Here is a 144,179-nt window from a genome sequence, read left to right as displayed (position 1 = left end):
GCCGGCAGCTGGCGTGCTGACTATTGCTAGTTTTTCCTCCGTTGTGTTTTGTCTTGTTGTTGAGTTCAAATATCAACCATATCGAACCATCCGGAATCCGAACGCTGCGGTAGCGATGTTGGACGAGGCCGGCAACTGGCAATGTACATGCATGAGTTTAAGGGGTGGAGCTTCTGAAGGAGCGCTGAAGAGAGGAGTGTTTTGGTTTGGCTGTTGAGTTTAAATATCCACCGGCGATCTTCAAAAACATTATGATGTTTAGCAGATTGTAACGACTGGAAGTATGGTGTTAGGTGGGTGCTCTCGTGGAGAGGTGAATACTCAGCTCCATTAAGAGACACGCAGGGAACACGTCATGCAGGGGTTTCAGAGGCGGTTTTAATGAGCAATGAGAGCACCTCCACTTCGCTCGTCACAACTTCCCAGACAACACCAGCTGGAGAACCCAGGCTACAACCCAGCACAGTTCACCATACGCACACACTCTCCCGCGCTTTCCTCCAAACTCTCCATGCACATGCGCACTGTACCCCACCTTAAAGTGACCGTTACAAGATGTACGTCTTGACCATACCTCATCACCAATGATATGACCGTGATATTCTATATCAGCACGATGTTGGCTTGTGATGTTTGAATGACTCGGTTCGGTTACTTAATATCACAACTGACAGAATCTCAGTACTCTAAAAAGGTAAAAGTGCACGTATTTGTCACTGTCCAGTGTGGACTGTACAGCGAAATGTGTCCTCCGCATTTAACCCATCTGGTAGTGAACACACACTCACACACACACACACACATGTCTTAGGGGCAGTGAGTACACACACACACCCAGAGCGGTGGGCAGCCAACTCCAGCGCCCGGGGAGCAGAGAGGGTAAAGGGCCTTGCTCAAGGGCCCAACAGTGGCAGCTTGCCGAGCCCGGGAATCAAACCCACAACCCTATTATCGATATCTCGGCGCTCTAACCGCTGAGCCACCACTGCCCCCCTATGTCAGATTGACGTAGGCATTAGACATTGTCCTGACATTGAAGAGGACAGTTTTGCCCATTGGGACTCCAGAACATCAGGCATTGAACTGAAACCTGGTGATCACACCACGTGGCAGGGACACTACTACAGTTTAGTGTTTATTGATTATAACTATAACACTGTGTAATCCTAAACCTGGGCTACATATTTCAACCCAGCTCAGGTGTAGAGGCTGCAGAGTGAGCCTAGGCCGTCAGCCTGCCTATCAATGAGCACAGTCACGCTTTGCCTGAATGGATGGCAAACGCATTGTAAACGGCCTAGCAGCGGAGTTACCTCTTCACCAGTAGGTGGACAGGACTGTGAGCGACTGAGAGGAGGAGGCTGAGAGGATGAGAGCGGGGGAGGGAGGAGGGGGTGGTTGTAAAACAGCATCGTCATGCAACATTCATTCACTAAGAACACAATATGAAAAATTCAGCATTTCCCACAGCGCACGTGTGCACAGTGCAGTGCACGTATAGACAGGGCACGTGCAGCACAGCTATAGAAAACACACAGCTTTAAAATATATGTATAGCGATATCTTCTAGAGTCTTCTCTAAGGTCCTTTTCTTATTTCCAGTTATACGAATAAGCTGGTCATCATTATATTTAGTCTTGTCTCCTGCTCGTAAACGGAGGGTCGTTATTCGCTGCTCCGTCCTTCAGATTCAGGCGTGTTGTGCTTTTTTTTTTTTTGCTCTCCACCCGTTTTCCGACAAGTCCCGCCCTCCTTGCGCTGGGATTGGCTGGTGATCTACCCTCACAAACAGCCCGTCGATTGGATGGCTGAGAATTTGTTCGCGTCACCATAGCAACCGAGGAACACGCTAAAAAACAACAACAAATAAACAATAATAAATATTATTTTCAACCTAAATACGTGTTAAATATACTTAAAAGCCTGGGAAGTGCACCTGTTGTTTATTAGTGCTAATTTCCTCAAACAATAAAACTAATATTTAAAAACCATTCGCGTAAATACACAATTTATTACAGCTAGATTAATAAGTAATATAACAAACAAATGGTTGTAAATGGTTTTCACAGTAAAATATATATAACAATATATAACAGGATAAAAGCTAAGGCCTAGTTTTAGGTATAGTGCACAATTAACTGTTGAGCTTACAATGAAACATAATAATATATTATATCATAATGTCGGATTATATTATAAATCATAATATTTTTTTTTATTTTATATCCATCTGTGTATCTTTCTAGCACTACCTATCTATCTATCTATCTAACTAACTATCTAGATTTTTCAATAATTAAGACTAAATTGACCGATTTAAAGAAATGAATCAAAGTACATACACGGCTTTTTAACAAATAAACATGTTATTTTTGTCTGTTTGCAGAATAATTGTCATTTTTCTTCCTTTGTCTTTTTAATCGATATTGGTCTTAAGCTGCAATCTCTAGCCAATCAGATCGCAAGGAGGCGCGGTTTGCCGGAATATGGGTGTGGATTAAAAAAAAGGGAAAAGCCTAAATCCCCACCGCGGTTCGGGCGGCCGCAGCGCTGCGTGCTGATGAAGGTCCCGCCCGAACTCCGGAGCATTTGACCGGACCCACGTCGTCGCTATACGGATCCGGAGCGTCTGAGGAAACGGCAGCGAGCGGGAATGAGCGAGCTGAGGCGCTGGCGGAGAGGCGCGAGGAGCCGCGCAGGGGTGTGAAGGTGAGGGCTGGGTGACTCGGCGCTGCCGCAGTAAATCTGCTGAGCTCAGAGAGAAGCAGGAGCAGGACAGAGTTTACAGGGAGGACTCGTAACTGCACACATTTGCTCCGTTTCCTTACTGTATCCGTCACCCGGTGCCAGTTTTATAACAGAGGGAGATTATTAATACTCAATATTTCAACTGGAAACACTGAAACACAGCAGCCTGTCATTTAGGGAGCTGCTGTTAGTTTAATATTCATATTTAATACTGAAATAGAGCAGCAACTATATCAGCAATCATTTCTATATCACCCAGTCATTTTATTTCATTAGGGTTATTTTAGTCATTTTATTAGTATATAGGAAACATTGATATTGGTAAGCCAATAATATTAATAATTGCCAGATATTGAGGTACAGTAATGGCTATAATAATAAAACAAATACAGTGTTTCAGCCAGTGACTGTAAATTCAGTTTATAAACCCTGCTGTTTATTGAATATACTGTAATATTGTTTGTGCATGTCATATTGAAAAATTCATGTGTGTTATAATAATAACATAATAATATATCAATCTTAATTTGAGTGTATGTGTGTTTGTAAGATGCAGGACTGCTACAGCAGGTGCACGTGTCCCTGCGCCCGGCCTGCGCGAGACCTGAATGTGACCCATGGATTGAAAGCCATACGCCTGTGAAGGAAACAGAAAAAAAAACAACAACAACCCAGAGTCCCGTCCCATGGCGTCCGGCCACGCGGAGTCGGTGCGGCGCAGGTTCATCCGCACGAGCCTGTGGTTCTCCGAGTCTGAGGATCAGGGACCTGAGAGCCCAGAGGCCACTCCTTTGAGCGATAAACCGCACTCAACCGGGAGGTGCGACGTTCTTGGAGATGAGGAACCAGAACAGCAGCAACAGCAGGAGCAGAAGGAGCAGCAGGAGCAGCAGGAGCAGCAGAAGCAGGAGAGGAAGGATGAGGATGATGATGAAGATGCCCGTGGAAAAGCCTCCAGTGCCGGCGGAAAGGCCGGAAGCGAGGAGGAGGCGGAAGCAGAGGTGAAGGCGGTGTGCACATCCCCTGGAGGACGCTTCCTAAAGTTTGATATCGAGCTCGGCAGGGGTTCCTTCAAGAGCGTCTACAAGGGACTGGACACAGACACGTGGGTGGAGGTGGCTTGGTGCGAGTTACAGGTAAGGACTCACCTCGGGGGACACAAACAGAGAAACAGAAGGTGGTGGCTAGGTGTAGTAAGTCAGGGCAACTGGACTGGTGGTGAAATCGTAATAGTTATAGTAGGTCAGTAGATGCTTAACCACTCCTCTGAGGAGCTTCTTGGTATAATGACATATTCCAAGAGTATACAGCAACTTTAGTGGTCTAACTAGTGGCGAAGCCTATCAGTCCTATCCTATCAGTGATCCAGTGTTGAAGTCCAATGATATAGCAGTGAGGACGGTCAGGTAATTGGTGCAGTGTTTTTAAGACGATACCTTACATCCAGTGATACAGCCAGTGATACAGTGACCATGACTGTCTGATGAGTGGTGCAACACCTTCACAACTGTGATGCAAGTCCAGTGGTACAGCCAGACTAACCAGTGATGCTCCTTAGATAGGTGGTGCAGCATCTTCAAGATTGTACAGCAAGTCCAGTGGTATGTGAAGTGATTTTCTCAGATAATTGGTGCGGTGTCCTCAGGTCCAGTGGTGCAACCAGTGCCACAGTGTTGAAGCTCTGCAAATAAGTGCTGCAAAATTGTACTGCAGGTCCAGTAGTATATCTGGTAATATAGCAATGAAGCCTCTCAGGTATTTGGTGCAATGTCTTTGAGATTACAACTTAAGTCCAGTGGTGTAAGCTGTGATATAGTGTTGAAGCTTTGTAGATAGATTGGTGCAGTGTCCTCAGGTCCAGTGGTGCAACCAGTGCCACAGGGTTGAAGCTCTGCAAATAAGTGTTGTAATGTCCAGTAGTACATCCGGTCATGTAGCAATAAAGCCCCTCAGGTAATTGGTGCAGTGTTTTCAAGATTGCACCTTGTCCAGCGGTCTAACCAGTCATACAGTGTTGGGGTACATTATATATATACAGTATACATTAAATAAAGTAGTATTGCTAGTGATACGGTGTTGAAGCCCCTTAAATGAGTGGTGAAGCATCTTCAAGATTAGGCCTATTCCACAAAACTAGCAGAACTGTATGATCAGTAACACACTGGTGAAGTCTCTCGAGTGCCTGGCATGGTGTCTGGCATATTGTACAGCAAGTCCAGTGGTATAATCAATGACACATAGACTAAGCTCCTTGGGGGAACTGGCGGACCGTCTTCAAAAGCACAGGTTACTGTGAGTCCAGTAGTATAATCAGTGATACAGTGGTGAACTTTCAGCTGAGTGACTAAACAAGAAGTATGAATTATCACAGGTCCAAGTTCCTTGGATAAATAGCCACATCACACGGGTCTTGTGACCTTTTCAGTAATACAGCAATGGCGATCTAAGACAAGTGGTCCCAGTCTGCCCTTTGAGAGCTTCAGTGCAGCGCACTTTGATGATATACCTGATTGACAAACCTGATTCAACTCAGTAGGTAGTTACCAGGGTTAGTAGGTGTGTTTCGAGGTGGGGAATCACCAAACAGTGGTGGACGGGGCTGGACTGACTGACCCTCCAGGAGAAGAGACAACTCCTTGGAGAAACATCTTCAAGATTATACACTATATGTCCAGATGTTTGTGAACACTTCTAATGAATGACCTCAGCTACTTTAAGTTGCGCCAATTGCTGACTCAGACACTTGACTCAGCTTGTCTAGGAGCACATGAGCATGAACCTATTGGCACCATGCAAAATGCCAGGTGTGGGCTAGAGGGGTGTAAAGCCCCCCAGCATTGAGCTCTGAAGCAGTGGAGCTGTGTTCTCTGGAATGATGGTTGGTGCCCCATTCAATCCCTTTGGAATGAGTTGGAGAGTTGAGGATGAGGTGGGGTGCTGATCATCCAACATCCTGACCTCACTAATGTTCTTGTCGCTGAATGCAATCAGATCCTCACAGAAATGCTCCAGAAACCTAGTAGAAAGCCTTCTACCCTGGGCAGTAGAGACAGTTACTCCAGGAAAAGCAGGATAAGCTCTGGTAATAACCTTGTTTTTGTTAATCTGCTCCCCCTGAATCAACAAACCCTCAGAAGGCCTGGATCGGCTGGATGAGATGTGTTAGATATAGTGTGGAACTTCTCAGACAAAACATTAATTTGTCATGTTCACTGAAACTCTCCAACGCTCAATCAGAGTATGATGGATCTGAATTACATTGGGGAATAAGGGTGGCTTTGACAAACAAAGGAAGGTTATGAGAGCACAGTTTAAACAGCACAGCCACCTTGAATATTGATTTTCTAAGAATAATTCCCGTAAACGTCTCTCAGCCCTCAAAGTTGTGAGGATGTGGGATATTTATTCAGTTTAACAGTCCTACTTCTACAGTTCCCCTGCAGTGCAAATTAGCGCCTCCCTGCTCTAATAGACCCGTTTTAAACCTCATGAAGGACTTTGTAATGAGCTGATGAGTTGAGTCAGATGTGTTGGGCTGCCAGCACTGTGATTGAGAAGCACTGCTAATCTTTGCAGAGCAGATTTTGGGCTCTGGCTGCGGGTCAAGCCCTCTGTGAGTGATTCATTCAGAATTTAGAACAGCGGTTACTAGCTCTCTTTACTGTAGATCTGCCTCCCTACACAGGGCACTTCAAGCCATAATCTGCTCCCCCTGAATCAACAACCCCTTAGAAGGCCTGGATCGGCTGGATGAGGTGTGTTAGTGAACTGTGCAGGTAGGTGGGTTGGTGACCCCTGATTTAGAGGCTGGATTTACATCTTACTGAGTGAACCAAGGCCTGATAATCACCAGGTACAAGTCAACACTTATAACCTCTGTATAAGAAGGACAGGCTATAGATAAAGGTGAACCTTAGCCATTTAAATGCGTCATTATTGTTGGCCAGAAGATGCTATAGCTATCAGTGCTGTTTAACTGTTACAAATGGCTAGTGTTAGTTTGACCCTGCCTTGTGTAGTCTAGGCTTACCCATAATTGACATTTACCCTTTAGACATGCTTAAAGAACCTTTTATCTTCTCTGTTAGAAGTTCTTTATTAATGGCTCTCTGTTAAGGAGCACTAACTCTTTAAACCTTAAAGGCCTGTATGTGGGTCCATACATCAGTTTCTCACCATCAAACAACGTATGCTACATATTAGTTTTATAGCAGTTACTGAATCATTAACAGTAGACACTGAATCATTTAAAGCAGTTACTAAATCATTTATAGTAGATACTGAATCATTTATAGCAGTTACTAAATCATTTATAGTAGATACTGAATCATTCGTAGCAGTTCCTGAATCATTTATAGTACATAGTAGGTGCATAGTCATTTGTAATGGATACATAATCATAATGATACTGAATAATTTATAGCAGTTATCAAATCCTTTATAGTATGTGCTGAATAATTTATAAAAAAGATACACAATCATTTATAGAAAACACTGAGTTACTTATAGTACATACAGAATCATTTGTAGTAGTTAGTGAATCATTTATAGTAAATATTGAATCATTTACAGTAGAAACAGAATCATTACTGCTGCAAATAATATAAAATGAGTATAAATGATTAAATGTGTATTGTAAATGATTCTGTATCTGCTATAAATGATTCAGTATACACTATAAATAACTTGGTAACTGCTAAAATTTATTTAGCATCTACAATAAATGATGTAGTAACAGCTATGAATGATTCTGTACCCACTATAAATGATTCAGTGTCTATTACAAATGATTCAGATTCTACTATAAATGATTCAGTAAGTGGATCGTTTATAGCAGTTACTAAATAATTTATGGTAGCTAGTGAATCATTTGTAGTAGAAACGTAGACATGGAATATTTTTTAGTAGACAAAGAATATTTTATAATATACACTGAATTATTTATGGTAGTTACTAAAACCATTTATAATAGAAACAGAATCTTTAAAAATAGACACCTAGGCCTGAGGTTCAGTGTGTTTGTCAGTGTGTCAGTTTGATGTCAGAGTGAACAGAAAAAGCATTTTTGACATGACCTGTTAAACTCAGCCTTTATGGATTGTAGTTTATGTAGGTTTGTGCGTTTAACTGCTTTTTATTGGGTTTATGCAGGTTTCATGTAGGCGTATGAATTTATGGACTGATTGTTGAGGATCAAAACTATTGGTCTGTCTCTGAGTATAAATATACAGGCATGTTTTTTTAAACGCTGAAAGGAAAAACCTTCGTTGGTCAGCGTCTCTAGGAGAGGTCATCTCAGTTCTGTGTCATCTATTATTGATGCACCTCTTCGGTTCTTAAAGCCTGATTGATTGACTTTACTGACTCTTTAAGATTTCTCCTTTTGGGAAAAAGTTCCTGAGGGAACGCTGGGTTTTTTTCTGTGAGTGTGACTCTGGTGTAAGCGGATCAGGTTTCTGGGCTTGTAAAGGCGTCTGATTGTCTTTGTGTTGTTTGAATTTGGACTCTGTGATCAGACCCTGGCACATCTCCCCCACCCCCGTACGGTTCTATTCAGCAGGATGTGAAAGATGTGTGTAATTTTAGAGCGAGAGTGAGCACCCGCTGCTCGATTTGACATAAAGCTGATGGAAGCGGTTGAAGGGTGACGCTGCCACCCTCACATTTATAGTAATTAGCAGTAATTGATGTGACTGAATATTAGAATTGTTTATTTGCAACGGATTTGCAAACGCTCATTCATACTGCAGTTAGAAAGCTTCCCCTTCTTATTATGTCCTCTGATGGCTTTTAAAGAGAATTCTATGGAACAAATATACCTACCATAAATTAGCCTATTGTGTGATTATGTTTTGATATTAAATAACATGTAATTAATTCTTTATGTCGTAAGTGTTGACCAGGAAAGCGTATCAGTTTTCTGTGTATTAGTGCCATGTGATCATGTCTTGCGTAGTCTAGACCTATAAATTAGTCTGTATTAAAATGTTTCGGATTTATAAAGCAGAATGAAACTTTTAGCTCTTCTGTAATAATTTATTCAGTAATTCTTTCTTAATGCTCTCTAATATTTCAGGCTAATAGCCAGTTGTGACTCAACCTTACGTAAGCAAAAATAACATTGACATAAGTAATGTTAAAATATAAAAAACATAAAAAATATGTCCATTTGGAGTATTTTTAATGGTCATTCATCCAGAAATAATGGTGATATTTTTCATTGAACAGAAGCAATATATATATATATATATATATATATATATATATATATATATATATATATATATATATATATATATACATTCTAGAATAAATGTTACAATATATAACTTTAATTTATATTTACATGAATGCATGGTTTTGTATTACAATACCATGCTTTAACACACATATTATTGTATATTTTACAATATATATTATTATATTATATATCCATTTCTATTCTTTTTTTTTATTGTCAAGATTGTACACATAATTCTGTCGTCTCCCGAACCATTTCAATGGAATTTTATTGAATAAAGGTATAGGCCACAACACTAATGCAAACTAATTAGCCTTAAAATCAGATTCTTGCATTATGCGTCAGAACTATAGCTATTAGAAGTCTGTTAAATATAATTGTGGCTCAGGACCCCCATGCTTGAGAGATGTTCCCTGGCCAGTAGGACTCTGCCCTGATGGCAATTTATATGAGAGTGGAGTTCACCCAGAGGAAAGCACTTATTATCGGGCCGACACTGCCGGCTATTTTTACCCTGAGGATGCTGAGGAGCGTGTGTATCACCTTACTGAACCCGTGAAAGACTACACTTCCCAGCAGACTGTGCAGCAGCTGTTCGCATCGTTTCCCATAAGACCCTAATCTCCTATCAGTCTGAGAGCAGGTACTGTGGAAATGGAGGAAGAGGGATTGAGTTTGTTAATGGTGTCACCAGAGAATAGATCTGCTCACATTGATCTGCTGGACTTTTGATGGGCTTTCATCTGACACATCTGCATTACACATTTGGATTAACCCATTAACCCTTTGAACCCTGGGCTTTTTTGTAAATGTATTTTTTTTATTGTAACTATTATAAATGATTTATATAGCTGCAATAAAGTATTCATTTACTGTTATGAATCATGTTTCTTATGTCATTTCAGGATAAGGAATTTAGGTGTTGGGCCTTTAGGGTTTAACCCCTTAAGCAGCCTATGGCCCGCTGCCAGGCCAAAAGTGTTATTACAAACTTCTACTATCACAGAACAGCCCCACCAGTTTTGTATAGAAGTCTCTGTAGTTACTAAGTAATACAGCTTAGTGTGCAATAAGCCTTGGTGTGTTAGGAGGTTAAATGTTAATGTCCATATATTTTTGACAAAATATTTTTTGTTGTCAGATTTTCTTTATTACAGCGACGCTAACATATAAAAAGACTGTTAAAAAGACTGACTTAAAAATGTTAAAAACAAAGATGCTAACAATGCTTAGTCATTAGTATTTTTGGGGCTTTGAGGAATGGCTTCCATTAGGAGACACAAGGAGTACAATCTGTGTTTTACAGAATCCTTTACAGACTCCATTCCTTTCCTTTTTTATGTTTTCATGTCCAAACAAACAGGAAACGCTAGTTTAAGATGGCTATAGTGAGGGCCCGAGTGGTCCAGCGGTATAAAGCACTGTCACTATGGCTGGTAATGGTAATGGCAATAGCCGTCGGCAGCCAAGGCCCCAAGAGAGCACAATTGGCCCTGCTCTCTCCAGGGTGGGTAGATGGCGCTCTCTCTCCACTGCACTCCAGTGCGGTGCTGGCCGATGCATCAGAGCCGGGTATGCGGTGCTTTCCTCCAGGCTTGTTGGTTGCCCGGTTCAAAAAAGAGGCGTTGGCCGGCTGCACACGTGTGTTGGTCTTCATCCTCACTAGTGTCGGGAGCATTGCATGTGATAGGGGGAGAATACATACAGGCTGGGTAATTGAGGATCCAAATTGGGGAGAAAATGTATAAAAAGATTTATATATATATATATATATATATATATATATATATATATATATATATATATATTCACTATAACATTCTCAGTTATAGTGGCTGTAGTGGCTGTACCTTAAGTAATAGTGCTCAATGTTTCCATTTTACTGTAGCACACTCTTTAAAACACCAGCCACAAGCTAACATGCTAGCATGAGAGCCATGAGAGTCATCACTAGCATTTGTACAAGCAAAGTAACAATCGTAACTATGCAAATGTGTGTGTGTGTGTGTGTGTGTGTAAGCCGCTGTAGGTGTAAGGGTGTGGATCTGCACATTAGTCTCCTGAGGAAGAACACTGTGTCTCCACAGATACAGAGGGGGGTTGGGGGTGTATGGAGGGATGAGCTGGTGAAAGATGGCGCAGTGAAAGAGGGCAGGGCTCAGTGTGTGTGTGTGTGTGTGTGTGTGTGTGTGTGTGTGTGTGAGTCTCTGAGGCAGACTTTAAGCCCCTCTCACATGCTGCCAATAATCCATAACACTGCTTCTTAGCACTGAGCTTCAGAAGGACAGGCCCGTCGCGGTGCTGCTGTGCTGTAGTATTGTGGCGGTCTTAGCACTGAGGTATTCCTTCATCCCTGTGTAATGTATAACACTGTCCTGCAGGGCTGCACTGTATACCCTGTGTTAATCGCTGGCCTTTGTGGTGCTCATATTGCAGAAGGTCCCAGCGTACAAGTGAGCTCTCTAACCAATCACAGCGTGGTTTACTGTGTGCTGAGTTCACATTTGCCTTTGGGCAGAACACTGCAGGTTGGGGATGTCCCGGAGGCCGATCCAGGCATTTTTTAAACAGATGGATTGGGCTGTTTTAACCCTTTACAGTCAAGAGTTTTGAGACATCTGCAACATAGATAATATCTAAATAATATCTACAACAGTAACAACAATATTATACATTATTTTCATTATACATTATGATTAATTGCATGACAATAAAAATAAAATAAGATATTTGTTTTTTTGCTCCCTGGTGGACGATCCAAGAAAAACACAAAGAAATCCTGAAGTATCAAAATATGATGCAAAATAAAAATCATATCTGAAATGTTTTTTAAATTTCTTTTTTGTAATAAATGGTCAGACGGTCAAATTAATGCTCACCTTTTAAATAATTTGAATTTGGCCGTGATTTAATCTGAGTAAACACAAATGTTAATAAACAAGGTCTTTATTTCATTGATGTATTTATTTATAGTTTTTTACATTGGCATGGAAATAGCAAAAAAAAACAAAGGTGGTAAAACTAAAACTGCATTTTAGTTTTTTTAAAAGACTTTTTTTATTTTAAGATACAAGTTAAACAGATATGATTTGGCAATATAGGCTATTAAGGCTATTTATTTATTTAGTTTTATAGTTTTGATCAAAGAAATCTACCCTCACACACACACTGCCATGGCCCTTATTAGGCCTACTTGAAGCCCACCAGCCACAACATCCTAACCCAACCACAACACCCTGCCTTAAAACCAGAATATGATTGAACAGCATGTAAGCATTAGTGTTAGCTTCCTCCTCTCGGTTCTGAAATCGCTGTTCAGTGCTGTTTTAGAACCTAAGAAAGATGTGTGGTACTCCCACCAGTAGAACACAGCATTCCCATGATGATTTCATTGCTTCGAGGCTGATGTAGCTATCAATCAATAAAAGTCCATACCCCACAAATTAGCATAGTGCTAACTGCAGGCCTAAATCAACACACACTCAGCATGCACTCTCCACAAACCGTGTGGAAGTGTTCAGTAATCACTAATAGACTTGCTTATTTCTGACACTGTGTGACTCACTGTTATCTACCACTATCCTGTGTGGACTGGTGGGCTATATGTCCAAATGTTTGTGGACACACCTTCTAATGAATACATTTAGGTCCCTGTGGAGAAGTGCTGCCAATAGAATAGGACTTTCTGGAGCAGATAAACATGAACCTGTTGGCACCGTGCCTAATGCTAGGCATGGGATAGAGGGGTATAAAGCCCCCCAGTGATGGGTACTCTGTGGTGCTCCAGCCAGTATTTTGGGATGAGATTGGAGAGAAGATGGGGTGGTAATCCACATCCAACATCCTGCTTTTACTAATGCTCTTGTTGCTTTTTTAATTTTCTAGATTTCGGAAGAAACAATGAATGAGCAGGCGTCCCAATACTTTTGTCCATGTAGTGTATTTCTGATTGCTCTGCTGCTGTAGAGGCTGACTGAATCTGGGTAACGTTATGTTGATGTTTTTGTTGAGGCCTCTTTTGTCTGAATATGGGGTGAAGCTTTCATTGCAGTGAAATCTGCAGTATAGGCAGAATGACTTGGCAAGTTAATGTCTCCAGAGCAGGGGCCTAGGCCTGTCTCAGGGGAGATAATGTTATACCCAGTGCAGTGTGTGTGTGTGTGTGTGTGTGAGAGAGAGAGAGAGAGAGAGAGAGAGAGAGAGAGAGAGAGAAATTTTCTATATAAATGCATATATATCTGAGGCAGTATACGTGTGTGTGTGTGTGTAAACATATACTGTATGGAACGCCAAGTACTCTTAAAGTGACAGTACCCAATTAGTATTCTCCCAGCTTTGAACCCACACATCAAAATACACATATATATATATGCAAAAATCCACAATTTATTTTCAAACTTGTCCCGAATACACAACTCTGCACCCAGGGCTGATTCTGGGCTTGTTTAGGGTAGGGGCTCATTATCCCTTGTGGATTATCACCGCAGATTGATTGCACCAATTTGAACGTCACTTTTCTGTGCATACTGTGCAGAATGGTTGGACCTACATTCATCCATTCATGGTTTTTCCTTATTTTCTTCTGAGTGGATAGCTTATACACATGCAGTGCAGACCGCACCAGAGTCTGCTTGAAGCCTAACCCCAGACCACTTTTTTTCAGGAGGTTCTTGACCAAATGTGCTGAGCTTTCAGAGCAAGTGAAAGCTGCCAGGTCTGGATAAAACGCCAACGCCATTAGAGTGAAAACACCCCCAGACATTTTTTATAATATCGTATAAACATGATATGGTTTTTTATTTAGTTTTTAATGTTAGAAATGTTGTTTTTTGGTCAATCATCATTTTAAGTTGAAAAGTTTTAACTTGGTTTGAAAAATAACAGGGCCAACTTTGTTGAACCATGGCTCAAACGGAACTGTTGCACAAAAAAGAAAGTGACGAACTGAACTGTGCACACTGTTATTGTATTTTATATATGTAGATGTGTATATTATCACTATCAAGCATTATTATGCATTATTATCTAAATATTTGCAGTTTTTATATGAATAATAAGAATCTAGTTCTTTATATTGTATCAATATTACCTGGTGAATGGACCAGTAGAAATGATTCTATTAATAAAAATGTTATTATATATTTTTTATTTATATTTTTATATTGATTTCCACTGACATTTAAGAAGGTTAAGAAGGTTTTTTTAATCAACAGTGATCACACATAACTGCATATATATATATATATATATATATATATATATACAATTAACAGTGATCACACATAACTGCATATATATATATATATATATATATATATATATATATATATATATATATATATGTACAATCAACAGTGATCACACATAACTGCATATATATATATATATATATATATATATAGATATATACATTTCACGTATTAGTAAGTAATGTCCTGCTCTGAGGCTTAATGCTTGCAGACATTATTATGCAACCTTACACTCTAGTCTTTAATGCAGCGGATCACTCAGTTTCAGGGGAGAGAAATAAATTACGCAGGGATTAACTGCTATTGTGCATTAGTTGCCTGGCCATAGTGTGTGTGTATATATGTGTATATATGTGTGTGTGATGTATTAAGTACAGTCGCACAGTTAACAGCTGTAGATAACAGATATGTAGCTCTTTGGCGCTTAGCAGAAATATATAGCTTTTCCTGTGTGTATGTGTGTGTGTGTGTGTGTGTGTGTGTGTATCTGTGTGAAACAGCAGATAATTCTTATCGAAGATATGCAGCGTCTTGACGATCCAGCACACAGACAGAACCATCTGCTGGTCATCACGAGCCAATGGTTTCTGAGAATGTGTTACATAATGTTGTCTAAAAAAAGAGGAGGAAAATATGTTGTGTTTAGTTTATGCTAATAGAAAACAGTGTGTCGTGTGTACACATAAGCAAGCGTATTTAAATTAAGTTGTTTATTATATTCTATGAGATGTTAGAATAATTTACAGTATGGTGATGATATGAGTGTATTATAGTGGAAACATTTTGGGGTAAACTAAAGTGTGTGAAACAATAATCAAAAATTTTTTATAATCATTATACTCATCATTTCTGAATGTATTTTTGACTGTGGGCACTTCTGGGCTTTTTAAGCAATTCCAACTTCAGAAAAACCTGCAAAATATTAGAGATGGACCGATTCGTGTTTTTGGGGTCGATACCAATCGCTGATCATCTTTCAGTACAATCAGTTGATTGTCGATACCGATCACAAGCTCGATGCCATATTAACCTGTCCAGGCAAACGTGGCAATGCATCATCATGCATTCAGGGCTTCAGTGATGTTCCTGCACTGTCTCTTAAGATGAAATGTGCTTTTGCTTTTTGGAATCAACCACACTTAAAACACTGTTCAACTCCAAGCACCAGCTGAGAGACCAGCTGAGAGAGTCTGTGAATTGCCGTACAGAGCTGCACTGTGGAGCCCAGAGTTTGGGGTCTACACTGTTTGCTGTAAGCAGTGTTTGCTAGATCTGCTGTGTCTGATTAAAAGTCTTTGCTCTGCTTCCTCCATAAGACACTTTAGTTTTATACATTCTACAAATATGTGAGTTTAACTTCTGGATCTGGTAAAAAACAAAAAACCAACAAGCCAACAGACGCCATGCTGAACTTTACGAAAATGCCCATTTGTAATGCAACCAGTGGCCGGTCTCCTGATTTATAATGAGGAGTGAGTACGACACTGGTTTGAGGAGTCTGCAGCTGTGCTCGAGCTCCATAGTTCCAGCTAGCAGTTGAATAAGGAATTGTAGTGTCTTGTGACTGAGGAGCCTCAGGCAGATAGGATCATTAGTGAGGCCAGGATGTTGGTTGATCACCACTTCACCTCATCCCCAACTCCCCAATCTCATTTCAAAAATATTGGATGGAGTACAGACCATCATTCCAGAGAACCCAGCTTTTTCAGCTCCAGCAGGGTTTAAATGAGGCCGCTCTGTTGGTCCGTTTTTGTTTTTTGCTGGCGACTGCTGGTCTTGTAGCCCACAAAGCTAGACGACAAGCCAGACACACCTGTGCTGTGTGAAAGCCGAGCCTTAGAGTGTCTCTCAGGGACTGCAGCACCTTGGAGAGGGAAAAAGAGAGACAGAGAGAGAGAGAGAGAGATAAAGGAAGAGACACAGCTGAACTGAAAGAGCTGCAAGGAAACGTCTGCTGTTTGTCAGCTCTGCCCTCAGGTGTGTGATACAAAAGGATGAGCATCATCAGTAGAGGCTGTTACAGATGAAGTTCTGCGTTGTATTTTATTATACACTCCAGAGCCTGAAGATGATGAGGGTTTTTACATTTTCATCATTTTGACATAATATGCATCCAGCAGTTGTTCTTTGCATTGGGTTACAATGTTCTGATGAATGGATCAGTAGAAATGCTCCCAAATTACTTGGAATGAAATCTTTTTCCATTGACTTCCATTGAAAAAAGGTTTTTGTTCTGTAAAGTTGCTGTTTTGGAGATTACTGGGACACCTGCTCATTCATAGTTTCTTCCAAAATCTGCTTTTGTTGGAGGATCTGTCTCTACTAGATTTAGGAGCATTGCTGTGAGGAAGAGCGTTAGTGAGGTCAGGATGTTGGATGATCACCACCCCATCTCATCCACAGACTACAGGATGGAGCACCAACCATCACTCCAGAGAACACAGTTCCACTGCTCCACAGCTCAATACTTCACTATGCTTCAGAGAGGGCTTCACACCCTTCTAACCCTTATATATCTTTATCTGCTTCCAGCGGACCACATATACACACACACTTAAACTCCACACATGTTCAGGAAATATAGGTCACTCAATGTCACAATACAATGTGCAATATTTTTCCATTTTTCCCACCCCTCCCACACACACACACACACACACACGTCCAGTTAAGAGTCAATCAGCAGTTATTTGTAAATAATCTAAATAAATAATATAGTTTTTGACTTATATTATTTATATTGTGTATATAATGGTAATTTATCTACGTTTTGCATCTGAATGTCTGTCTATCCCTATATCTTATCTTATCTGATCTGCTCTAGAGAATCCTATTCTGTTGGCAGTTCTTCTCTACTGGGCTAGACAAGCTGTGTGTTCATTTACACCTCTGTGTCAGCAATGGGTGCAACTTAAAGTAGCATGCATTCACTAGAATGGGTGTCCACAAACATTTGGACATGTAGTGTATATACACATATGCTCTGGAGCAGCAGTCAGCACATGATTCTAAGGTTAGAGGGGTATAACGCTCTCTGGAGTGATGGAGCTCTTTCCAGTACCTTTGGGTTTCATAGTTCTATTGATTATCAGCACAGTTCTGCAGAGTGTCTACATTAACATGAAGAAATGCCCTTATGAAGGTCACAGTTTATTATTGCAGTGCACCCATGTGTGTGTGTGTGTGTGCGAATGCAGTAATGTATAATTCATATGGAATTTCACTACTTGAATATCAGTGGTTTTGCGAGACTGCAAGTCTCAGAAATTATTAGAAAACTGGGTGTGGTGTGTGTGTGTGTGTGTGTGATGAGCTGCAGTTGAATAAAGCCCACCCACAGTAAAGCTACTGTATTGATAACAAAAACCACATACACACACACACAAACACACATACCCTGGTCTGAGACCAGGAAGGAGGGGAGGAATGGGAATGAGAGAGAGAGGGGGTAGTGAATGTTCAAGAAATAAATGAAGAGAGGACGAGAGAGATTGCGGGAGAGACAAAGACAGAGAGAGAGTGAGAGAGAGAGAGAGAGAGCACAGTGTGTGTGTCTTTATTAGAGGGAAAACAGTGTGTTTGAAGAAGCTGTGTGTGTATGCAGGTCAGATGAGGATAGAAGTGTGTGCTGCTGTGTACAGTATCATAAGCAGCAGCACACACCTTAATCCCGGCTTTGGGATCACTGGAGTCACACACAAGCACACACACACACACACACACACACACACAGACACACTTCACTGTGTTCCCGATGTGTTTCCGTGGGCAGCACATGATTGCATCAGCCAGTGGGCCGCAGTGCTCAGCGTCCTCCAAACGTCTCCGCTTACCATCCCATAGCTCCAGTGGGGAAACAGCCTCCACCCGTCCCGGAACAGACAGACCCATCAGGAGGAGCCACCACTGCCATTTAGTCCTCAGCAGTTTAGTGTTTCAACCCAGACCACTATTATAAATGAGGCACAATGCAAGGCAGCCAATCAGAACAGAGCTCATTTACATATTTCACATATGTCTTAAAGGTGCAGTCTGTTAAGTGCTGGAGGATAAATTGAGGTTGGACAGAGAACTGGGTGTGTATGGGTGTGTTTTAGAGTGGCAGTATAATTATGCAGGAAGATGTGGGAGGGGTTATTTAAATATTACATTTTCTTGAATAAATTATCTTTGATATTGTATGTAAGCATATTATTCACGCCCCAAGTCCGTATGCAGTCTACAGCAGTTAGGTTAGCAGGTTAGCTACGTCCACTCATGTACTCATCTCAAATGTAAAATAATCTCACAGCACCTACACACTGTTCGAGTACTATTACCAGTACTGTATTTAAGTGCCAGTATCAGCACCGACACAACACTATTCATAATCACTTGTGTTAAAAACAACTGGGTAGCAGTTTTACTTTAACAGCAGTTGAGAGTCATGTTGATGGTTCCCTGACTGTAACAGGGAGAATGACGTCTCTCTTTTTGCTACTCCAGGCTGGAATGCTGCTAAAGCACTATGGAACATTAGTGGAGCTGCACAAGATCTCTCTCCAAAACTGCGTAACAGTGTCATATTTGTGTAACATCCTGTAAAATTACTCTACTGCCTCAGTCCACATACCTTTTTACCATTTAGATGCTGCTTTGGGATCTCTTAGCTTGTCCAGAAATGCACGTGTACAGCTCACCATGAGTAGGCCTTCACATCACTGTGATTAGTATTTACTGCAGTGGAGTAAAAGTGAAGTACACTTTGCAACTATAGGGGAGCCCAGGAGCAAGATGACCGTTAAACCTTTAGAAATGACCATAACTGTATCACCAGAATCTGCACGTCTGGTATTTTCCTTTGATGGAGAAAGAACCCATATCTCACCCACTGTTCCTCCCCTGAGTTTGCTGTCCAGTGTAATTACAGTGGGTTGCAGTGTGTGTGGCTGCAAAACACAATTTAATTGTAATTGTGTTCCTGATCTTATCTGTTCTCTGTAATGCTGTGGTTTCACACAGCTGTCTACTGAATTAGCTTGTTTGTTTTGCCTGCAGTATGTATTAAATCCTATACTTCTCTCTCTTTTGATCTCAGGATCGTAAGCTGTCCAAAGCAGAGCGTCAGAGATTTAAAGAGGAGGCCGAGATGCTGAAAGGCCTCCAGCATCCCAACATTGTCCGCTTCTACGACTTCTGGGAGTCTCCTGTCAAAGGAAAGAAGTGCATCGTCTTGGTGACCGAACTCATGACATCAGGCACACTGAAAACGTGAGTAATATGAGAGGTGAACAGTCGCATTTTTAATGGTACAGTAGGGCTGGGCGATATGGTAAAAATATGATATCACAATATTGAAAGACGTTTTCATGATAAACAACATTTATTCAAAATTGGCTGAACTGCTGTCACCATGATCAGAGGATCGCTGGTTCGAATCCCGGTCATGCTGCTAGCCATCGACAGCCGAGGCCCTGAGAGAGCACAATTGACCTTGCTCTATCCAGGGTGGGTAGATGGCGCTCTCTCCCCAAATCGCTTCGCTGCGGTGCTGGCCACCACTGCCGTCTGCAGGCTGATGCATCAAAGTCGGGTATGTGGTGCTTCCCTCCAGGTGCGTTGGTTTGCGGCAGTTCGAAAAATGAGAGGCATGACTGCACACGTGATGGAGGGTCCACGATAAGCTGAGAAATGCAGATCCTGTGTATCACTATCACTGCAGGGCCAAATAGTTACTAAGGCCATGCTGTATCGTGCCGGTATGGACCCATTAGACCATTAGACATAGGATACTGACAAAAGGTGTTTCCTGGTTCCAAATGGTTGCTAAAGCCTGGGCTGGGACGGACCCGTTAGATCGGTTATGGTTTCTTTTTCAATTTGCTGTGTTGCTAAATCAGGATCAGGAAGTACATGGCATCTTGTAATAATCATACGGTGGTTTCACTCTTTAATCTTGCACTACAACTTCTAAACAAATGTAGCTAGCTAACGCTAATCTGCCTGGATAAATCACTCTAGTCTCAAACCACACCAAGGAGGCCATTATATAGATTATATAGATCCACCTAAACAAGTCTGTTTGAAATTAACTCAGTGGTGTTTGGCGTGAGAGTGTGACGAGCACTATGCTAATGAGCCCACTGGATAAGTCTATCAGCCATTGCTAACATGGAACAACTATTCTTGTTCTTATCAGATGCAGTCTACTCCATTTTCTGTACAGGAAATATTAAGAGATAATCAGAGGATCTCCACGCTATTAAGCCCTCACACTGAGCGGTTCTGAAAAAAGTTTTAAAAAGTTTATCACGATATGATAAAATAGTCATATTCCCCACCTCAATGTTAAACGGTAATATTCAGAACTCTCTTCCTGTCCTGCTCTCAAACTGCTGAATGATTCATTGGTTCTTTGCTGGGTCATGTTTTCATTGCTCTGCTGTCAGGTAAGAGGACTGTGAGGTGGTGTACTGTGTTTTGGAAGGGCTTTGAAATGTTAATAAGGTAATTAGGTTGGGAGAAGAGTTCTGATATTGTTAACTGACTGTAGGTGGTGCTCTAGCTCTGTAGTATCCCTTGCTGTCTTTCCAAAGTTGGACGTCCTGGCCTGGTAGCTGAGGCTGCTGCAGTTATTTTCATTTATTTTGTATTGGCAACTCCTGGATGACTCACTAAAAATTTTGATTTGGCCAAGCATTCGTCAGACACTCCAAATATGGGCAAAAATAGTTCTATAGAAAAGAGGTTCTTTGACTCATAACACATATGTTGTTATTAGGAACCATAGAAAGAGGTGTTTCTTGTATTTGAAGAGCCACTTTACCAGGCAAACAACCATTAAAGCATCCAAATGGTTTTGTGAGTGGTCATGGTTCTAGACAGAAGCATTGCTATTATTAAAGAACCCTTGAGAAACCATTTCTTCAGTGTATTCCCTTAACCCCTTAACAATTCGACAAACTGGTGGGGATATTCTCTGGTAGTAGAAGTTTGTAATAACACTTTCAGCCCATTGGTGGGCCATAAGCTTTTTAAGGGGTTAGAAAAATCATGGTTGTTGATGGTAATGTCAGCTCAGGAGTGGTTCACCAAAACGAAATAGGTTTATTAAAAAAATTCCTTTGACAAAACACATTTTTATATTTAATAACATAAAATTATATTCTTTTCTTATCTAGAAACACTTTCATACACATACTCCTCATAACATTTAGTTAAATCAAGTGTTTTGTCGAACAAAAAACATTTCTATGTCAATGAACTACACTTAAGCTGTTGACACAAACCTGACTAGTGTGCCCCCTCGAGGCTGAAAATTAAGTTTGTCTATAACTCCACCCTTTTCCATTAAAAATCTTCCAAATGTTTAGGCTGCTATTCGTAGCTGTTCTACCTTGCCGCTTTACCCCGCTAACTCCTCACTTAGCAGCACGTTTATTATCAACGCCCTAATGTGCATTTTCCAAATCTGCTGAGAGTTCGTAAGACCTGCAATACTGGCAAACAAGGAAAACTAAAATGACTAGTACTCCAGCAGACGGATTAGGAGCCACAGGTCTATACCCTGAGAACATCCTTCTACCCGTCTAATCTCACATTTCTACAGTGTTGTAGATTCCAAGAAGAAAGATTACATTACATTAAGCCTACATCTGGATGATTCTCCAAGGCATAGCATGTCCATTAATCACAACTTCAACTCAGCAGATCCAAAACCAAGGCCTTTAGAGGTTGAGTGAGGTGTGCCCTCTTCTATTAATGTGAGCTAATGTGAGCTCTCTCTCTAATGCAGGTACTTGAAACGTTTCAAGGTGATGAAGCCGAAGGTTCTGCGCAGCTGGTGCCGGCAGATCCTCAAGGGTCTTCACTTCCTGCACACGCGTACCCCTCCCATCATCCATCGGGACTTAAAGTGTGACAACATCTTCATCACAGGCCCCACAGGCTCAGTCAAGATCGGGGACCTCGGTCTGGCTACGCTGAAGAGGGCCTCCTTCGCTAAAAGCGTCATCGGTAATGATCGGGTCGTTCTACTGGGCTTCTTCTGATGAAGACCAATTTCACGCTTCTGCTGCTGACTGTAGCACACTGAGTCAGGGGCGACTACACCTGGTTTAGGAAGGCTTCAGGACGGCAGTTTAATGTTTCCATGCTCTGTCACACCTGATTCGACTTATTAAATGCAGAGTCATTTTTCACATGTAGCAGGTTATTATTGGTGGGTTTGTTTATCATTCAAAAGTTACATGCATTTATTGGGTAAAAGTTTTTGATTGATGTATAAATGATAAGTGTGTGAGTGCAAAAAGATTAGATGTGCTAGCATAGTTTTAACCCTGTAACAAAATTATTATTATTATTTCTAAGTCGTAATGGATAGTGCTACTCTTGTTGTATACTCTCAGCATAATGTGTTGTTATCAAGCTGAAGAGATTGTAGCAGGTTAGCTTTTAGCCTTGTCCTGACTCGCTTCCCTGGGTTTAGCTTTCTCGAGTCTTACCGGTAAAAAATGAGCCAGTGCTCATTTAGCTCAGCTCAGCTCAGAGAGAGAACAGATGGTAAATACTAGCGACAGCTAGTGTTAGGTTTTAGCCTAGTGCAGATCCTTGTTTGCTTCCCCATCTTTCGTTTCATCGCATGCCGAGTTTGAGCATCTTTGTATGAACACTGACACACGGAAAGCTCCGGTCACAAGGCCTGGTTCCCGTAGCAACTTGTATTCCCATAACTAGCATAACTAACCAGAGGTGATGAGCCGCTCTCCAGTGACAGCACCACCATAATTCCCCCAAAGCCCCTTTTAGATGCAGTTGCAATATGGTTACATTTAGGGATGTCATGTTATTCTGAGTTCTAGCTGTGTTTCTACTGTGTGTCAGGCACTCCTGAGTTCATGGCCCCAGAGATGTACGAAGAGCACTACGACGAGGCTGTGGATGTCTACGCCTTTGGAATGTGCATGCTGGAGATGGCTACGTCTGAGTATCCGTATTCAGAGTGTCAGAATGCCGCTCAGATCTACCGCAAAGTCACCAGCGTAAGTTGTAGATGTACTACAGCTAGATTTGCAATTTACACAAAATATTGCCTTCATAAATTAATTTAGATTAAAAAAGAAAAAAATCTAATAAGGAATCTTAAAAATGATCTTAAGAAATTCTTAACTATTTAATATTTTCTGAAAAACAATCTTCTTATGTAGCCATTTGTAATGTAGCTTTTTATGTTGGTCCAACTTATCATGAACGATGTGAGACATTTTTACTTTTTCATTATTCAGGTCATTTTCTGCAAAAAGGGAGGAAAAACAGAACCAGACTCAGAATTCAAAAATAACAACACAAAAAAAACTCTAATCCAAAACTAAATCTATACAGCTCTGAAAAGAGGTTCTTTGACTCATAACACGTATGTTCTTATTAAGAACCATAGAAAGAGGTGTTTCTTGTATTTGAAGAACCACATCAGGCAAACAAGGCAGAAGAATCACTGCTATAGAGCTCAAAAAGCTAAATCTGTAACTGTGAGCCTGAATGCTGGGTTTCTTCTAGCGTCTGCTGAGTAAGAGGTTTTAAAGCTTTGCTCTGTTTATAGATCTGAAGCAGAAATTGATTGACGATGTCAATATCATCAATCACATTTTAGTTGGAACCACCCTGCTCTCCACATTTGTCGCAGTGTGTGTGTGAGCTAAAGGAGCATTACTGGTTTGTTAAATGTGTCCGTGAACACCCTTTTATCTGCCGCCTTGTCATTTTGTGTGAATGCTGGTGAGGTGCTGTATCAGTGTCCGTCCATTTGCAGGTAAGCGCATGACGCTGCAGAAAAGAAATCTTTAAACAGAAAAGCAACACAAAGCATGATGATCAGATACTTAAAGTTGCACCCATTGCTGATACAGATGTGCAAATGCACACACACAGCTGGTCTAGTTCCTGTAGAGAAGTACTGCCAATAGAATAGATAGAATTCCCTGCAACAGATAAGCATGAACGTATAGGCACCATTCCTAAAGCCAGGTGGGGGCTAGAGGGGTATAAAGCCCCCCAGCATTAAGCTGTGGCGCTGTGGAAAAACTGACTGAATGCAATCAAAATCTCACAGCAATTTCTCCTAAATCTAGTAGCCTTCTTCTTTGGACAGTAAGGAGAGTTACTCTAACAAAAGCTGGGTGAACAATGAATGAGCAGGTGTCCCAATACTTTTGTCCATGTAGGGTATGTGCTACTGGGGTGTGATCACTTTACTTGATGCAGTAATCTTATATCTAGCACTTTTAGAATTGTATGTCAAGTGCTAGATAAGGATATTTTGTTAACATTATTTAATTTAAAAAACATGAAGTTGTTCTGATTATTATATTATAATATTTTATGATTTGATCCAAAACCACACATATTTACACTTCCTGTTTGCTTCTTGTGCAGGGTGTGAAGCCAGCCAGTTACAGTAAGGTTGCCGTTCCTGAGATAAAGGAGATCATAGGGGAGTGTATTCGACATCGCTGGGAGGAGAGGTGAGAGCACCTGAACAAATACCGGATGAGCTTCGACTTACTGACTTGTGGTTTGGTCTGGTTTGAAAAACCATAAAAAATATATCCACAGACTTTTTTTGACACGTTAAAGCACTTATCACTAGTTTCACTAGTTTTCCACACGGTACAAAAACCAACAGACATGCTAATCAGGTCAAAGCTGGTGCTGGAGGTTTTACAGTTCTTCCTTGGTAAAATGCGGTCAGTCATACACCAAAGCTAAGGGTGTAATGGTAAATGTATTAGTACTGAACCATCAGGGTGCGGGAGCCACAGTTTAGTACACACAATCTCACAGAGAAGACATGGTATGCGCTGTTATGGTAAATATGGTACACGATTTGCATGCGGATCAGGTAGCCAGTAGCAATCTGTGCTGCTGATCACAAAATGTTAGCTTTTAAAGGTGACAGCCATGTCCTGTTAACTAGGAGGATGGTTTAGAGTAGATCAGCTTACGTTAGCTAGTCTGACAGACACCTGCTCCACTAATATATTATTATGTTATATTAGATATTTATGTGACACATTAAACCAAAAGATGTTTTAACATTGGTTGATGCCACTGTCTCTCATTTTGAGGTAGATTAAAAGGCTGGCTACCCAAGGTAACACACATGCTGCCATATCTATGCTGGCTAAAAACATGCTAACTCAGCACTAGCATTAGCCTGCTAGCCAATGAGGAGTAGGGAGGTCAAGTTAGCTTTCAAGGGCAGCAACACCACTACCGTGGATTTGGCACTGTTGCTACCCGATCCGCGTCCCATGTGCACCATGCTAAGCACAAATCAGGCCCCTGATGGTATTGTGGGAACTGTAGTCTTGTTTGCCCCCCCAGGGTGAGCTACACGGCACTAGATGGAACAAACTACTCGCATCCAACTCGTATTTCACATACAACTTCGCACCTTCATCTCCCTCTCGTCCCATCGCTCACCTAAGCTACGGGGGGCCGGGCTTCACAGATCCTCCTCAAGCTGCCCTGAACTCCTTCTCAAAGACCTCTAAGATCACCCCCTTGTACATCCTCTTCAGGCCGGGTCCATACTAGCAAGAGAAAGACATCTAACCAGATCTTATCAGTTCAGATGGACTGAATTAACTAATTCAGTTAATTTAAGTAAACAAACACCTGCCTGTGGTGTGTTAAATCCTGCCAATCTGATTAGATTAGGTGAAATCTGATTTGAGCATGTATGTAAACATGGCCTACGGCTGTATTCAGATGGGAGGCTGTGTGGGTGTGTGTACATCAGAATCTGCACATAGAAATTAGGTGACAGTGCTCACATTGGATTTTCTCCTTTTTTATTCCTAATTAAACTAAGCCTCAGTAATTGACATCTCATCAAAGTATAATGCTACATCGTTCCTGTTCAGTGAAGACTTCAGTTTTAATGGATGCAGAATGAAGTATGTGAAAGATCCTGTAGTCCACTGCCTTACCTCATGATCCTCTCTTCCCAGATACTCCATAAAGGAGCTTCTGAATCATGCGTTCTTCGCAGAGGACACTGGCGTCAGGGTAGAACTCGCTGAGGAAGACGATGGTAAAAAGATAACGATCGCCCTCAGGCTGTGGGTGGAGGACCAGAAGAAGCTGAAAGGGAAGTACAAGGACAGCGGGGCCATCGAGTTCACGTTTGACCTCGAGAGAGAGGTCCCAGACGCAGTCGCACAAGAAATGGTAAAGAGAAGAGACTACTGTCTCATGTTTCAGATAGGAAATAAATCAGGAAGGTTCACTGGTTTGATCTCCTGGACTGGCAGGAAAGAAAGTGGGGGGAGGGGCAGTGACAGAACAGCGCTTTCCCCTCTCTCAACATTCATGGCTCTTGAGTAAGGCATCTAAGGCAGGTGGACTGCTCCGGGTGTGCTTTTTCCCTGCCCTATTCGCTAGCGTGAGTGTGTTCACTGCCATGAATTTGTTAAAAATTAAATTCTGTTGTACAATGGCTGAAATGGTTGTGTGGTTTTAAGTCTAAAATACCTGCATTTATTTTAACCAATCTGTGGCAATGAACACACAAACACACACCCAAACACACAGGTTTTAAGTAGGACTTGCAGAACACACACCCAGAGCTAGACGTGAATGTTGAGGAAGGTGAAAACCTTCCTTCCTGACAGTCAGCGGGGTCAGACCAACAACCTTCTGGTAGGTAGGTAGGTAAATAAGTAGGTAGATATATAGACAAACAGATAGATAGAAAGATAGATAAATAGATAGACAGACAGACAGACATATTGATAGATAGACTGACAGGCAGATAGATGGATGGATGGATGGATGGATGGACGGATGGGTTATGCTGATGTGGGTTTAGTCCCAATTCCTGCATTTTAGAAAGGGTGCAAAACCCCATCTACATATATGCCCAATATTGTATATCATTATGTAGTCATTATGACAGCCAGTGACTAAAGTGAAATGATTTTAGATTTGATCATTTCCTCTTTTACACTCTTGTTTGCCCAACTCTAAACACAGAGGGGCTCGCACCACACACACTCACTGCTAAAATGCTTTTGGAGAGAAGAGGGTTCATTAATTAATCATTTTGCAAATGCAGCACAGTCACTGATCTCCCTGTTAGAAGGTGATGCAGAGGGAGTTGATCTGAACCAGAGCAGACATTTTATCCCAAACCCTGCTGGGCCTAAGTGGAGTTTTAATACCTTCAGTGAACCAGAACCTGAGTCTGTGAATTTGGGCTGAAGTCTAATATGGCTGCAGGCAAAACTGTCTAGAAGCACAAACTAAGCACAGAGCTATAAATATAGTGATATTAAAGGGCTGGAATATTACATAAGTGTGTTCTGTGTTTTTTATTCACATTTATATCAGAATCTGTGATTTTAAGAAGGTTATACAATTTGTTATATATCATCACTCTCCATTTGTGCCGTTTTTACTTTTTGACATAATGTGAATCAGGCAGTCTTCCTTTATATTGTGTCAAATAAAATGACTTGGAATCAGACCTTTTAGAATGTTTTGGCCTTTTCCTGTAAAGTCTCAGTTTTGGAGATACAACCCAGCTAACATGTGGGGCCTGTATGGGTCCTCTAAATTCCAGGTGGCCTCACATATGGGTGCCTACCAGAGTCAGTAATGGGACCAGGAGGGGTTAAACATGGGCCTTATCTGGGTTGTGCACTGCACATAGGGGCTAGAGGGGACCCATGTAAGATTAAGGTGGACTGTAACAGTGGATGAGACCATTTCTACCTGGAACCCACTTTGCCCATGTTCCACGCATGTGAGCCTCACAATGAGCATGTTGGCTTATTTATAATTCCAGTTTGTATTTTACATAGTTTTAAAAACTGGTTAACACTGGTTTTCTCTGCAGGTTGACCTCTTGTTACAAACTGTAGTTTCATAAGAAATGACTTTGCATTTTCCGAACAAAAAGCAGACTCCTCCTCAAGTGACCACACTATCAGCATAAAAAATAAAATGCTCTATTTTTCTGTAGGTTGAATCAGGCCTCTTCCTAGAGTGTGACGTGAAGCTGGTGAGCAAGTCGATCCGAGACCGGGTGGCTCTGATTAAGTGGCGTAGGGAACGGATTGTCACTGGTGGCGAGGGCGAGTCTGCAAGGAAGGCTACCAAGAGCTCAAAGCAGAATCTGCTCCAGGTTCCCTCAGCTGGATTACCACAAGGTGGCGCCCCCATCCCTCACACTGAGCCAGAGGACCTTGAAGGCGAGCAGGTCACCCTGCTCTGTAGTGTCCCCACCATGACTACCAGTACTGCTGCTACATGTAAGCACCTGCTGTTCCTGCATGCCTGAGAAACTGGACAGTACAGGGCTGATGCAGTGTATTAATGATGTTATGAGTACAGCATATGGTGATGTCAAGTAGTTGTACCTATTACCCAACACCAACCCAACATTATCATATTAGGTCTCATAACACACAGTTGGCCATTAGTGTGGTATTTTAACCCAACATTAGGAATTTACAGGAAGATACAGTTTGTTGCTTCTAGTGTTATATAGCCCCCCACCTCTAGCCCTTCCCTTCACTGATACATCATCACCATCTATTGGTGTACAAATGCCAGGTTCACAACAAGTCTGTTTGCCCTCAAAGCCATATTTTCTCACAAAAACATGCAAGAACTGATGTGATGCCATTCGTGAGTCACAAATGAATGTTGAAAAGAGAGTTGGTGTGGTGCAACAGATAGCACTGCTACCACACCATGTGGGAGACTGGGGTTCGATTCCCAGTCTGGGTGACTATGCTGCGCTACACCAATAAGAGTCTTTGGGCAAGACTCCTAACACTAGGTTGGCTCACCTCTGTAAAATGATTAACCTTGTAAGTTGCTCTGGAAAAGAGCGTCAGTTGAATGCCATAAATGTGAATGTAGAAGAAGTTGTCTGGGCGCTGATTTGCACCCAAAAAACACACATAAAAAACAAAGAATATGGATGAGAAAATGGATAAAGACATGCGTGTAAAACTCCACCCTGTGTTTTGCACTGTCATTAGCTGTAGCTAGTAGCGGCACATTTTTTACACTACCAGATTTAGCGTCGCCGACAGGTCCAGATATTAAACCGGCTAGATATTTGTTGAGGGCTTGTGAGGCATCCGTGATCACTTAACGGGCTCTCTTTCACATCTTTCAGCAGTTCACACATAGCGACCAAGCCAAAGCCAATCAAACACCGATTTGCATCTGAACTGCGACTTAAAAAAACAGGGCTAAAATCGTGTAGTGTGAACCTGACTTAAAGTTTTTCTGGTGGAACTTGCGCTTGTGAAGTTAGATTCTGCATTATGTTCATCAATCTTCATCCACGAGGTGGACACTTCGTCTATAGCTCACCATGTGTGTGTGTCACTTCGTCTGTGAATTGATACAGACAATTGAATTCAGGCCAGGGCAGAGTTAACCAGACTCTTAACCTGACTCCACAGTCCGTACAGTCAAATGTGTCGGTAGAATAAAGGTAGACTAAAGCCATCAGCTGTTTATACAAATTCAGACTTATTCAGGGCTGTGAATTTTCTGCTGGCTGTAGAGTTTCACATCACCACTGAGTCAGCAGAATGAGTCCAGTGAACCTTCAAATGACTATGAAACAGTGGCTTACCCACAGCTGTTTCTTCCACAGTTACGATGTCTGCCTCCACCTTAACAGTTTGAATTACTGCCCTGATAGAAAAATACTCAGTCCTGTGTGGAGCAGTGCTATAAAGATTTAATAGCTTTATTAAGAATGGCATGCCTTCAGACAGCAAGGAACATGGTAGCCAGCGATAGTCATTATTGGTTTTTTAATGGGCACTGTGTAAATGCTACTTCTTTGCATTTTGTCATACCTTCTCCTCCCTGTTGCAGCAGATGGCACAGTTTCAGACGCTCTGGGCAACCAGCACAACATTCCCTACCAGATCCTGCCAGATCCAATTTCCACTTCCCAGAGAGTCCTTAGTCCTCCAGCACCGCTTCTGGCTCATCTTGCAGCTCCACTTCACCAGGAGGCCCAAATACAGCTTACTGCTCAAGTGCACCCAGGACCCCAACAGCAAGAGACCTTACAGACAGCTACAACTCATCTTGGAGCTCCACAACCACCCACTTCCCAGCTTCAGCAGACAAGTGCCCTGCTGCATCAAGAGACCCAGCAACAGCCTATTATTCACCTGCACCATGGAGCCCAGCATCAACCTGCTGCCCAGTTACTGCTGGGGATCCAACCACAGCCTGGGGTCCAGCCGCAACCAAGCGCCCAGCTGCACCAACAACCTGCAGCACAACTCCACCAGGGGGTCCAGCAACAACCTGCAGCACAGGTCCACCAGGGGGCCCAACCACAGCCTGTAGCCCAGCTGCATCCAGGGGCTTATCAGCAAACCACTACACAGATACAACAAGGAGCATTTCTGCAGTCTTCTGTGCCGCTGCACCAGAGCCTTTACCAGCAGTCCCCAACAGTAAGTCTACAGTCAGATTCCTTTATTGCCTTTAACAGATAAACAAGCATCCCTCCCACTGCACCCAGTCATCCCCTGTTACTTAGTCCTGACAATTATTTCGAGCATTTCTGTTGTTTTTTGTATTCTAAACATGTTCCCATTTTTTTGACCATGACTACTCAGCGGCATGGCAGTGTTCCATGTGAGTCCCAGGATTCTCTCTTGTCCTATGAGAGCTTGATTGGTACAAGACGTGGCAGTACCTCATTTCTCGATGTGTTGCAGAGGAGATCCCAGTTGTACGCTCATGCAAACCCACTGACACACTTGCCCTGTAGCTGTCCAAAACAGGAACATTGTCACAGGGACACAGTAAGAGAGCGTCTTTCCCCAAGTGCCTTGTCTGTGTCTTCATTCCTCAAGGATACCGTAACCGGGAATGCTTCTTCCACGGAAGCGGAATTGTCTCCTCGAGGATACCCTGATTCCTGTACTGACTCAGATCCTAAGCCCCAGGCACAAGCCATGCCCCCAACCCTTAGAAACTGTCTTGGCCCATCGTGCCGTCCACATTTCTGCCAGGCTTGCGTTGCCCTGTTGTTGACAGCAAGGACAGGTAGCAGAGGATCACTTAATCACTCTAACTCCTCTCACTCACCAGTCCATGCTTTGGGTTGTCCGCTCCACTCAGTCCACGGCATCAGCACCTCCCCAGTCCATAGGACCCCAACCTCCCCGAATCATGTGCCAGCACCTTCCCCTAGAAATTCCCCTCCCTCTTCATTTGACATTTACGCACCCTTCCTAAAACCCTCAAAGAGGTTGTCTCCCATCCACCAGGCCGTACCATCTTCAGTGCATATCACACCCCCATCTCCTGAGCGTGTACATTATTCCTGTTCTGATAGGTCTCCAACATCTTCTCCTTCCCTGAAGCGCAAGACAGCAACATCTCCCGTTCACATATTAATCCCCTCACCAGTCATGTCTCCAGATTCCCGTAAACACGTGTTCTCTTCTTCTTCAGCTGGTCCGTGTTCCCCTGTTAGCCCATCCTCCTCAGGGGTACCCCTCAGTGCCTCCCGCACTTTTGGGGGCAGTGTAGATCTATCTCTTCTCAATCGCTGTTTACATCACATCACCAGTCGCCGCACCAGCTCCCCTGTACTACTGGACAGAACCGTATGGCAGCCAGGTAGTAGCCATGGTCATGCCAGAGCGTACAGCTTCTCTGTTTCTCAAGACAATATCCAAAGCTTGGCAATGTCACCTACTCCGCCACACAAGACATCTGCCACGGCAGTGTCTGTACTGGGCAGCCAAGTTGGACAAGGTCTCATGGTATGTCAGATAATTGAGGCACGTTTCTGCAGTAGAAGATTGAAAGCTCTAGTTCCTCCCCATTTGTTGCTTTGCTGCTTAGTCACACCCCCTACACCTCCTTAGAAATGCTTAAAGAATAGTATGGGGTGTCCTACAATTCCTCACACTCCAGTGTACCTTTTTGGTCAAGTTAGTTTAGTCTGTGAATTGAACAGAGCAGATTAACCTGATTCTTAGATTCCTACACTATATGTCCAAATGTTTGTGGACACACCTTTTGATGAATGCATTCAGATTCTTTAAGTTGCACCCATTGCTGACACAGATGTGCATATGCACACACACACAGCTTATCTTAGTTCTGTAGATAAGTACTTCCAATAGAGCAGGGCTCATTGGAACTGATAAACATGAGCCTTTTTGCAGGCATTGGCTAGAGGGGTAAAAAGCCCCCCAGGATTAAGATGTGGAGCAGTGGAACTGAGTTCTCTGGAATGATGGTTGGTGCTTGAGCCAATACGCTTGGGATGAGTGGGGGGGTTGGGGATGAGGTGGTGGCATCCAACATCCCAATCTCATTAACACTGTTGTCATAGAATGCAATCAAATCCTCACAGCAGTGCTCCAAAATCTAGTAGAAAGCCCTGGACAGTAGAGACAGATCCAACAAATGCATCATAATACATAAGTGATTTCGGAAGAAACAATGAATGAGCAGGCGTCCCAATACTTTTGTCCATATAGTGTACTGTAAACTGCTGCAATGCAGAAAATGACTGTTGTCACCAAACTGTTCTCTCCAGAAGCTTCCCCCAAAACCTCTCAATTCAGAGCTCTCTGTAGCTTAGCCCTTTTGTCTTTCTGCTGTCTCCCCTTCAGCTGCAGCTAATAATTCCCCTTCTCACATTACAACAAACATTGCCATAGGTGCAAACAAATGCTAGTACAACCCAAATGCCATGATTGTATTTGCATAATGCAAACTGGCTTCTGTTAGCTTTCAGTTGTTGCTAATTGTGAGTAACGCATTCCTTTAAAGGTGCCATAGAAAGCATGTAGTGAGTATATACATTATTGTGTGATGTAGAGATAGTAAGTGTGTGACTTGGTTAGTTGGCGTGTCTTTTTACAAGCCTGTTTACCACCCTGTTAAACATGCAAGTTTTCCTTTACAGGAGGCCTCATGAAAAAAGTGTGCTCTGCTTTTATTGGGTGGTTCATATCACCGAGATATAGCCTAGCCTATCCTAGCCTAACATAGGTTAGAACTGTACCAAGAACAAATGCAAACAAATATATGGTAACTTTTCCTTTCCTTGTCCTTTTAACAGTTTACATAGAGATGCTGTACTCAGGGTACTCAAGGTGTTCAGTTTGTGTGATTAGTGTGTGGAAGCTAGCTGAAGAGATTGTATCTGGTCAGCTGGGTTAGCCTTTAGTCTTTTCAGCTGCTCCAGAGGCTTTCATGCTTTGTGGATAACTGCAGCGGTGCTGCCTCTGGTGGGCCATTCTCACTTTTCCGGTCAATCATTTCAGCCTTACTTCCATATTCTCCCAAGAAAGGATTTCTCTAGAGGGCAAGGTTTATGTAAATTTTGTGTGAGGTGTACACTTCCATAGACTCTTTTTATTCAACTATCCATTCTAGGGCACCTTTAAGGTGAGTTCAGGGTTTACAGGGGTTTCCTATTTCTAACCGAGTTTCTTTAAAAGTTTATTTTTCATGTTTTTCAGCCCACCGCTACATTGGCTCAGACCATGTCTGCTCCAGCTACACCAGCTCCAACACATCCACTAGCCCAGGAGGTAAGGTCTTTGCAGGTCCCATTTAACTTAACAAGCAACATCCGCTTCTGCTTTGAGAAATAACAACATAGGCTCACATCGAGTGTGTCTGTGTGTGTGTGTATGTGTAGTGTTTGTGTGTGCTGGTATCCATGTCGAGTAACTTTGTTCTCATGGTGTAGTGGCTTAGTGTTTTAATTTAGCTTGTTTTTCTTTCTTGTGTTTTTATTTCTCTCAGTTTCACCTCTATCTCCATCCTGCAGCTTTCCTGTCCCAGGTAGATCCACCGTCTCAGATCTGTAGAAACACCCTCATCCTCCTGTCGCTAAGCTATCAGTCATTGGTCTTTGGATCTCCATCTTGAATGGGAATTACTGCGCTATGATTTCAGTACCAAACATATCTACAGTTATCTAAATGGAGCTTTGCCGTTGACTATGATATGTTCTTGGACATATGATGAAGTTGTTGGAGATAGATAAAAGGAAAGTTTCATCCAGAAATGCTAGCTTTGCTAACAAGTAACAAAATTACCGGTAAACCAAGTAACGAAAAGCCCAGTTCTGGAGCATTTCTGGAGGAAAGTTCCTTTAGACAGATTGCCTTTGGTGTTGCCTCTCCTCATGAAATCACGCGCCAGTCTAAACAGCATGTCCGTGATGGCAGCTTCATGTAACCCATCTCTGTTCTTTTCCCTTGAAGACTTTATCAACTTTGCAGCCAGTCGTAGAGTCATCTTCTGAAGGACAGCCCCATCCTCAGCATCTGCTCCAGTCAGCACCTTCAATGCTCAGCAATGTTCCACCTCCTCAACCCCAGCAGGCTGTTCATTCTGGCACGCCCCTTCTGCAGCCTCTTCAGATTTCCACACAGGTGTGCAAATGAGACCGCATGTGTTTAAGTTATAAATCTGTGGTCTAGCTCTTGAATAAAGGGTAAAGCTGTTTATTATGGTATTAGTTTATTCCCTGTTTGTGTGACATGACTACACAACGACTTTCACACTGCATGACTTGCCGCAATGTGGAAGAATGGTGTTTTTGTACAGTGTAGTGCTTTTGAATTTTTCGAAACTCCTTAGGAACATCCTTAAACAGTTAGGATCCATTGTGGCAAGAAACCAGTGTGAAAGAGCCTTTTCCAAGTAACTCCTAACTCAGTGAAGGATCCAATGGCATGCCTATTTTTCTGTTTATTTTTTTTTCTTTGTTTTATGTTTTCTTCTTCAGTTCCCTTCGTCATACCCTGTTCTGCCAACAGGAGGCACTCCTGCTGGAAATGAGGCAATGCCCTTTTCCCCTGTCCCATACTCCTCCCCCTACCCCAGTAGTGGTCCTTCTGTACCTTCACCTTACTACTCACCCGGTCCAATCCATGCCCCATTATCTCTCGCCTCCATGCAAACCATGCCCTCCATACCTGGTGCAGGTACACCCCAAACCCCTGTCTCCGCTCCCGTGGGCTTACCGGCCCCGATCCCTCTCCTGGGCATGGCCCTTCCTCCGTCCCTCATTCCTCCACAACAGCAGCAGGTGTACTCTCCTGCTCCTCCGCCAGATGGCGCTCTCCTTCAGCCCCAACCCTCCCAGTTGACTTCTCCCTTCCCTCATATAGCTCCACAGCCGCCGTCCTCCCTTCCACAGCAGGAACTCTGTATCTCCACACCGTCTGCACAGGTACATGCTGTTCTAGTCCAGTTCTTCTGCATGAGGTGTTGAAGGTGTGTCAGGACAGCTTCAACTTTAGGGCCTTCACAGTTCTTCAGTTATTGGGACTAGTTTTATGGACAGTCAAGGGGAAAATTGCTAGGATCAACCTAGGCCTGTTAGGGCTTTGGCTTCATATTCCAGTAAAGGTGCTGTGTCACAGTGGTCCAGATTCCTAAAACACACCACCGGTAAACAAGGACTTCTGGCAGATTTATCCATGTTGCCATCTAATCTCTGGCAACACCACTCTTTTCCCTTATTTAGCATTGCGTAGCGATACACAGAACACCACCCTGCAAAAATATCACTCGAAGTAAAGAAAGGATTCAATTAAATATATTTAATTCATACGTTTTCTACATTAAATGTGTTTCTACATTAAACAGGTTTGTTCAGTAGGGGTGCAATGACTAATCGGCTTAGTCAACTAAAATCGACAGCCAAAAGAGTTGATGGTTGGTGTGGTGCAACAGATAACACCACTACCGGCCAGTGAGATGTGGGAGACTGAGATTCGACTATGCTGCGCTGTACCTAGACTCCTAACATTACGTTGGCCCACCTCTGTAATACAAGTAACCCTGTAAGTCGCTCTGGAAAAGAGTGGCAGCTAAATTCATTCAGTAAATGTAGTTGCCAAAATAATAGTAGTCAGTTAGTTGGTAACAGCAACACGCAAGTTTCTTCTAATCAACGGTTCTGTACATACGGCAGTCGTGGATTAATTTCCAAAGTTTCACCATAACAGAGTGGAGTATAGTTTTACTGCCACTGTCACTTTTTACAGTAATAATTCCCTCAATCTGGAAGCTGCAGTGAAAACATACAGAATGAGCAGCTGTCACGTGAACGGAGCATGTGTTGATAAAACCGTTAGGAAGCCATAAGGCAGTGCAGTCACACATCTGCAGTGACAGCACTCGGGTGTGTGAGTGGAGAGTAGAGTAGAGAGGCGTGGGAGGCACATATGGACACGGGAGATCAGTCAGTGGTTAAAATTTGATTGGGAGTTCTCATAACGCTCAACATGGTGTTATTATGGCGGGTTTATGCATAAGGCCTTCAAGAAAAACAGCAAACCAGCTTGCTGGTTATGCTTTGAACGGAGGAGGGTCGACAATATTGAGGCTTTGGCATGTCAAAATAAAAGTCATGGATACAAAAGAAGCAGGAACACGAAATATGTTCAGACTGAAAGCTAAAATAACTGTCTCCCTTTTTTCTTTTTTGATGAAAAATGAGGGAAAATTTGTTTAAGGGAAAACTAGTTTAGTATTTCTAATATATTATGGCAGCTACTTTGCACATGCTTGGTTTACAATTTTGGCAGGAAAAAGATATTGGAGTTTTATTTATCTCTTATATTAGCTAGTAATTTAATTAAAACAGCACATTTCTGGATGTTATTTTTATTTATCTTTATTGTCTTCGTTGTTAGTTTATGAAAATGCATATTGCAAAAAATGCAAAAGCTGATAGCTACATAAAGGGTTATTTGGTAATTGAGCGATTCATAATCCAAATAATTGATTATTTATTTCAGATATTGATATTTGATGATTTTATTGTGACAATTAAAATAGTCGTTTGTTGCAGCCCTATTGGTCACACATGCAGTTTGCCAGCAAATTCTGCATGTTCACCCACTCAGATGATTAACAGTGTTTTAAGGAATTTTCTATTGATCAGTTTCTATTGAGCATGTTTGTCATGGCAAACATCTCAACAGCAGTTGAGAAGAACGTGATGTTCTTGAGAAGGTGCACATTTATTCAGAATTCAGTTTTCTCATTAACATGTGAATTACGATGGTCTCTTGTATTGAGGATACATGTAAAAACACTTCAGCGGTATAGAGTGGAATTGTGTGATGGGGCTCCATTACTTCTGAGTTTAAAAAATCTGGCCCAGTGTGTCCTAAAAAAAGAAAAAAGTCTTTTAATACAGTTGATTGAATTTAAGCACACTCCATAATGCTGTACTTGAAGACTGCTGGGAGTGGCCACCCTTCCCAGGAGTTTACTAGAGAGCTTTATCAGGAACCACAGCTTCATGTCCACCTCTGGTTGTAGAACCTCATTATTTCTGATGGCTAGTTTTAGCTGAGGTAGCACCAATTCAGGCCAAAGAGTTGTGCACAGTGATTGTTTTCCAGTGTAAATTATGTAGCTCAGAGCAGAGCTGATTGTCAGAAAGTGCAGATAAAGCAGCATTCACAGTAAACCACAATGCGACATCCTCCCATCCCTCCCCCCCCAGGACGACACTCTGGCACATGTCCATGCAGACCTGACTTGCATTCAGTCTGCTCCACAAAGAGAGGAATCTGAGCGAGAATTCACTACAGCCAGTTGTGGTGAGTCCTCAAGTCTCAAAATTGTATTATACTGTTGTTGATGACTTCACTTATCAGCCAAAACATTAAAACCACCCCCAGATGAAGTGAAAACCATTAATGATCTGGTTCCAGTGGTATCTGTCAATCAGTGGCTATATTAGACAGCAAGTGAACAGTCAGTTGTTGAACTTACCTACCTAATGTGCGCCAAGGAAGGACAACCGGGGAACCGGCGACAGGGTCACGGGCGCCCGAGACTCAAGACTAATACTCATGGAGGTCCCATCTCACAACTTACAGGACTTGAAGGATCTGCGGCTAATGTTAGTAATGATGCCAGATACCACAGGGCACCTTCAGAGGTCTTGTGGAGTCCATGTTTCTATGAGTCAGAGCTGTTTTGGCAGCACAAGAGGGAGGGCCTACTCAGTATTGAGCATGTTATGGCTGATCAGTGTTTTCCACAAACCGATAAATAAAAAGATTCAGTGTGTTAATACCAGAAGTACAATTCTGTATAATGTAACCCAATGATATTCCCTCAATCTCTTGTCCAGCCCTTGTCGACAGAGCTCAGCAGATTGTCCCTGAGAACGCTGCACTGCCTCTGCAGCCTGTTGGAACGCAGACAACAGCTGCTGCAGCTGAAAGTGGCACCGTACCCAGCAACACTCAGCAGATCCTGGACACGGCTTCTGTGTACCTTCCTCCTGCACCTGACCACAGCCAGGAGGTACATCATTACAGCAGAGTACCACACTGAGTGTGTGATGGGTCAGCATGGCAGTAAATTTGTACCACACTAATATCATCACTTTTTCAACATCAAGTCGTCTGTACACTGCAACAACAGTTTCTTATGCTTGTTCTAAAGTATTTTATGTACTAAAAGTGTCTTACAAATAAGTTTGCTTGGTATTTCTTGGCAAAATGAAAAAAAGTAATTTCAGTTGATACAATCACTTTAAACTAATAACAGTATAAATGAGTTATAAATGAGTTAATTAATCTTATAAAATTGCTTTAATAATCTCAAAATGATCTTACCAGATAAGCTGTGCTGCAATCACCTTTAATTAGTTCAGCAAACCTTAAATGCTGTGAACTTCAAAGTTGTCACTCAAATCGCTGTGTTTATGCTCTAGGAGCCCATGCCCATGCCACTTCCCAGCTACACATGTGACAGGTAGGTTGAATCTCTAAACCCACTGTTGTATGAATATGAAAATAATCTATATTCTTTTCAATTTTAGCATTTTGTACCACATCACAAGTCTTGAATGCCATGCCTGATTATATACAAAAATAGTGCAAAATAGTAAGATAAAATATACAAAACATTAATAAATAATTTGATTTGTGCAATCAGATGTTAGAGCCAGAACTATCAGCTTTTATAGATTTAGAGATTTAATTCTAAGATTATTTATTTTATTTATAGAGGATTTATTATGTATTTAGTTAATTGTAATCAATTAATCTCATATTGTCTGACAAATCAAGAAGCTTGAAACTAGCCAAATTTTTATTTTTTGGATTATTTACATTGGTCCATCTAGGAAGCTAAGGAATTGTAAAGCAGTATAATTGCAGCTGTTTATAATGTAGAAAATAAATATGCCTATATCTTTCTTGAGTGCGCTGTTCAAACCTCTCCTAATGTTTTTTTTCACTGGTGTTCAGTTTAAATTCAGATGTAGCCTCAGGCAAAGAAATGAGCGATAGCTATGATGGAACCACCAGCGGAGGGAAAGGTGATGGGAAGCCCAGGAAACACCACCGCAAATCCGCCCGCACTCGTTCACGACAGGAGAAAACCAACAAACCCAAACTCAGCATGCTCAACGTGAGAGCTGCAGTCTCGTCATCCAGTTGTTTAGGGTTTACTGGGTTTTGTTGCTCCCCAATAAACTGCTTTCCTTCTCCCCTGTGTGTTTGTCCCTTTGTATCTTCTCTCCTCTGTTGTCAGGTTTCGGATACAGGTGACAAAATGGTGGAATGCCAGCTGGAAACCCATAACCACAAGATGGTGACCTTCAAGTTTGATCTGGATGGCGATGCCCCTGAGGAAATAGCCACATACATGGTGAGGAGAGCTTCAGAGTCTAGCTTTGGTTCTGATTTTGGTACCACAGACAATATAGCACTGTACTGTTAGACACTGAGTGTCTACCTGTAAAACTCTATATAACTTTTGAATATACCCAAATAATCATAAAGTCAGTGGTTAAAACATGGTGTTGGATAGAATAACACAGGTTCGGGTGCTGAGCTCCAGATACTGTGTGGGTTGTTCAGTTCCACCAGCAGCTCACCAGTGGATTGTTTATTTGTATTTATTCATGTTTATGGCCCAGATAAATCCTCGTTGCATTCTGCAGGTGGAGAACGGCTTCATTCTGCCCATAGAGAAGGAGATCTTCATCGATCAACTGAAGGACATTGTGGACAAAGCTGAGGACATGCTGAATGAGGAGGTAGAGGGGGAGAGACCTTCTGCCCCAAGAGAGACTCCACTACAGGGCCACTCTCCTAGTGGGATGGGGGATGAGGTGAGGGAAATTAAATTTGATAAATAATCTAAGTTATACTTAGAATACTGCCAAGTTAGACATAAAGATCAGGGGTTCTATAATGATTGTACCAAGATATTAGCAGCAGCAAACAACAGTGTCCTTCCATGTTTGTCTGGTGTGTTCTAGGGGGTGAGAGGACAGAGAGATGGAGCTCCTCAGCCGGTGTATCAGCAGAACGGTAAAACCTCATACCTCTCACTGAAGTCTATACAGTTTTCATATTTCCCCCCTTAATCTTGAATACACTTAAAGCATCCAGTGAAGTGACACTCACAGGGCTATTTTTTAGTTCTGACTGTTTACTGGTCAGTGTGGTGTGTGGTTTTACAGAATCCTGTCTGTACAGAATAAACTCTGGTTATTTTTTTCCCTACAGTGCTTCATACTGGCAAGAGGTGGTTCATTATCTGCCCTGTGGATGAGCCTCCTGTAGCCATTCAGCAAGTGTCCTCAGAGGGAGCTACAGCTACACATATGCCCCCTACTAGCGTACTGACTGATGGCACTGCTCCTGGACAGCCTGCTGAAAGTGCTTCAGCACAACCACTAGAAGGCAGCACTGCATCTGCTTCTGTTTCCATAGGTAGATCAGTAGCTCCTCATGTGTGCAAAAGAACTTGAAGTGCACCATAAGTCACAATTATCAGTTTATTTGACTTACAATACCACTATTAATAACCATAAGTATTATCTAATGGTGTCCCGTGAATGAATTGTATTATTTTAGTAATTTACTATGTATATTCTCCTTATTATCATTCAGATTCAGAAGGCTATGCCACAGCACCCCCCTCTGGCGACAGTGATGCTCATGGATTTTGCAGTCCGCTGTCTCTCACCACCACAGACCCTTTATCCCTGGCTCCACTCTCTCCAGTGCCCCCTGTTCCCCTCGCCGCCGCTCTATCAGCGCAGCCAGCCTCCCACATGGAGGATGCCCCTAGCTTATCTGCAGCCCAGCTCCGAGCACAGCCCATCATGGCTCAGCGCAGCTCTCTGACCGTGGACGAGCCTCCGAGTGCAAAACTCGGGTCACTCTCACCGATCCACGCCGCTCAGCAGGTGGCAGAGATCGCCTGTGCCGCATCGGTAGCAGAAAGTGTGCCCTGCTGCCCCCTCGTCATGCCGCTAGCACTGGACGTTAGCGCGGGCATTCAGCAGGCCTCTCCGCTGACCCCTCCTCTACCGCAGGACGTTCCATCAGCCCGGGAGCAACTCCAGTCCATTTCTGAGCGTGGCCAGCACCCTGTCGTGCTGCAGCAGCCTTTCTCTGCTGTGGGGGGAGCCAAAGCACCCTCACTGCCCCAGAGCCCTGCCCCTGCACAGCAGCCTCTTGGCCCCAGTGAATCCGATGGCGAAGGCCGTGGGCGGGTGGGATTTGTGGACAGCACCATAAAGACGCTGGACGAGAAGCTGAGGAACCTGCTGTATCAGGAGTACGCGCCCATGTACCCATCAGGGAGTGCGGCCGAGACTCCAGGCTCCGGGACAGAGTATATCCAGTCACCACCCGGGCCGGAGAGCGCCACAGGGGGGTCGGGGACCAGCACCCCGAGCCTTATTGGAGAGGGGCTGGTCAGAGCAGGGGAACAGCTGGTAAGGTTGCTAAGTGATTCAGGGTTTCTGCGGATCATCATTTGAGTTGGGTTGGGCTGCAGCTCATAATCATATTTGTGACCTATGGTATTTTTATAATCTGTTAAAATATGTGATCATGTCTGACATGTTTAGACATCAGTAAGCTGCTGTTAAATGTGCATACTCTACATTTTAGCACATCCAACATAAACATCAGTAACAGAATTCTGCTCTCTGTGAGGTTTTCTTCATTGGTATTGTTCCTTTGTCACAGCCACAGATTCCAGAGAGAGTGGACAGTCTGAGTGCCCTCAGTGACTCCGCTGTTGCTGGTATGACACTTCAGTTTTTGCTCATCCTGGTCTACCTTGCAGTCACTGCAAACACTTAAGAGGAGCATAAAGTTCTGAATAACTGGACATGCACTCTATATAGACTATATACGTTACGCTGGTTATGGATAATAATTAGAAATGATTCTCTCTGCAGTCACGGTGTCAAAGAAACATGCGATGCCCCATTCTACCTCCTGCTCTGGCTCCAGAAGTCGCTTCAAGGTACCCCTGATGCCTACACTCCTACAAGCTCAAAGCTCAAAAGTCTAGTTATCTGATATACCCGAACAGTAACTGCTAAGTATGTGGTCTGCCTTTAACTGTACTCTGAGCGTGTGCACATCTGAGTAAGTACAGTAGTTGTAGCCTGAAAAACGCTCACTCTGCTGCTTTCCCATTCAGATGATTCCCGGACCTCCTGACATTCTGTGCGGACAGCAGAGGAAGCAGCGGAGCTTGAGCAGCACAGCCTCTCCAGCACACCCTGGTGGCTGCTTTGTGGAACGCAATCTTTACACAGAGCCCAGCTTTCCTGTCAGCACCATCGGACGTTTCTCAGTGGTCAGCACAGAGGACGAGGTCACACGTAGGAAATACAGCAGCAGATATTCTGCGCCGCCAGATTTCTATCTGGATGCTCCACCCTCCATGACCAAGCGGGGCTCCCTCCCGCGAGCGCACACCTCCGTCCCAGTTGACGTCCACGCGGCCCGCTTTATGTCCTCCGACTCTGGGGCGGAGAGCAGCCCGGCCAAAATGCCTCCCCCCACCCCCTCTCGGCTGGGCCGCTCCGAGAGGAGAGGAAGTGACTTCATGAAGAGGGCGGTGGCCTTTCTGAGGCGCTCAGGCCGCAGCAGCAGTGTGCAGAGCTCGGACTCTCCCAGCAGGCAGGGTGGTGTGTACGGCTCGTACGTCAGCAGTGACAACGACTCTGAGATGGAGGACTCAGACATAAAGAAAGAGCTGCAGAGACTGAGGGAGAAGTGAGTATATAGGGGAATGACACTCACTGTCAGTTGAAATACTTTAAGCTGGACCCCAAAATGTATGCTGAGAAGGTAGAGAGTGCACTGAAAAAGGTGATGGGGATGGATGGAAATGGATGGGTCTGGGCATTGATGAGTATGGGTATAGATGGGTATGGGTTTGGGTATAGATAGTTATAGGTATGGATGGGTCTGGGCATTGATGAGTATGGGTATAGATGGGTATGGATTTGGGTATAGATAGTTATAGGTATGGATGGGTATGGGCATTGATAAGTATGGGTATAGATGGGTATGGGTTTGGCTATAGATAGTTATAGGTATGGATGGGTATGGGCATTGATAAGTATGGGTATAGATGGGTATGGATTTGGGTATAGAAAGTTATAGGTATGGATAGATATGGGTAGAGCTGGAAAATATATCAGTTCAGCAGCACCATCATCATCGCAGTGTGCACATGCACAATATTCACTACAAGATGTGCAATGTCACATGAGTATGGCTGGATTTGGTTGTGAATGGGGATGGGTATAGATGGGTATAGGAATGAATGGATAGGTATGGATGGGTATGGATAAGAATAAGTATGATATAAATGGGTTTGGATGAGTACGGGTGAGGATGGGTATAGGTATGAATGGGTTTGGATGGGTAAGGGTGGGCATGGTTGAGAATACATATGATATAAATGGGTTTGGATGAGTACGGGTGAGGATGGGTATAGGTATGAATGGGTTTGGATGGGTAAGGGTGGGCATGGTTGAGAATACATATGATATAAATGGGTTTGGATGGGTATGAATGGGTATGTTTGAGGATGGATATAGGTAAGGAAGGATGGGTTTCAGAAAAGGATGTGTATGAGTGGGTATGGATAAGAATATGTATAATATGAATGAGAATGTAGTTAGGATAGGTATGGTATGAATGTATTTGGATGGGTGTGGGTATAAATGAGTATGAGTGAGGATGGGTGTAGTTATGAATGGATAGGTATGAGTATAGGATGGGTATGAGTGGGTATGGATGAGGATATGTTTGATATGAATGGGTTTGGATGGGTATGGGTATAAATGGGTATAGATGAGGATAGGTATAGGCATGGATGGATGGGTATGGATGAGGATAGGTATGGTATGAAAGGGTTTGAATGGGTATGGGTGAAGATAGGTATAGTATGAAAGGGTTTGAATGGGTATGGGTGAGGATAGGTATGGTATGATCGTCGTATGATGATGAGTATGGTCGAACAGACAGCCATGGAGCTGTCTCCATGGGGCTGGGTACTATGGGAGACTGTGCACTTTGTTTATATAATGTCTTCAAATCCCACTATAATATCTTCACTGTTCCTCTTGTAGACATATGAAGGAAATTTCAGAGCTGCAGGCTCACCAGCGTGGAGAGATCGAGCTGCTCTATCTGCGGCTTGGTAAAGCACCCCCTACTGGATTTGGCCTCACCTCCACAGTGCCCCCAGCTGGACGCAGGCGCAGGGCCAGCAAGCACAAGCTCAGGGCTGGCAAACTGCTCAGCCCTCTGGTCCAGCAGCTTAGAAGCGTCAAGAAAACAAGCGAAAGCAGCAAATCCAGTGATGCTGCCAAATACAGTGAGTCACTTCCTTTTGAAAGCTGGAAAATATGTTAAACAAAACCATGTCAATATCGCCCTTCACTAAATTGCACAATCTTCTCCACTCACTGAACTGCTTTCAAACCACTCTGGGAAGTGCACACAGCTTTGGTTTTGAGATGAGTAGGTCAAGACAGTGTAAAATAGAGCTGCAAACTTCTCCAAGAACATGGCAAGTTATTTGATACAGCGACAATAAGGACAGGCTGAACATGCTCTAGCTATTCTTGTGGTTGAACAGTTCCTTTATTTTGTTGGTGTAATTGATGTTTTTGTAACCAAGTGTAGCTCAGGTAGCTTCATTGGCTCTAGCTGCTTTGCTTGAACCTTTAGACAGACTACAGTTTGGTTTACTTTCACTGTTCTTACTAAAACCAGACCTCATGATCGAGGACGCCCTGGCTATACTTCACGGACACCTGGAAGGGTCCCTGGACCCCACTTTGACAACCATGATACCATTGTAGAACATTTACCAAGTGCAATATCTGAAACTAAAGCTGTGTTTCATAGTGTCCTTGTTTAGCGTTCCAGACACAAGCTAATACATACTATATGGACAAAAGTATTGGGACACCTGCTCATGTATTGTTTCTTCAGAAATCAAGGCTTTTAAAAACACATTTATCCTGCTTTTGTTGGCATTTGCAGCATTGCTGTGAGGGTTTGATTCAGCGACAAGAGCATTAATAAGGTTTAGGATGTTGGATGACTCAGCAAGCCACCTCATCCCCAACTCTCCAACTCATTCCAGAGAACACAGTTCCACTGCTCCACAGCTTATTTGAGGGAGCTCTATGCCCCTCTAGCCCAGCCTTGCATCAGTCATGGTGCCAACAGGTTCATGTTAATCTGCTTCAGAGAGTCCTATTCTATTGGCAGAGTTCAGAGAGACAAGCTGTGTATGTGTGTGTTCACTTTTACAAGAAAAGAAGCTGAACATACTTTATTCCATTCTGTATTCTGGAGCATTATTGGTATCACTGGTATCTGCTGGACTGAATTTTAATGGTGAGGGACCTCTTTTCCTCCATCAGGTGAGCCTGCTCTGAGTTTGAACGGTTCTCCAGCACGAGCGTCTGTGGTGTCAGACAGCCGCTCTCGCTCAGGGACCGGCCCTCTGCCCAGCTCCATGTCCGAACCGGTCCAGACCCAGCAGCCCTGCTCCCTCAAGGGCTCGCTGTCTTCCGATAACATTTACGCTGGACTGCAAGGAGAGGGACCTGGAGCTTACAGCCGGCCAGGACAGGGTGAGTTTACAGCACAGAGATCACCATGAAAGCATGAAGGGCAGGATCAGATTATGTACTGTCAGGAAATTTGATCATTATTAATTTTCTGCTGTACCTGTTAGTATAATTAACTCACAAACATTGAATCAAGTTCAGCTCATAGAAAAATATGTCCTCTTCTACTTACAAACATTAGCATGTGGATTAAAAGTTTACAGTCTGCACATTCCACAAGATTTCTCCACTCGGACAGCTCTCCACTTTAGAACGTCAAGCTAAAAAAAAATTCTGGAGAAAAAATATATTTATATATACATATATATATATATATATACAGATATATTTAGGATCTGTATGAACTTTTATTATTATAAACCTAATCTATTGATTATTATTTGGTTCTTTGATTGTAATTAGTGAACGCTATTGACTGTTATTCAGTTCTTTAATACTGATCAGTATATTTTACAGTTTTTACGAATGTGCCGTCAATCAATGACTCTGGGAGGAGCCATAAAAGGAAGAGGTAGATATGAATGTGCCTTGCTATAACTATAAAAATATTTTCAGCAAGAAGCTGACTTTAGCCTTGCATGCTAACTTGACAATGCTAATGGGCTAACATTGGGTTGGCTGCAGCTAACACCAACTGATCGTTCTGGCTAACAGGTTAAATTTAGGCTAGCACATGCTAACTTTAGATAAAACAGTTTCATTCAGATTAATGCAGGTTAACTATAGCTGAGAGGTTACATGCAGGCCAACAAAAGATAACTCTAGTTAAAAGGTTTATTTCAGGCTAAGACAGGCTAGCTAACAGATTTAATTCAGGCTTACTTTGGCTAATAGTGTAATAATAAAACTATATGCAGTAACTGCTCGGGGGTCCTTCAGGAGTTCAATCAGTATGAGATGCAAGATTGGGCTTCACAACCATTATCATTTAAAGGGAACATTACAGAGCACTCTATAGCGTCTACTACTCTTCCTGTAGTGTATTACAGTCTGTCAGAATGAGTGTGTGGATTATATGAGCATTATAGAGCACCCCCTACTCTTCCTGTAGTGTATTACAGTCTGTCAGAATGAGTGTGTGGATTATATGAGCATTATAGAGCACCCCCCTACTCTTCCTGTAGTGTGTTACAGTCTGTCAGAATGAGTGTGTGGATTATATGAGCATTATAGAGCACCCCCTACTCTTCCTGTAGTGTATTACAGTCTGTCAGAATGAGCATGTAGATCATATTAACATTATAGAGCATCCCCTACTCTTCCTGTAGTGTATTACAGTCTGTCAGAATGAGTGTGTGGATCATATGAGCATTATAGAGCGCCCCCTACTCTTCCTGTAGTGTATTACAGTCTGTCAGAATGAGCGTGTAGATCATTTGAGCATTATAGAGCACCCCCTACTCTTCCTGTAGTGTATTACAGTCTGTCTGAATGAGTGTATGGATCATATGAGCATTATAGAGCACCCCCTACTCTTCCTGTAGTGTATTACAGTCTGTCTGAATGAGTGTGTGGATCATATGAGCATTATAGAGCGCCCCCTACTCTTCCTGTAGTGTATTACAGTCTGTCAGAATGAGTGTGTGAATCATATGAGCATTATAGAGCACCCCCTACTCTTCCTGTAGTGTATTACAGTCTGTCAGAATGAGTGTGTGAATCATATGAGCATTATAGAGCACCCCCTACTCTTCCTGTAGTGTATTACAGTCTGTGAGAATGAGTGTGTAGATCATTTGAGCATTATAGAGCACCCCCTACTCTTCCTGTAGTGTATTACAGTCTGTCTGAATGAGTGTGTGGATCATATGAGCATTATAGAGCGCCCCCTACTCTTCCTGTAGTGTATTACAGTCTGTCAGAATGAGTATGTGGATCATATGAGCATTATAGAGCGCCCCCTACTCTTCCTGTAGTGTATTACAGTCTGTCAGAATGAGCGTGTGGATCATATGAGCATTATAGAGCGCCCCCTACTCTTCCTGTAGTGTATTACAGTCTGTCAGAATGAGCGTGTGAATCATATGAGCATTATAGAGCACCCCCTACTCTTCCTGTAGTGTATTACAGTCTGTCAGAATGAGTGTGTGAATCATATGAGCATTATAGAGCACCCCCTACTCTTCCTGTAGTGTATTACAGTCTGTCAGAATGAGTGTGTGAATCATATGAGCATTATAGAGCACCCCCGACTCTTCCTGTAGTGTATTACAGTCTGTCAGAATGAGCGTGTGGACCATACGAAGAATAAAGAGCATTATTCACCAATTTTTTCATGACAACAATGGGGGGGGGGGCATCTGGTGCTACAGCGGATCTGTTGATATAGTTTACAACCACGGTGATCATAAACACACAGTGAAAAGTATAATATGCTCAGTTTGAGGGGGTCACAGTAATTGGAGGAAGAGGAGAATTTCACTGTGTTCTCTTCTTCTTTGTTGGATATGGTGCCCCACAGCACAGCTCTGCTCTAAATAGCTCTAAATAACCTTAAATAGCCTGTAGGAATGTTGGGTTAGCATGTCTGTCAGAATGACCATGTGGATCAAATGAAGATTACAGAGCATAACCTCAGACTTTTTACCTCTTCAGGTCACATTTAATTAATAGCTTAGCATCTTTGTTGCTTTATCATCTCAGCCCTGCTGTACTGAACACTCCATCAGTCACCACCTGCTAATCAGACTGTGCTGTGGTTCTGAGTAATCCATAGAGGTGGTTCTGCAGTAACAACTTTGACACTAGTCTTTCCTGTCCCCCCAAACCCCCATTCCTTCTCTGCTCTGTTCTACAGGTTGGCCTCCCTATCCCCCAGCGGCAGAGAGGGTCACCTATAAGTCCAGTAAACCACGCGCTAGATTCCTCAGTGGGCCACTTTCTCTCTCCATCTGTTTGTATCTCTCTCCTCTCCCCCACCCAAAACACTCAGCAGTCTTTCTGCTCGTTTCTTCCTTAAATGTATCACTCTCTATCTCTCTTTCTTTCTCTCTCTCTCTCTCTCTCTCTCTCTCTCTCTCGCTTTGTCTCTCTCTCTCTCTCTCTCTAAATATATATATATATATATCGGCCTCCTCGTCAGTACAGTTTCTAAAATCTGCTGCTCTTTAAAGGAACACTTCACCATTTTCAGCTCAAAATACACAACTGAAGCCAGTAAATAACTGCTAGATTTGATCTATTGCCAGTGTTACCTGACGATATGATACGTATCACGGTACAGGGGTTATGATTCAATATATTGTAATATATCGAGATACTATAAGCAAGATGATGTATTGCAATATTTTTCAATGCAATTTTAGTCATAGTATAAACTTAGCATAAAAACACCACCACCCCACCATCTGCATAAAATCTGAGTAAAAATAAAGTTTACTTTTTATTTATGCAACCAGAAAAGTGGGAGTGCAATACTGCTATCTTGCGGTCAGGGTTTCAAAACAACACATAGTGAACCACTGTCTGCCTCCTATCTTTACATATAAGCCATTAATTAAAAATCAACCCTGTGTTTTGGAGAATCAGTTCAGTATTGCAAAACATAATATTGCAATACTTTGATATATCAAGCATTTCCTAACACTCCTAGTGGTATCTGAGTGTCATCTACAGCTGCAGATGGGCTTAGGGTTGACAAATGCTGGACTGTTCTTTTAAGGATTTAATGTATGTTCTTTCTTCTATCTTCTTTCCACACCAAGACCAAAGAATTATGGGACTGTATTAGATAAAACTGCAAGTATGCCCGTCTGTTGGCTTTAATCTTTGGGGGTCTTCCACTTCTTCTGTATTTATCACTAATTTCCACTTTAGGGAAAATGAGAGTGTCTACATTTATAAACACTATATATAAACAGGAATATAAAGGTACACAGTTCCCAGTGACAGTGCGGTGCTTAATGGGCAGTAGTAGTCTTCCAGAGTTAAAGGGTCCATATTATAGAAAACTGAAACACCGATAGACACCTGCCTAATACTGAGCAGGTCCCCCTGGTACCGCCACAACAGATCTGAACATTTAAGGCATAGACTCCACAAGACCTCTCTCTATATATATATATTATATACGTATACAATGACAGCCTGTCTAGTAATGAGTAGGTCCCCCTTAGCAGATTTGTCCATTCCAGGCAAGGACTCCACAGGACCTCTGAAGGTGTCCTGTGATATCTGGATACCATCAGATGTTAGCAGCAGATCCTTTTAGTCCTGTAAGTTTTGATGTGCGACCTCCATGAGCATCAGTTAGCCTTGTGCGCATATGACGCTGTTGGAGGTTCACTTTCTTATACCACTTTTGGTAGGTACTGACACTGCATACTGGGAACATCCCATTAGAGCTGTCTGACGTTTTTGGGAGATATTCTCATAATTTGACCCTTGTCAAGTGTCTCAGATGAGGATTGGGCTAAGAATCCTCTGGAACGCTGCAAGTAGTTAGTAGTAGTGTCTAGCTGTGCATCACGTTTGTAGGAGGTCATAACAGTAAAAGTTCTACGAAGTACTCAAGTCTCCTGAAGGTGTTGGATAACTCTGTGACTGCTGTCGTCATTAAAAGTGGGATGAGATATGTGTTGACATATTTAAATTGGTCTTATTTGATTGGTTTACTGTAAACAGATTTGTTCATGAATGAATAATTCCGATTGTAGCAGTAGCTGAAACAAGCAGTAGTGGATTGTAGCAGTATCTGGGACGTTTGGAGGCACACTCATGTCACCATGAGGAATCTGGGAGGCTTTACTGAAGAAAGTTGGTAAATGACACATAATTCTGTGGTCTTGATGATAAGTCCTCTTCTACCATTGTTTCCATTTGTGTGAAACAGGTTTCGTGGCTGTGTTGTGTTTGTTATTCCCCTACTCTCATAAACCAAAACAGAGACACCATCTGGTCAACATACTCTCTAAATTAATACTCGCATTCAAACCGAAACCAAAACGAAACCCTTACCCGGCTCATATAAACACACCACACACTCTTCAGACATTCTTCAGAAAGCTCAGTCGACATCGTTTTTCATGTGGACCTGTTTCACTTCTGCAGAACATCCTTCACCTAAATCTCTCACCACTACCACTGCTTATTGTTATATAAATATACTATACAGCATTTCCTTAACTACATATCTCTGTGGATGTGATTGGTGTTTGGTTGCTCTTTAACCCTAATGCTCTTTTTTGTACTGTAGGGTCAACACTGAAGAGGCTCTGCCTGGGAAAAGAGCGTGGCAGCAGTAACTATCATTTTACTTCACTAATGACAGATTGTAGCTCCAACCTCAGTGTATATCACAATACCTACATTTAGAGTGTTATTAGTATTAATACTAATGAAAGACTGTAGCTTCACCTCAGTGTATATCACAATACCTACATTTAGAGTGTTATTAATATCCACCCTAATGAGTGACTGTAGCTCTGCCTCAGTGTATATCACAATACCTACATTTAGAGTGTTATTAGTATTAATACTAATGAAAGACTGTAGCTTCACCTCAGTGTATATCACAATACCTACATTTAGAGTGTTATTAATATCCACCCTAATGAGTGACTGTAGCTCTGCCTCAGTGTATATCACAATACCTACATTTAGAGTGTTATTAATATTCACCCTAATGAGAGACTGTAGCTCCAACCTCAGTGTATATCACAATACCTACATTTAGAGTGTTATTAATATTCACCCTAATGAGAGACTGTAGCTCCACCTCAGTGTATATCACAGTACCTACATTTAGAGTGTTATTAATATTCACCCTAATGAGAGACTGTAGCTCCACCTCAGTGTATATCACAGTACCTACATTTAGAGTGTTATTAATATCCACCCTAATGAGTGACTGTAGCTCTGCCTCAGTGTATATCACAATACCTACATTTAGAGTGTTATTAATATTCACCCTAATGAGTGACTGTAGCTCTGCCTCAGTGTATATCACAATACCTACATTTAGAGTGTTATTAATATTCACCCTAATGAGAGACTGTAGCTCCACCTCAGTGTATATCACAATATCTACATTTAGAGTGTTATTAATAATTACCCTAATGAGAGACTGTAGCTCCAACTTCAGTGTATATCACAATACCTACATTTAGAGTGTTATTAATAATTACCCTAATGAGAGACTGTAGCTCCACCTCAGTGTATATCACAATACCTACATTTAGAGTGTTATTAATATTTACCCTAATAAGAGACTGTAGCTCCACCTTAGTGTATATCACAATACCTACATTTAGAGTGTTATTAATATTCACTCTAATGAGAGACTGTAGCTCCACCTCAGTGTATATTACAATACCTACATTTAGAGTGTTATTAATATTCACCCTAATGAGAGACTGTAGCTCCAACCTCAGTGTATATCACAATACCTACATTTAGAGTGTTATTAATATTCACCCTAATGAGAGACTGTAGCTCCACCTCAGTGTATATCACAATACCTACATTTAGAGTGTTATTAATATCCACCCTAATGAGAGACTGTAGCTCCACCTCAGTGTATATCACAATACCTACATTTAGACTGTTATTAGTATTAATACTAATGAGAGACTGTAGCTCCAGCGAATAATTCCCTACAATGCTGTTGGTTTCAGCAGCTAGTGTTAGCACTGCTAGCACTGTATTAAACTCACTCATCAGCGAACCTTGGAGTACACATACTGTTGGTTGGTCCTGAAAGTGACTCACTGTGATTTTAGTCAGATCTCTCTGATTTTCCAGGATCTGGAGTTCCTCCAGGAGCATCTAATCAGCCACAGATGCCCCCAGGTTCAACCCCCCCTCCCCACCAGCCAGCGGTGGGCCTGGCTCAGGCACAGACCAACAACAGCAATAACAAGACAGACCTGTTTCCTGTGGAGCTGCAACGACTGGTGGGCACTTGGGTTCAGGAGGCACGGAGCCCCACACACGCTCTCCCCCTCAGTCAGAGACCCCAGCAGCCCACGAGAGCCAGGACCAGGAGTACTGGAGGGGTGAGGAAAGACAACCAAAAGTAATAAAGCAATTGAAGGAAAACCAATAAACACTGGCATTACTGATGCAGAAGGAAAATGCTGTTGTTAATAAATAAAGGCAGATCTTGAAGTATAGAGAGGAGTTTACAGGATCGATTACAGGATTTTGAGTATTAGTTATGTTAGCATTTATATTTAAGCAAAAGAAATGTATTGTTAAGTAACTTGGTTAACAGATGCCACTCTTACCAAGTCTTTTTTTAAATTTCTTCACATAATGTTATTAAATGTTTACCCTTGGTTTGGCTCTATAGTTCATTCGCTAAAGTAGCCTATGTTAGCTAGCTCGGCTACCAATCCACCGAGTATCAGACAGCCTAGAGCAGCTACTGTTGACCAACTGTTGACCAAGTGAAGAGCTACCAACTCAAGTGTGGACAAAAAAAAAATAGAGTAACATAATACAGACAAATCCATTTGAATTTTGTGCCATGGTTTTAGGATGACTTACTAGGGGAAAAGCAAATTTAGAAGTTTGCTATATTTTACCATCACAAGTTCGAATTGTTTTATATTACAAATTTCTACCCAAAATACCCTAAAATGAGTCATGTTCACAAGAATGATCCCCTTTACATAAACCTCAGCTGCTATAGACCCTCTGAAAACACTGTTTAAGACTGTTCAAGCAACGTTTTTATAGCCTATATAGTCGGGTTTATCTTGCTGACATGCTTCAAGTCTTTTTCCTTTGCTTCTAAACATATCACCGCTGTCTGACAAGAATCTTGTATCTCCATTTTCACATTTAGACAAAGTGTGAATCTGGTAGTTGTTCTTTACATTAAAAGTTAAGAAAGTTTGTTCAAATTTCAAAGCAAAGTTGGAAATACTAAAAACTTACGAACATCCGAACATCACCAAAATCTCATCACCATCTGTCACCTTGGTTTTATGTAGATGCCTCCCGGCTCAGCGGCAGTGACGGCTTCCAGGCTTCCTCTCTCATGGCCCAGAGTTGATTCCCACACCTCCTCTCTGACTGCTGATCACCTACTGGGCTTTCAGGATGGATTCTCCATGCAAGGCAGCCCTTTTGGTGAGGTCCTGCAGACCCCCATCTACATCACCCGCTGGCCTGCTCTGACTGCACCTCTGGGTCGGGGTGTGCTAGCTTTCTCCACAGTGTCTCCCCCCTGGACGGCACCATCATCTCCTCCAGAACCCCCTCATTCCCAGAACAGGACTTTGTAGCACCTAGACGGGCTTTCAGAAGCTAGTTTTTAGCTGAATTTCGCTACAGTATCCTCCACAGCAGTGGTTCCAAGCTTGGGGTCTTCATACTCTGCACATCTTTGGGTGTTTTCCCTCTTCTAGCACCCCTGGCTTTCTTTATAACTACAGGTTCCTCCTAGGGTTCTAAACTCAGCCACTACCCCTGACAATTAACAGACAGTTTGCACCAAACAGGACAGGGTTAGGGTTAGGGTTAGGTCAGGTTATGGTAAGGGTTAAGTTTAGAGTTAAGGGTTCAGGGTCAGAGTTTAGGGTTAGGTAATAGTAAGGGGTATGGTTTAGGGTTGGGTTAGCGTGTAGGGTTTGGTTAGGTTACTGTTAGACGTTGGGATTAGGGTTGGAGTGTAGGGTTAAGTTATGGTAAGGGGTATGGTTTAGAGTTACCTTTAGAGTTAGGGTTAGAGGTTAGAGTTAGGGTTGGGTGGGGTTAACCCTACCAGGACCAGAACCTTGCTATAAACATTGCACTTATTGATGGCTAAAACAAAAGCATGACTAATTATCTAAATATGTAATTAAATCGTCACATTACTTAAGTTAAGAATTAATAAGGGTTTGAAAGCCTGAGTCAGTTGTGTTAGAGTAGTGAAAACATGAGCATATGTGGAGCATGGGGTCCCTAAGCACCTGGGATTGGGAATTACCAGAGTTAGCATCTTCAGTCTACTAGAAAGGCATGTATTTTATAGCTGATGTATACAGTATGTGTGTAAATATCTGATCATCCCAGTGCATACTGGATAATTCATGTACATGTAGCATATGTATATTTTAAGGTGCACTGTGCCACCTATGAATATGTCCATAATCCATGTACAGTGTATTTATTTCATTAGTTTAAGCTTGCTTGTGTGCATAGACTTCCCAATCTTACCAATATGAACTGGACCCTTAATGGTGATCTGACGTGCCTGTACATAGCCACTGTACATAAGTGTGTATATAAGTTAAGCATACTGATATGTAGCTCAGCCCTTAATTAAAACTCAAATAGACCTGGAGTATATGTACATAATGTTCATTTAGAGTTTAAAGAAGATTATTTCATGTGTAATTAAGACAAAGAGAGGTTTGTCTAGCCACCAGTCATGTCAGCACCATCACTGTGAAGCCTCAAGACTGTCCTGCGGTCACCACAGCTTCGTACCACTCATTCTGGACTAAGACCCCTAAACTGGACCCACTAGAAATGCCACATCTTTATACCCAACCCTGAGAAATTTGAAATGACTGGTGAAATTCAGGTGGAGAACCTGCAAAGAGTGCCTTGAACAGCAGTTTTGGAGACTCTGGGTGAACAGCAATAGCGTTTCAGCAAGAAAAGTGATATTTGATACTTCAGTAATTTGTACGCAATAGGAGTTGGGATACTGTTTCAAATGGGTGGAGATTAGCTGACTGTACGATATTGTGGGAAAATTGTGGTGGACCCAAAAGTGTTTTGGTTATCTAACACATTTTTAGATTTCAGCATTATTACATGGTTGATATGTTAACAAAGGTATTTAGAGTTGGAGTTTGGAGTCAGAATTGTTCACAGTGGAAGTGAATGGGAACAGATATCCGAATCCTCTAAAGCTCTCTAAAGTTAATAGACCAAATAGTTATGAAAACAATGCACAGGTGGGTGTTGTAAGACAAAATAGCCCCCAGTGAAATCAATTCCCTTATTTGTACAGGTTTGCTGCTATTTTACCATTATCAGCATTCCACCTAAAACCTAGAAGACTCATATAGGTTCACTTGTGGGTTTGAATGGTCCAAAAAATATTTGCGTTGTACTGTAGTCATGGTAACACCTGGTTCCATTCACTACCACTGTAAAGAAATCCAGGTTTCTCTAAAACAAACCAAATTTTACACCAAACCCCTACTCTGTTTACATCTCAAACACTGAATAATATGGAAATTTTGAACATTTAGTAGAATTCCAGCATGATGATGAGCAATCTTGCACCATCAGCCAGATGATCATGATTATGTAAAACTGAGAAGTCCTGTGTGTATGCAAACACATAAACACTGTGATGTTTGCTATGCGTCTGTGTTTTCCAGCCCTGGACCTGGACATCATTGCCCAGCTCCCTCCAGCCACTGAAGGCTTTGGGAATTGCAGTAGGTTTTCCAGGGCCAGGATTGGGAAGTTCAGGTTTAAGGGGGTTGTTATTATGATGACAGTCAAAATTCATAGCAGACAATGTTTAAAGAGTTCAAGACACTGAAATTTCTGAACATTATGACCTTCTCACGCTGCTTTCAACAACACTTAATTTTAGGCTTTGTACATAATAGGCTGTGTGTGTGTGTGTGTGTGTGTGTGTGTGTGTTTTCTATATACAGAAAGCTTTACGGACATGTGTGCATTTGAAGAAGTTTGGTCTTTCACATCCTCCCCGCATCTTTATCCAGTAGAAATCATTTAGATCAGGGTTGTGCAAGACAATGCCTTATTCCACAGACCATGACACAGACATAGCTTATACGAATGTGCTATTATTCAGTCCTACCATACATAAGGACTCTTCTGAGGAGTGAAAATGTGTAGAAGTATACAGTGTACAGCTGCAGGGCTATTTCAACCACTTCTTCCAGCGTAGAGGGCGCTTTCAGTCCACCTTTCTGCTCTTGTGTCTTTAGCTATGCAGATGTTTCCCTGCTTTTATATGCTTGCACTAAGATCTCACGATGCTTCTTCTGCCTGCTGCTTGCTCTCCCTGTATTTGCAGACTAAGGGCCAAGTCCGGACACTGTATTTACATGAGCACAAACATTAAACCTCTCCTACTTACTTGCAAGATATTTTGGGGACTGTGTGTGTTTGTCTGGGAATAAACGTCTTATCAAAAAATTTTCACAGCAAACTCACCCATGCACTTATCAGACACCTGCTTGGGAGGTGAGACCCATCCTCCTCTGGTCAAACCTAATCATAAATTATTGATAAAAAAAGTCACTGTACCACCACATAAGACTGTTCTCATGCTCTGGTTATACTGATATACGTGGGTAGCAGGAGAGCCCAGCGGCCAGTCTGATGGGTGGGCAGCTGGTCTGATAGAGGGTATCAGGGCAGCCCAGCGGTCAGTCTTCCATCTGTGTCAGGTTGGACAAATGGGCAGTCATTGACTCAGAGAAAATATAGAGATAGAATTAGCATACATCCGCTCCTCCGTCCACAAACCTGAGTGATTGCGCGCAAGCATGGACATAGGGACAATTCCCCATGAACCCCTGGATCTGCAACCTTTATCTAAAGCTGAAGCAAACGTTATCTGGAAGGGTTTTCCAGAGTTGAGGGGCTTCATCAGAAAAGGCTTTTCTTCATGCTCAAGCTTTCAGAATTCTGGGAACTAGTAAGAAGCCAGCACCCTGTTATCTGAGTAATTGTGATGGTTCATAATAAGAATTGAGATCTTGCAGGTACTCAGGAGCAAGCATGTAGGGCTTTATGCATCAGTAACAAACACAACCATTGCAGTTCTAATAGAACTGGGCTGATATGACCATTTGTTTAGTTTCAGTAAGAACCCTGGCTGCAGCATTTTAAACTAGTAAAACGTTTTCTAAGGTTCTTGCTAAAACAACCTGACAAAAGTGCATTGCAATAGTCCAGCCTTAAAGTACTAAAGGCATGTACTAATTTTTCTAATACTGTGTAGGTTCCCCTTGTGCCACCAAAACAGCTCTGACCCATCAAGGCTTGGACTCCACATGACCTCTGAAGGTAGCTTCAAGACATTCTAGCAGATCCTTAAAAAATGCTTTACATTTGTGAGGTGGATCTGTATAAGCATCAAAAAGCATTGGACTACTTACTTCCTTACTTCTGGCACTTTTGGTAGGTACTGACCTTTCAATTATATAGAAGAGGGAAGATCATCTGACCCTTTTTGAACCATGCGATCAGAGAGACTTTGACGATGTCAGTTCCACAAAATGTCAGAAACTTAAACCATTATTTTTACAGTGGGAGAAATTGCAGTGTTACGGGGTTGAATGAGGAACTGAGGGCCAAAAGAAAATGCTGCAATAGAGGTACAGGCAGGAATGACACCAAGAGAATCATCATATTCATAATCCAAAGCATCTACAACTCACCTGTATTTTATAGTATCTGCAGAGCCACTGCAATGCTTACTCATTCCTCATAACATATACTTATCTTTAGGGAGCACGACTCCTTATGCAGATCAGCAGTTAAGCCAGAATTCCAATGAAATGTGTTTGTTTCTGTGGAACAGTTAAATTTCCTTGGTTTTATTCCCAGCAGAGAGAAGCTGATGACCGTAAGAGGGTGTTGTCTGTAGTTTATTCACAGTGGCCAATAGCAGATCTGCAGGGTGTGTTTAAAAGCTTCAGTTTGTGTTTGTACAGCTGCAGTCCTGCATGGAGCACCATGGACCGAACCACAGCCAGCATAACGTTCTTTACCACCATACTCATCTGTGCTGTGTCCAGCCAGGCCAGAAAGGTAAAGTCAAAGGCCAGATTGTAGTTGTTAAGGATTTTTTGGGTTCTTTGGGTTTCTGGGAGCTGTCTGAGTGGACATTTGGAGGAGACAGCTAGCTTTAAAGTCTGACGAGGCCTGTTTACATGTGATGATCTGTCGGAGTTTGTACGTTTAAGATGCTCCTTATTATCTCATTATGCATTGTCCTCTCATGTTTGCTCAGATGTTAAGGCATTTCCATGCTCTGCTTGTGACGTTTCTCCAAATCTCTGAACTTCCAGAGGTTTAAGAACATATGGATGTAGTTTGAAAGGAATGGGGTTTATTAACGACTCTGCTGCAGGTTGTCTGGCATAACGGATCATGAAGAATTTAGAAGATAATAAGTTTGTGGGCTGGCTTCCCAGCTCCAGATCAAAGTGATTCTCTGACTACGATTTGCATCTGAGATTCACCACTGAAAAGGCAGTTTAGAAGAATAAGCTTCATCCATGTCTGGGAAATGGGTCCTGAATGTTTTTGCAGTAACCAGAGTATAACCTGTACAGCGGCATATAAATGTAGTATAATAGTCAGGCCAAACTATAAAATAAATATGATATGAATATATATATATATATATATATATATATATATATATATATATATATATGTTTTCTCAAAAGCCACAAATGTTTTTCAGTTAAGAAAGTTTAAAATAACTCTATGTCGATTCCCCTCACTATCTCTGACTGCAAAACCATAAGCACAAAAGTTCTTAAGAAATATCGCCATCTATAGCTCTGTCCAACAAGAGTTGTGTTGTGTGTTGTCACAGACCTTATAAGTGAGGACACGGGCTGTTAAAAAAAAAAAAAAGAGCCAATCAGCTTGCTGATTATGGATAACGTCCCGTCCTTCAAGAATAGAGCCAATCAGCTTGCTAGTCATAAAATAGGCCCGCCCTTAAACAAAAGGAGCCTATCAGATTTCTGGTTACAGATAAGGTCCTGCCTTTAAACAGAAAGAGCCAATCAGTTTGCTGTTGCGGATAAAGTCCCGCCCTTTAACAAAAAGTGCAGCAAACGAAGGAGGGTCAGCGTGCTAAGGCCCCCCTCGATGTGGAGATTGGCACAAGCGCATTAGCCAGAACAAATAACTGACAAATAAGGTGTTTTATGCATCAGTGTTTTTTATTTTTTCTTGACAGATTTTTTATACAGTAATTAAAAGAACCAGTTAATTGGTGGGAAAAAAAATGCCCAAAACTGCTGAAAGTAAAAGACGCAGAGGACTGACAGAGTGAAGTGCTTAGCTGATGACCCCTGTGAAGGGGTTGTAACATAGTGGGTGATTAGAATATGGGTGAAGGAAATGGGCTGGGTTCTATGTGTAACCCCATGTATAAGGTGCCGGATCTTTTCCTGTAGTATTTTCAGTGGTAGTATCAGTTCATTAAAGTAAATGTGTTTGATTAGGGCTCCAAAGCTGAAGTCCTGAACTTCTGACTCACTTGCAGCTCTTTCATTGCTTTACCGAGGAATTCCTGATCAATTCTAAAAGAGAAACATGCAGTAATGTCTAATGCTATGCCTTCTAAGCAATTTAAAAAGTTGATCTCTAAATGAAAGAGGTCTCAAATAAGTCTCCTGAGATGCCAAGGATCAAGAGGAAACACTAATAAGACTTCTCAGAAGCTGTACGCCTGAAAAGAAAGTAACTTCTAGCCCAACTCCCTGAAGAGCGCAGGCTGGGAAATGCTGCATACCTCAGATGTGATCAGCTGATTGTTTGCCCACCCAGGCCTCAGGCCAAGCACAACCACAAGGCCCAGATCTAGTCACTTTTCCGAATATAGAAACGACAGACATGGGAGTGGAGTCTCTCACAAATTTCCTTTCTTTTACACATGACCCCCTCCTCGACTGCTCTGAAAACAGCTTTCCAGTCCATAACTACTACTACAATCCTCTACTAGCATCTATGCAGCTTTCTTTAGGACTTTAGGACAGGAATTACACTTTCTAATGGAGGACCTTCAGTCAGGAACTCATTACCACCTCGTCTAACACTCATATAACAGTCTTCAGCTTCACAAACAGGATATAGCAATCTGCTGTCAGATCAGCTTGTTTACATGTACAACATCTAACGCTTCTTGCTCCTCTTTAAGGAAAATAAATAAAGTCCATATTAATTTTTTACTTTTTATGCACATCTAATTTTATTTATATGAATTAAACAAATAGTATTAATATTTAATAATAGTAATAATACTAATAAACATAAATGTGCATTTCCAGAAGGAAACACAAGAGGGTTGCACAGCTAATGTGGTCTCCAACTCCAGACAGCTGCTAGGCTGTTGCTATGTGGTTGCTATGGTATTCTAAGTGGTTTCTGTGGTGTTGCTAGCTGCTTGCTACAGTATTCCAGGTGGGTGCGAAGTGGTTGCCAGGCAGTTGCTATGGTGTGCCAGATGGTTGCCATGGTGTCTTAGGTGGTTGATACATAGTTGCTGTGTTACCCCATGTGGTTGGTTGGCACATTGATCTGTATCATTCACCATTCATTCTTATGGAAAAGATTCCACAAACCTCTGTTGCTATGTGGAAACCGCCTGTCTGATCAAAAAGCTGAATACAAGCGTGACTAGAAAATATGCATAATCAAAAATCATCTACAGACTGTACAAATGAAGTCTTGTGTTCAACCACAGGAACAAGATGTTGACATCTACAGCTTCCACATAAACTCCACAGTCACCAGCCGCTACGCCATCACAGTCATCACGAGCCGCGTGGCGAACCGGCTCAATGAGTCCAAAGAAATCCATTTCCAGGTCAAGATTCCCAAGAATGCTTTCATCAGCAAATTCCGCATGTGAGTAAATATGATGCAGAAACAGAAGCAGGTGGAATTTGCCCACCACTGAGTGTGTGTTCACTGCACGCATGGGTTACACTGATTTATGACATTACTGGTGTATAGTGGGTGAATGTGCTGTGATTGGGCTTTCTATAGTGTGTGTGTGTTGGCATTAGCGTTAGCTTCCAGTCTGTTCTGAATGGGCTCTTCAGTGCTGATTTAAAAACAAAGGTTCTCCCGCTGATAAAAACAGAGAGTTTCAGTTATCAGTTAAAGGTTTAGATATTATGGTCTGTTTTCATGTTCCACTGTAAAACAGCTCCACACTGCAAACTCTAATTTTTTTATTTACCTTCTGAGAAGGTACTGTCCAGCTAGCACTGCTGCTAGCTGGACAGTAATGTCCGGTAACGGCGTCTTAAAAACAAAGGTTGGCGCTCTGAACAGATTCAGAACTGGATTGGGGTTAAACTAGTTGATACCCTATACTTAGACCTATACTTTACTATATTCATATTTCACTTCTTCACTTCACTTCACTTCTTCAATTCATAAACATGTACATGTTTTTTTTGTTCTCTTTTTGTTTTAAATTGTATAGAGTTATTCTTACATGAAATGGTTGCAACTGTAATAACTGCAATTTCCCTTCTGGGAAAGTATTTTCCAAAATCTTCAAAATTTCTGATTCTTACCCAGTCCATTAAAATGCCTGGATCAGACTGGGACATCCCTAATTTTTCTGAAATTTGTCTGAAATGTGCCTTCCTCAGGACCATAGAGGGGCAGACATATGATGGGGTCGTGAAGGAGAAGGAAGCAGCTCAGCAGCAGTACAGTCAGGCAGTATCTCGAGGAGAGAGTGCTGGAATGGTCAGGTATGAGCTCTTCAGGAAGGGTCAATTGCAGTTGAATTCTATGATTCTTTATGAATTCTATTATATTTAATAATAAGCCATGGGACACATTCCAAAACACCAAACACATTTACATTACATGGTTTGGTTTAACTGAAAGAGCACCTATGGCAATTATTCGAATCTCTGGTGTTACACCTCTATGCTAGTGATGTACGTTTACACCTTTAAACTGATCAGCCATAACATTAAAACCACTGCCAGCTGAAGTGAACAACATTGTTGATCTGGTTTCAGTAGCACCTGTCAAGGGGTGGATATAATAGTCAGCAAGTAAACAGACACTTTGACGAGAGCTGTAATGGTTAGACGACTGGTCTTGTGGGGCGTTCCCTGGTATGCAGTGGTCAGTACGTACTAAAAGTGCTTCAAGAAGGGACATCCTTAGGTTATGGGTGTCCAAGACTCATTGATGCTCATGGGGGCCCCATCTCACAACTTACAGGGCTTACAGGAGTCCATGACTTGCCGGTTCAGGGCTGTTTTGACGACTCAATATCAATATTACAATATTAGGCAGATGGTCTTAATGATATGGCTGATTGGTGTATATGCATCAGTTATCAACTGTATTTAAGTCCGGCATCCTCGTGTTGCCCCAGCTCAGTAGGACGGACTCTGGAGGAGTTTAAAACCTCAGTGACAGTAGCAGCTCTCAGCAAAGTGACCTTTGAACTCACCTATGAGGAGCTGCTCAAGCGGCATCTTGGCAAATATGAACTGCTAGTCAATGCTCAGCCGATGCAGCCTGTAGCAGACTTTAAGGTACAGTCACGACACAGTGCTTCTGTGCTACATTACTATATAACAGTGTGGATCAGAGGAAAGTGGAGGAGGAGTTTTCTTATTCTGATTTCAAAGCCTCTTATTTCTGATTATGTGTCTCTGTTAGATTGACGTCTACATTTATGAGAGTCCAGGAATTTCCTTCCTGGAGGTGAAAGGGGGGTTAAACATGAAGGAGCTGACCAATGCTGTGACCACAACATGGTCTGTTAAAGAGGTCAGAACTGCATGCAGAACTAATACATGCACTTGTATTGCTACATGTATTGTTACAACTGAAATAAATTAATATTAAATTAAAACATTACATTATTATTACTATTATTTTTTTTATTATTATTAAGTTCCAGTTGATGTTATTGGGAGTGTGAGCTTCACACACCTTTCAGAGCTTTTTAAATGATATTTTAATAGGTAATAAAAAAACTCTTGTTTGCATAATAATCTGATTGTTTGTTTTTGAGATGAGTTACTTTTCTCAGTTATATTTATCTAAAGATAATTTTTTGGGGAATATTTTCTTGTGATACTTTTCTCTATCTCAAAATAATGTTCTCAAGATGAATTGTTCAGGATAAGTTATTTCAGGATTATCGTCTCAAAATATCTCTTTGGGATCATTTTCAATGAATCATTTTTTTTCAATATACTTAAGATATTATGTCAAAACAATTATATCAAGATACCGATCTCTGGATAATTATCTCAAAATAATGTTCTCAAGATAAGTTTTACAGGATAATTTTCACACAATAATTCTCAAGGTACTAATCTCAGGATTCTTATCTCAAACTAATTTAGATATCAGTTTGGTGCCATCTGTAGGGCAGAGTGGGAAACACACTTAACCATGCCAGATATATCTTGAGATACCGTAAATCTCAAACTATTCAAATTATTGAGATAATTCCTTTGAGAGAAACCCCCCCCCCCCTTCAACTGCAGGCGTGGGTGAACTTCTACCCCACCCGTGAGCAGCAGACCAAGTGTGATGTCTGTGGAGAAAACGGACTGAATGGAGACCTGATCATCATGTACGATGTAGAAAGACCAAAGCCCAGTGGAGAACTGCAGGTACTGTTTTGCTGCTGATGGACATAAAAAGACTGCAGTTCAGCTTAAACAGTAGGCCTGGTCAAGGTCATGGTACCTCCTATCTCCTGCCATTGCTTCTAACCCTTTTTGTTTCCTCTCAGGCATCAAACGGTTATTTCGTCCACTACTTTGCACCAACAGACATTCAGCGCATCCCGAAAAACGTGGTGTTCGTAATTGACCGAAGTGGCTCCATGAGTGGGAAGAAGATTCAGCAGGTAGAGAACGCTGTCTGAAGCTGAACGCTGACATAAGCCACGTGATTTTACCAACCAGTGTTGTCAGAACACCTGGCATGTAGCCACCAGACCTGCTGATGAAGCTTCTTATCCTAGACTCGTGAAGCACTGCTGAAGATCCTAGGAGACGTTGCTGAGGACGATTACTTTGGCCTGATCACCTTTGACAGTCAAATAGATGTTTGGAATCCTGAACTCCTCCAAGCCACAGAGAGGAATCTGAAGTCTGCAAAGGACTTTGTGAAGAAGATTAAAGATCGAGGAGGTATGGAATGTTCACTTGCACACAGTGCCTATCCGGCTTGCCACCAACATCAGTAGACTTTGCCATGTGGTTGTGATGTCAGGTGACTAAAGGCATCATCAGTTTGGTGCAGAATAGTGATGCAGATGACGGTGATATTTTGTTGGTTTGAACTTGTGATGTCAGGTAACCAAAATCCAACGTCTTCCTAACGTCACATGCCAAATACCAACATTAAGTCGTATGGTGACCAAAACCCAATGTCAGCTTCCTTCTTCACACACGGCTTACTGACATCACACTGACTAATCTTGGTTGTGATGGCACAGTAATGAACAAATGTACATACTGTATGTCCACCCATTCAGCCTATACCTGTATGTTCACACTGTCCATATTAACAAAGCATTAATCACATGGGGAAGGCCTCAGCCAATCAGAATGGAGATCTGTCTTAAATGCACAGTAAGATAAAAACAGTTAAAATAAATAATTAAAATAAAATAATTTTAAAAAGCATCTGAAAACATTTTTATTTAGCTAAGCATTTTCTTAGTTTACGTTCTGGTATTTATTCCTTTTTAAAATTTTTATGTATTTAGTATGTATTTGTCTATTTTTCTGTTTCATTTTCTGTATGTATTTATTAGTTATTGTTTTACTATTGTCATGATTCTGGTGTTAATATTATTGTGAAGCATTCTGAGCTGCATTATGTAAGAAAGTGCTATATAAATAGTTTATTATTGTTATTATTATTATTATTATTGGACATTTATTAACTGTCTTCTCCTCCTCAGCCACAGACATTAATTCTGCAGTGCTGAAAGGAGTGGACATGATCAAAAGACACCAGCATGAAGGATCAGCTTCCATCCTCATCCTGCTAACGGATGGAGCTCCCAATACAGGTTTAAAAAAGCTGAAAAAAGACGTTTCTCTCTGTGAAAGCAGAAGGTCTGCAAAATGACCTCCCTTCTACTCTGACAATCTCCTTCTCTAATAGGCGAGAGTAACCCAACAAGCATACAGGCCAACGTGAGAGAGGCTATCGGGGGAAGGTTCCCTCTGTACTGTCTGGGATTTGGATTTGACGTTAATTTTGAATTCCTGTCAAAAATGGCACTGGAAAATAACGGACAAGCTCTGAGGATCTATGAGGACTCAGATGCTGACCTACAGCTACAGGTAGGACACAGTGTGCCAGTTTTCTACATTCATACATTCATTCCAGTACTAGGGTTATCTACCAGTGTTTCAGCATCACCTTCACATTTCGTAGGGTTTTTATAAGACTGTGGCCGTTCCTCTGTTAATTGACATCCACCTGAACTACACTGGAGCAGCCCATCTCACCCAGACGAACTTCCGGTACTACTACAATGGCTCGGAGATCGTGGTGGCTGGTCAAATTACCGACAACAACCTGGAGAGTGTCCAAACAGAGGTCATCGCGGTCTCAGTAAGAATATCTTATAAGAAGGCCGTTGAAATCTACCCAAGCAGACTCACAAAAGACAAACAACTGGAGGAAAAGCAGCTCAAATGCAGTTCAAACACTCCAACCATAGATATTACGGGACATTCTTATGTTCCACTGTAAAATAGTTCCACAGACTCTAAACTGTTCTGTTAGCTTCTGAGAACGCTCCTCACGGCTGCAGGCTGGGAATAATGTCTGTTAATGGCAGCTACAGAGGCCACCTGAGAGCGCTCTGCTAGAACACTGTGGTATAAACAAACGAGAAATCAGAGCTGGCTTAAGCTCAAAATAGCCGATACCACATCCATAAAAATATGCTGGATCGGCTCCTGAACATCCCTAGTTAAGTAAGCTTGTTGTCAAATGTTAAGAAGCTAAGATAGAGCTTCCACAATTAGTAGAAAACTAGAATGAATGAATGCGTTGCATCAAAATGATACTATACACCAATCCACCAGAACATTAAAACCACTGATAGGTGAAGTGAATAACATTGATGATCTGGTTCGAATGCCATCTGTCAAGGGCTAGATATATTAGGCAGCAGGTACAAATGGTCTTGTGAGGTTTGTCTGGTATGCAATGGTGAGTACCTACCAAAAGTGTTCCAAGGAAGGACAATCGGTGAGCCGGTGACAGGGTCATAGGCACCTAAGGCTCACTGACTTGATCCATTGATCTATCTGCTGCTAATGTCTTGGTGGCAGATACCACAGGACAATTTCAGAGGTTCTATGGAGTCCATGCCTCGAATGGTCATCTCTGTTGTGGTAGCACAAGGTAGATCTACTCAATATTAAGCAAGTATTAATGTTATGTCTGATTGGTCATAGGAATTATTATAAATTCTAACTAATTTGCTGGAATAATTCTTACCAGCATCATCAAAAGTGGCCGTTAGAGCATCTCTGCATGGTAAAACTTTCTCAGTTGGTTGCAGTTTACCAAATAAAGCAAACATTAGCAGGTGAAGGGTGTTTCAGCTGTACATCATTCTTGCTGAACCGTTCATGTCTCTTCGCAGAAAAACAGTAAAGTGACCTACCAGGACTCTGTGTTCTCAAAGCAGCCAGAGGTGGTTTTACCAGAACATGAAAACTCTATCCAGAGACTTTGGGCTTACCTTACAGTCAAACAGCTGCTGGAGAAAGAGTAAGTGGAGGAGTAGACTCATCTGTACTGTGTGTGGTTGTGTAGGAATATATGGGCCCTATTTTAGGTGAGCCATCAATCGTGCACCGCTCAGCTTGATTTAGGGCATCAGTGTGTCGTTGCTATCGTAGCGGCAGGAAAAGCACTCAAAACGCACAAAGGGCATGTACTAAGTCTCTTAATTAATCCTTTTATCCTTTTTAATTATGAGTGTTAGGCGTAACATGCAAGAAACCAATCGGCTTGTCACTTGCCATTACCTTTAAGAGCCAGGTGCGGTCTGACTTTGGCGGGTGTTATCCGCATGTTGGGCACACGCCTGTGTTGACAATTCACTGACAAGATAGTAATGAATATCTGACTGTTGACGTCTGCCTAGGTTGTTTTCAGTCAGGGGTGCTCCTGTGATTTCCATTGCCAAGATAGCAATATGCCAGAAATGTACCTGAACACACCTCATTTCTAGACCACCACGGCCATCGGCGTAGATACATTCACAAGCACCTTTGCTATTTAAACAACGCAGGGGGAAGGCGAGAAAGTAGACTGTTGGCGTGGTGTAAGATAGAAATGAGTTATAATTATCTGTGTATTGCTGACACAGATATTAATTTACATTTACGGCTAGTTTTGTGTTCCAGGATGACGCTTAATGGGCAGGAGAAGGAGAAAGTCAGAGGAGAAGCCCTAAATCTTTCTCTCACATATCAATTTGTGACTCCATTGACCTCTATGGTGGTCACTAAGCCCCAAGGAGAAGACACACAGGTAGCTGATAAACCCAAAGAGGGGGAAAAGGCAAACCAAAGACAACGTTTGTTAACATCAGGCAAGTAGCAGAACTTTGGACAAGAAAATATCTGCCACATAAGCTATTAAGCTACAGAAGATTCCAAATGTCTCTTGTTTCCAGTTCACTGATGTATTGGTTAGCTGGCATGCTGCTTAAAATACTTTAAAATATTAAAACTTCGATTCAATTTTATTTGTATATTATATATTTTTACAAATTACATTACAAAGCTGGAATCCAGTTGTAGGAAAAGAGATCAACAAATAATTAAGCATAAACATAAACCCCTGGTAAGCAAGACAAAGGAGGCAGAGGCAAGGAAAAACTCCCTTAGAGCTGGAGGAAGCAACCTTGGGATAATAAAATTAATCTAAGTAATGATCATAATCATAAACATAGTAGAGAATTCTTGATTGTGGTAGAACTAGCAAATAGCATATTCAGAGCCCTTAGAAACTTCAACATAGTCGATTGATAGATAGCAGTAGCAGGATAGTGGGCAGCTGGTCTGACATGTGCAGCAAGAGAGCCCAGCGATCAGATTGGTGGGTGGGCTGCTGGTCTGATGCGGTTAGCAGGGGAGCCCAGCAGTTAGTCTTCTTTCAGAGTCAGGGTAAGGGGAAGGTAAAGAGATAGAGTTAGCTCTGTTTGGATTTATAGAGTACAGAGAAAATGAACATTATCAGAGTGTGGCTGACTATAACAGAGAGAGCCAGAAGGTAACACAGACATGGGAGCACTCTGAAACACTGGCATCCATCTGCTCCTCCGTCCACAAACCTGAATGAATGTGTGCAAGTGGCAAGGTGACAGCACATGCAACTTTTAAAAGTTTATCGCAGTATCCCTATATGAATTCAATTATTTGTTTGTGTAATTGTATTTAGTCCAATCACACAACACAGTCTTATAACTCCTATAATCAATTCAATACAATGGAGCTCTACAGCTCATTGGTGCTTTTTCAGCAGGCTTATTGACTCGAGCTGCCAAGTCACACAATCCACAAGTCCACAATTTTAGCAAAGAGATTATAGTGTTTTCATTATTACTGTCCTTGCTATTTTTCATCATTGATGTTAATGATATTTATTTGTGTAGTTTAACTGTATAATCACTTTAGTTTGAATATAATATAATGCTCCAATTTACTCTGTTACAGCAAAGTACAAGACACAATCACGTCTCCGCCCTTCAGGTTTGTGTTGGTATGGTTAATTTATCAATGTTTGTCTGTATGTATAGTGCTGTGTGCCAACACACCAGCTTAGTTCTTCCACTTCTGGACTCTTTAGTTGTCCATCCTCAAAATCTAAATGAATGGTTCCGGAGATGCCACAGCCATCTGTGTTCAGGAACCCCAGACAGCATAACTGACCTCGCTCTCCAAAAGCTCAGGCCTACTTAAGACATCATTATATATACACTCAAGGCTCATTTACACCATTACTATTAAGACATCTGCCTTCACTTCAGAGGAATAAACGACAAACTGCTGACGACTCTGACACTGCTGACCTTACCAAGTTCATTAACCTATAAAAGCTCTGCATGTAAGCATCACTGACATATTTTACAGCAGTTCCATATAATTTTACAAGCTTTACAACAGTTTTCACTTTGGGATTAACAAATATGTCATTAACCTAGCCTAACAGGTGTATACACGATCTTTACCAATTATAAATTTCACAATTTAACCTCAAACAAAGCATTTTACACCGTTTAACGCTCATCTTTCTTCAGTAACTGGCAGAACCCAATTATCGCCAAAGATGACCAGAATTCGTGCATCAGGTTTGTTGGTTTTGTTTATTTAGCATGGTTTTGCTCGTATGTACAGTGCTGTGAAAAAAAGTGTGTTCTTCAGAATTTTCATATGCATGGATATTTGAATCTCAACAATCCTAATTTAACACACAACAATCAACATTATTATTTGCTTTAATTTATTCAACTAAAATTGCAAAAAATGACATTATTTAAAAAGGCACAAGTTAAGCATGAAGCGGTGGGACTTCTAAGATTATATAAATTATATTTTGACTATTTCTTTAGTATAAAGTTATTATGCATCGTTGTTGATGTTTTGTTGTTTTTACTGATATTGTTTTTTATGGTTTAAGTGGCGATTTTAAAGTTTTATGTTTTTATGGTTGTTAACATATTGAATCTTACCATTATATATTTTTCATCAGCCAATAGAGGATCATCACTATCACATTTTGCATCAGGTATGTTCTTTGACCTCTCTGTTATTTTAAACTATTTAAATTATTATACAGGAGAGACATTACACAGCTTGGCTACTTTATTCCTTTGTAATATTGTAGTAACACCTAATGTCTTTCAGTCGTTACTTAACTGGCAATTTTGTTAGTTTTAAGGTTGTTAAAGCATTTTAAGGTTGTTAACATATTAAACTGAAACCTGTGAAATTTGCATTTTCTGATCAGATTATCCTGTCATGTCTTCATCTTCTGTTACTCGTCCTCGTCGTCCTTTGTGTATGTATTGGTTTATTTCTGGCCTGTCTGTTGAAGTACAGAATGAAGAGTCTGGGACTTTTGTGGATTGGGAGGGTTAGCACATTAAGAAGTATTTTAAGTTATAAGATTGATCAAATTTAAAAATAAATAATTTAACCCAATTTTATAAAATAATTTAACCCAACAATTACTATGAGAAATAAATTATGTTTAAAATATATGAAACTAAATCAAGGCTTTACCATTATTCATTTTTCTTCAGCAAAAGCAAGATCAATGACTTTACGAGGTATGTTCTTTGTCCTCTCTGTCATTTTAACCTATGTAAATTGTTCTCACTGTGATTTTGTTAATGGTCTTCAAAACAGTGTTCTTTGTTTAATACAGGAGGGACATTACACAGCTTGGCTGCTTTATTAGTTTAGTATTGTAGTAACACCTAATGTTTTTCAGTCTTTACTGTTTTCTGACTGTTTGAGTAAAATTTAGTATTTGGTAGATTACAGTTCACTTTCAACATCTCTGTCAGGACCTCTGCTTCTTTTACTTTTATTTTAACAGATTTTCAAATGCATTTATTAAGTATAATTGTATAAGTGCGTGAAATGGTTACTTTGGTTTTGAATCAAGGCCTAATATTCAACATCTTTTTCTCTTCTGCAGACTACAGTTTACATTCAGTGTTTCCTTCAGGTTCTCTGCTTCGTTTACCTTAACTTGTTTGATGTATAATTACAAAAAGTGTGACTTTGGTCGGGGTGAAAAATGCTCAGATGTCATTTAACAAGGGTATTTACCACCCTGTTATTTTACATCAGAATGAAACAGGCTAGTTTCCTTTTATGGAGAACCAGAAAAACAAAAACAAACAAAAGTGCACAGATATCACTCTGGATATCACTGGATCTTTCTCAACTCAGCAGTGACACTAACATAGTTGTGCATCACACAGCAGTGCTGCTGGAGTTTTATCCCTGCTGGGCTGAGATTAGTTCATAAGTATACATATGGCTTACACAATGGACAACAGGCTTATGTTAATAGAGTATGTAACATGCATTGGCCCTAACACACCACTGCCATGTCACTGCTGTGCAGAGATGATCCCCCACCTAAAAACATGATCACTGTAGTTGTGTGCACCTATATGGTCTATGGAGGTGGTATAATACACGGCAAGGTAGGTCTATCTAGCGGTACTTCGGTTGTCCTGCCTTGTTATAAAATGATTCAAAGACGGCAGCGTGGGCATGGTTTCAGACCAGGTTTCAGAGCACCTGTCACTCCAAAATCAGTTGATCAGTATTCAAGGTGAGCGCCTTCTCCTAAGCCCAAAGCCAAAACTAAAAAAACTCAACATCAACAACAAACTCAAACATCCTGGCATGTCTTCATCTTCTGTTATTCTGTTACTTCTGATTTAAAGATGGCAGCATTGGCAAGGTTTCATACCAGGTTTCAGAGCACCTGTCACTCCAAAATCAGTTGATCAGTGTTCAAGGTGAGCGCCTTCTCCTAAGCCCAAAACCAAAACTCAAAAAACTCAACATCAATAACAAACTCAAACATCCTGTCATGTCTTCACCTTCTGTTACTCGCCCTCGTCGTCCTTTGTGTATGTATTGGTTTATTTATTTGTTTGTTTTTACTTGTGCATTTAGTACTGCCACCTTAAAACATGCAGTGCACAGTTGCTCTCCTGACGCCCTGTGAACCTGAGTGAACTTTACTGTACTTTATTTCAAAGCAACAAGGTGAACACCTTCTCAAAAAACTCCAGAAGAACTAAAAAACTCCAGAAGAACTAAAAGAGAAGAAGTGAAAGCACAAACTGACACAATACAAACCAGAATCAGAATCAGTATCAGACAACTGCATATAGTTTTTATTTTGATTTTCAACATTTTGCTTGCAGATTTTATTATTTGGTGTAAATCCTTACAACATTAACTCCATACCAGAGTCATTCAATTTCCCCAGTTTTAGGAATGGTTTAAAAAGTTTGATTAAAAAAAAAAAAAAAAACATGGTTTGGGAAAAGGCTGATGTGCAACACATGAATTTGTGTCATAATCCAGTTATGTATCCGTTTTACAGCTATGCAGGGTGAAATTCTTAGAATTATTCAACTCAATAACAAAAAAGGAGGTGCTTGTAACGGAAAGACTATTCCTTATAACTCTATTTCCACATATACTGCAGCTGATTTCTGCTTTTCTTGTTTTGCTAGTAAGCAGAGGTAAACCATCTGAAGTGCCACTTTCGACAACTTTACCTACAGGTTGTTTTTTGTTTTGTTGATACAGCGATAAAAAAAAAAAAGCTATACAGATCCCCACCTTCATAGTTCATAGTTCCATCTTGTTTCTCCCTCTTTCAGTGAGTGGTGGGAGGTTCTTGATCTCTGCTCATGACCAGCCTAAACCACTGTGTTATGACCTACCAGTAAATTCCAAACTCCACCTTCTGATGGACCCCTCTTCAGGTAAGATGTTGTCACACCTGATCTTCTACCCTAACTGTTTTCCAAAAGCAGACTTTTTAGACCTCAGGATTGAACACTGCCATTTCTAATGCCACATCACTGATTAAGGTCCCTCAAAGGCTTCTTTTGAACCACTTTTGGTTTTATAAAGAACAATGGGCCTCATTTACCAATATCTTCTTAAGACATTCTAACAAAAAGTCTAGGTCAGATTCATTATGTGGTTATAAAGCACAGAATTGTTCTCAGCTCTGCTTCATAATGATGGATCCTGTTGTCCTTGTAAATTCAAGAAATCCCAAATAATCTTTACGAATCTTCAGAGACAAAAAGGTGGTGTAAGATTGTTTTTCGTAGGAATGGCGGGTAAATAAGGCCCAGTGTTTGGGTAACAGATGTGTGAGCATGAAGAACCTTCCAAACCTTCATACTGTTCTCTTGATTTTTAAGACTGTATGGTTAGTAAATCAGACATCCTGAGAGTAATGATGTTACTGTCCTCTCTATAGGTTTCTCAATGAATGGCAAGCTCTCATCAAAAGGCTTCAAACGGATAGTTCTGCATTACAAAACCAACCATTGCCTGACTCTCAGCACCTCCAACGTCCATTACTCTGATGGCCTGAATAATGTGATGTTTGAGTGGGGAAAGACGTCCACCAAGCACGAGGTAGACAGGTACAAAACCAGTGACATAAGAACAGTCTTTACCCTGATAGATATTGGTTGGCGAGCTACCTGGTGGGCAGGGGCAGATCATGGTCTTTCAAGGCTCTGGAGAACAAGCATCTTCGCATGCTTGTCACCACCAATACAGAAACAGTGAAAAAAGATCTGAAAATTAAGGTTAAACAACAGTTCAGTCAATAATCCATCCCTGGACCTGCCCACTGATCTTGCAGCTGTAATTAAATAGTGGATAACAACACCACTTTCTATGTAGCAGACTAGAAATTGTTTCCCTGGCTGGACAAGTTCGCCACACTACACCAAACAGAGTTCTTGGGTAAGATTCTCAACACTACATTCTTTATACAAGCGCAGTCCAACTTTCTAAATGGAAATGTTTGTTCATGGTGTTTGTGTACTAAAATGGTATGCAGGTGGAACAGGGGTCCTCTTATTCTTGTCAAGTCAAACCAATGTTTACTTCTCATTAGCACAACATACCAGGACATTCATGCATTGACAGGCTTGTGGTGAGGCTCAGGGAATCACACTACAGCTCGATAACACATAAAATATACATAAAATATATCGAAAAAAATAGTTCCATTTGAGGAATGCTATTCTTTACTTTGATAGGTTGACAAAATGAGCTCAAAACTCACTTTATATCAGATCTTGTAACGAAACGTCTCTCGTATTACCCAGCAGGCAGACATAATGTTCAGTTATGTGCACTGAATTTATTTCTTGCCACTTGCAACAGAATGCTAGTAGCTTCTAGCTACAAACACCTCACAATACATCATTCACAAGATATGGAGCAATATAATCTAATCCCTTAAAACAGCACATAGACTGTATTTCAGCTTGTCAGTTTCCTGAGGAACATGTCTTACACAGTACATCATGGATAATGTAGAAGGTTGAAAACTCATGTTGACCATTTATTTATGTTCACAGCATATCTCTGATTCTGAGAAATGATGAAATGGATGTCACCATGGGAACCGTGCGTGTTGTCTTCTTCCGTCATAAGAAAGATGGTGAAAGGTTTCTGTGGCCTGCTGTTCAGCAGCAACCGAACAACGCCAACATGCAAGGGATTTTTGGTAAGAAGACAGAGAGACTACACCACACTGGTTTACTCAAAGTAGAACAATGTGCTGTGGTTCACACAAAGGGGAAAACTACACCAGATACCAGGAAAACCTTTAGGTCAACACAAACAAACATGGATATTTCTGCTGTTTAATCTTCTCCTTTTTCCGTATTTTCTGTTGTTGCATTTATTTTAACATATTAAGAATATGATCTAGCAAATATGGAAATTTTAATTAATTTGTGTTGCAAGAAAAGACAACACATCACGTTTTATCATTACTTCTATTAAACAAAACACTTTGTCACCGTGTAGTGCAAATTCAATGTAAGTGGCCAGAAAACATTCTACAATTTGTGATCTCAAGCACACTGCACTGTTGGGGCATTCTCACACTTACAAGGGCCCTCACCCAGGACCGATTCTGAGCCTGTCTCAGGGGAGGGACTCTTTTTCACTAGTTTGCTTTTACACAAAATTTCATACGAACCGTGAATGGATTGCATAATTTCAGACGTCACTTTTCTGTGTGAATTTTTGCAAAATGGATTCAAACACTCAAATGGAAAGAAAATATAGATGAGCCAATCAAACAACCCCACACCTCCAGCAGACTGGACCAGAGTCCACTTGAAGCAAACCCCAGATCACAGACTTAACCAAACGTACCGAACTCGTGTACTTGTACAGCTGTGCAATTGCTCTGTTAGTGTGGTTAGTTAGAGTAAGTGTGAATGTTTCCTTTCACACCAAACAAGCGTTTCTAAATGAACTCTGGAGCAGTTAGTTTAAAGTGTGAACACAAAGCGAACTAAAGGCATCTAAACTGACACATTCAAAGACCACATTCTGGTTCAACTGCAAATATGTCAGTATAAATACAAAGCAAACCAGGACTAAACTGTAGCAATGTATTCTTCTTCATGCTTGGTTCAGACCAAGAGAACTGAACTACAAGTATAAACACATCCTTAAAAATAAATGTTACAAATGTGTTACAAAGGGTTCTTTAAGCGATGCCATAGAAGAACCGCTTTTTTCTTGGAACAGTGTAAAGAACCTTTACAGGAGATAAAGAACCTGTAAACAAAGTTTACAGAAGTGGTTGTAAAGGTTCTTTACCAATATAAAGATTAATACACTCTCAATATAAAGATTCACACTCAATATAGAGATTTATACTCAATATAAAAATTCATACTATTTCAATATAAAGATTCATACTCTCTCAGTATAAAGATTCATACTCTCTCAAAATAAAAATTCATACTATTTCAATATAAAGATTCATACTCTCTCAAAATAAAGATTCATCTCTTTTACACAAATGATTCTTTATGGAATCTGTATACTTTTGTGTTTTATGCTTATGTACTCTTTTTCTAATAACATAACAGTGCTGGGAGATACAACCTAAATAAATATTATGATTAATTCAACATTTTACCTTAATTATGATTAATGAACTGTAGAATGCCCATAGAAGTTGGCTCTGTAATTGAGTTCTTATCCATGTTGCTTCCAGTTGTATGCTTTTAAAAGGCCATTATATAAACACACTGTAAAATGTATTAACAAACCTTTTTAAAAAATTAGGAAAAGCATATTAAATGTATTAAAATAATTTGGAAAGTGGGGTTCTATACATTTTCTATTCATTGCCCGGCCCTAGTATGACATTATTTCTGTATATTATTATCTCTGTTTTTTTTATTATGCACACAATCCAAGCTATGCAAATATAAAAATGAACTTAGCTAAGCTTAAAAAAACGTTTGGTTGATGTTTGGAAGGTTTTGTTGGTGTTCACATGTTAAATTGCTTTAGTTAATGAGTTATCACTGCTGTGTTACGCCAGTCATCTTTACCCTTCTCTGATTTTCAAGGAAAAAGTAATCTTCAGTACAAGGAACTTCATGGATCACGGATTAAAATTAAGGATAAAGAAGTGACGGCGACCTGGTAAACATAAACGTACATTGGTGAACCTAATTATTGCCTATTATAAATAATATTTTAAGCTAAACATGCTTATCTGTTGCAGGAGCACTGCCAAGGACTATCGACGCTCCTCAGCTCCTGTTCTAGAATGCTGGCTTGTACCGTTCCAGTTTGTCCTGCAGGGGAAGCTCTCTGATTTCACAGTGTCACAGTTGTAGCTTCCTGTGTTGATATTTGTCAATGCACTGATGTTGAGCAAAGTCATTGAATCATTTTATCAGACAGATTTTTCAATCCAGACACTCAGACGCTCACTTTAGGCTCAGCCAATCCAGTGTCTATAGTTTTATGGACTGGTCATATTTTTATTTACTTCATTACACCAAAGATTTTATTAACCATAGTAATTCACCAAAAGATTTTATTAACCAGTATTTTAAACGATATAGCACAAAATGGCTTGTTGTGCTCTTTCATGTGCTCACAACATGACTTAATGTATAAGTCACACATACTGTAACATTTTTGGATGCCTGTTTTTACTGAATTGTGGAATTCAGTTTTCATACAGTGCTGCTAGAAAGTCTTTGAACCAGTTTTCTGTATTTCTGCATAAATGTGACCTGAAATGTAGTCAGAAGTTCTAAAGTTAAATAAACACAATTACACAAAAACACTTGTTTTTATATTAATTTATTGAGAAAAAGAAAGCACTCAACATCTTTGTATAAAAAGTGAAACTTTGCTCTCTGTAACTGGTGTTACCTCCTTGAGCAGCAATAGCAACTAAAGGCCTTCTACACAACAGGTCTGGACATACTTGTGTGTGAAGGGTCACTGTCTTGTTGCATGACCCTCTTACTGTTAAGCTTTAGTACACAGACAGATACCCAGACATTCTCTATTACAATTTACTGTACAAATTAGAATTCACAGGTCCTAATCAACTTTAGCGTTCATCTGATTTATGGTAAATATGAGTTCCGAACCAGTTGGAAATTCAGACATCATTTTGATATCCAAGTAATCCCAAGTAATCCAAGTTGAGGGAACCTTCAACCTTTTAACATGGCGGAGATCAGACAGAATTAGTACTGGATGGTACAGAATTCTTTATTTTCAACAGCGCAGCTGCTGTTAATTATTGTGCACATTATTTTATTCTGTAATCTGTGTTTATTGAACTTGCTATAGAACAATGCTATTTTTCATTCTATCCATAGCATATAGTCTGCTCTGCTAGCGTGGTGCATTAACTGCCATTTTTCATGTCGCTCCGACAACAAAGCACTTGAATGCGACGTGCTAGTAATTCTGAATTAGGTTGGAATCAGTAGGATCTTCCGACTGGCGTGCAAACACAAAAAATTTATGACCGAATTAGTTGTAACTAATTTAATAGTGATTGGTTAGTTACATCGTAGTTACATGTTTCTCGAGCTATCTAGGAGCAGTTCAGGACACACATATACCAGAGATTACAATCCAAGGTTTAACCATAATAGTGCGGAATACAGTTTTACCATCACTGTTCATTTTTACAGTAATAATGCCAAGCTGCAGTGGAAACACCCGCCCTTCAGCAAAAACAGCCAAGCTTGCTAACTTACTTTGTAGTTCTCAGTTCATAGTTCTGTTTGGCTTTGATCCGAAAACCTTCTTCGCTGTTTCAGTTCATGAGTTTGGTTCTTTGTTGTACCCCTGTCACTGTCCCTTAGTTCATGTTTGCCCAGTTCATGTATTCCCTGTCATACTGTTCAGAGCCCTCCCAGTCCCAGGTGTCTTACGTTGCCCAGACTGTGTTGCCAAGTTTGTTGTTTGTTGTTTTTGAGATATGACCTTTAGATTGCTGTTCATGTAACTTTGATTACCTGTGTTCCATTGATCATTAAAATCTTGCATTGTCCAACCCTGCAAATGTTTCCTTGTGTCCTCACTGCCACGCCTGACCCTTCATGACAATTGTTTAGCAAATATGCTGTGAAATCTGTAGTGGTTACCGCCTCTACTGTCCATAGAATGTCTTGGACTGAGACAAAATTTTCTTTCAAACTAACTTTTCTATAAAGAAAAGAGAACTCATTACCTATTTTTCAATGCCAATAAACATCACATTAGCAGGATAACTGTTTATTAACTTTCACCATCAGCAAGAGACCCAATGAGGCACTGGTTATGTTTGTTTGTACTGTTTCAGTCTCAGTGGACTTTAGTAAGTGTTTACACTAACTGTAAGGGGTTACTGGCTGCAAGGCTGTAGTGGCCAATAGCAAAGCATGTAGGGTTTGTTTAAAAGGTTGTGTGTGTTTGTAAGACTTCAGTCCTGCGTGGGTCACCATGTGTCAAGCCACAGTCAGCGTAACTCTCTTGGGCTTCTTACTCATCTCTGCCATCGCTGCACCAACCAAGAAGGTATGTTTAGAGGCCATGTGAAGTGTATGTGAACTTACAAAACACTGTATTATTAGCTTTAAAGGGCTTCTCCAGTTCCCAGCTAATGCTGGAGTTCCACGTGTCCTTGTTGAAGAGTAACAAGACCTGTCGTGTCCCAACTTTTTATTGATTAGACCCATTACTGTGCAACAAATCTTGAGTAAATTGAGAAAAAATAGTTTCTTTTCATAGTAGTTATTGCAGTGAGGTATGGTGACCAAAACCCAGTATCTGCTCAGTGACATATTCCTAATTTCTACTTGATGTGACATTCTAACATCATTAGACATTGACATTTTGGTGGCTTTAAATCTTAGTGTTATGTAACCCAAATTTAACATCTTCCAAACATCACATTCCAACGCCATATTGACACAGAATAGTGATATTTAGTTGTGACTTATAGAGACCAAACTTCTAAATGTTATAATGTTAATACCCAAACAATGTTACATTGTGATGTTAGACGCTGTCTAACAGCGTCAATGTCTGTCTAACATAAATTTAAAAACAGTCTAATTTACTATGGTCTTGGTAGAAAACTGCTTAATGTTGTGCAAAATGTTTTTAATTCCTAAATTGCAATTTATTTCGAAATTTGTAGGACTGGTATAGAATGGCAGAATATTCAAGTATTCAGATATTCGTTTGTTATACCAACACATTGTTGCACTATGATTTATACTTCATCATTGCACTGTTAAATTGAACATATATGTATACCATCTCAGCACCATTGTGCTCACCCATAACGTCACGTTCAGGTTGACGGCGGTAAGAGTATGCTAAATGCTGAAGAGTTCAGAAGAAGGAGCTGGCAGCTAGAGGAGAAGAGGAACAGGAGGCTGGTACTATACCACACAAAAAAGGAAACAGCATGGCTCTGAGTGGCTCAGCAGACAAAGGCACTGACACTATGGCCCGAGGCTTGCAAGTTTGAAATCCTGGGTCATGCTGCCTCGCCATTAACAGCCAGAGCCCAAGAGAGCACAATTGGCCATGATCTTTCTGGATGAGTAGATACTCTTTCTGAGTGCCCTCCCTCTCATCACTCCCATTCTGATGTTGGCAAGCACAGGCATTTCCTTTATGCTTTCCTCTAAGTGAATTTGCTGGCTAGTGATGCTGCATAGAAGGCAGTTCGAAAAGAGGTGGTGGCCGACTTCACATGTATCAGAGGTCTTCACGATTGTCATTGCAAGTGATAGAGGGCGTCCGAGTGGGTGAGTGGGTTTACTGGCTTGGCTATATTGGGGAGAAAATTGGGTTAAAATGTAAAAATCAGAACAAACTCAAACAAACATGGTACTTCAATGCTGATGCAGTCCAGTAATGAAGAAGAGAAAGCACACCATAAAGACTGCATGAAAAAAGAGATGGTCTTGTCTATGGGTATGGTGGAAGGGAAACAGTGACTGCTACCTTAATGTGCAGTTTGGTTTTGCAACAACACAATGATTCTGTGCACAAGAGCTTATGCTCAGAAGAAACAAAATGAACATAGAGAGGCTTAGTCAAAGTCCTGACATGAACTTCATTGAGGAGCCGTGGCCATACCTTCTACTGGAAGCTCAAAAGTCCTCCAGTGTGACTGATTACAGCCAAATGCCTCTACAGTAGTAAGGAAAGACTGATCTTCAGTTATATGAAGCATTTTCACATGGGTGATACTTCTTCCTTCCATAAATGAAATTCCTTGTCATGTTCTCTTTGTTTATATGACATTTTGTATGCAGGTATGAAACCATTTAGTGTGAACAAATATGCTAAAATACTTTTCACAGGAATGTCCCTAACAGGCTAATCTGCAGTGTTCATATCTTAACATGTGTACGTTTTATGTGTGTACTCTAAGTTAGGAAAATATTCCAGGAATTCTTTGTGTTTAAGTCCCTGTTTTAATTAAATGAAGATTAGCATGCCCAGTGTAGTCCTCTTAACTGGTACAAACAGTATAAAGCTTAGCCCTAGGATTCCTAAAGTCAAAGTATAAATCCACAGGCTGGTCATTCAGTAACTACATGGAAATCACAGCGGTGTATTGATTATATGTCTTAAGGTCTGAGTGTAAATAACTGAACAAATCCTATATTGACTTAAATATGACATTTCTCTGCACAATTTAGACAGTTTCTACAGATTTATGGAATTTAACAGATTGGAAATGCATCATTTAATGTGCTTAATGGTATATGCGTTATAATATGCAGAAGTGTGTCTCTGTAATGGATGAGGCTTATTTACATTCAGAAAATCAATTCATAATCTATGCAGGGGAGCACAAACCTTTTCATAAGACTGTAGAAATAAGAAAAACACACTGGATTGCAGTGTAGACTCATCTTTTACAAGCAAACGATGCAAAGTACAACCTTACTGAGGGTCAGAAACTGTGAAATGTTGATTTCCCTTTTTCCTCACCACAGGAAGATGTTGAAATCTACAGATTTCACATAAACTCCACGGTCACCAGCCGCTACGCCATCACAGTCATCACTAGCCGCGTGGTGAACCAACACAGCGAGTCCAAAGAAATTAATTTCCAGGTCAAGATTCCAAAGAATGCTTTCATCAGCAAATTTCGAATGTGAGTAAATACAATCATCAGTTCATCAGTTATTATTAGTGTATAAAGAAATGCAGCCTTATTTAAGGTATTCAGCCTTCATTCAGGTTATATAACTGAACTGACTGTCCATAAACACACATATGCCTCCTCAGGACCATAGACGGGAAGACGTACGATGGAGTCGTGAAGGAGAAGGAAGCAGCTCAGCAGCAGTACAGTCAGGCAGTAGCTCGAGGAGAGAGTGCTGGAGTGGTCAGGTACAACCTCATAATATCTAGTATCAGGAGCAGCTGTATTTGAATTCAGTCAAATAAATTTAACAAAAATATATATATATTTTACCAAATTACCCAAAATTATTAGTTCAGGTAACTCTAGCAATTAGCAGAATATTGCCCCGCTGAAAAGAACAGCTTTGGCAGCTCAAGCTGGTTGACCACCACTGGTCTGTTTTCATTTGAGTTTAATGGTTTAGATGGTCTACCAGCATTACCACCTTGACCAAATGACTAACATCATGATGAAGGTGATTGACTAGTATGAACAAAAGTTAGTTAACCAGTATGACCAAGGTGGCTAACCGGCATAACTACCATGACCAAGCTGGTTGACCAGCGTGACAAAGGTAGTGGATTAGTGTGAACAAAGGTGTTTGACCACTGTCACCAAGGTTGACCAGTGTGACAAGTATGACTAAGGAGGTTGACCAGAATTAACAAAGGTGGTTGACCAGCATGACCTACATGACCAAGCTGTTTAATCAGGTTTATCACCAACTACAGCTGGAGTTCTCAGCAGGATAGATAAGCAATTACATAATTTGTGTATCTTTGTGTCTTAGCTCAGTAGGACGGACTTTGGAGGAGTTTAAAACCTCAGTGACGGTGGCGGCCAATGGTAAAGTGACCTTTGAACTGACCTATGAGGAGCTGCTCAAGCGACGCCTTGGCAAATATGAACTACTAATCAATGCTCAGCCAATGCAGCCTGTAGCAGACTTTAAGGTACAGTAATCCTAACAAGGCTTTATCCAGGATATCATGCCCATATCATATAAAGCCATATTGCTCTGTAAAGCGTTTGCTTGCTAGGTAGCTAATGCTATTAATCTGGTGGTACAACAAGAACATTATCATTCAAAAGAAAAATGTAAGATTTACCTCACTCTACACATGATTCTGAGTAACGTCAGATACTTGTGACAAGGGCTATCAACTAGGGCTTAACCGATGCTGATGCTTACAGGATTTGAGCTCAAATCTCTTAATGAGATCTTAATAAGGCAAAACCATAGACAACTGTACCACAGGGGAATGCCATATAAAGCACTTCACCTTTAATATGAGATTGACTCATGTTTGTGGACACCCCTTCTAATGAACGCATTCAGCTGCTTTAATTTGCATTCTTGCTGACACAGACATGCAAATGCACACATAGCTTGTCTAGTCCCTGCAGAGAAGTACTGCCAATACAACAGGACTCTCTGGAGCAGATAAACATGGACCTATTGGCACTGTGCCTAATGCCATGCCAACGCATTGAGCTGTGGAGCAGTGGAAAGAAGTGGAATGATGGTTGGTGCTCCATCCAATACCTTTGGGATGAGTTGGGGAGTTAGGGGATGAAGTGGGGTGGTGATCATCCAACATCCTGATCCTAAATGCAGTTAAATCCTCACAGCAACGCTCCACAAATCCTCCAAAAGCAGGATACACTCTTGTTAGTACCCTTAGTTTCAGAAGAAACAATGCACAATCAGGTGTCCCAATATACAGTTGATAATGTAAAAAAGTGTTTTACTCTTTCAATTTCTTTAATGCTGAAAACAGGTGCCCTTTGAGCTCAAACTCACTATATTGAGCACATAACCCCAAAAGGCTTGAACACACTAACCAAACAAACAGCAGCACAAGCAAACAGAAATGTTTGCTTGGTGTGTTGTACCTGTTTGAGAGTTGGGAGAATCTAGGGTGTTCTCATTTTTTTAAAAATCCTAGTTCATTTAGTCTATTTTAGTTATGGGCATTCTTAAAACTGTTGCAAAAATGAGAATGCTGGTGTCTGTAGTCTAATATAAATAATTCATAAAACATTTGTCAACATAGCAACATAATCAACATATTTCAGAATTGTTTGTTTAACAGACATTGTGCAATCTAGAAAATAAGATCAGATAATTGTGCTTACATGATGAAGACAGGCAATAGTGTAGTGATGATACAACAATACAGTGTATTAAATATTAACCGGCTGTTGCCACTACACTTGCATCATAATCTGCCATTTCTTTCCTAATAACTGCCCCAGACGTGAGTAGTTCCTCTCTTGCACTGTGGGATAACTGTGTCCATTGTATCCACACTCTAATAAATGACTGGTTCTGATTATGCATGTATTGAACATTTTACTACATATATCATCCTCAAAATGTAGTTAGTATTAGCAATTAGTTTGCAACTGAGACACACCCCTTGTCATCTACATAGAAGATGCAGGATTTTTTAGGACATTACATCAGGAGGAGGGGCTTCAGACATGATCCTCCTGCCAGACTTTCATTTCATATCCCCACTTTAACAACACTAAAGTAACATTCTGAACTGCGTCCTGGGGCAGTTCTGAATGTGCTGTTAAATCAAATGATTCTTAAGGGTCATTTAATTAATATGGGTCAGTTGAGGCAGTTGTGGAACAAGTTTAAAAAGCTAATACTTTAAAAAAGGATACTGAGGTGTAAATACTGTCGCTTAAAGAATCATGAAAAGCAACCTGAACTGATTAGCCTTTCTGAACGTAGCCTAACCTTCATATTCTTGTTGTGCATCTCGGTTAGATTGACGTCTACATTCATGAGGACCCAGGTATTTCCTTCCTGGAGGTAAAAGGGGGACTGAACACTGAGGAGCTGGCCAATGCTGTGACCACTACACGATCTGGTAAAGAGGTGAGGTCTGCACACTGCAGTTAGGCCTATTCTTTACTAGTTCTTTAGTTCTCTAGTAAACTGATGTATAATTTATAGAATTAGTACAAAAATTCTAAGGGGAGGGATAGTGATCATCAAATAGAGGGATAGTGATCATCCAATATTCTGACCTCACTAACAATCTTATCACTGAATGCAATCAAATCCTCACACAAGGCTCCAAAATCTAGGAGAAAGCCTTCCTCCCTGGACAGTAGAGGCAGTTTGACAAATCAGGATAAACTCTTTTTAATACCTTTGATTTCAGAAAAAACAATGAATGAGTAGGTGTCCCAATACTTCTGTCCATATAGTGAATGCTTCATATAAAAATATAGTAGCTGCATTGCTGATGAAGTCTTATTCTAGGCTTGGGTACACTTCTACCCCACCCGTGAGCAGCAGACCATGTGTAAGAGCTGTACAGAAACTGGACTGAATGGAGACTTGATCATAACTTATGATGTGGAGAGAGTGAACCCCAATGGAGACTGGAAGGTACTGCATTTTACAACACCTTTATTGTCATTACAGTCTTGAATAGTATGAGCCAAGGTCAGAGCCCACAACCCCGTTAGCAATAACCACGTGCTCAAACCACCAAACCACTGCTGCCCCATACAGTGAAGTCAGGGCAGTGAAGTGTCAGGGCAGACAAATCATGATTTGCAATAAACTTCATCTACATGGCTGAACATCAAACTCTACATACACAAATGCTACATGGAAGCTAAGTAAGATCAAGACTAGTTACTATTGACCTGTAACTTAACCACCGATCCACTTACTTATTTACATCAGTATACAAATTGTATTAGATATACTGTTACACTGGTATGTATAGTATCTGCTGCATAGTTGTTCACTTTTCTGGCAGTTGTTCTTTACATTGTGTCCAAATTTCATAAGGAATGGACTAATACAAATGCTCCAAAGTGACTTGGAATAAAATATTTTTTATACACTGACTTTCATTGAAACTGAAGGTTTTTCTCCTTCTTCTCTATAAATTAGATGTCATAGAGTGTAACTGGAGATTTTTGAATGCAGTGCATTCACTTTTTTCCATTAACAGTGGCTCTGGCAGTCTTTGTTTACTCTGGACTCTATCTTATACCCTGCAGAAGGCGCACTGCCATGTTGATTGGTATCTTACACCCCACCAACAGTCTATTTTCACACCTTCCGCCTGCATCGTTTAAATAGTAACAGTGCTTGTGAGTATATCTATGACGATGGCCGTGGTGTTCTCGAAATTAGGTTATTTAGGTAACTTTCTAATGTATTGCTATCTTGGTAACGGAAAACCATGTTGCACCACAAGAGCACCACTGACTGAAACAACCTAGGCAGACACCAACACTTAATTGCTTTCTTGGCAGTGAATTGTCAACACAGGCGTGTGCCCAACGCATGTACCAAAGTCAGACCGCACCTGCCTCTTAAGGGGAATAGCAAAAGACAGACTGATTGGTTTATTGCGCATTATGCACAAAACACATCCATGATTAATTAAGAGACTTTTGTGCGTTTCTAGCTGTGCAAGGTGTACTCTTCCTGTTATTACGACAGCAAAGACACACTGATGCCCTAAATCAAGCTACACGGTGCGCAGTTGATGGCTCACCAAAAGATCAGAAAAATATGGCCCTCTGTGTTAGGATTTCTAGTATGACAGTTACATGACAGCACTGGTGAAGCAGACGCATCAGATGCTTGTAAGGCTCTTAGGTCAATGTTTTACTCGATCGCTTCACAAGAACCCAGCATGTTCACTTAACCGGAGCATCATAACAGATTTTCTTCTTTACAGAATGGTAAATACAGACGTATGAACATTTAGGTGGTTATTTTAAAGCTTGCGATTTTAACCATACATGCAGATGCTCTTCTCCTTTGGATATGGTGCCCCTCAGTACAGTAAAGCATTAAATAGCCTGTTGAAATGTTGGGTAATTTTAGCTTGGGTACTTTATGATCAGTGTACACAGCAGTAGCCTACTTCAGACTGCATACATTTCAATGCAAGATGACCATAAAACATTTGATAAGAAATGGCTGGAAATTAGAACACAAAGGCTGAAGAAACAAACTCTTGAAAGTGGGTGTGGCAGAATAAGGTAGATAGAAACAGCTGGATCTCCCATGCATTTAATGATATGGATGATTACAATGATCTTTCTTTTCTAACAGATATCAAATGGCTATGTTGCACACTGGTTCGCACCCATGGGCATTCAGCAAATTCCCAAAAATGTGGTCTTCGTCATCGATCGAAGCGGCTCCATGCACGGCAGGAAAATGGAACAGGTGCACTATTAAAAAACCAACAAAAACGCAGCAGTTTTTTGTGTTGTAGCTATACGTGTCCACCTCAGTTTCATACAGCCTGTCTTATAGACTCGTTCACTTTACTAATCACAGTACTATTCATGTGAGTGTGCCACTTGACAACCAAACACATTTGCTGATGGAGTTTTCCCACTGTAGACCCGCTTGGCAATGCAAAGGATTTTGGGAGACCTTGCTAGTGATGACAACTTTGGGCTGATAATCTTTGACAGTCATGTAGACGTTTGGAAACAAGAACTCCTCCAAGCCACTGAGAGTAATGTGAACTTAGCAAAGAGCTTTGTCAGAAGGATTGAAGATCAAGGAGGTAAGATATGCTTGAAATTTGGTGACTTTGGATTCTTTTTAAATAAGCAAATGCAAAAAATGCAAAAAAGTAAGGTTAGACTGTTAAGTTTGCGGTTATTAAAAAATGTAGGTACTTTGGCGGTTCAAAGTCAAATGACACATTTGCAGGCAAGACAACCATATTCACCCTTAGAAAATGAAAAATGGTTGGTAATTGGGGTGCAGGGAGGGTGAAAAGCCTTGCTCAAGGGCCCAACAATGGTAGCTTGTCAAGCACAGGTACTGAACCCACAACCCTGGCATCAATAGTCTGGTGCGCTAACCACTAACCTACCACTGTCCCAATCTTTGCAGTACAAAAGGTCAGGCAGTTACTGACACTTATGCAAAACAGTGTGGTTGTATTATCTACACGTTTCATGTTTCACAAGCAAGACTTTGGGCCAAAATCTGTTCTTTCACAGCACATTTGCCAACAATGAATCCATATACATGTAAAATCAGAGCATTTTTTGAGTTAATTCAGCTTAGTTTAGGCAAACGTTCCCAATACTCCATTTGGTTAACAGTATAGTTTAGCCTTAAAAACTTTAGTAAATGAGCTGCAGCTGAAAGTGATATAAAGTGAAATATTGTGTAAGGTGTTTAGTCTGTGGCCCAGTCTCCCCATCAAGCCATTGTGACATTAAAGGGTTAAAGAAGGAACGAATGCTCTGTTTAGTTAATAATCAACATCTCAACGTTTGACTTTTGTCTCGCAGCCACTGACATCAATTCTGCAGTCCTAAAGGGGGTGGAGATGATCAACAGACACCCACGAGAAGGCTCCGCCTCCATCCTCATTCTACTGACCGATGGAGCCCCCAATTCAGGTACGAAAGCACTGATACACACAAACACTTAAACATACTGCTGAACAGCACATCCCGCCTGGAATTCAATAATAACATGCCTCAAAGACATCTACTAATAATTTGCTTGCTGGAACTTACAGGAAATACAAAATACAGACATATAGCAGCCACACTATCTCCTGCCCTCCACCTCCACACCAACCCTGCTCTTAATGCACCAAATGTTACACAACTATCATGTCAGGATTACAAGACATGCTAAGGCTTAATAGTTTTGGCCCTAAAACAGACAGTAATGCATCACAACTATACACACATAAATCAATGTATTGATCAGTATTTTTGCACACATTCCAGTATGAAAAGCTAGCCTAAAATATATTAATCCTACAGTAAATATTGTATAACTGTTCACCAGATTTTGTTGCGTACCACAGGGCTCTATTTTAGGGCCTATAAAAATGCTGCCCACTCAATATTGGTAGAAGCAGTCTGAGATGAACTTTTCATTGTGGTGGTGCATCATTTTACTGGATGTAGCTGTGGGAAGATGGGTCTAGGCTGTGGCATTCAAGCCATGATTTATTGGTATTTACAGCCCAAAGCGTGCCAAGAAAACATCCCCCACTTCATTACACCACCTCCACCAGCGTGGACTGTCTACACAAGGCAGGTTGGGTTCATGGAATCGAGCTGTTGGCTCCACATTCTAACCCTACCATCTGTGAGCCTCAGCAGAAATTGAGACTTTAACAGTCCAATTTTAGTGAGCCTTTCCCACTGCATCCTCAGCTTTCTGTTCTTGGCTAAAAGTACTGGAAGACTATGTGGTCTTGAAGCAGGTAGCCTATATCTGCAAAAATGTATGCACTGCTGTACTGAATTTCATAAATAAACAGGTGTCTTCCTAATAATGTTCTTGGCGAGGGTAAATTACAACAGTAATTAGGTGTTGGGCCTACGTAGAGTGTTTTAATGGATAAATGTCTCACTCTTAAAAAGGTCTCAGTAGAGGAAATAATGTCCTCAAATACTCCAAACCTGGATAATCAGCATTTTCAGCATGTCTCTGTCCCACTGCTGCCTCCTACAGGTGTAAGCAATCCAGAAAGGATTCAAGCCAATGTGAAGGAGGCCATCGGAGGAAAGTTTGCTCTGTATTGTCTGGGATTTGGGTTTGATGTTAACTTTGATTTCCTGGAGAAAATGGCCCTGGAAAACGGTGGACTTGCTCGCAGGATCTATGAGGACTCCGACGCTGACCTCCAGCTACAGGTAGGATAAATAAAACAGCAAAGGTCATGTCATGGCATATTTCAGTGCTGTGCTGGTGTCAGTGGTGCTCCATTCAGTGCTGTCTTCATGTTTGCTAGGGTTTCTACGAGGAGGTGGCCACTCCTCTCTTACATGATCTTCAGCTAAACTATGAGGGAGCATCAAACCTAACCCAGACCGAATTCGGTCTGTACTACAACGGCTCAGAGATTGTGGTGGCTGGTGAGATCACAGACAACAGCCTGGAGAGTTTCAAAGTGGAGGTGGTTGCATTTTCGGTAAGAACATCTCTGTCTCAGTAATGTGGTATAACACCTTAGGAGCTGCCGAGCGTACAGACACTTTAAACAACAAATATAATCTAGCAAGCACTTAGCAATACCATAGCAACCACCTAACAACAAACCACCAACACCAAAGCAATCACCTTCAGACACTGACGCAACCGACTTGGATGCCATATTAATTACCACTTAGCAACCACTTAGCAAAACCATAGCAACTATCTAGCAAGCACCTAGCATCCACTTAGCAACACCATACCAAACACCCAGCAACACCTTAGCAGCTGCCTAGAAGACAGGTATTTTAAACAAATATAATCTAGCAAGCACTTAGCAACACCATAGCAACCCCCTGGGATGCCAAAGCAGCCACCTAGCAACACAACACAGACCACTTAGCAACATCACAGCAACCACCTGAGACACCATAGCAGCCAACTTGGATGCCATAGTACCTACCACTTAGCAACCACTTAGCAAAACCATAGCAACTATATAGCAACACCATAGCAACCACCTAGCAACACATTAGCAACAACCTGAGATACCATAGCTACCACCTAGCACACAGTAGCAATCATTTTGCAACACTATACCAACCACCTTAGATTACCACATCAGCAACTTAGAAACACCATAGCAACTGCTTAGCAAGATAGATACTGACAGTGTAATCTGGCCATGTTTGCAGCTTTTTGACTGGACATATGGTCACTTGGCTGGTTGTCTTCTGTTCACATTTTCCAGAAAAGCAAAAAAGTGAAATATGAGGAGACTGTGTCGCTGAGAGACCTACCTGAAGTTCCACCTCAACATGAAAACTTCACCCAGCGACTCTGGGCTTACCTTACAGTTAAACAGCTATTGAGGAAAGAGTGAGAGCCTTTTATTCTTTGATTTACTCTATATACTCTGTGTCCCCATAATAATGACTTTACAGTTTACTTAAAGCTACTGAAATTCTGGGATTAAACAAGTGTTAAATATGTTACCTGTCATGGCCTGCAATATTCTGTAGATGAGGCACCCATCAGGCTTCTCAGAATGGAGTATCCAGAATGAATTATGTAAATATGCAATACAATCACTGAGAAAATGATTAGATCCTGATGGCTAGCATAGCCACTAATGTGCTTGGGCCATTTTTTGGGTGCTATCTCTGCTGTTGTATCTCCTGTCGTCTATTCGGATCTGTAATAAAGGTGACCTAACAAAGCTGGGGATGTTTGTCAGGTTTACGTCCTGAACTCTTGCTGGGAATTAAACACATGAACAGTAGTAGCTTTACACAACAGTGGCACCGGAAACGTTCACATTCGTATTTCTGTCTCAGACTGACACTTAAAGGAGAGGAGAAAGAAGCAGCCAAGAAAGAAGCCCTGGATCTCTCTCTGAAGTACAGTTTTGTGACTCCACTGACTTCTATGGTAGTCACCAAGCCCCAGGAATCGGACACACAAGTCGCTCACAAACCCAAAGAGGGCGAGGAGAGAGGCAGATGTCATGACTGCCTTTTAGTCTCCCGTAAGTAGAGCAGAAAAGAAAAGTGATCTTGTGGTCCAGAAGTGAGCTCGTGGTATTTTGAGTATAGCTGTATAACTACTTTTGCTGTTTTTTTTTAGTCGATTAACTCGTCACACAGTTTTTGAGATAGAGGTCTTCACAACTCATAACCTGATTGTTTGGTATGATTGTATACTGCTTTTTGTTCAGTGGTATGGGTTATGTGGCAATGGGTTTAGTACAGAATAATTTCCTATAGAAATGAATGGGGTGTCAAAGTTTGTGCACTCTTAAGGTAAAGGTGCACGTATTTGTCACTGTACAGCTAAATGTGTCCTTTAACCCTTCTGGTAGTGAACACACACTCACATGTGTTAGGGGCAGTGTTAGGGGTAGTGAGTACACACACACACCCAGAGCGGTGGGTAGCCAACTCCAGCGCCCGGGGAGCAGAGAAGGTAAAGGGCCTTGCTCAAGGGTCCAACAGTGACAGCTTGCCGAGCCCGGGAATCAAACCCACAACCCTGTTATCGACAGCCCGGCGCTCTAACCGCTGAGCCACCACTGCCCTGTGGTGTCACAATAATTAAAATACTAGACAAAAACCCAGCCATACCCACAGTGGGTACCACAGCAACCACTTGGGTACTACAGTCACCTGAGACACCATAGCAATTACCTGGGATACCATAGCAATTGTGTAGCAACCACTTAGCAACACCATAGCATCCATCTATCAACACAATAGCAATCATTTAGCAACACCATAGCAACCATCTGAGAAACCATAGCAACCACATAGAAACACCACAGCAACTATTTAGTAACACCATACCAACCACCCAACAATATCCTAGCAGCCATTTAGGACATTTTAGAAGTTTTACTTTTTTAATTCAGCTGCAGACAAATGTAATTAAGAAAAGTTAATCTGTATTAATTTGACCAGATAAATCATGTGTTTAACAAAAAGAAACGTGTAAAACAAAAGTTTTAAAGTTTTATAACATTCAACTTTTAACATTTCAATTGTTTTTATTATTATCAGAAGGAAGAAGAGGCGGACCAGTAGGAGGAGGTTTCCATATATTAGGTCTGTTCTTTTTCTCAAATATTTAAATTATTCTTACTGTGCTTTTTAAATAGTTTATGTTCTTCAAGAACAGTGTTCAGTCTCCAGAACAGTTTGTTGTTTACATGACATAATGTATGGGGAGGTACGTTACACAGCTTGGCTGCTTCATTTGCAATACTGTAGTAACAGCTGGGACCCTATTTTAACAATCTTTAGGTAAGTCGTGAACCATGCTGCTTGATTTTAGGGCATATCAATGCAGGATAAGTCTTTTGGGCGTAACGTGCAATAAACCAATCAGCGGGTCACTGTAAGAGCCTGGTGCGGTCTGACTTTGGCGGATTACTACTTCAATGGCACAAAGCCGGGGTGTACGTGTCTTGGGCACATGTCTGTGTTGACGATTTACTGGCAAGACAGCAATGAACATCTAAATGTTGACATCTGCCTGGGTTGCTTTCAGTCAGTGGAGCACCTTTGTTTTCCGTTGCCAAGATAGCAATATGCCAGAAATTTACCTGAACACACCTCATTTCGGGACCAGCACATCCATCGATGTAGATATATTCACAAGCACCTTTGCTGTTTAAACAATGCAGGCGGAAAGAGTGAAAATGTCTGACTGTTGGTGGGGTGTAATATAGCAATGAGCATCGCAACGCACCTTACGCGGGGTGTAAGTTAGTTCATAATGTCTGAGTCTTCCTGTTTCTTCCATTTACCAACTGTTTACAGTAACTTTGTTTACTGACTGTGTGAAATTAAATGTTGAATCAAGGTCTAATATTCAACATCTTTTTCTCTTCTGCAGCTCACAGTCCTCCAGTGTTTCATCCAGGTCTTCTCCTATTTTATTCTTATTTTAATGTGTTTTTTTTCTATTTTTCTCTTATTTTAACATCTAATGTTTTTCAGTCTTCTTATTTCTCCCATTGACTCACTGTTTACTGACTGTGTAAACTTCAATACTAAATCAAGGTCTAATATTCAACATCTTTTTCTCTTTTGCAGCTCACAGTCCTCCAATGTCTCATCCAGGTCCTCTGCTTCTTTTTCCCTTATATTAAAATATATATTGATGCCTTTAATGCCATATAATGCATTTATTGAGTATCTATGTTGCTGTTTGATGTTTAAATAGTAAGTGTGAAACATGCTCAGATGGCATTTAACAAACCTATTTACCACTGTTATTGTATTTGACCTCTTGAATGAAACAGGCTGATTTTTCTTTTACAGAAAAAAACAGCAAAAAAAGCCAATAAGCTCTGCTCTGATTGGCCAGTTCATGGCACCAGCATATTATATATTTATTTATTTTAACACTGAAAAACTAGTTATTTCTGAGTCTTGTCGGATAGTGCTGCCGTCCTCTCATGCTGTTAGCAAGCTGAAGAGATTGTAGCCAGTTAGCTTTTAGCCTCAGTTATCGGGTTTATCTTTCTTGAGTCTTATTGGAGAAAAAAACAGTGCTCTCCAGTATCAACAACACCCTGTTGTCCTGAAGTCACTTCCGTGTTTTACTGTTTCTCCAGCTTTGGCGTTAGTGGACACGGTTTATGTAAAAGCTGGATTTGTTTTTGAAGGAGGAACAGTGGTTCACAGGTTGTTGCTTACATGGTTACTGAATTATTGATCTATTCCAAGATAAACACAGTTTGATATTCTAGGGCAATTTTTGAGATTGTGAATGTAAATGTACTGTCTTTTATAGTTTTCTGGTTTGTTGTAACCTCAGGAAGCTGGATAATAGAACAACAACTTTCTTTGCTGTAAATTTACAACACAACTGCAAAATTAGTCAACTCTAATAGCTAATGTTTACAACCAACCTGATAATGAACTGGATTGCTGGTGTGATTTGGTAACTAGTAGTGTGGTTTGGTCAATTATCTTTTGGTAAATTGTGTGGTTTGGTAATTCTTAGTGTGGTTTATCAGTTGTTGGTGTGTTTTGGTAACTGGTGTAGTTTAGTAGTTCTGGGTGTGTTCTGGTAACTGGTATGGTTTAGTAGTTCTCTGGGTGATTTGGTAGTTGGTGTGGTTTGGTAACTGGTGTAGTTTAGTAGTTCTGGGTGTGTTCTGGTAACTGGCATGGTTTAGTAGTTCTCTGGGTGATTTGGTAGTTGGTGTGGTTTGGTAACTGGTGTAGTTTAGTAGTTCTGGGTGTGTTTTGGTAACTGGTGTAGTTTAGTAGTTCTTAGTGTGATTTGTTAGTTGGTGTAGTTTGGTAACTGGTGTGGTTTAGTAGTTCTGGATGTGTTCTGGCAACTGGTGTGGTTTAGTAGTTCTTAGTGTAATTTGGTAGTTGGTGTGGTTTGGTAACTGGTGTGCTTTAGTAGTTCTGGGTGTATTTTGGTAACTGGTGTAGTTTAGTAGTTCTTAGTGTGGTTTGGTAGTTGTTGGTTTGGTTTGGTAGTTTTTGATGTGGTTTCAAAGTTCTCAGTGTGGTTTATCAGTTGTTGATGTGTTTTGGTAACTGGTGTAGTTGAATAGGTCTTAATGTGATTTGGTAGTTGTTGATGCAGTTTGCTAGTTGCTGGTGTGGTTTGGTAGTTTTTGGTGTGATTTGTTAGGTCTTAGTGTGGTTTAGTAGTGGTTAGTCTACAAAGAAGCTTTGCACCTACTGGATTTGCAAACATGGTGCTGTAATTGGTTAATTGGTGTAGTTAGGGTAGTTTATTTTTTAGTATTGCAGCAGTACGATTTCACATTAGCTGCTGTACCCAAATATAGAACAGTCTAGTGTAAGTGAATGTAAATGTACTGTCCTTTGTAGTTTTTTTTGGTAAATAAGTGGTATCATGATTATTTTAGGAAGGTTGTTAATTAGAATTAGATGCACTCATGTGCTAATTAGTAAAACTCTATAGTTAAACATCTTTTTCTTCACAGGATTACCAGGATTACAAGGTCTGTACCTCTTTCTCTTATTTTAAAAGTATTGTGAATGTAAATGTACTGTGTTTTGTAGCTTTATGGTTCAATAAGTGTTATCATGATTATTTCAGGAAAGTTGTTTATTAGTATTAGATGCACTCATGCTCTATTTAGTAAAATTGAGATTAAAATATAAAATGCATGTGCTGTTCTAATGTTTATGTACATCATTATTCTCCAAAGCAATGCCTGTCCGACCAGGTCTGTACCTCTTTCTCTTATTTCAAAAGTATTGTGAATGTAAATGTATTGTCTTTTATAGTTTTCTGGTTCGTTGTAACCTCAGGAAGCTGGATAATAGAACAACAACTTTCTTTGCTGTAAATTTACAACACAACTGCAAAATTAGTCAACTCTAATAGCTAATGTTTACAACCAACCTGATAATGAACTGGATTGCTGGTGTGATTTGGTAACTAGTAGTGTGGTTTGGTCAATTATCTTTTGGTAAATTGTGTGGTTTGGTAATTCTTAGTGTGGTTTATCAGTTGTTGGTGTGTTTTGGTAACTGGTGTAGTTTAGTAGTTCTGGGTGTGTTCTGGTAACTGGCATGGTTTAGTAGTTCTCTGGGTGATTTGGTAGTTGGTGTGGTTTGGTAACTGGTGTAGTTTAGTAGTTCTGGGTGTGTTCTGGTAACTGGCATGGTTTAGTAGTTCTCTGGGTGATTTGGTAGTTGGTGTGGTTTGGTAACTGGTGTAGTTTAGTAGTTCTGGGTGTGTTTTGGTAACTGGTGTAGTTCAGTAGTTCTTAGTGTGATTTGGTAGTTGGTGTTGTTTGGTAACTGGTGTGGTTTAGTAGTTCTGGGTGTATTTTGGTAACTGGTGTAGTTTAGTAGTTCTTAGTGTGGTTTGGTAGTTTTTAATGTGGTTTCAAAGTTCTCAGTGTGGTTTATCAGTTGTTGATGTGTTTTGGTAACTGGTATAGTTTAATAGGTCTTAATGTGATTTGGTAGTTGTTGGTGCGGTTTGCTAGTTGCTGGTGTAGTTTGGTAGTTTTTGGTGTGATTTGTTAGGTCTTAGTGTGGTTTAGTAGTGGTTAGTCTACAAAGAAGCTTTGCACCTACTGGATTTGCAAACATGGTGCTGTAATTGGTTAATTGGTGTAGTTAGGGTAGTTTATTTTTTAGTATTGCAGCAGTACGATTTCACATTAGCTGCTGTACCCAAATATAGAACAGTCTAGTGTAAGTGATTGTAAATGTACTGTCCTTTGTAGTTTTTTGGTAAATAAGTGGTATCATGATTATTTTAGGAAGGTTGTGAATTAGAATTAGATGCATTCATGTGCTAATTAGTAAAACTCTATAGTTAAACATCTTTTTCTTCACAGGATTACCAGGATTACAAGGTCTGTACCTCTTTCTCTTATTTTAAAAGTATTGTGAATGTAAATGTACTGTGTTTTGTAGCTTTATGGTTCAATAAGTGTTATCATGATTATTTCAGGAAAGTTGTTTATTAGTATTAGATGCACTCATGTTCTATTTTGTTAAATTTGAGATTAAAATATAAAATGCATGTGCTGTTCTAATGTTTATGTACATCATTATTCTCCAAAGCAATGCCTGTCCGACCAGGTCTGTACCTCTTTCTCTTATTTCAAAAGTATTGTGAATGTAAATGTACTGTCTTTTATAGTTTTCTGGTTCGTTGTAACCTCAGGAAGCTGGATAATAGAACAACAACTTTCTTTGCTGTAAATTTACAACACAACTGCAAAATTAGCCAACTCAGACAGTTTACTGCATTAAAAGATAATGTTTACAACCAACCTAACAAAGAACTGGATTGCTGGTGTGATTTGGTAACTGGTGTGGTTTAGTAGTTCTTGGTGTGTTTTGGGTAACTGGTATAGTTTGGTAGTTCTTAGTGTAGTTTGGTAGTTGTTGGTGTGGTTTGGTAGTTTTTCATGTCCTTTGGTAAATTGTGTGGTTTGATCATTTTTAGTGTGGTTTGGTAGTTGTTGGTGTGGTTTGGTAGTTTTTGATGTGGTTTCAAAGTTCTTAGTGTGGTTTATCAGTTGTTGATGTGTTTTGGTAACTGGTGTAGTTGAATAGGTCTTAATGTGATTTGGTAGTTGTTGATGCAGTTTGCTAGTTGCTGGTGTGGTTTGGTAGTTTTTGGTGTGATTTGTTAGGTCTTAGTGTGGTTTAGTAGTGGTTAGTCTACAAAGAAGCTTTGCACCTACTGGATTTGCAAACATGGTGCTGTAATTGGTTAATTGGTGTAGTTAGGGTAGTTTATTTTTTAGTATTGCAGCAGTACGATTTCACATTAGCTGCTGTACCCAAATATAGAACAGTCTAGTGTAAGCGATTGTAAATGTACTGTCCTTTGTAGTTTTTTTGGTAAATAAGTGGTATCATGATTATTTTAGGAAGGTTGTGAATTAGAATTAGATGCACTCATGTGCTAATTAGTAAAGCTCTATAGTTAAACATCTTTTTCTTCACTGGATTACCAGGATTACAAGGTCTGTACCTCTTTCTCTTATTTTAAAAGTATTGTGAATGTAAATGTACTGTGTTTTGTAGCTTTATGGTTCAATAAGTGTTATCATGATTATTTCAGGAAAGTTGTTTATTAGTATTAGATGCACTCATGCTCTATTTAGTAAAATTGAGATTAAAATATAAAATGCATGTGCTGTTCTAATGTTTATGTACATCATTATTCTCCAAAGCAATGCCTGTCCGACCAGGTCTGTACCTCTTTCTCTTATTTCAAAAGTATTGTGAATGTAAATGTACTGTCTTTTATAGTTTTCTGGTTTGTTGTAACCTCAGGAAGCTGGATAATAGAACAACAACTCTAATAGCTAATGTTTACAACCAACCTGATAATGAACTGGATTGCTGGTGTGATATGGTAACTGGTGTGGTTTAGTAGTTCTTAGTGTAGTTTGGTAGTTGTTGGTGTGGTTTGGTAGTTTTTCATGTCCTTTGGTAAATTGTGTGGTTTGATCATTTTTAGTGTGGTTTGGTAGTTGTTGGTGTGGTTTGGTAGTTTTTGATGTGGTTTCAAAGTTCTCAGTGTGGTTTATCAGTTGTTGATGTGTTTTGGTAACTGGTGTAGTTGAATAGGTCTTAATGTGATTTGGTAGTTGTTGATGCAGTTTGCTAGTTGCTGGTGTGGTTTGGTAGTTTTTGGTGTGATTTGTTAGGTTTTAGTGTGGTTTAGTGGTGGTTAGTCTATAAAGAAGCTTTGCACCTACTGGATTTGCAAACATGGTGCTGTAATTGGTTAATTGGTGTAGTTAGGGTAGTTTGGTTTGGTAGTTCTTCATGGGATTTGGTATTTGGTGTGGTTTGGTAACTGGTGTGGTTTAGTAGTTCTGGGTGTGTTCTGGTAACTGGCATGGTTTTGTAGTTCTCTGGGTGATTTGGTAGTTGGTGTGGTTTAGTTGTTCTGGTTGTGGTTTGGCAGCTGGTATGGCTTAGTAGTGGTTTGTCTACAGAGAAGCTTTCCACCTACTGGATTTGCCAACGCTGTGCTGTAATTAGTATAGTTAGGATAGTTGGTTTACTTTCAGTATTGCAGTAGTATGCAGTTGTAGTATGGTTTTACACTAGCTGCTGTACCTAAATAGGCTAGTGTAACCTTCAAAAACTACACTGGCAAATACAGAAATTTTGCACAGTGTTTTTGATTTATGAATCTCTATTTTTTCTTCTCTGCAGGGCTTCAAAGAGAAAGAGGTGCACTGCTCTTCTATTTAGACATTCATAGATATTCATAGATAGTTGGTTTGTTTTTAGGATTATAATAATGTGGTTTTTAGTAGCTTGGTACTCAAGCAGTCTGTAGTAACCTTCAAAAACAAGGTCAAATGTTGATCTTATTATTCCAGGAATCTCAGGAATTTCAGATTATGGTATGTCAATCATACATCCTCTGCTTTTTATACATACACCATATGGACAGTATTGGAACACCTGCTTATTCATTGTTTCTTTTACAATCAGGGATATTAAAACAGAGTTTCCCCTGCTTTTGTTGGAGTAACTGTCTCCACAGGGAATACGTTCTACTAGATTTTGGAGCATTGCTATGAGGATCTGATTGCATTCAGCAACAAGAACATTAGTGAGGTCAGGATGTTGGATAACCACCACCCCACCTCATCTCCAACTCATGCCAAAAATACTGGATGGAGCACCAACCATCATTCCAGATAATACAGTTCCACTGCTCCACAGCTCAATGCTCGGGGGGCTTTATACCCCTTGAGCCAATGCCACGCTTTGTCTAGTCCCTGTAGAGAAGTAGTGCCTAATGCCAGGTGTGGGCTAGTGGGGTATAACACCCCCAGCATTGAGTTGTGTTCTCTGGAATGATGGATGGTGCTCCATCCAGTACAGTTGGGATAAGCTGGGGAGTTTGGAATCAGTGCGGTGGTGATTATTAATAATAATATATATTATTATTATTATCTAACATCTTGACCTCTCTAACAATCTTGTCGCTGAATGCAATCAAATCCATGTTTACTGCATGGCTAGCTATAGTTATATTTTCACTCTAGTAACACGCTAGTGCTAGGCATTTGGGCTGACCATGATGATTTAAATGAGCAATTAGCAGTGCTAATTGTCTTTCAGCGCTCTTGGCTGTAAACTGTAGCATGTCAGAAACTAATTTTTGGCCGTAGAGTAAATTTTCAACGGTATGTACAGTCATACTGCCCAGCACTATGCAAAACATTTTTTTCAAAAAATAAAATGTTCTACTACTGCTTTAGATTTTCATTTAAATAATTTTGTGTCTCCATCTTTATGTGTGGCCTAGCTTTGGTAATAATAATAAAGACTAACACAAAGTATCCAGAATCACTAGAGAGGTGTAAGTGTGTGTTAAGGTAATGCAGTTAGTAACAAGTATTTATCCAAGAACTTGACTGGGCATTTATCGTTTTGTTTTGGTAGTTGTTGGTGTGGTTTGGTAACTGGTGTGGTTTAGTAGTTCTGGGTGTGGTTTGGTAACTGGCGTGGTTTAGTAGTTCTTAGTTTGATTTTTGCAAAATTGTTGGTGTGATTTGGTAGTTTTTGATGTGGTTTAGTAGTTCTTAGTGTAATTTGGTAGTTGGTGTGTTTTGATAACTGGTGTGGTTTAGTAGTTCTTGGTGTAATTTGGTAGTTGGTGTGGTTTGATAACTGGTGTAGTTTAGTAGTTCTTGGTGTAATTTGGTAGTTGGTGTGGTTTGGTAACTGGTGGGGTTTAGTAGTTCTGGACGTGTTCTGGTGTAGTTTAGAAGTTCTTAGTGTGATTTTCGCTAGTTGTTGTGTGTGATCTAGTAGTTTTTGTTGTGTTATTGTAGATCTTAGTGTGACTTGGTAGTTGTTGGTGTGACTTGGTAGTTGTTGGTGTGGTTTAGTAGTTAGTGTGATTTGGTAGTTGTTGGGGTGGTTTGGTCACTGGCGTGGTTTAGTAGTTCTCAGTGTGATTTGGTAGTTGGTGTGGTTTGGTAACTGGTGTGTGTTAAGTAGTTCTGCATGTGTTTTGATAACTGGTGTGGTTTGGTAGTTTTGGTGTGGTTTGGTAATTGTTGTTGTGGTTTGGTAGTTGTTAGTGTGGTTTGGTAGTTGTTAGTGTGGTTTGGTAGTTCTTAGTGTGATTTGGTAGTTAGTGTGATTTGGTAGTTGTTGGTCTGGTTTTGTAGTTGTTGGTGTGGTTTGGTAGTTGTTAGTGTAATTTGGTAGTTGTTGGTGTGGTTTGGTCACTGGCGTGGTTTAGTAGTTCTCAGTGTGATTTGGTAGTTGGTGTGGTTTGGTAACTGGTGTGTGTTTAGTAGTTCTGGATGTGTTTTGATAACTGGTGTGGTTTGGTAGTTTTGGTGTGGTTTTGTAATTCTTAGTGTGATTTGGTAATTGTTGTTGTGGTTTGGTAGTTCTTAGTGTGATTTGGTAATTGTTGTTGTGGTTTGGTAGTTCTTAGTGTGATTTGGTAATTGTTGTGTTTTGGTAGTTGGTCTGTTTTTAGGATTATAATAGTGTGGTTTCATAGTAGCTCAGTAATCAAGCAGTCTGTAGTAACCTTCAAAAACAAGGTCAAATTATGATTTTACAGAAGTGGCAGAACATCAAGATTATGGTATGTCAATCATACATCTTTGCTTTTTATACATACACCATATGGACAGTATTGGAACACCTGCTTATCCATTGTTTCTTTTACAATGAGGGAAATTAAAACAGATATTTTTATATCTATTTTAGATTATTTCTTTCAAATTGAGCCTCAAAGTGCTGATTTCGGTAAGTATTTCATACATGTTTTAGTAACTCAATCAATTAATTCATTAATTCATTCAGCTTATGTAGAGGTGTACAAGCTAAATTTCATTGTTTACAATTTACACTTCCCCATTTCAAGAGTCACTGTGATGGAGTGAATTCTTCTTTCTTCTTTGGACATCCAGTATCTCTTCAGTAACTGCATAACTTTATTTAAACATCATATATCATATATCACGCTGTGACTCTGGCAGCGGTCCTTTACATTGTGTCTACATTCCACGATGAACGGGCAATAGAAATGCTCAAAAATGACTTGGAATAAATATTTTTACTTATACAAATATATTAATACCTATATAAACACACTAAGTATTTAGAGTTGCATTTGTTTTTTTAACGACTTTCATATGAAAAGTACTACAAGACATGTTTCAGTATTTTTTTGGTGTGGAGCATTTGTGGCATGACAAATGCTTTGTTTTTTCTCCATGTGGAGAACAGCACAGGATTAACAACTTTTTTATATTTTATAGTGACCATGAACCCGAGACCTACTAAGATCAGTCAGTTTCAAATGACTTCACTCCCTCTCCCTCCAGGTACACTGAGCAGCTTTTAAACTGTGCATTTGTGCTTCAATCACACCTCTAAATATATTGGACTCTATATAATATATAATATCTTTTTGTGTTCATGCAGTTAATTTGAACGCCTTAAAACATAGTGTTATTAAACTTCTGTTACCAAAGAATGGCACTGCCTGTTTGCACAGACGTCCTTGTAGATACTGAGTAATACACCTTAGTGTGTGATGAGCCTTTCTGTGTTAAATCAGAAGGTGAATATCAGCTGACTCTTGTAAATGGCTATTTTCATACTGTCTGGATTAGTGTATTACTTCATTCTTGGAAAGCTGTCATAGAGGACTTATTTATGTTTACACTGACACGCCAAAAGTCACAGGATAACAGTATGTGAACTATGGAGTGGCGTTTATCATAGGGGACAGCTCTGTTGTCAGGTGTTATCTAGCAAGTGAGGTGGAAAATTGGCCAGTGTGCTCATGGCAAGGCATGATAGTAGGGGCGAGATAAATGGGACATTTCATTTCCAAAATTGTGATGGCATTTAACATTACCAGCATTACCACCAACAGTGGACAGCGCAGCGCTCACCAACAGGTGCCTAATGATCATGACCAGTAGCTGGTGTCTGGCTAGAATTGTCTGTGCGAAATCACATCCACATTCATTGCAGCAGGCCCCACACCCATATCCCGCAGGTCAGGTCAGGGCAGCGTTCTTTAGGCACATGGGAGCAGAAAACCTACCAGAGAGCCTCTGTTACTGGTGTTGTGGTGTTAACTGGTTGAGATTGCTAACTGGAGACTTGAGGCAACATGTGTCAAAGTCATGATACTGATTGTTTTGGACAGTAATATTTGGTTTGTGTGTGGCCCAGACCCCATGAACCCAAATTATCAAGAAGGCACTGTGCAGGCTGATGGTGGTTACATACTGGTGTGGGCTGTATTCATATGGTACAGGTTGGGTCCACTGGTCTGTCTAAACACGTCATTGACCGCTGCCTGTCTTTCTGTCTGGAATCGCGGGGCTAGAGGGGGTCCTACATGATACTAGTTCCTGTCCCATAACCTTTGGCATGTCAGTGTAGATATGGTCAAGTTAATAACTGGAGGAGAGAACCTTCCCTTTACACTGAAAAACTGTGTATCATGTTCTCAGTGTTTTAAACCCCTGATCTGAAGGGTGGAACTATGCTGTGGTTGTTTATTGATTGCCGTTTTCTGTCCTTCTCTATCCGTTTTCTCCCTATCCTTCTCTCCCAGCCAATTCTGTGAGGTTTTTGATCTCTTCTAGTTCTCAGCCTAAGCCACTCTGCTATGACATACCTTTAGCTTCCAAAATCCGACTTCTGGCGGATCCCTCTTCACGTAAGTCATTTAATGTATAGGATGCACTGTAAGTAACACTCCCTCTTGGTACCCTGGTCAGGCACCTTGTGAATTGTGACGATGATTAGTTTAATTAGGGTGTATGCAAGTCATTATAAAGCCAGGTTCATGTATAAGGCAGTCTGGAGTTATTAATACTCTTCTATATTTATCACTGAAAAAGAGGAAACCCACACTCTTGTTTGTATTAAGAGGATTATCCAGTAAAATTGTACACAAAGTAAAGGGTTATGCTCAAGGCTAAACAGACTAATTCTGTCTGACTGGATTCACTGTGAAATATACATCAATCAGCCATAACATTAGTCAGAAAACAAGTGGAAAAACATTGGTTAGCTTCATCTACAATGGCATCTGGCAACAAGGAGTGGATATATAAGGCAGCCAGTGAACAGTCAGTTCTTGAAAATGGGCAGGTATAAAAATCTCAGCCGCTTTGACAAGGGCCAAACTATGATGGCTAGAAAACACCAGGCAGGTCTTGTGGGGTGTTCCAAGTATGCAGTGGTCAATACCCACTAAAAGTGCTCCACAGAAGGACAACCGGTGATACTAGCCACAGGGTCAAGGATGCCCAAAGCTCACTGATGCTCACAGAGGTTCCACCTCACAACAGGACTTAAAGGTTCTGCTGCTAACATTAGTCTTGGTGCCAGATACTACAGGACACCTTCAGAGGTCTTGTGGGGTCCATGCCTTGAATGGTCAATGGTCGACCAGTTGTGACAGCACAAGGGGGGCTGAAATTCCTATAGACATGCTTGTGAAAACATTCTTATGATAATATAGAAAGTATTAGATCATAGTAGTATTTAGGCTAAATTCTGCATTAGGCACTGCTATGTAATAATGTTAGTGAGCACTAGATGCAGCATTACAGATTTCTCAGAATGTATGTGGTATTAAAATGACTTAATAATACATAACAATGCATAGTATATATGTTTTAATCTTTAGTCACAGCCCTAATGACAACAGCCATGGAACACCCCTTCCTGTAATGTTTTCCTCACTTAACAGAATTCTCAATGAATGGTGAGCTGACGCTTTACGGAGGGAAAGGTTTCAAGCAAATTGCTATTCATTACAAAACCAATCATCACCTGACCATCAGCACCAGCGGGATCAACTACTCTGATGGTCAGAATGCTGTGAATTTTGTTTGGGGGCAGGAGCCCACCAAGCATGAGGCAGACAGGTAAGAGCTGCAGGTTTCATTACAAAGAAAGCGTAATAAGTGATTTAATTGGCTGAATAAATCTTATACTAATGCTGAATAAAATCAATTTATCCATCTACATATCAAAACTGTAATACTGTGTAATTTGTTCTGTACTACGATATAACATTTCGATTTAGGTATTTAGGTCGTATCACGCCCCCACTTAAAAAATAAAGACTAATCTACCTGATCCTGGTCCAAATGTTTGTGGACAACCCTTCTAATGAATGCAACTTCAAGTTGCAGCCACTGCTAACACAGCTATGCAAATGTCCCTGTAGAGCAGGACTGCCAACAGAGTAGGACTCTCAGGACCTGTTGGCATGTTGGCACCTAACACCAGGTATGGGCTAGAGGGGAATAAAGCCCACCAGCATTGAGCTGTGAAGCAGTGGAACTATAATTCTCTGGAATGATAGTACCTTTCGGATAAGTTGGGGAGTTGGGGATGATTAATTAGGGTGGTGATCATCCAATATCCTCACTACCATCCTCACTTGTCGCTGAATGCAATCAAATTCTCACAGCAATTGCAGATGCTCCAAAATCTAGTAGAAAGCCTTCTTCCCTGGAGAGTAGACAGTTACACCAACAGCAAATTAAACTAATAGCCTTTATTTCAGAGGGAACAGTGAATAAGCATGTGTCCCAATACTTTTGTCTATATAGTGTGTGTTAACATGACCACACTATCTCTCTAATTAGTTATAAAATAGTTTTATTGGTTAAGGTTCTAAAATCTATTGTACTGACCTATTAAATAATCTTTGTCCATTATGTTGCTTGGCAACCTTTACCTACTGGTAAGGAACAGCTGTTTATTGTGATTGTTAAATAATCTGTGTATTTCTGATTGGCATTTTTACACCATGTGACTATCTGGATGTGTGAAGTAACACTGATTGTGTTCCTGCAGTGTGTCTGTAATACTGAGGAACAATGAAGTGGACGTCACCATAGGAAGCGTGCGGGTTGTTTTCCTCCTTCATAAGGAAGACAGAGATGTGTTTCTGTGGCCTGCTATTCGTCAACAACCAAAACATGGTAGCCTACAGGGCATTCTGGGTAAGACATTCACTCTTCTAAAACAGTGATCTTTGTCGCTAGCATAAAAACATATATTCCATCAAATTTCCTGATAATATTTCTCTACAGAGGACTAGACAAACTGTGTTTGCATTTGCACATCAATGTCAGCAATGGATGCATCTTCAAGTAGCCAAATGCATCCATTAGAAGGGTGTCCACAAACATTTTTACTTTTTGTTATACAGTTTGTAATATGTTAAGACTTGCTAATCTGTGTCTTCTCTTCCAGCAAAAACTGATGTGCAGTATGAGAAACTACTGGGATCTCGTATTAAAATCAACAATCAGGAAGAGTCTGCCTCCTTGTAAGTGCTCTAATTAACTGAAATCCTTCATAGCCTTGAGTAAACTGCTGTTTCTCAGTTCAAATGCATGTTTTCTGAATTGCAGGAGCACCGCCACTGACTACAGACTCCATTCAGCCCCAAGTGTGGAATGCTGGCTGGTTCGGTTGCAGTTTGCCCTGCAGGGGGAGCTCTCTGACTTCACTGTGTCTCAGCTGTAGAGTTCTCGACTAAAGATGTGGCCTGCAAATTTCAAAATGTGCTGTTTTCCAAATCTTGGGGAAGAAAGAATCACTTCTGGTAGAAAATGAAATGGTACCACTGTAAGAAATCTTAGTAGTAGTAGTAGTTTAAGAGGACTGTAGATAAAGGTGGTAAAGCTTAAAGAAACAATAAAAAATTAAGTCAAGTCAAGTCAAGTCAAGTCAAGTGGGTTTATTGTCATTTCAACTACATACAGAGTACACAGTGAAACGAAACAACGTTCCTCCAGGACCATGGTGCAACATAGACAGTGCATACAAAACACAAGTGCAACACAAACAAACAAGTGCGGACAGACAACACAGTACAGACAGAGGATAATAAATAATGACTGTAGTGTGCAAGTTGTGCAATGTGCGATAAATAGAGTCCAGTGAGGCTTCTACTCTACTCTAATGGCTTCATCGAAATTTTCACATTTCTTATTACAATTTTTATAATAATCAATGGGCTTGCTGTTAGACATGAGCTGTAATTATTCACATTTAGTCAGTTCAATGTACTTCAACTGTACAAATCTGATAAGCTTTAACTTTACATTGTGTTGTGAAGGTTCAGCTCCTGGACTGCTTTACTATACTGTAATCACACTTCTCACACTTTTTTAGCTTTAGTGTTTAATTTACACTAAATCTACACCATATTTACTCCAAAAGGAGAAGAACAGAGTCTTAGAACAATGAACAAAGAACTTCAATTCCTGTGCTGGGAGACTTTGGATGGCTCCACTAAGATGTTTCTTGAAAAGCTACTTTTTGGCTACTTTTGCTGACGTGACATTACTTTTACTTGAGTCTGGGTTTAAGCAAATTCACACTCTATTGTTTGGTCCCAACTACTACTACCAGCACTGTGAGGGTGAAGGCTAGCACGGCCCTCCTCCAAGACACATAAAGTTCCACCACATCTTCTCAAACTACTGCTAACACAACACCACCAGAGCCCAACACGCTTAAAGTGATCCACTGTACCCACTCAGAGAGAGAGGACAGTTATGCTCTATAGGAGTCCTGCTTACTATGGCTGTGGCATCACTCTATTATTTGTATGTGATGCAGCTGCATGGTTTTAACATCCAAGTATGTAAACAACAAGCTCTAACATGTTCATGTCATGTGCCACACACTCCTCCTGCGTCCAAGTTACAGTTTGATTAGTAGATCAGGGAACAGCATGGATACATCATGATTTTACTTCTGTCACACTGTGTTTTAAGTATTGTAAGAGTGTTAGACTGTGAACCCAGTGAATTGCTGAATTGTAACACTAATGTAAACACCATACAAAGTATTAATAAGCAGTTATAGCACAAATAAAAAAGCAACGATGAGATTCTCTTACCAAACAGTGAGCCCATACTCATCTCTACTGTTAAAGCTCAGATATTCCTGCTGCCTTTTCTTCTTTGTCTACTCTATTAGTCAGTCAATCTTAGACCCTGTTTGTAAGCCCACACTTCAGGTCTTTACTAAACATTTTTACATTATTACATTATGTCATAATTAACATAAGTTTTATAGGCCCTGAAATAAAACCTTGGAGGATGCCACAAAATATGTTTAACCACACAGTTGTCAAATAATTCAAAATCGTTTCTGCATTAGGATTAAGCCTTACAGCCTCAGCAGATCAATAGGTTACTGCTAATTAACCCCAGGACCTTAATCTGGACCAGTCTTTTACTCACAAATCATAATCTGACCTTCTCCTGTTTATGTTTGATCCCAGATCATCTCAGATAGACTTTGTTCATTTATAATGAGTTATTAACATTCATAACCACCACAACATTAGCATTTTTAATGAGCTCCTAATACGAACATTAACAACGCAGAAAATGAACGTGAACAATACTGGTAAGAGCTTAGAATGTGAATGGAGTCACGTCACATGTTAATAACAGACCTCCGCTGAAGCTGAAAGGTAGAACACTGACTGATGGAGAACCTACAGTTAGAACCAGGAACCAGCACCTTAACAGTATGGAACAACTTACCTTAATAGTATGGAAGAAGGTGGGTCACTGTTGCCCCTTTTTCACTGTGTGTTAGAACTGATAACAAATGATTTAGGGTGTTTATAAGCTAATTAACAACCACTAAAATATAATGTAGTCTTATTATAAAGAGGCTCAAATGTATGAGGATGCAGTGTGCCTTTCATAAAAGCTTTCTACCGAACTTTATGTTGCTGTTGTATGGCGTGCTCATCTCAACTCTTTCAGTAGCAGTGATTCTGTAGGGCAGGGGTGGGCAATTCTGATTCTGGAGCTTTTACTGCTCAAGCCCATCGATTCAACTCACCTGTTTAGTAGGTATGTTAGAGCAGGGAAATCAACAAACTGTACTGGACTCCAGCCCCACACTGCCCACACCAGGGGTCAGTGACAAAAAGGGCAGAGTCTTTGCACAGATATATAAATGACTACTGGCAGAGAGGGTGCAGAGTTTGGTTAAATGTGCATGTTTGTAAGGCCTACTGAACCATGGGTCGAGCTGCCATCGTAGTAGGTGTCTTTGCATTCTTACTAACCTGTGTCACCTCCGCCCCAACCCAGAAGGTAAGTTTAGAGTTCATACAGATCTGAAAACTTGGGATATGAATCTGGCAGTTCTGTTCAGACAATTTCCTGATGAATTAACCAATAGAAATGCACTAAAACCTTATATATATATATATATATATATATATATATATATATATATATATATATATATATATATATATATATATATATATATACTAAAATGTATATATATTCTCTTCTACACAGCATTTTAAATGGAAATTTTCACTGCAAAGAAAATACTTAATGACTTTTTAGTGTCGTTTTCCCCCCAACAGCTTAATTCCAAATGGCAACTGGTAACTTGCTCAATTTTAAATAAATAAAAATGGTGTTGTTCCACTCTGACTGATGAGCGAACCCTATGTAGCAGTGATGAATGAGGGGGTTAGCAGCAGTTCAGTAGTTAAGCGGGTTTTATAAGATTGTACATGTTGTACACCATCGAAGGTACATGTAATTAATCGTGTGCCTTCTATGGTGTGCTACTTTGAGTCGTGTGGTGAGTTTACCCTGCGTAGACGTGTTTTTTGTTGGTTTCTCTGGCATATGTGTCTCTTTCACAATATTGAATTGAATTGTCTGAATTTAATTTTCCAATAAATTGTCAGATAAACATTGCAGTGCTTTAAGATCAGTCTCTGCTTTGAAATGTTGTTGAATTAGACATTAAATCTGCAATTCAACTATTTAATAATATAGAATATAGAATATAATAAGAAAGAAAATATTTAAGAACAAATACTTGACAAATACTAATTGAAAAATATTGTTTCCTTATTTTTTCTTTAGTTTCTTTATTTAGTATGAGTTTAATGAAAACACATCTAAGAAGTTTCTTTCTTAAGACTTTGTGGTTGCTGAGTGTATTCCTGGCTTCTTGTGTATACATATGCAATACTTTTTATTATACAAAACAAATCTCTTTAACAAAGTTCAGCTGAGCACCTTTGAGGTGAAGGTCACTCTGATAGGTCTGTTTGAGTTGTCTCTGAATGTTTTCGGGGGAGACGAAAGGCAAACATAGAGTACTCACTTCAGATAAGCTGTAAACAGCGACACCACACAGCCTTGGTTCTGCTCTCAGTCAGTTTCCTCACTATCCAGCTCTGGATTCGGTTCTTTTATACTATATATTTAAAGATAACTCTTCTTTTATTGTTAGGTTACTTTAGTGTTTTTTATTGAGTGTATTATTGAACATTTAAATCCGCAGGCCTATTACTAAGTGATCAGATAAGGCTTTGTAATTAATATAAACATTTGCATGACAAATCTATTATACAGTATAAGTGATTATGTAATTTTTGACACAATGTAAAAAAACAACTGGGAGATTAAAATGAGCAAAAAAGTATAAAGATAATTAATTAATTAATTACTCAATTACTTGCTGGAACTGCCACTATCTGTTGAGTTTCAACAATATTAATATATTACAGTAATTTAGTATATTGTGGTTGTCCAGTGAAAACCATGTATCTCCATTTTTTGTCAGTTTTTTAGTTTTTTCATGATTTGAAAATGTTTTTAATTGGACAGGGATAATTTACTATATATAGTATATATGAAACGAAGGCATCGGACATCACTAACGAAATAAATAGAATTTAATTTGCTCAAAAACACAGGAACAAAACATTGACATCTACAGCTTCCACATAAACTCTACGGTCACCAGCCGCTACGCCATCACAGTCATCACGAGCCGCGTAGCAAACCGGCTCAATGAGTCCAAAGAAATCCATTTCCAGGTCAAGATTCCCAAGAATGCTTTCATCAGTAAATTCCGCATGTAAGTGAATACGATCATCAGTTCATCAGTTATTATTAGTGTATAAAGAAATGCAGCCTTATTTAAGGTATTCAGCCTTCATTCAGGCTATATAACTGAACTGACTGTCCATAAACACACATATGCCTCCTCAGGACCATAGAGGGGAAGACGTACGATGGAGTCGTGAAGGAGAAGGAAGCAGCTCAGCAGCAGTACAGTCAGGCAGTAGCTCGAGGAGAGAGTGCTGGAGTGGTCAGGTACCACAGAAACTAAAAAAAAGCTGGTTCTGATTCTGTTCATAAACCTCATTCTCATTCTGAATTACTGACCTAATCTCTGGCCTAATCTGACCGTAACTACCACAACATACACTACATCTCCAAATGTTTGTAGACACTCCTCCTAATGAATGCATTCAGCTACTTTAAGTTGCACTCATTGCTGACACAGATGTGCGAAGGCACACACACACACACACAGCTTGTCTAGTCCCTGTAGAGAAGTACTGCCAATAGGATAGACAGAATATACTCCCTATCAGAAAAAAAGATGAACCCATTGGCACCACGCCAAATCCCAGATGTGGGCTAGAGGGGTATAAAGCCCCCCAGCATTGAACTGTGAAGCAGTGGAGCTGTGTTCTCTGGAATGATGGATGGTGCTCCATTCAAAATATTTGAGATGACCTGAGGAGTTGAGGATGAGGGGGATTGATGATCATCCAGCATCCTGACCTCACTAACGCTCTTGTTGCTGAATGCAATCAAATCCCCGGACAGTAGAGACAGTTACTCCAAGAAAACGCAGGATCAAATCTTTTATTAATGCCCTTGATGTCAGAAAAAAAGATGAACAAGCAGGTGTCCCAATACTTTTGCCCATATAATGTTCAGTATAACTAGTAAAACTGTGAATGCTGTGTGTAACTGTGTTGCCCCAGCTCAGTAGGACGGACTCTGGAGGACTTTAAAACTTCGGTGGCGGTGGCGGCTTTCAGTAAAGTGACCTTTGAACTCACCTATGAGGAGCTTCTAAAGCGGCGCCTTGGCAAATATGAGTTACTCGTCAATGCTCAGCCGATGCAGCCTGTAGCAGACTTTAAGGTACAGTACAGCCCAAAAGACGGCGGCCATAACTCAACATAATTCATTACACCTCTTTCATGTAATTTCTTTTTACATAACGTTTTACTCAACTAAGAACATCAAAACTATCAAAACACTCCAAGTGCTTTCATTTACTAATAATTCATTAATTGATTGGTATTAACAATTAACAATAACAATATTGGTATTAGCATTAACAATACAAAGTTATATTTGTCCAGTGTGGGCTGGGAGAAGTTTTAGATTTTAGTATTTCAGTATTTTTAGTAATATTGACCTAATCTGAGCAATATGATCCATAAATAGGAATTAAACCACTGTTTCTTTAGAGCCTGTTTCCACCGGATCACGTGGGGATTTCACAGGTGTAAACACCATATTGGGAGGTGGTCAAAGACGGATCCTGTCTAAATTTAACACAAGTGTAACACTAGTGATTCCGCCAGGAATGCGAATGATCCCTCTAGCTGTGTGTGTGTGTGTGTGTGTGTGTGTGTGTTTGCGCTCATTTATTACAGAGTTTGCTGCCTTGCGGTTTAAACAGTCAGTAGTGTTTCCTGATAGAGTCGTTACTGGAATGCGAGAACCATCTATTGGCCCACCTCGTTGTAGACCTCCACCGTTCCTCTAAACTGTTCAAAGAGAAACTGAGAGGCTAAGAAATTGTTGTTTACAGCCAGCAAGACGGAAATGAGGGACGTTTTAACTGAGGAGACTGTTTGAAATGTGAGCGGTAGTTCTCGTAACGCTGAGCGTGGCGGCTGTTTACACATAAGTCCCGCCTTTCAACAGTATGGACCAATCAGCTTGCTGCTTACGCCACGAGCGGAGAAAACCCCTCCTCCTCTATGAGAACATCTGCGCAAGTACAGCAGCCACTACAAACTATTCATCAGGTCTTTCTCAGATTTTTTTAGTGATTTAAAACCTGGGTTTGAAACAGTAATTTGACCTTAAGATCACAGTATTTTGGTTTCTCCCTACTCACAGAGACAGAAGCCTGGTCTCCTATCTCGCTGTTGCCTGTTGCTTGTCTGTCAGGACCTAATCTGGATCACACTAGATCACATTTTTATGACAGATGTAAACAGAATCTGGTCAAAGTAGATTCAGATACAATTCAGATACTAAACGCATGTTAATGCAGGTGTAAACAGGCCCTTCGTTACTTCAGTATTCAAGTCCTGCCAAAATTGGGTAACATTAAGAAAGCAGTTGTTATATTTATACTATAGTATTGTTTGATATTAGACATTGTGATTCACTTAAAAAAAAATCAAGGAATGTGACGAACCGAATATTTGGCACCAGAGTAGTTCTCCTATGGCATCACTCAAAGAACCCTTTCTAGCACCTTTCTGTTTAAGACTGTACCAGAGCTGGTACTGGTATCAAACTCCTAACTGGAGTACTGTGACAGCTCTATGTACAGTCTCAGAACTCCACACTCCGGTTGTGTCTCCGTTAGATTGACGTGTACATTCATGAGAGTCCGGGTATTTCCTTGCTGGAGGTGAAAGGAGGGTTGAACACCAACGAGCTGACCAATGCGGTGACCACGACACGATCTGGTAAAGAGGTGAGAATTACACTGTGTGCTGTAGTCATGCTTTTCTAAACTCTTCCGAGTCTAAACATAAACATCCAGCCTCTGACATTTGATAACTCGATTAAGCACTGAGCACCTAAGCAGTAACTGAAGAGTTAAATAATAAAATAAAGTAAACTAATGAAATGTGCAGCTTCAAAGGAGCTCTGTGTGTTTGGACATGCAGGCTTGGGTGAACTTCTACCCCACTCGTGAGCAGCAGACCAAGTGTGACGTTTGTGGAGAAAACGGACTGAATGGAGACCTGATCATCATGTACGATGTAGAGAGACCAAAGCCCAGTGGAGAACTGCAGGTACTGGTTTACTGTACTGTTGAATATCACACTGTTAAAGCAAAAAAAAAAAAAAAAATGTCAGTCATATAAATTCAGAATCCAGTATTTTTTCCATAGTATTGTTTGCTATTAGACATTGTGACTAACTGATGCATTGCTACCAAAGTAGTTATTTTATGGCTTTACTTAAAGAACATAATAAACTACAGAAATATAGAATATTACACACACATTATATATATATATATATATATATATATATATATTACCCAGAATAACTACTTTCTGTATAATATATAATTTCAGTAATTAAAATAATAAAGTCTCAATGTGTCAATGGGTCAACTCTGTTACCTCTGATTTAAAACTGCACCAAATCTGTTAAGTCCATTTTTTAAATTGATCTATTTTGTGTTTCAACAGTATATTAGTTATTTGTCAGATTTGTGATACTGAGTGAATCTCTCGTTTAATCTTTAATAAACAATAATGTGTTAAAAATCCATGAATTTCTGTTTTTAGACAGGATGTGTGGAATCTAGTTTAAGGTTGGCTCATGGAGTTGAGATGCAAAATTCTGTTAGTGGTTTAAATGGTTTGAACAGTTGAATTACAGTTTACTGATGAGTAAAATCTTTTCAGATTTTAAATGTACCTGCAATTCTTAGAACGGTCCATATAATAACATATGTTTAATAAAATATCATTTATTAAACAATGATATTTAATAAAATATCATTGTCAATTTCAGTTATGTGAAAAAATTAGTTTTTTATCCCAGACATTTTGCAGCATATAATATGATAATAATATAGCAAGACTCATTCATGTTTCTTTTTTGTTAGGCATCAAACGGTTATTTCGTTCACTACTTTGCACCATCGGATATTCAGCGAATCCCCAAAAACGTGGTGTTTGTCATTGACAGAAGTGGCTCCATGCACGGACGGAAAATTCAACAGGTGGACAGTAAACAGGACTAAATGTGCTGATGTGTATCAGCTCCATTTACATATTCCCTATTACACTATCTTTGGCCTGATTAACTACTGTAGAGTCAGTGTTGGCATGGCTGTCATTTCAGTGAGCAGGTATACAGTATTTGCAACTACATATGGTGGCATTCAAGTTTTGACAATTTCTTAATTACATTACAAACTAATGAAACAGGCACCTCTAAAACACTTTGCTGTCTCCTTATAGTCTTCACCTGCTTTGTAGGCATCAATTTTCATTTTCAGAGATAAGCAGCTGTTTAGAGCAGCCCATGGCTGCTGATTGTTACACCATGACTGCTGATGTTCTTGGTAAAAGTGATACTAGAGCTCAGATCTCTTAAGGTGCCCAAACATTTGCATGTTGCTCCTTACTTTCTTCCCTAATCTTGCTTACGATGTTGAAAAGATTTAGTTGGGGGTTTTCAACTTTTTGTCTTTTGGAGATCAAGTTAACTTCCACTCACTTTTGTATTGATAGTAACAGAGATTGTGACCAGGGGTGCTGCAGTATATGAAGGCAGGAGTTGCTGATGAAGTGTTTTTGTCCCAGACTCGTGAGGCACTGCTGAGGATTTTAGAAGATCTTTCTGCAGAAGACAACTTTGGCCTGATCACCTTTGATAGTCAAGTAAAAGTCTGGAAAGATGGACTCGTCCAAGCCACAGAGACCAACCTGGAGGCAGCAAAAGACTTTGTGAGAAAGATTGACGATCAAGGAGGTAAAATGATCCACAGAAATGAAGCAGTTTTGTCTTCTTCTTCTTCTTCTTCTTATTATTATTATTATTATTATTATTATTATATTAGTTACTAGTTATTATGTAGATAACAGTGTGTATTATGTGGATAACCATGTATACCATACATGTCCATGTATCTCCATATTTGATATTTTCTGACATAATTTGAATCTGGTAGTGGTTCTTTACATTGGGTCAGTATTTTATAATCAATGGACCAATAGAAATGCTCCAAAATCAACAATAAAATAAAATAACATTTTTAAATTTCAAAGTAGATTTCAAATAAATGTTTGATTTGAAAGGTAAGAAGGTTTTCTCCTTATTTCCTGTAAAGTTTACATTTTGGAGATACAAGGTCTTTGATGTTTTGACAATATGTGAAATGAATTTGTGAATGGAACCAGATGTAAAAAACTACAAAAAAAAAAATGAAAAAAAAGGACTAAAACACAAATGTAGCCATTTTATTTACTATCCAACCCCTGAATGTACCCCTGCAAAACTATAATTCACCAAGCACCATAGTGAGGGGGGTTTTCTGTGGGGGTTAGAGGCATTGAGCTCTTCAGGCATCTGGTTCTGGTCTGGTGAATCAATGGTGTCAATTCTGACTCTAATCAAATGGCTTTAACTGAATGCATGATGCAGACATTTTTAAAACACTGGAATTTTGCTTTCACTATGGATTTTATGAATACAGCACAATTCCAGAAATCAGCAAACACCATATGTTTTTTTGCATCTGATCTCAGCCACAAACATCAATGCTGCAGTGCTGAAGGGGGTTGCAATGATTAATATGCGCCCACAAGAAGGCTCCACCTCCATCCTGATCCTGCTGACTGATGGAGACCCCACGTCAGGTAGTACTAAAATACCCCATAATAAACTTTATTTATGAAGCACATTGCATTCATCATAGTGCAGCTTAAAATACTTCTCGAATAGCACCAATTTGTCTTGCCTTGGATACAGTCTGCACTGTAGACCCAACAATAACAGAAGTCCACTGATAGAATATAGAAGAACAGCAGAATAGATGAAAAATAAGTGTTCCTATGATGAATCCTTGTGGTACACCACAGTGCATTTCATGCTTTTCAGATAAATATGCATGAAGGGTAAAGAACAATTTCATACATTTATGAGGAGAAAGCAAAACTGTTTTATATACAGTCACACATGATAAACTGTCTAAATCAACATGCTCCAGTTTCATATTGAGTGTTTACTACCATTTATCTTACAGATACTTTTTTGCATGTGTTCATCAGAGCTTTATTAAGCATTTGAGATATCACCTAAATTACCATTTTTCTTTAATATATAGACAATTTTGAACCAAGCCCAATCTAGAGCACTACTTAATCGTTTTGCTTCAGAAAGAGGAATTTCTATTCATACCAATTCTGTTCGTGACTCCCATAGGGGAAACTAACCTAAACAAGATTCAGGCCAATGTGAAAGAAGCTATAGGGGGAACGTTTCCTCTGTACTGTCTGGGGTTTGGATTTGATGTTAACTTTGAGTTCCTGGAGAAAATGGCATTGGAGAATAACGGACTTGCTCGCAGGATCTATGTGGACTCAGATGCAGACCTACAGCTACAGGTGGGATAGAATTTGCCAGTAGTTTGCAGTTAAATCATTTAAAATTCTTTATTTTAGAACCTTTTTTGTGTCTGGTAGGGTTTCTATGAGGAAGTTGCCGTTCCACTGTTAACTAACGTCCAGCTGAACTACACAGGAGCAGCAAATCTCACCCAGACCAGGTTCAGCCACTACTACAATGGCTCAGAGATCGTGGTGGCTGGTGAAATCACAGACAACAGCCTGGAGAGTTTCGAAACGAAAATCATCGCATTCTCAGTAAGAACTTGGTAACCTGGTAACGGTTTTCCTGGGAAATCCAGACAGGACATTAATCAAATCAAATTGCATTTATTGTTACATCACATTGCACAGGTGTAAGGTGAGTGAAAAATGTAGGTGCATTGTCCCTCTGAGTGGTAACCCCCCCCCCACACACACACACACACATATTTGCAAAATAGAAATACTGAATATTTACACACTAACTTATACTACATATTTACACACTTTACACACTATACACACTCTCTAGCTACAATATTGCACTGGCTTAAAGCTGAATTCTCAGCCCATTACTCATTGGCAATGACCTCCAGTTCACTAATACTCATGGGGTTACGTGCTGCAACCGCTATGGGGTTCAACTCAGGTGACTGTGATGGCTTCAGCTATTTTTTCCTGGGATTTCCTGATACTTGATTGAATCCATCTTGCCCGACACACGCTGTAGCATTCCAGTGCCAGATGAAGCAAAGCAGCCCCAGAGCATCACTGAGTCACTGCCATGTTTTACTGTAGGCAGGGTGTTCCTCCTCCAGACATACCACTGATCCATAGGCCTGAAAAGGTCCAGTTCTGTTTCATCGCTCCATAGAACAGAATCCCAAAACTTCTGTGGCTTGTTTATATGGTTTTAAACAGATTGGAGTCAATCAATCGGTTTTCTTGTGCTTTTGGGTCAGTAGAGGTGTACCGGATGTGGAAACCTTCAGTGTTTTATATGCAAACTGAAACCTCAGTGCCTGCTGCCACCAAATCTTGATGCATGTCTTTTGCAGTGGGTTTTTGACCATCTGCCTCCTCAGTAATCTGTTGGGAACTGGTGATAGCTTCCTCTTTCTGACATGTCCAGGTAGTGTAGCCAGTGTTTCTTTAACTTTGAACTTGTGAACTGTGCTTTCAACTGTGTCTCTGTCACATTCAGTGCCTTGTTTGTTTTTTGGATAACTCTTTTGTCTCTCTTGCCTTATTTTTAATTTGCAATCAAAAGTCACAGTCTACAAGCCACCAAGCCCCCAAGTATTTAAAGTGTTTTATCTCAAGCCCACCTGATGAAACCTTCTGAAACCTTGCCACCTGATTTGTAAATGTGTGATTTTTTGAAGGATGCTATTCAGGGGTATAATAAAAAAGACTGCCGTCATCATTAAAAGTGGGACGTCTTAAATTTGAAGAAACCAGTTGTTCTATTAGTTGTGTTGAGCGATTTAAATAGTTTGACTGACAGCTTAAAATGTGGAAATTTTGCTAATAAACCTGCATAATAAATTTGCAAATAAAATTAAATAATTCTGATTGCAATACTATATGTCTTCCATATTTTTTGCTCTTGTTCTTTGCAGAAAAGTGATAAAGTAGTCTTCCAGGACTCTCTTTCAACAAAATCCCTTATTGATGTTTTGCCACAACATGAAAACTTCATTCAGCGATTATGGGCCTACCTCACTGTGAAGCAGCTACTGGAGAAAGAGTGAGTGGTTTGATATGTACACCAATTAGCCATAACATTAAAACCATTCAACAGGTGCAGTGAATGTCAATGATGATCTGGTTAATGTGGCTCCTGTCAAGGTGTGGATATATTAGGCAGCAAGATGTGTTGAAAGCAGGAATAATGGACAATTGTAAAAATGTAAGACACTTTGACAAGAACCATACTGTGATGGCTAGAACACTGGGTCAGAACATCTCCAAAACATCAGGCAGGTCTTGTGGGGTGTTCTCTGTATGCAGTGATCATTACCTACGTAAAGTGCTCCAAGGAAGGACAATCAGTGAACTGGTTGGGGTCATGGATGCACAGAGTTCATTGGTGCTCATGAAGGCCCAACCTTACAACACACAGGACGTTTGCCGCTTTTGAAGGTGTCCAGATACAACATGACACCTTCAGAGGTCTTGTGAAGTCCATGCTGTGATGGGGCAGAGCTGTTTTGGTGGCATGAGTGGAACCTACATGAATTTAGTTGTTTGGGTTTTTTTATTAGATGGGTGATTGGTGCTTGAACCTACAACACCCAAACAACTGAGCCTGTGCATTAAGAGTGTGTTAATAAGATCACTTGTATTTCTGTATTTCAGACTGACACTTAAAGGAAAGAAGAAAAATGAAAACAAGAAAGAAGCTCTGGCCCTTTCTCTGAAGTACAAGTTTGTGACTCCACTAACTTCTATGGTGGTCACCAAGCCCCAGGAAGAGGATGCAGAAGTTGCCCATAAACCTAAAGAAGGGGAGCAGCCAGACTTATATTCTAAGGGTCTGCCAGCTTTGCGGCAACCATTACAGCCACCGCAAAGGACTCGTAAGTAATTCCTGTAAAATTCAATGTTTCAGGCGTGAACAAAATCATCCAGAGTGGAGTGAAATGCTCCATTCTAGAGAAACTTCCCCAGTCAGAACGGTTCACAGTGGTGGTGAATGTGGACTGGGACGTCTGAACCTCTAAAAGCTGTAAAAGAAAGTTCTCCTCAAATCGTCATGCCTACAATGCCTGAAACCTGAGACAATGTTTTACCAGAGATTTAAGAAGATTTGTAGACTTGAAATGTACTTAAATACTAACTAATGGTTCAACTTGATGCCAGTATAAACAGAACAGTAACTTGATACTGTTGAGACTCAAGTCTCAAAGACAAGAACACTGCTGAAAAAACAGCCTCAAGCTGGTTAAGCTCTAGGGTGCATAGGGTATGTTTTCAAGTTTGATGGTTTGGCTGACCAACCAGTATGACCAAGCTTGACCATGCTGGTTGACCAGCAAGACAAAGCTGGACGATCAGCATGACCAGCAAGACTATGCTATGGTGTTGCTGGGTTGTTAAGTGCATGCTATGGTATATACTATAAGCAGTTGGTTTTGATAAACTAGGTGGTTGCTATGGTGTTGCTAAGTGGCTGCTCTGGTATCCCATTTGGTTGCTATGGTGTTGCCAGGTGGTTGATATGGTGTTGCTAGTCAGTCTCTATGGTATCCCAGGTGGATGCTATGGTGTTGCTAGGTGACTGCAAGGTGGTTGCTATGGCAATGCTGAGTTTTTGCGAAGTGGTTGTTGGTTGCTTGCTGTGGTACCCCAGGTGATTGCTATGATGTATCCTCATTGTTTTCTGTGGCGTTGCTAAGGGGTTGCAGTCGTACTCCCTGTTTGATGGTTGGGTATTACCAGTGTATTTGCAGCATCATTAAATTTGATGCCAAAATGTTGCTCCCTATTCATTCCTATAGGGGGGAAATATGTGTGTGTCAGATCAAACAGCTGTACAAAAACCCACGCCACATAATCAGAGCATAATTACATAATTGCATAATTACATAATCTAATCATTAAAAGCAAACTGTGATGAGACTTGCAAATGAAGCTGTTCCAGTAACCCCTGCTGTTTTTTCCTCTACAGAATTAGGAAGTGCACAGATCGCAAAAACGCAACCAGGTTCACCAGGTGGGCATCCCAGTATCCTCCGCATACATAATACATCATAAAGCACCTGTCCTCTAGCCTATCCTCCTCCTGTAACACCTCTACACCTGTATGTTCATGTGTGCAGAAATATTCCGCTTTAGCCGTCCTGTCCCAGACCATCGTGTCCTTTCTGCAGAAAAAGAATATGGTACTCTTATCAATAAGCTTGATATTGTTGTTGTCACAATGGCTTCCCCAGCTGGGCTGGGAACTGCCCATGACCATGTGCATAGCTGCACACGTCAAATTCCAAAACTTGTCTTGGCTGATCGACTGTAGCTGGGGTCAGATGGAGGTTACACAAGTTTATAATGCTTGCCACTTGCTTGCCAAATGACTTGACTTGAGTTTTTTTCCCCCTATAGATGATTATTTTGGGATAATTGTAGAGGCGAGTGTTTCGGGGGAAGAATTCATCCAAGGTATTGTTTTTCTATTCAGTTTGTGCAGCCAACTACGAAAAACCTTGGCCGGGACATCCTTACTTCTGACCATTTTATTTTACATTTACTCTCTTTTATTATGGAGCATGCAGTACACAGCTAATCCACCAGGTGGCAGAAAACATGTATCTGCATTTATAACAGAATTCCTATATCCACCATTACTGTTGTTATTCACAGATGGAATTTGGCCTGCACCTTTAACCCATCCGTGCAGTGAACACACACACACACACAGACACACACACTAGTGATCAACACACACAGTGACAGTAAGCACACATGCCTGGAGCGGTGGGCAGCTATTGCTGCGACGCCCGTTGAGCAGAGAGGGTGAAAGTCGGGTACTATTTGGCATTTTGGCACTCTTCAAATGTAAGAATATAACAAATACACTTGTAATGCCCAACCATCGAGGACCCAGCAGTGGCAGCTTGCCGAGCCGGTGCTCCAACCACTGAGCCCACTGAACACACAGTGGACAGTGAGCACACATGCCCAGGGGGAACAGGGATGGTTAAAGGCCTGGGTATCGAACCTGGGTATTGAACCCAAAAACATTTTCATGTCTGTGCCCCAGATCCCTCACCTATCCTGCAAGTCATGCACCTATTGAGTTCACCTGAGAACACGCCCACTACTTCATCTGCTCCTCCTCCTCCTCCTCCTACTACTACTACTCCTACTCAAGGTACACTGAGTGCATTTAGGCCTTGTCCACATGTATCCGGATGTTTTTTAAAAACAGAGGATTTTGTCTGTGTTCCGGCCTCCCGGGACAGATAACGGAAGCCATTTTCAAGCTGCATTTTAAACACCTCCTTACTCCCTATATAGTCAACTACATAAGTCATAAAACTACACCATCACAGTACACAGGTAGCACTAGGTTTCAGATTTCCACATATGAATACATGTAAACACTGTTCTATTACAAATATATGATGCTCTGTTTACATTCAGAATCCATAATTTAGTGTCCTGCATAGTGCACTACATAGGGAGTTGTGTGTAATTTGGGATTAAACCTGTGTTTTCTTCCTTCTTTGTGGTGTTTGATGTCTCTCTTTATAAGGAACTTATACACCCCATAGAGGGCTAGCATGCTAATACGAGCGTATTCGTCTCTGTGTATTAAAAAAAAATCCAGATCCTTGTGGATGGACCCTTAGTAAAGCTGCACTGATGACCTTTTGACCCCCATACAATTTTCAGGTCCTAGCCATTCTTGCACCTGTATAACTCCTTCTTTCTTACAGTTAGCAGCGTCAGGTTCCTTCTCTCTTCTCCTAATCAGACTAAACCACTCTGCTATGACCTACCTGTAGCGCCCAAGCTGTGCCTCCTGAAGGATCCTGCTTCAGGTGAGGTGTTTTGAGTGTTTTTGAGTTTGTATGCATTTGTGTTTGTCTGATTGATGGCTGATGTGTGGTGTTATCAAAATGTCATTATTATTTATTGTAGATATTGTATTGAAAAAGTCATAGAACATAGTGATCGTGAGCACATGTGCCTGGAGAGGTGGGCAGCCAGTTAGCTTTCAGCCTTGCCCCCACTCGCTTCCTCAGGTTTGACTTTTTCAAGTCTTACCAGGTTCAGCTAAGGCCGCCCAGCTTGTTTTTCGAGGGAGCGGATGATGGAGAGAAGAGTTGGTAAAAGTTAGCATTGCCTAGCATTAGCCTAATGCAGATCCTTGTTTTGCAATTAGCCTGTTTTACAGCTTTGTTTTGGTTGTGCTGGATTTGAAGGAGGAACAACAGTGTATGAGGTCCACTTACATGTACTGAACCTGTTTTAGCGATCTTTAGGTGAGCCATCAGCCGTGCGGCTTGATTTGGGACGTTTCAGTGTGTCGGTGCTTACAGAACGATGGGAAATGTACGCCTTGCATGGCTCGAAACGCGCAAAAGACATGTACTAAGTCTCTTAATTAATCATGGGTGTGTTTTAAAAGTGTGCAATAAACCAATCAGCGTATCACTTGTCATTCCCTTTAAGAGCCAGGTGCGGTCTGCCTTCGGCGGATTGCTATTTCAATTACGCATCTACCTGGACGTGTCCAGCGCTTCTCAGCAGAGGAGGTCATTTACAGGAACAGCAAAAATATATTATTGATGTAAATGTTTTCATAGCTGCCAACTGGCTCGTGTCATGGGATTGTGCTCTGCTGTCTGTCCATGTGTGTAACAAGCGGGGGTGTACGTGCTTTGGGCATGCACCTGTGTTGACAATTCACTGCCAAGATAGCGTTTGGACGTCTGACTGTTGATGTCTTTTTAGGTTGTTTTCAGTCAGTGGCGCACCTATGTTTGCATTGCCTGCATAACAATACTAAAGTCTAGTCTAATCAATTATCATGTCAATGCTAAATGACAGCTCCATTTTTTAGCTCTGGTACGGCATTTGGGAAAACTAGCCATTTAATAGTACTGCAGTAATTGACGCGTTAATCTGAGGGAACAGCCAACAATAAATCCTACGGCGCTCTTCTGTTTTCACAGGATTCTTAATGCAAGGCCAGGCCTTGTCAAAAGGCTTCCAGCAAATTGTTCTTCATTTCAAAAATCAGAAATATAAGTTGATCCTGAGCCCTGATGATATCCTCTACACCAACGACCAGCAACACGTAAAGTTCACTTGGGGGCAGGAGCTCACCAGGCAGGAGGCCGACAGGTATGCACTCTGCAGCAATACACAATTCCACTGACAACTGTAAAAGTGTGTGACTTTAGGTGTGAAAAATTATCGGACGTCATTTAACAAGCATGTTTACCACCCTGTTATTTTACCTCCGAAAGAAACACACTGATTTATCTTGTATAGAGACATGAGACATGATTTCCAGCACTGGCGACGGCTCACAGGAGTCACATATCATAGCATAGCCTAGCACTAGCCTAGCATAGCTAGCATGGTCTTACTTGCTATCCTCTCAGTGTGGTTAACTAGTTAAAGCAACTGTAGTTGGTCATATTGGCTTTTCGCAGAGCATGGATACCCGCTGATTTTACTTTTTTCTCCCCATAGTGTGACGCTGATTCTGAGGAAAAATGAAGCAGATGTTACCATGGGAACCGTGAGGGTCGTTCTCTTCCGTCACGAGGAAAATGGAGAAAAGTTTCTTTGGCCTGCTGTCCGTCAACAACCCAAGGATGTCAGTTTGCAAGGGATTCTGGGTAAGCCATTAAAATGTTAGAAACAGTTAGTATACAGTTAGAATAGTTTCATCAAACATGGTAACGCTGCTAATGAATGGATGTTGGTGTAAAATGAATGGGTGGCTCCTTGTTTTATTAGCTGTTAACTGGACCGTTCCTTTAACAATGTCAATTCCAAAAAAAAAAACTGAAAGAGGGTCAGAAATATCACTGGGCACTGAAAGCACTAAGCTGATGTGGTGTTAGAGTTAAATACCCCTCCTCGAAACCAACAGCAGTCAAAACGCTGTTGGTTCCCTGTGCTCACTCTTGCTGCTGTTTTGCTAGTTAACTCTTTCATTTCTGGCTTTCAAGGAAAAAACGATCTTCAGTATGAGGAGTTACCAGAATCACTGATCAAATTCAAAGATCAGACATTGAAAGCAACCTGGTAAGTACAATACATTCAGTTTATAGGTACAACAAATGTATTTAAGCGGTAGAACCCATGACCTTCCTCATGCTCTTAGAGAGGGTCTCCTTTTAAGTAGTAGAGGTTCTTCTCAGTACTTGTGTTTCCATTCAAATGTTTCACAGATTTTTAATTTTCTGCTCAATTTTGGGTGGGGTTTTATTTTTTCAGATTTTGGCCTTTTTGTCCTGCATTTTCAAAATGTACAAAAACTTTGTGGATGGAAAACCCACTACTGGTTCTTCCTCCTGCTCTTAGAAAGTTTCTCCTTTTGAGTCTTGGTTCCTCAGTGGCTTTTCCTCAGATTTAGAAGTTTCTTCTGCTGAGTCTTGGTTCATCAGTGGTTTTCCCTCTTGCTCTTAATCCCAGTGGTTCTTCCTCATGCTATTAAGCAGTTTCTCCTTTTGAGTCTTAAATCCTCAATGATTCATCCCCTTGCGCTTAATGAGCTTTTTAGATCCTCAGTGGTTCTTCCTCATGCTATTAAGAAGTTTTTTATTTTGAGTCTTGGTTCCTCAGTGGCTCGTCCTCATGCTCTTGATGAGACTTTCTTCTGACACTGTGATCATCATTAATGCTCAGAGGTTGCTTTAGAGGTTGAATCTGCTAAGGCTGCTTTTTGAACAATGCCTGATAAAATCCTTTTAATGAATTTGGTTGTTTTTTATATTGCAGGAGCGCCGCCACAGACTACTCCCTCCCTTCAGCCCAGAGTGTGGGATGTTGGCTTGTACCATTCCAGTTCGCCCTGCAGGGGGAGCTGTCTGACTTCACAGATGTGTAGGTTTCTTACCTGCAGCACTGACTGGAATGGAGTGTTTTTTGTGACTGCTTTCCCTGAATAGAAATAAAAAGCATATTAGAATAGAAGGTTTGTTGCTTTGTGTTTTCAGTTGTGGAAACATTTTGCCTGCAGCTTTCGGTTGTGGAACTCTTGAGACCTTTCAGAGACATTGCTTTTAGCTGGCCTTGTCCACTGATGTGGGATGAATCGTGTTACAGTAAAGCCATTGTTGGAATGCTGTTGCAGAGATTAGTAAAAAAAAAAAAAAAGAAATAAACCCAAACAAACAAACTTGCATTTCCTTCATGTTCTGTCCTACAGATGAGTTACCTAATAAGTAGTAAAACAGAAAACCACATGCAAATGTGTGCTCATTTGCATGTTGCAGAGAGTTGTGAAGGTAGTAAACACAGTGAAATTATACAGTACAGTCATTCTAAGAATGAGAATAAGAAGCAACAATGGAATCTGCATACAAGCAAATGGTTTACAGTGTTACTGTAAACAACAGCAAAGTAATCCAATTACAAAGGAATTCACTTTGGTGTTTGCGGAATGAACTGTGCAAAGGTGCCAAGCTGGTACTGGGGTGGTACCCCCAAGGGAACGCATTCAGTAACTTTAGACACACTTGTGGTGCTACATACATCCATCCACAGATATTATTTTCATCAAACCAAAGAGCCCTTGTACCAAAGAAACATTTAGGTTGTTATATAATATAAAATATAGTAGAACCTTTTTTGGTGCTGCACAGAACCAGCTACAGACATTTGTTCACCAATACAAAGAAAGCTTTAACCAGGCAAAGAACCATTTAGGGTTCTTTGACTGGAAAATGTAGTGGAACCCTTTTTGGTGCTGCACAGAACCAGCTACAGAGATTTTTCCACCAATATGAGAAACCTTTAAGCAAGTAGAGAGCCATTTAACCAGGCCAGGAACCAAGCATCCAAAAGCAAATGTTTTTTGTTTGTTTTTTTACTTCTAAGGATAGCGGAACCCTTTTTAGTTAGAACAAATGGTATTTCAACCATGCAAATAACCATTTAAGCATCCACATAAGAAGGGGTTCTCATAAGGATAGCAGAACGCTTTATGGTGCTGCATAAAACCATCTACAGACCAATCCACCAATCTAAAGAACCCTTTAAGCAGACCATATAAGAACCATATAAGTGTCTTTAGACTCGTAAAGATAATGGAGCCCTTTTTAGTGTTCCATAGAACCATCTACAGACGTGTTTACTCAAAATACAAAGAAAGCTTTAACCAGGCGAAGAACCATTTCAGCATCTAGAAGCAAGGTTTGTACTTGTAAGAAGAGCAGAACCCTAAATAGTAGTCAAGGAACCATTTAAGCATCCAAATAAAAAGGGGTTCTTTGACTAATAAGGATAGCAGAACCCTTTACATTGCTACGTAGAACCACCTACAGATTGTTCCACCAATGTGAAGAACCCTTTAACCAAGCAAAGAAGCATTTCTGCGTTTTAGGACTTGTAAGAATAGCAGAACCCTTCATGGTGCTGCATAGAACCATCCATGGAAGCTTTGTCCACCTTTGACCAGGAAAAGAACCATTTAAGAGTTTTATTGATTCATAAAGATAGTGGAGGCCTTTTTGATGCTACACCGATATCTACAAAAGTTTAGCAAGAACCATGTAAGCTTGTTTTTGACTTGTAAGGATAGTGAAACCTGTTTTGATGCTGCATAGAACCACCCTCAGAATTTTTTGTAACAGTTCAATGAATCCTCTAAGCAGGTGAGGAACCATTTAAGGGTCTTTGAAAGATAGTGGAACCCTTTTTTGGTGCTTCATAGAAGCATCTACATACGATTCGCCGGCAAGAACCAATTTAAGCATTAAGCAAGAGTGGAACCTGTTTTGATGCTGCATAGAACCATCTTCAGAAGATTTAAATGACCCTCTAAGCAGACAAAGGGTCTTTGACTCGTAAATATAGTGGACCCCATATATAGAAGATTTTTCACCAGGCAAAAAAAACATTTGAGCGTCAAAATGGTTCTTTGAGCCTTCGCCTTTACTAAAGAACCTCTGAAGAACCATTACTGTGTTTTCCAGTGTTTTGAACATAATTATACCTCATTCCATTACTGTTGGTTTTTAAGCCATGTTGACTCTGGCTGACTCCAGGCTTCTCATTTAGATTTTTATTTAAACGCAGTTTGGTCATTAAATATTTATTTAACGTATTAATCTACTGAATATGCTAATAGATGCTTCCTTCTTGGAAACTAAACTCCGTGATACACCATTCCAGCATTCAAAGCACATTCTGGTAGCTTTAAGTCTGTGTTTGTATGGTTTGTAACCTGTACTGCACCCTTGTTTTCTGACAGTGCAGATGATGATGCATGATAGATGTGTATGTGTTTCAGAAAGCTGAATGTCATCAGACTGGTCTAGTCATACCACTGGTTGTTTCAGGTGAGCAGAGAGCGACGGAGCGAACAGTGGGGTTAATCTTTCAGTGCATGCAGTCCAACCTGTTAAACAAGGCTGTACAAACAATGGCACAAGACCGTTCATTTCCATCGGAAATTGCAGGCCAAACTGATCGTGTAGGTAATGTGTGATGTAGACAGCGTGTAGATAATGTAATAATAAAGCAAACTGGATCTAATAATGCTTTAGAATCAGGCTTTATTGGGCAGTTATGTTTGCACAGACAGGGCAATTGTATTTTTGTTTATACAGGAGCTCACAATGCACAGTAACTGACAGCACACTGTTCACACTTGGGCAAACATCCAGACCCAGAGGTCTACCACACACACATACACACAAACACACACACACACTTGTGGGGAAAAAAACTAGTGTTAGACTAGGCCTCATATTTGTAATCCAGGGTCAGAGCTTAGGGGCCTGATACAGTACACTCTGGAGCATTTCCCCGAGCTCTGACCCTAAAACAAAGCTAGGGTCAGAGTTCAGGGGCATGATACAGTACCCTCTGGAGCATTCCCTGAGCTCTGACCCTAAAAAATGCCAGAGTCAGAGCTCAGGGGCATGCTATCGTACCCTCTGGAGCATTCGGCTGAGCTCTGACCCCAAAAAAAGCCAGGGTCAGAGCTCAGGGGCATGCTATAGTAAGCACAAGAGCTCTGAGCTCTGACCCTAAAACAAAGCCAGGATCAGAGCTCAGGGGCATGATACAGTACCCTCTGGAGCATTTCCCTGAGCTCTGACCCTAAAAAATGCCGGGGTCAGAGTTCAGGGGCATGATATAGTACCCTCTGGAGCATTTCCCTGAGCTCTGATGCAAAAAAATGCCAGGGTCTGAGCTCAGGGGCATGATACAGTACCCTCAGAGAAGGTTAAAGGTCTTGCTCAAAGTCCCAATAGTGGCAGCTTTAAGGACCTGGGCATTGAACCTCACAACCCTGTGATCAATAACCCTGCACTCTAACCCAATGATGCACCAAGCGCTTCTGTGTACACTTGAATATTATTAGAATAAAAATATAATCAGTTATAATAACAACACCACTGCAGTTGAATCACCACATTCAGCCCAAAATACATCACCATGCACCAATGCTTTTTGTACCATTACGCCAAAGAGCGACTCATTTCCATACTTACTGAAGTATGGAAGGAAAAAAACAACCTGAGAATTAGTTACCCCAGGACCACAGGTTGGGTTGGGGTTTAGTTAAGGAGTTAATTTTCATTCTGCTGATATACTGAGATTATTTTGTTCAGGGGCCAAAGAAATCTAAAATCCTAGAAGAGTTCACACTCCAGTCAAACACAGATAATAAATGCACTCGCCAGGTTTCCTCAAAGCTTACATAGTTTTCTTTCATATAAACATTCGAGTCGTTTAGCTTCAGCAGGAAGTCAGTCAATACACCTTGCCAGGCTTTTTGTTGTCAGACTAAAATCCCCTTGCTTACACAGCAGTTTCCTTCCCTGCATAGCTACCTTTTATGGAATCACGGTTTTTAGTCATACTGTAAAATTAGCAGCATTAGCATTCCTGACTCCACCATTTCTTTAAAGCACAGATAACCACAGTCTCCTGCAGCTCAGGCAGGTGTTACACCATCTCTTTGTCCTGTTTGGTACAGTCAGTCTGTAGAAATGGTACATTATAGAGCAGCTACACACTGAAGTTCAGTTTTTTATACAACTTTCCCCTTACATCAAGTGTAGTCAATCATGCTCCGCGTCAGGAGTTTTCTTCTTTACTTTGGCGCTACAGCCACGAGGTTGAATACAGTCAACAGGTAGTGGAAGCTTGTACTTAAACAGTTAGAATGGTGCTAACTGCATTCTTCAGTAATCTCTAATAGACCTGCTAATGTGGTTTCTGCCACTGTATGATGAATAAAACAGGGCTCCGGCACCACTGCTACTGTTTTAAGCTTTGCCAACGTACTTTGGTCAGTGTTTCTAGATAACAGAGAGTTAAACTGTGTCAGAAATCACGTACACAGGCCTACCAGAGATTAATGAACTAAACAATCAATAGAGCTCAGAATAATAAAATAAGAATAAAATTAGAAAGTAGTAAAATCTGTACTTGTACAGGTATGACTACTACATATCCATATGTAGCCTAAGTAGAAATATATACACATACTATTATATACAGAAAGTTACAGATCAGAAAAACATTGACAGAAAATGAACATCTGTACAGCTGTGCAAGCAACATGTTATGTAGCAGTCCTGTGTGCTGCAGGGAAATCCGGCTCGGTTCAGTTTTATAGATCAGCTTTATAGACTAGAGTGTGAGGTTCCCACTGTGGTTGAGGAGCGCTACAGCTCTGGGGGGAAAAGCTGTTAGCGTGCTGCGCTGTGCCGTGTGGGTGCTGTAGGTATGTAGGTAGATAGCCCCATGCTAATTAATGGGGTGTAAGCTTCAATTAGACTGTTACATTACATTACATTACATTAGCCTTGTAGCTCCAGTGCTAAAACTAAACAGGCAAAGTGTCTTGTCATGTTTTTTCTCTGACTGGCTACATCTGAACTAAGAGGAAAATACTATAAATGATACCACAAATCGACGTTTGTTTTATACTGTTCCACATAATGTGGAAAACAGTTCAGTATGAGACGAGCATTATCTGCCTGCACTGATAGCAACTGTAGATCTGGGCCTGTGATGTTTATCCAGTTTCCATGGGCCTTTTTACGGCTCACTAGACAACCAAACAAGTCGTATAACAGCAAGGTCCCTGGACTTTGTGTTGCTGCATCTCGAGATTAAAGATTTACTTAATTTAACCCGACTCGCTGATCACGGCAGCGCAGGAAACGGCAGTGTCAACACTGCAGAACAAGAGAACGTATTAAGCCAGCTTTGTACTGTCTTTGTCTTTGTGTGTGTCTTTGTCTCTGTGTGTGTGTGTGTGTGTTCTTTTCATTGAGCCTTCACCTTGCAATAAATCCACTCTTCATTCAGGTTTATTACTCTTTCTCTGTCAACACTGAGGCTCGCCCGGAGGTTTGTTTGGATATCTCTATCCGGCAGCAGCAGTAGATGAGCCACTGTGGAAGAAACTATTGCAACACACTAGTCCATACAGTGATCAGCACACAGTGAGCCAGCACACGTTATGAACTTAGGTCAGCTTTAACCCTCCTCTGCTTTCTCAAGAAGGGAACTGGCATTGTGCAACCGCACCACATGCCTCAGCCATTACACACATACCTCAAACCGCGTGGATGTAGGAGGACAGACGCACCAACACGAAAACCATGAATTTTTGCTGTGTGTTACAGTGCCAGAAACTACATGAGCAAGTCAACTAGAGACTAATTAGACCCATTGTTTTCCCAGATGAAGGAACTGAATATGTGAATTTTACTTCTCTGAAAGCCCCATGACACAAGCCGTATCACTTTTGTTTCGATATCTCAATTATAACCAATTATACAAGACATTTCCATTCATAATTATACAGATAATTATGCAGTGTTTATGATGGTAAGATAGTGGCAAATCTGAAAACAAACAAACAACAACACACTTTTTTTGGGGAACTATTTTATACTGCACACCCTGCATGTATCCCTCCACCACGCATGGGTTTAAACCTTTATATCCCAAACTATGGTAAGACAGAGGGCTCTCGGCACCCGCCATCAGTGCATTTGTAATTACTTGATGTAATAACCTTCAGTAAGAGAGCTCTTTAACCCTTTCTACAGCCTATGGACCTCCGGCAGAATAGCCCCACGCGTGTGTACAGACGCCCCTGTAGTCGCAGTTAATCCACCTTAGTGTGTAATAAGCCCTGGAGGGTTAAGGGGTTCACCTCCCTTCACCACCACTTATACAAAAGAAATGGGAAAAGTTGGTGGAATTCTTCTTTAAGGTTAGGATTTGATATCTGACGTTTACACACACACACACACACACACATATGTGTATAGACACACCAGTTCACATTAGCAACAGTACACACTCACACACAACACAATGGACACAGAGTGAGAAAGAAGAGAAAGAGAGAGTGTGCGTGTGCGTGTGTGTGTGTGTGTGTTAGCACAAGTCACGTGACTTTCGCTCCGTTGACGCCCACTTTCAGGAATTCTACGTCAGAGCCTGAGATTGGAGCTCACCTGTAGAACCTGCTCCTCTCAGGTGAAGACGACCGGCGACTGGGAACACTCGGTGAGGAAGCTCTCCGCTTTCTCCACGTTCGACCTCGTATGGATATTTTCTGAGGATTTAACGAGGCTGGAGTGGGATTTCAGCAAAGTCGCCTTCTTCCCTTCGTCAAGACGTTTCCTGGTGTATGACGTCAGCACGATGCCTCTCTCTCCTACTGGTTTACAGATTTCTGTAGAAACTGGATAAAGAATCTGGGTCAGATTCTTTTTTTTTTTTCCTCAAGCTTTTTTGGTGTCAAGTCTTACCCTCTCATCCCGCCTGTCTTGGAGTTGTGGGGGGTTCGAGTGGTGAGCTATGGGGTTCTGGGGCTCTGTGCTGATTCTGCTGGCTGGAACTGTGGCATCTTCAGCGCTGCTGGAATCACACCACCCCACACAGGACATCATCTGCTCTGAGGTAGGAACAACATCACACACACTTGTTTTATGGCTGATTTTGTGGTTTTTGTGTGTGTGTGTGTGTGTGTGTGTGTGTTTTGTGGTGTGTGTCTGTCTGGACTGAGCTGTATGTATTTATCTGTTTATCGCTATGGGTTTATTATACAGTGGTTTCGGGTTTAAAGACCCCGTCAGGCATCGTCGTTCAAAGTCTGACGCTGATGCCACAGATTGTCATGGTGACCGTACAGTGAACTGACTGATCCGTACAGTGACCTGACTGATCCGTACAGTGATCTGACTGATCCATACAGTGATCTGACTGATCCATACAGTGATCTGACTGATCCATACTGTGACCTGACTGATCCATACAGTGACCTGACTGATCCGTACAGTGATCTGACTGATCCGTACAGTGACCTGACTGATCCGTAAAGTGATCTGACTGATCCGTAAAGTGATCTGACTGATCCATACTGTGACCAGACTGATCCATACAGTGATCTGACTGATCCGTAAAGTGATCTGACTGATCCATACTGTGACCTGACTGATCCGTACAGTGATCTGACTGATCCATACTGTGACCTGACTGATCCATACTGTGACCTGACTGATCCGTACAGTGATCTGACTGATCCATACTGTGACCAGACTGATCTGCACGGTGACCAGACTGATCTGCACGGTGACCAGACTGATCTGCACGGTGACCAGACTGATCTGCACGGTGACCAGACTGATCTGCACGGTGACCAGACTGATCTGCACGGTGACCAGACTGATCCGCACGGTGACCAGACTGATCCGCACAGTGACCCGACTGATCTGCACTGTGACCCGACTAATATATTATATTTAAGTCATTATATTGATATTTAAGTAATTATTTTTGTGATATCAAGTCACTATATTGAGATATTAAGCCGTTATATTAAGATATCAAGTCATTATTTCGAGAAATTAGAGATACTACTTCTGTATTTTGATACATTAAGCCATTATATTGAGATATTGAGTCATAGTTTTGCGATATTAAGTCAATGTTTTAAAATAATAAGTCATAAATCTAATATGTTAAGAGATTATTTGATGATATAAAGGCAATTTTTAAGATACTGAGTCATGATTTTCAAATACTATCTCATGATGAAGCTGGCTCACTACTTTGACATACTATCTAATTGTTTGAGATACTGTCATTAATTTGAAATACCATCCTGGATTTTGGAGATATTTTTATTAGTAATTACTTTGAGATAATAAAGTTGTTATTTTAAGACGCTAACCCTAGTCTTGGAAAGGCTCTACATGCTGTATTATTGCTCAGTTAATAGTTTGGCCTAACTTCTAAATGAATCCTCAGACTAGTCGGTAGATTACTGGTACAGTCAACAGTGTCAGCTCCAGCAGCCCCACTGAAAAGCTCCACAGCTTCACTGCTGCCCTTTTAATCCACTGTGACAGCGAGGTTAGTATGGACCTCTCTAATGTTCAAGTTCTTCTGTGTGTGTTACAGGGTCTGGACAAATGCAACAAGGAGGAGGGGTCGTTTCTAGTGCAGCAGGTCGACTTCGGCCCTGTGGAGGTCTCGGGTGTAGATGTGAAGCCGTTTCTGTGCTGCAGGGACCAGAAATGCGAAGCATGTCTTCTGATCACAATCCAGCTCCAGATCCTTAATGAGGAGGAAAGCAGTGGAGCTGAATCAGCTGAAGGTGAAGATGAAGATGATGGTAAACAGCTACCAGCTTCATTTATCTGTAAATGAAAACGCCTTTAAAGAGCCAGAACCATTTTCCAGACTCTTTTTGTCCACTAGAATTAAACAGGCTGTTTCTGTTACTGTGCCTTTAAGACTGAAATATGTAGATACGCTCTGTTCTGATTGGCTGCTCTGTATTGCGTCTCATTCTAAAAGCACTCAGAGCTTCTAAAGGCACTCCTTAAAACTTCAGTGGGAGACCAGATGGACCATCCAGTGTCTGTACTGGTGTCATACAACAATATATATATATGCTTATTTTTTTGCAGTGTTGGTTGATTAGCAGTCAGAGGGACTGTAATGAATTGCTTAAATGAAATGACATTCAGTGACATATTTAGAAAGTATTGATATTAAAATTGTACGTGATCAGGGCTGAGTGGCTTAGCGGTCTAATGCTCTGCCACTATTTGCTGGAGGTCACAAGTTCAAAACCTGAGCCATGGTGCTTTGCCATCAGTAGCCGGAGTCTGAGAGAGCACAATCATGAATGAGTCTCTCCTTTATACTCATTTCTCCTCTGTTTGTGGGTTTGTATGTTGTTAATGTTGCATGGTGTTTGTGTGTGTATGTGTCAATGTGTGTGTTGCAGCTGGTATAACAGTGCGCTACTATTCTGGGCCCAACCTTCCTCAGTACAGGAGGATCTCCTTCACAGTGACGACGGCTGCACGCAGAAATCGGGCAAACGCTGAGGTGGGCCTTAAACCTAACTGACCCTCCAGGCTCGGAGTTAAAGCAAATCTTTCAGATCTGCACTTATTATCAGTAATAATCTCCAGAATGGGAAGTTTACACGGGACTGCAAAAAAAACTGAACCTCTGTTGTCGGTTGTCATGATGCAGAAAAAAGGGGAATATTGGAGATATGCTTTGTTTTTGGACAGTGGCAATATGCATCTACACTAAAGCAACTTCACTAAAAGCTCCACTATGCTGTTTTTGTTCTCTACTTCTCTAATCAGTCTAGTTAACAGTAAAATTGGGGGATCTTTGTATTTTTGCTCTTAACCCCACAAGTAAACAGTATCAATATCAGTAAACAACTGATGCCCTTAACTTTGAATGGACGTCTATTATAAGGGTTTATTCCAAGTAACTTAGAGCAATTAGATTAGTCAATTCATCCAGAATCACTTACACAGGGTACAAGCCTTTAAAATGGGTTCTACACACCTCCAAAAAGGATTCTACCATCATTAAGCGTTAAAGAAACATTTTTCAAAATGAAATAATAAATTTTTTAAAACGTTTAAGCATTTAAATTCTAATTTTGCCACGTTCTTTCTAGAGCTACTGCTTTTACTGAAGAACCTCCTTTTAAAGAGTGCTGTGAAGTAAAGTGAATTACAGTGAAGCTTTGTGGAGTTTATGTTATGGAGTTTAATGCCAGGCAGTCAGTCAGTAATTTAAGGAATGATGTGTGCTTACAGGAATAACACACGTCTGTGTGTATTAGCTAACTGTAATACAGCTAAGAGTCACAGTCACCAGATGGGCAAGCTGTTTCTCAAGATCCTGTGAATAAACATGTTACGCAAGTCCAAGCTGTCATTATAACTATGACTTTAATGTTCCATGGGTGATTGTGAATCATATGTACTGTTAATCAGAGAACACAGCAGGACATTATACTAATCAGCCATAACATTAAAACCATATATATACACACCTCTCTCGCTATCTTTTATACATATTATTTATATATTAAAAAATTATATTATACTAATAGGATATTATACTAATCAGCCATAACGTATACTAATCAGCCTTAACATTAAAACCACTGCCAGCTGGAGTGAATAGCACTAATCATCTGGTTCCAGTGGCTCCTGGCACAGGGTGGGATACATTATTCAGAAAGTGAACAGTCAGTTCTTAAAGGGGATGTGTTAAAAGCAGTAAAATGGGCAAGCCTAAGGACCTGTGACACTTTGACCAGAACCATGCTGTGATGGCTAGACAACTGACTGGGTCAGAACATCTCTAGAACATCAGGCAGGTCCTGTAGGGTGTTCCCGAAATATGCAGTGGTCAGTACTCACACAAAAATCTCCAAGAAATGACAACCTTTGAACCAGAGACAGGGTCATGGGCGCTCAAGGCTCACTGATGCTAATGGAGGCACCACCTTACAACTTACAGAACTTAAAGAATCTGCTTGGTGCCCAATACCACAGGACATCTTCAGAGGTCTAGTGGAGTACCTGCCTCGACGTCTCCGAGCTGTTGTGGCCGTATTAGAGGGACTTACCATTGCTCTAACTGTCTGTGTGTTTTGTTCTCAGCAGCTGAGGGTGGTGGAGTACAGAGATGTGTTCCTGGGCAGTCGTGTGAACGTCACGGTCAATTCCTTCAATCTGTCGGTCACGCTTCCCCCGCTGAGCGAAGGTGAGGTTGCACTTCAGTCATATCAGACACGCCTCGCAGGTGGCAGCTCCGGGTTAGCAGAGCAACTGTAAAACAGAAAGGCACAAGATTGATCTTAACTGATAAGAAGGTGCTGTTTGCAAAGTGCCTCGAGCAAACTCCTTCACCTTCCTTCAGAGAGCGAGAAAGCTTTTGTCCCTAGGAGATATTCATTCCTTTTGGATGGCTTCTGCTGTGAGCTCGGGAGGAAAAAAAACAACAGTGTGCTTAAAAACTGAAACAAAGACCCCTGAGAGGGGGTTGTGGGTACTGCGGTATGTGTAAATCAGAAACAGTGATGTCAGAATAATGACTATATTAAAAATGGGAATTATAAGGCCACGCTTTAGTTATTGAAATGTCACTATTTGCAGTTTGGAAATAACATTTTCAGTGCTAATAATTAGCTTTAGTAGTGAAGTGTGTTTACAGTGGCAATAAAATGTATGTGAAACCCTTTAATATGCTTTTCTGCATTAATTTGTCATAAAATATGATCTGATCCTCATCTGACTTGACAAGTCAAGTCAAATATAATGTGCCAAAACACAAAAATGAATTCATGTCTTCATTAAGAACAACCATAAAAACCTCACAGTGCAATGTGAACCCTTGACTTAATGATTTCTTCTTAAGAAAATGAGTTTGGAGGTGTGGTCTAGAGCTACTTTGACTAATAAAAAACAACGACTAATGAAAAACTGTTTCCATGCAAGAAGGATACGTGGATATGAACAATGCCTCACCAAAAAGAGCTTTCAGAGGATGTACAATCAAAAATTGTTGATTTACATGAAGCTGGAAGAAATTCTTGAGAAATTCACCAGTCTACAGTAAGGCAAATCTACAAATGGAGACAATTTGGGACTGTGGTTACTCTGCCAAGATGTGGGCGCCCAGTCAAAATGACCCCAAGAGCACAACAGAGCCCCATCAGTGGGGTAAAGAACAACCCTGAGTGACAGCCAAAGATTTGAAGACGTCATTGGTACAGGCTAACATCTGTGTTCATGAGTCTACAGTCTGTAAAACCTGTGGGTGTCTATGGCAGGACACCACGAAGGAACCCACTGCTTACTAAAAAAGGACATAGCTGCATGCCTAATGTTTGCAAAAGAGCACAGTGACACTCCACAATGGTACAGGCAAAATGTACCCAATGAACTCATTTTGCCAATATATTCTGAAACTAAGATTGAACTATTTGGAATGAACACGCAGCGCTACATCTGGGGTAAAAAAGGCACTGCACACCACCATGAAAATATCTCCCCAACCAAAATAGTGTAGTGGAAGGAACATAATGGTTTGGTCCTGCTTTGCTGCATCAGGGCCTGGCCAGCTTATAATCACTGAGGAAAAGATGAATTCCCAAGTGTATCAATAAAGTCTACAGGATAATGTGAGAGTGTCTGTACATCAGCTGAAACTCTGTAGACGTTGGGTGATGCAACAGGACAATGAGCCAAAACACCAAAGCAAGTCCACAACAGAATGGCTTATTAAAAACAAAACCTACCTTTTAGAGTGGGCAAGTCACTGTAATAGACTTTGATTTGCATAGATTTATGTGTGTTAATGGGTTGCTGCGGTAACAATATAGGCGCCTTCATCAAAGTCCCTATAGGCAAGTCTGTTCACTCAGCAGTCATCTTTGAAATGCCGCCGGGCAGTTATTTCCACAAGACCAGGGTCCCATCGCTATGAATTGAAAGAGTATACTTCATATTTATCTTCATATTTCACATCTTCATATTTTAAATCCCTAGTCAAATTAATAGTTTGCAGCATTTCCCAAAAAACATGTGATCCAGCAAACTGGCTCTTTTTTTGAAAGGCGGGACTTTCCATCTAATTCGTAAAGAGACGCCATGTTGAATGTTACAAGAACTCATATTGATATTTTTAAGCAGTGGCTGGTCTCCTCCTTTAGCAAGACAGGTCGCTCTGGATTTGACCTGGTCGTTGTCTGTTGTGCTGAGAGTGACACTACAGACACTTTGAGCGTCCAGACTGAGATGTGTCTTGTGCTCATTGGCTGTCCACACTATCATAAATCAATCTGCATACTACCATGTTTCACTACTATGGCTTTATTCCAAGCATGGTGCTAAAATCGCAGCAGAGGCATTACCCCCTCTTCTCCCACCCCCCCTCAACCCATACACACACACACACACTTTTTGGTACCTAAGCCTGTACACAATCTGAAAAGTGTCTAGAGTAACACAGCAGACTGTGGTTCAGTTAGGTGCCCAGGCAGGCACACCAACTTTGTGTAATCTTTGGGCAAGACTTTCAACACTGCATTCTCCGACCTGTTAAAACTGCCAGTCACTCTAGACAAGATGAACATTTTTAGTCTACACACTGTACACTGGCTTAGCCAGTGCTGCATATTTTAAGTCAGTGACAGTGTGTTCTCTTTTTTTCACAGTTTGTCCTTATGCAGATTTAGAAGAATGTAAAAGTGAGTATATAATTTCTTATTTCTGTAACTGTAGCCTGCATGTTTAATTCCACCTAAACCCTGCTGTGCAAGTGAGAGTGTCTACCTGTAAAACTATACAACATTAGAATAAACCCAAATAAACACAAAGTCAGTGGTCAGTGAGAGTGTCTACTTGTAAAACTCTATATAACATTAGAATAAAGCCAAATAAACATAAAGTCAGTGGTCAGTAAGAGTGTCTACCTGTAAAACTCTATATAACATTAGAATAAAGTCAAATAAACATAAAGTCAGTGGCTGTACGTAAAAGTATTGTTGTGTTGAACAGCTCCCAGAGTCATCCCATTGATAGACAGGCTGAAGAAGGTGGTTGAACTGAAAGTGGTTGATGAGGATGTGACTCACCCTGAGCCGCTGCACATCTGTGTGAAACGAGGGCTGATGGGAACATGTTGGGTAAGAGATGCTGTGTGTTTGTTTGGTCACGCCTTTCTCCACAGTTAAGTGAGTTCCACAGCTCACCTTCGCTTTCCCAAGCCTACAGGGCCGGGGTTTTTATCACAGTGTATAATCAGAGCGGCTACAGAGCCAAAACATATATTAGAAAGTTGTTTCTTGTGTGTTCTGGTTTGGTTAGAGTGCTTTTTAACTGGTTTTGACCCTTCTTTTACTGCAGAAATCCCAGTCATCCATTCCCCTGCACACCATCACCTCCTGCATGTGTTTTGAGGTACTGCACCCCTGTTTCAGCTCCAGACTTGAACTCCTCACTCTCATAACTGTGGAACATAATCTGTAGCTTCACAGTAGATACCCCTGACCACTTTATTGCTTTCTCTGCTCCCAGCACACCTGGCCTAGCTAATCAACTCATTCACATGCACTGTAAACAATGCCAGGTCAACTGAAAAGCATGCAGTAAGAGTTTTTGAGTTGAAAGTTGAAAACAGTTTTTCTATCTCACATTCCTTACTTCTGCATGTTGTTCGGTCAACAATACATACTGAGCTGAACTTGAAAAACATTAGTAAATGAGCTGCAGCTGATTAAATATTGTGTAAGGCATTTTGTCTGTAGCTCCTCCCACTCTGTCTGTTTACTGTTTATTCCCATCTGCAAGTTATAACTCCCCCTTATCACATGACATCCCCAGACTGGGAGGAAGCCTTTTGACAACTGAGTGCTGATCCCTTGCTGGGATTTGAACTTAAGATCTCCTCACACTTGATGAGCGGCAGTTAGACAGTTGCGCCACCCTACAGCTGTGAAATTACATGACATAAAAACACACTTAGTAAGTAAGTAAATTTACTTTGGATGCAGAAATGTAGATGGTTTCACAGCTCTGTAGAGTGGCCCAGCTGTCTACTTGCTTGCTTCCCAAGAGGCAGAAAGAGAGAGAGAGAGAGAGAGAGAGAGAGAGAGAGAGAGAGCATACGTTTGAATCCTATCAACGCCATAGCCCTCCATGTTCAGGAGTCTGAGAATAGGAAGGCCTCCCTTCATGTAAAAAGGGGGTGCTCTAACCTGCAGATGGGAATAAACAGCAAGCAGATAGGGGGAAGGAGCTATAGACTAAACATAATTGTAATCAGACTTTAGTAAGTTTCATTTACTAAAGTCTGAGATGTAAAGAAGTGAAACATGATTTAGGAGGAATTTTTGACTAAACTAGTTGACATCATTTTAAGGTGGACTGACTACATTTTTTACAGTGTACTCTTAGTTGAAGTGGGACTGTCAAAGCAGAGGACACATGGATGGATCTACTAGCATTAAACATCAGATTATGTCTAATTGAAGTCTAAGTGAAGTTATTTGACCCCGTTTACACTCGGTCACTTCATGGCACTAGTATCTGGATTGTATCCTGATAGCCACATGCTTTTACACTGCGTCAAATGCGTCTCCGGTTAGTCAGACTAAAAATCTGATTGCTGAGTGGGACGCAGTATGCAAATTCCTTCATTGCACAACAGTCATCCCTGGTGTTTTCCGGTTGTACTGGGAGGGATTTTGGTTGGTGAGACGGATCTGTTTACACTGCTATAACATGTAGATCGAATACGTCTCAGACCACCCTCTTAGGGGGTTTGAGTGATCAGATTTGGATCTGGTTCAAATGCGGCTTGAGTGCGTCGTTTACACCCACGTTTTTTTATGTGGCTTTATGTGAGTCATTGTTACTCAGTGTTGCATGACTTGTATTTAACTGCTCTGTGTGTGTGTGTGTGTTTGTGTTAGGCTTGGACTAATGGTTCTCGGACTGCACATTGCCCTTTTTCTAAAAGTGAAGGTAATGCCTACCAAGCTTAATAAAAATATTGATAATATTGGACTCTAAGGGTCAGTTGTCCAGAGTGGGATTAAGCCTAGTCTTGGACTTACCTTTTGGTCAGCATGCTGTGTAGTCCTAGTCCTTTATATGTAGCTGTAATATAAAGACATTGTGTCCTAATTGAACTGTCAGAGTATTGAGTCATCAGTAATCAATTAACATGATGAACTGCAGTGCTTGGACAACAATGGACAGCATATTTTTAGGGTCAAATAAGACAAATAAGACAAGTGCATTACAATAAATGACGCAAATATGACACAACACAAAATAAAAGGCATTTGTCATCCCAACTAATCAGACAGTTAAATACCTTTGCAGGGCAATGCACTTTTATAGTACCTTGCTCAGGCTAAGTAATCTACAATAAAAGACAAAACTAGGCCCAAATTATTGAACAAAGTGTCTTATTGAACAAGGTATCTGATTTCTAGCGAACATGCTGCTGATGTTTTGTAAGGTCTCAAATTTCCTACAAAGGATCTAATAAAGTGTTCAGTCTAAAAACAGCAGAATTCTCCTTTACAACAGTTCCTCATTACTAACTAGCTGACTCACCACCCCGTAACCTTGCCGCATTCCTTTACTTCCAGAATTCAGAGAGAATGCGGTTAGGAATGTTTCCCTCTCTGTGGGTCACACTAAGAGCAACGAAGGGCGTCCGGTGTTGAGCTGGACCTTGAGCGCCCCCTGCAGGCTGGAGGCTGAAGTATGGCCGTGCCGAATGGGAGCAGGGTCAGGAAGCGACTGTAAGGAAGTGCCAGGGTTCAGAGTCCAACGTAACAAGAGTTCTAAATGGTCGGAGAACAACACTGTACTTTGGGTGAGTACACACTCACACACGCACACAGCAACATTACCCACTTCTAATTACATTAGTAAGTCGTTGTTTACACGGCTGTTATGGAGTTTAAACCATAGACACCTTGGATTAAATCTATGAATACAGAAATACAGCATTATTACAGCATTATTTACATAGTTATGTAATAACTTGCATATGTTTAGAAGTTCAGTTTAAACAAGAAGACCCGTTGAGAAATTGCATATCTCTGCTATTTGTGTGATGCTGCCACCACCATGCTTCACTGTCGGGATGGTTATAGTTCTCCTCCTTTATTCTAATATGGTTCTACTCTGGAACACACACATACACACTGGTGAGCAAACACACAGTGATACAGTGATATAGTGAGCACTCATGCCCAGAGCGTTGGGCAGCACCGAGAAGCAGAGAGAGTTAAGAGACTTGCTGAGCTGCCGACAAACCACAATAACCTAGTGCTCAAACCACTGAGCCACCGCTGCCCAATGTGGTGTGACCCTTTGACAGTGCCGTTCCTGTCAGTTATTACTTGGTGCTGAGGTGAGGTTACTGACTTTGGTGAATGTCTTTCTCTGAACCTTTCCAGACGTCTGGGGCGTTTGAGGACTTCAGCTCTGAGAGGCACTTCCTGCACTGTGTGATGGTATCTCATCTACTCTTTCCTATAGTGTGTTTGTTCAGCATGAGAGAACTGCTTTCCATGCAAACATCACAAAGTCTATATACCTTCTTTATTTGTGTTTTTGCAGTTTAAGGTGGATGGAAGGATATCTGATCCTGTGTGTCAACATGACAGTGAGTTTCTCTATTCATCTCTTTTTATGGTCTTTTTTTATTCAGGTCTGAGGGGATCAGAGGGGTCAGAGTGGTGCTGAAACTTCAGGCCAATTCACTCACTGTGTCTTTTGTTCAGTACCTGTATTCTAGCATTTTTCAGGTGCCTCACTCTGTTTATTATGGTTACTATAATTTTATTGTAATTCCAATTTATATTTATCTGATATTCAATCAAATAGTTAATAATTTTTTGACTCTGATTCAGGCTTGTAAACAGCTTTTTGATCAAAGACACTGTTTATATCACCATGATACAAATACACTAGCAACATCACAGCAACCACTTGCCAACACGCCAGCAACCACACAGGGTACCTTATCAACTATCTGCCTTCCACCTAAGGTGCAAGTATTTGTCACTGTACTGCGATGTACAGCGATATGTGTTCTCCGCATTTGATCCATCTGTGGTAGTAAACACACACATAGTAGTGAACTAGGGGCAGTGAGCACACACACAAACAGAGCAGTGGGCATCCAAAT

General features: G+C 40.8%; 5 protein-coding genes across 48 annotated transcripts in view; all 5 read left to right on the top strand.

Annotated features, from left to right (window-relative positions):
- Positions 1-2,519: 2,519 nt before the first annotated feature.
- wnk2 (WNK lysine deficient protein kinase 2) lies at positions 2,520-55,490 on the top strand. Of its 9 annotated transcripts, none has more exons than XM_072665550.1 (31): positions 2,520-2,709; positions 3,305-3,884; positions 19,316-19,488; positions 22,013-22,233; positions 23,101-23,258; positions 24,649-24,737; positions 26,229-26,448; positions 28,244-28,532; positions 30,127-30,722; positions 33,762-33,833; positions 34,051-34,089; positions 34,515-34,685; positions 35,042-35,488; positions 37,781-37,877; positions 38,417-38,592; positions 39,005-39,045; positions 39,543-39,705; positions 39,829-39,945; positions 40,241-40,411; positions 40,562-40,613; positions 40,812-41,018; positions 41,199-42,031; positions 42,288-42,345; positions 42,503-42,570; positions 42,751-43,331; positions 44,699-44,946; positions 46,007-46,219; positions 49,014-49,109; positions 51,411-51,455; positions 52,940-53,211; positions 54,154-55,490. In XM_072665550.1, the coding sequence occupies exons 2-31, from the start codon at positions 3,435-3,437 to the stop codon at positions 54,445-54,447; spliced, it is 6,657 nt and encodes a 2,218-aa protein (XP_072521651.1). In that variant the 5' UTR covers positions 2,520-2,709; positions 3,305-3,434; the 3' UTR covers positions 54,448-55,490. The 9 variants fall into 9 exon arrangements, with proteins under 9 accessions (XP_072521651.1, XP_072521652.1, XP_072521656.1 ...); XM_072665551.1 differs by having other exon boundaries at positions 3,299-3,884; positions 30,130-30,722; XM_072665555.1 differs by having other exon boundaries at positions 3,299-3,884; positions 49,014-49,085; positions 52,958-53,211.
- Positions 55,491-58,862: 3,372 nt separating this feature from the next.
- Positions 58,863-79,096, top strand: LOC140542698 (inter-alpha-trypsin inhibitor heavy chain H3-like). Of its 5 annotated transcripts, none has more exons than XM_072665565.1 (26): positions 58,863-58,960; positions 61,638-61,801; positions 62,560-62,664; positions 63,306-63,468; positions 63,596-63,706; positions 64,435-64,563; positions 64,686-64,802; positions 64,920-65,088; positions 65,868-65,978; positions 66,074-66,255; positions 66,350-66,529; positions 67,575-67,702; positions 68,344-68,531; positions 69,658-69,693; positions 70,242-70,292; positions 70,694-70,729; positions 70,952-71,002; positions 71,247-71,273; positions 72,411-72,485; positions 73,215-73,265; positions 73,365-73,469; positions 73,979-74,147; positions 74,416-74,475; positions 75,099-75,247; positions 77,124-77,199; positions 77,282-79,096. In XM_072665565.1, the coding sequence occupies exons 1-26, from the start codon at positions 58,886-58,888 to the stop codon at positions 77,394-77,396; spliced, it is 2,823 nt and encodes a 940-aa protein (XP_072521666.1). In that variant the 5' UTR covers positions 58,863-58,885; the 3' UTR covers positions 77,397-79,096. The 5 variants fall into 5 exon arrangements, with proteins under 5 accessions (XP_072521666.1, XP_072521665.1, XP_072521668.1 ...); XM_072665564.1 differs by having other exon boundaries at positions 74,413-74,475; XM_072665567.1 differs by lacking the exon at positions 72,411-72,485 and having other exon boundaries at positions 74,413-74,475.
- Positions 79,097-79,507: 411 nt separating this feature from the next.
- On the top strand, positions 79,508-106,937 carry LOC140542699 (inter-alpha-trypsin inhibitor heavy chain H3-like). Of its 30 annotated transcripts, XM_072665569.1 has the most exons (32): positions 79,508-79,590; positions 82,038-82,198; positions 82,333-82,437; positions 83,022-83,184; positions 85,017-85,127; positions 85,518-85,646; positions 87,342-87,458; positions 87,639-87,807; positions 88,550-88,660; positions 89,736-89,917; positions 90,016-90,195; positions 90,949-91,076; positions 91,535-91,725; positions 92,753-92,797; positions 93,591-93,617; positions 93,791-93,817; positions 95,674-95,691; positions 95,902-95,919; positions 97,048-97,065; positions 97,277-97,295; positions 98,174-98,190; positions 98,401-98,418; positions 99,398-99,415; positions 99,568-99,591; positions 101,784-101,807; positions 101,933-101,971; positions 102,487-102,552; positions 103,803-103,907; positions 104,949-105,126; positions 106,067-106,215; positions 106,469-106,544; positions 106,630-106,937. In XM_072665569.1, exons 1-32 carry the CDS (start codon positions 79,516-79,518, stop codon positions 106,742-106,744), a joined length of 2,823 nt encoding a protein of 940 aa, XP_072521670.1. In that variant the 5' UTR covers positions 79,508-79,515; the 3' UTR covers positions 106,745-106,937. The 30 variants fall into 30 exon arrangements, with proteins under 30 accessions (XP_072521670.1, XP_072521673.1, XP_072521671.1 ...); XM_072665572.1 differs by lacking the exon at positions 95,902-95,919; XM_072665570.1 differs by lacking the exon at positions 98,174-98,190 and having other exon boundaries at positions 97,277-97,294.
- A 2,335-nt stretch (positions 106,938-109,272) lies between these two features.
- Positions 109,273-126,030, top strand: itih3b.2 (inter-alpha-trypsin inhibitor heavy chain 3b, tandem duplicate 2). Its single transcript, XM_072666531.1, has 19 exons — positions 109,273-109,347; positions 110,985-111,148; positions 111,283-111,387; positions 112,071-112,233; positions 113,705-113,815; positions 114,012-114,140; positions 114,968-115,084; positions 115,671-115,839; positions 116,616-116,726; positions 117,292-117,473; positions 117,552-117,731; positions 119,078-119,205; positions 119,817-120,037; positions 122,218-122,328; positions 122,897-123,001; positions 124,139-124,310; positions 124,665-124,813; positions 125,150-125,225; positions 125,922-126,030. The coding sequence occupies exons 1-19, from the start codon at positions 109,273-109,275 to the stop codon at positions 126,028-126,030; spliced, it is 2,577 nt and encodes an 858-aa protein (XP_072522632.1).
- Positions 126,031-132,638: 6,608 nt separating this feature from the next.
- il17rc (interleukin 17 receptor C) overlaps positions 132,639-144,179 on the top strand; it is a 15,993-nt gene continuing 4,452 nt past the window's right edge. The window contains exons 1-11 of one of the 3 annotated variants that reach the window (XM_072665601.1): positions 132,639-133,088; positions 134,592-134,787; positions 135,427-135,530; positions 137,123-137,225; positions 139,681-139,713; positions 140,024-140,151; positions 140,372-140,425; positions 141,940-141,991; positions 142,627-142,856; positions 143,446-143,502; positions 143,609-143,654. In XM_072665601.1, coding sequence (XP_072521702.1) covers positions 132,987-133,088; positions 134,592-134,787; positions 135,427-135,530; positions 137,123-137,225; positions 139,681-139,713; positions 140,024-140,151; positions 140,372-140,425; positions 141,940-141,991; positions 142,627-142,856; positions 143,446-143,502; positions 143,609-143,654 — 1,105 coding nt within the window. In that variant the 5' untranslated portion in view covers positions 132,639-132,986. Of the gene's footprint in view, positions 133,089-134,591; positions 134,806-135,426; positions 135,531-137,122; positions 137,226-139,680; positions 139,714-140,023; positions 140,152-140,371; positions 140,426-141,939; positions 141,992-142,626; positions 142,857-143,445; positions 143,503-143,608; positions 143,655-144,179 lie in introns of all 3 variants that reach the window. The other 2 variants (XM_072665599.1, XM_072665600.1) reach the window with 2 other exon arrangements.

Source organism: Salminus brasiliensis, chromosome 21 (genome assembly GCF_030463535.1).
Source record: "Salminus brasiliensis chromosome 21, fSalBra1.hap2, whole genome shotgun sequence".
Classification (NCBI taxonomy): domain Eukaryota; kingdom Metazoa; phylum Chordata; class Actinopteri; order Characiformes; family Bryconidae; genus Salminus; species Salminus brasiliensis.
The sequence above is the reverse complement of the archived record's forward strand: the minus strand, read 5'-3'. Positions and strand labels throughout refer to the sequence as shown.

Coding starts and splice junctions, on each gene's coding strand:
- wnk2 (XM_072665550.1), top strand. CDS start 3,435: ATGGCGTCCGGCCACGCGGAGTCGGTGCGGCGCAGGTTCATCCGCACG. Junction 38,593..39,004: donor CACCTGACCACAGCCAGGAG/GTACATCATTAC, acceptor TTTATGCTCTAG/GAGCCCATGCCCATGCCACT. Junction 42,571..42,750: donor GCTCCAGAAGTCGCTTCAAG/GTACCCCTGATG, acceptor TTTCCCATTCAG/ATGATTCCCGGACCTCCTGA.
- LOC140542698 (XM_072665564.1), top strand. CDS start 58,886: ATGGACCGAACCACAGCCAGCATAACGTTCTTTACCACCATACTCATC. Junction 70,293..70,693: donor GACCAGAATTCGTGCATCAG/GTTTGTTGGTTT, acceptor ATTTTTCATCAG/CCAATAGAGGATCATCACTA. Junction 74,476..75,098: donor ACACCAAACAGAGTTCTTGG/GTAAGATTCTCA, acceptor TTATGTTCACAG/CATATCTCTGATTCTGAGAA.
- LOC140542699 (XM_072665569.1), top strand. CDS start 79,516: ATGTGTCAAGCCACAGTCAGCGTAACTCTCTTGGGCTTCTTACTCATC. Junction 91,726..92,752: donor TGACTGCCTTTTAGTCTCCC/GTAAGTAGAGCA, acceptor TATTATTATCAG/AAGGAAGAAGAGGCGGACCA. Junction 106,216..106,468: donor TAGCCTACAGGGCATTCTGG/GTAAGACATTCA, acceptor CTTCTCTTCCAG/CAAAAACTGATGTGCAGTAT.
- itih3b.2 (XM_072666531.1), top strand. CDS start 109,273: ATGGGTCGAGCTGCCATCGTAGTAGGTGTCTTTGCATTCTTACTAACC. Junction 115,840..116,615: donor AAAGATTGACGATCAAGGAG/GTAAAATGATCC, acceptor ATCTGATCTCAG/CCACAAACATCAATGCTGCA. Junction 116,727..117,291: donor TGATGGAGACCCCACGTCAG/GTAGTACTAAAA, acceptor TGACTCCCATAG/GGGAAACTAACCTAAACAAG.